General features: G+C 40.9%; 1 protein-coding gene across 1 annotated transcript; it reads left to right on the top strand.

Annotated features, from left to right (window-relative positions):
* The first annotated feature begins 34992 nt into the window (after window positions 1-34992).
* HTR2A (5-hydroxytryptamine receptor 2A) lies at window positions 34993-121462 on the top strand. Its single transcript, XM_049853157.1, has 3 exons — window positions 34993-35618; window positions 39110-39310; window positions 120530-121462. The coding sequence occupies exons 1-3, from the start codon at window positions 35207-35209 to the stop codon at window positions 121327-121329; spliced, it is 1413 nt and encodes a 470-aa protein (XP_049709114.1). The 5' UTR covers window positions 34993-35206; the 3' UTR covers window positions 121330-121462.
* Window positions 121463-121896: the final 434 nt, after the last annotated feature.

Below are 121896 nucleotides of genomic sequence, written 5' to 3' on the forward strand. Positions count from 1 at the left end.
TGCAATTGTTGAGGAATGTGCTATTAGGCATCAAGCATTCCAGATGGAGTGCTAGACATATGCATTATTATGTGAGCTACCAGACTGACAAAGTCTCAGAAACTCCCTCATGAATTTGCAGGCAGGAATTTATGTGTAGCCCAACTTCAACTGGCACACAGATTCCTCAGAAGAGACTTCTTTTAGAAGAGAGCAAGGAGATACATGGAAGATATATCCAGGCTAATTCAAAGTCCCCACACTTTGTCACCAGCTGAGACAGGATTCTTTGAAGACAGACTGTTGCTGTGGGGCTGGTTAGAAAGCAACCGTAAAAGCCACTGACTGGCAAGGCTATGCACTAACAGAAGTATTCTAAGGGAGAACAGGCCCAGGAATACGAAAGGAAACCCTGAGTTGCATGTATGTCACTGAATTGTCATAGGAATGTTACATGCTGGAGATAGCATAAATGCCTGGATATCAGGTAGAATTTTGGACAGCACACATTAGAATGTCCCTGGGTGACACAAGCCCCTGGTTTGCACTGAATTAACCTAAAGGTTGGTGGTTCAGATTCATTCAGCAGCTCCATGGAAGAAAGCCCTGGAGATCTGCTTCTGTAAAGATTACAGCCAAGAAAATCCTATGGAGCAGATCTACTCTGTAACACACGGGTTCGCCATGAGTCAGAATTGACTTGACAGCAATGAGTTTTGGTTCAGACATTAGAAATTAATGCAGTCTCAAAACCACAAAAGCCTAGATTTCTCCAGAAAATGTCAAACAGCATTTGAAGGAGTACATGGTAATGTCAGGAGTCACATGACAGAGAGAGGTATCCTGCCTATGGGCTCAAAGTCCAGAGTTTTGTAGGAAGCCACAAGGTGCCAGGTAGTATACCTTGGAGAAATGAGCCCAGGGTGGGTACTGTTCCTAGGGAAACCAATATGGAAATACTCAGTCTTGACCAGAGATATGAATTCTTGCTATTAGTGGAGCAAACATGGGAAAAAGAGAGGGTAGAATTGGATGCCCTCAGGATAGGCATAGTCTTGAAGAACTAGAGATGAAGCAGAAGTAGCTTAGCCCGGTGAGGTTAAATTTTTGGCAAGCAAAGACGTCAGATCCTGCTTGGGGTCAGATAAGATGCCAGGCCCCATCACCTGCTTCCATTGCCTCAGAGTTGGTTGCAAACAGCAAGGCTATGACCAGTTAGGTGCCAATCCCCAGCTCCTTTTAGACCCAACTCCTAAGGGGCAGATTCAGCATCAATGCTGGGACTGTCCAGGGCATTGTTCAGATGGAATGCCTACCATGTATGTCTGGGATCATTCGTGGTCTCCACACTGTTTCACCTGCTAAGATCAGATTCCTGGAACTTGTGATGAAAACGAACACCTGGGGCAGACAGGTACCACAAATACAGTCAGTGAATTAACCTTCATGCTTCTCTTGTAGGGCAGAGATCCTGGAGGAGGGGCTAAAGTGGTCACAGTACCTACTCAATGCTGCTTTTCCTTCCCAGAATGTAATTCCAGAATGGGGAGGGTGAGACATTCCAGGCTGAGCTGCTCTCTGAACGTGAAGACAGCATGAAAGAGAGCCTGGATGGGGACAGTATCCACTCACTGGTGCAACTAAGTTTGACTTAACAATAGTTCTTCAAGTTCCTCAAGACACTGGTTTACCCATAGTGTACTCACCTGGCTGGCTGGGGCAGGAGAGCTGTACCAAGAAGTGAGGGCACAAACCTCCCCACCATTTAGCATCTAGGTTGTGCTGAAGAGTCAACCAAGAAAGAGCTCCTTAAATTATTCATGGACTCACCTCTCAATCTTTCATCTGCCCCAAAAGTCAACAAGTTTAGTCCGAGGACAACTGGTTGTGAGTATGCAGACTCACCTACGACCCAGCTGTACAGACTTTTATGGAGATGGGCCTGCAGTGCAGAATGGGCATAAAAGAACACCGTCAGTGTTTATAGAAAGCCGAAGAGACTGAGGGCTCTGTTTCAAGGCAGCACATAACATAAACTGAGGTGGAACATCTTTTCAGTGTCAAATGTGGAAGAGGCTGGAAGCAACCTGGATTCTGAGTCACCCTTCTGCATCAGCTCAGCAGAGAAGCCCCCCATCCCACAGCCTGAGGAGAGGCAGTGGATGGCCACCTCACATGGTCATCATGTGCCTTCACACAGGTAAGGCATCCCCTGACCCTAGCTGGAGTCCCCAGGATTTGGTAAGTAGATAATGAGTCAGAGAATACACTTCTGTTCCTATTATTGTGATCCCCTTTTACTCCCAGCATATAGGGCCTGGGGAACATAGGTGATGTCATGGATTGAATTATGTTCCCCAAAAAGTGTGTGTATCAACTGGGTTAGGCCATGATTTCCAGTATTGTGTGGTTGTCCTTCATTTTGTAATCGTAATTGTATGTTGAGAGGATTAGGGTGGGATTGTAACACCACCCTTACTCAGGTCACCTCCCCATCCAAGGTAAAGGGAGTTTCCCTGGGGCATGGCCTGCACCACCTTTTATCTCTCAACAGATAAAAGGAAAGAGAACCAAGCAGAGAGTGAGGGCCTCATACGACCAAGAAAGAAGCACCGGGAGCAGAATCCTTCCTTTGGTCATGGGGTCCCTGCATGTGAGAAGCTCCTCAATCAGGGGAAGTTTGAGGACAAGGAATCTTCCTCCAGACCTGACACAGAGAGAAAGACTGCCCCTGGAGCTGACACCCTGAATTTGGACTTTTAGCCTACTTTGCTATGAGGAAATAACTTTCTCTTTGTTAAAGCCATCCACTTGTGATATTTCTATTACAGTAGCACTGGATGATCAAGACAGGTGCCGTTGTTTAAATCCAAGTTGCCTTGGTGATCTTCTCTTGCTGAGAAGGCAGATGGAAAGTTAGACCATATGATCTGACTTTTACACACTTCATGAATAGAAATAAGCAATTTCTAGTGAATAATGACTTTCTTCCATTATTTGGCATTATTGCCAGTGCATCTATTCAAGACTCTAGTCAAATGTGTTAGTGATACAGTGTTTCTTGCTCCGATCAGCATAAGATTTTCCTTTACTTTCATCAGAATGAACCGTGGTGGGGTGCTACAAAAAACGTGGATACACTCACTAAGCAGGCGTAGTCAGCTGCTATAGTCTGGCAGATTTGATTACTTGCATATATCTTAGCCACCTGCTCAAACCGGGGCACGTACCAGCAACCAGCGTGACAATATCGGTTCCTTATTACAGGTGGGTAGAGATGACACTTTGAGAGAAGAAGCTCAAGGATATAATGGAGCCAACATGTTTCAAATTTCCTTGATTAGAGTACTTACCTCCATTATATGCAGAAATGGAAATCCTGACAACCAAAATTATTTTTCTTTCTTCATTAGCATTCTTATCACCCAATACCCTTGGCACTCCTTAAAATATATAATTACGTGATGCCATTTGATATAGTGTTAGGACCTCTTCAGATGCAATGGATAGAAACTCAAATGAAATTCAATTAAGCAAAGAGAGGAAATTTATTGGCTAATGGAACTGGAAGTTTTAAAGGTGGATACATTTCTAACACAGATAAATCTAAGGTTCAAATGGTGTCATCCAAGCTTATTTGTACACACTATCTCCACCTCTCCACTCTGATTATCTCTGTTTCTCTCTGTGTATTTACCTCATTCCTTCCCATCAAAGGCCTGACCCTCAATAAGTGATGAAGCTTATAGGTTATCCTCCAAGTGGAAAAGAGACATTCTGTCTCCCAGCATCCGTATTCAAAATCTCACACGGACTCTAATTTCTTCTTCTTGGAAGTAAACCAAGCATGGCTGTGAAGGAGACGGGTCCCAGGATCGGCCTGGCTGGGTCCGTGCTCATCCTTGAGGACAAGAGGAGTCAGTGACAGCAAATTCACCCGAATGCTGGGGCTGAAGGCAGAGCAGTCTCAACTGTAAGAGGGTGCCAGGCAGACAAAGCAACACGTTTCCACCTCACACAGCCAACCCTACTTTTGGTTAAGCTGAAAGTATGTGTTGGAAGACCGGTGAAAATACACTTTAAAAGAATCCAGTAGTTTAAAATGCAAATATTTCATTCTATTCTATGCCATTCAATTCTAGTCCATTTTGTGGTATTTTATTTTTATTTTATTCTATTCCTTAATCCTCGTCTTATTCCACTTACTGTTTAATACAGCTGCAGTTATCTCTTTTTTCTCAGCACCTCCATCTCCCGCCCTCTGGAATGATTCTCATTAGCATATAAACATGCTGTAACATTTTCCATCAAAAACAAGCCCTCTTAAACACCACATCCCCTCCAGCTACCACACCATTTCTCTGCTATTTTTTTACAGCAAAACTCAAGAGCTGTCTCTACTCCTTATCTCACATTCTGTTCTCAACCTAGTGCAATCAGATTTTCAGTCCAACCACTTCCCTGAAACTTCTCTTGTCAACAAGGTCATAAAATGATATCTACTTTGTAATTCTACCCGTCAATTCTCAGTCTTCTTTTTGTTCAGTGACATGTGACACACTCCAATCTTCTTGTAACTCTTTTTTCTCCTGAATTTCAGAATTCTTTGCTTTCCTGGGTTTCCTCCCACCCCAATGGCTGCTCCTACTCAGTCTCCTTTGCTAGCAAGACTTCCTCTTTTTCCTGATTTCTATACTTTGGAGCACTCCAGAGTTCAGTCCTCGGCCTTCTTCTCTTCATCTCTACTTACTGCTTAGGCAAAGACTATCTAAATTTCTACTCCAACCCTGATCTCATCCTTCAAGTCCAAATTTGTATATTCAACTGCTTACTTACCACCTCCATCTGAATGTCTAAGAAGTACTTAAAGCATAACATGTCCAAAATAGAATCTAATATTTGCCCTCCACTCCAAAATACAGCTCTCTGGTAATCTTGCATATCTCAGTAAATAGTAACCCCGTTCTAGTTGCTCAGGTCAAAAAACCTTGGATTTGCCCTTGAATTCTCTAATTCTTTACATCCCATTTCAAGCCATCAGACCCATATCAGGTCTACCTTCATAACATATCCCCAGGTCAACAAATCTTGCCACTTTCACCAATAACAATTAGTCCAAGTCTATACTATTATAATGGCACCCAACTAGACTTCCTTCTACTACTCTTGGCCCCTACCCAGTCAATTTTCTACCCGACAGCCAAAACACATTTTTGTTCTAAAATGTTAAGCTTTATATAATGACATGCATGGCCTTACATAATATGGTGGGTTCCTATTTATTCAGCTTCATGTCCCATCCCTCACTCCCTCCAATTGAGCTACACTGGACATTTTGTTGTTCCTCAAGTATGCTAAGTCAACCCCATAAAGGGTCTTCATTTTTACTTTTCCCTCTGTGTGGGAAGCTCTTTCCCCAGTTCTCATACAGATAGATTCTCCTTGTTATTCAGGTCTTAGCTCCAACACTGCCACCTCGGAAAGATCTCTGCTAGCCACCATCTAACATACTCCTCACCCCTTACCATCCACCACTCTACACATCCCCTTACACTACAACATTGTTCTGCTTGGACTCACCAGCATCTGGCCTCATATTATACATTAGTTTCAGTATTTGTTTATTATCTGACTCTCCAAGTAAAATTGAAGACCTGTAAGGGAGAAACATAATTCTTGTTTATTAACATCTGTATATGCAATACACAGATGACACAACCTTGCTTGCTGAAAATGAAGAGGACTTGAAACATTCACTGATGAATATCAAAGAATACAGCCTTCAATATGGATTACACCTCAACATAAAATAAAAATCCTCACAACTGAAGTAATAAGCAGCATCATGATAAATGAAGAAAATATTGAAGTTGTCAAGGATTTCATTTTACTTGAATCCATAATCAATGCCTATGCAAACAGCAGTCAAAAAATCAAACAACATGTTGCATTGGGCAAATCTGCTGCAAAAGACTTCTTTAAAGTGTTAAAAAGCAAAGATGTTACTTTGAAGACTAAGGTACACCTGATCCAAGCTATGATATTTTCAGTTGCCTCCTATGCACGCAAAAGCTGCATGAATAAGGAAGATCAAAGAAGAACTGAAGCCCTTGAATTATGGTGTTGGCAAAGAATATTGAATAGACCATGGACTGACAAAAGAATGAACAAATCTGCCTTGGAATAAAGGAAGGATGGCTGCAAGGATAGTGAGACTTCATTTCATGTATTCTTACTTTGGACATGTTTCAGGAGAAACCAATCCCTGGTGAAGGATATCATGCTTTGTAAAGTAGAAGATGAGTGAAAAAGAAGACCCTCAAAGAGATAGACTGGCACAGTGGCTGCAACAATGGGTCCAAGCATAGCAGCAATTGTGAGGATGGTGCAAGACAAGGCAATGTTTTGTTTTGTTATACATAGGGTCACTATGAGTCACAACTGACTCGATGGCACCTAACAAGTTCAGCAACTGTAAACCCAGCATCTACAGCACTGCGAAGAAAATGGTAGGTCCTTAATAAATAGTTAATGAATGAGTAAAATTCCAGGGGCTATTTAAGAGAAACTGGAGGGGGAAAAAAAAATGAGAAACTCTCAGAACAACTGGAGCTGGAAAGAGGTTACAGAAAACATCCCTCCATTCAATTAGAGAGTTTTTATTAGAGACAGAACATCTCTAACCTAATTACGTTTGCAGGAATCTAACTGATTTTTTAAATATTGCTAAAAATGCACAGCAAACACTGCAGGGAATGTCAAACTTCTGACAGGAAAATCACAGTTGAAAGTTGTCAGGAACATGTAATGAACATCTTGTGACTGACTGGGCTATGATTAATAGATTGTATCTTAGAACAAATATGTTTAAGTAATGCATATGGAATTTGACAGTTTTCAGTTATCTTTGTAAATTCATGTTATGTGGTATTTTTTCATCATTATTATTAAAGGTTATTAGTATTTATTATTTATTTATAATTTAAAATTTGTCTTATGATCTAAAAGAAATATTCAGAGCCTACTTTCTCATATCCTTTCATGTTTAGTTCCTTTATACACAGTTTTCAAATGTTCCAGGTATTGTTAAACGAAGTAATTGGCATTTTTTTCGTCACAAATGGGGCACAATTAAGGAATAAGGTTATCATTCTTAGAAACCTTAAGAGTCTGTACAGTAATCACCTTCCGAAATACCAGTGGATTCCATGAAACTGTAGCAGTAATAGCAGCATCAGAACCTCTGTAATTTCATGGAGGATAATGAGAAACACTATAAGCACAAAGCTGGTTCCCATGAGGTGGAGGTGAGGCATATCTTCACTCTCCAACTTCTTTACCAATTCTGACACCAGCTGTCCCTCCCATAGCACTCTCTACTTCTCTTCTGGGTTCAATAATTCATTGCAACGGCCACACAGAACTAACAGACCATACTTACATTTAGGTGGTTTATTAAGGAAGTAACAGGGTACAATTCTGGATCAAGATCAACAGGCTACAACCCAGGATCACGATCAGGAAGCATGTAGGCAAAGTCTCCCCTCTTCAGTGCAGGACAGCTCTCTTGGATCCTCTCAGCAGGACAGGCCTCCTTTCAGTTCCCTGAGGACAGGCTCTTCTCAGCCCCTTCAGGACAGGCTCCTCTCAGCCCCTTCAGGACAGGCTCCTCTCAGCCCTGTTGTCTGTCAACACCAACTCTGCTGTAGGGTCCTTTCCAGGCCTGTCACCACCGACTTTGCCACTGGGCCTCTTCTGGGCCTGTTGCTGTCTTCAGTGTCACAGATCTTTTAGGAGGTCCCTTGCATCCTCTCTCTCTCTCTGGTTCCTTTCTCTTCTTTCTTCCTTCTGTTTCTTCCTGCTGCTTCTCTTCTTGCCTCTTTCTGTCTCAAAAACCTCTGTGGGGCTGGCTGCTTAAATATACAAACTCATTGTCAGCTTCAATGCATGGCACTCCCACCAGGTTCACGAACTTACCAATCCCCTCTTGGTAGGCCACAGATACTTCATTTGCATAGTAGGTTACAACTCACCTCATTTGCATAGTAAATTGACCAATCCCTACAAGACACATACCAATCACATGGCAGACCAGGACCAGACAAAATGTATCAAAACCTAGTTATTTACAGTTTACCCAGAAAATGTCAATCAACCTGGCAAAAGTAACAAACCCTCTGGGGTCAAAAACTAGGGCAAAAGTACTACTCAGGGCTTAGAAAAATATCTCTCAAGCTGTTTTACCAAAGAACCAAGGCAAAGGGCCACATAAAGCAATTCATTTCACCACACATTTAAAGTCCCTTTTGACAGGCTCTGCTTCCACCATCTCTACTTAGTAGGAAACAAGTCATGGCTCTGTTTCCCTGCTCATATATAAATGGAACAGAAGTAGACAATTGATTCAAAATTGGCCATTCCAATGGTCTCTGCCTGTAACCTTGAAATAGTTCCAAAAACTCCAGCAAGAAAACACCCACTTCTCAGAATATGGAATAGACATACTTTTCCTTATTCCTCTCACTAAGCACAACTAGAAACCCTGGGCATTATATATAAAACATAAAAAGACTCTGAAAGCTGGAGAGAAGGCAGACTATCTAGGGACCTCAAGACCTAACAAACAACATGGTTTTGACTCCTCTGGGTTTTCTTTTGGTCACATATATCCTAGACTAGGTGCTGAATAAGCCAGCAACTAAGATGCCAAAACTTATCATTTTAGTTTCCTAGAGCTGCTATAGAAAATGCCACAAAGTGGGTAACTTTTAAGAACATAAATTTATTGTCTCAAAGTTCTGAAAGCTAGAAGTTTGAATTCAGGGCATTGGCAGGGCTATTCTCTCTCTTTGTTTCCCTCCCTCTCTCTCTCTCTCTGTCTCCAAGGGCTCCAGAAGAAGATCCTTCTTTGTTGATAGCCCCAGGTATTTCTTGGCATTCCTTGGCTTGTAGATGGATTCTCACATCGTGCCTTTCCCCTGTGTGTGACTGTTTTTTGGTCCATCCTCCCCTTTATAACACAGTAGTCACATAGAATTAGGACCCATCCTACTTGGAAACCCTGATGGCGTAGTGGTTAAGAGTTCAGCTGCTAACCAAAAAGGTCAGCAGTTCAAACCTACCAGATGCTCCTTGGGAACCCTATGGGGCAGTTCTATCCTGTCCTATACGGTTACTATGAGTCAGAATTGACTTGACAGGAATGGGTTTGGATTTTTTTTTTTTTCTACTCTGGGATGACCTCACTAATTTGACAAATAACATCTGCAAAGAGAAGCCCTATTTCCCTAAACAAGATCACATTCACATGCATAGGGATTAGGACTTCAACATAGCCTTTAGGGTGACACAACTCAATCCATAATAGGTAAAGACATAAAAACCTCCAATGAAAATCTACTCTCTCTGACAAAGGACCAGGAAAGAGGCAGCTCATCAAAACAAAAAAATTTTCAGACAATAACCACTCTACTCCAAATAAACATAACAGAAAAAAAACTGTGGCTCCACCCCCCTCCCCAGCCATGCTACCAAAGGCTGAGGCTAGACTTCCACCCTCACCAGCCTGTAATAAGGCACCCTAAAGCCCCACTGCAATGGTGTCAGAGAAGGCTAAGTAGGTAGCCAGGTTGTTCATCCCAGCTGGGTGATAATGAACAGCCCTCCCCATGCCCTCCCCCCCCCACAATGTTACTGGAGACTACGTGAGGAACTTGGACTTCATCCACACCCAGCAAGAACAAGGTACTCCTCCCCTCACCTGATAAGGTGATATCAGAGAAAGTCTAATGAGGAGTCAAGACTTTTACCACTGCCCTTAAGGAGGCCAACCACTTTTTGTTGTCTTTGAAGCCCACATGGGATGCAGGAATGTGGCATTGCTATTCTTCCCATCCAGAAAGGAATGAATAGAGACCTAGAGGGGAGCTGAAAGTACCATCCTCATCTAGCAGTAACAAGGAGCCCCCCACAAGTCAATGGAGACCAGTGGGGAACCTGGATGTCTACCCCCACATGACAGTAATGAAGTGGCACCCCTTTTCCCTTCAAGAGCAGTGTCAGAGAAGGCAATCCAAAACAGAAGGTTTAAATAAGATCCAGAGTCTCAAAATGACGTACACAAATGTTGGATTTCAATTAAAAAAAAAAAAATCGTTCATCATACTGAGAAACAAGATATCAAACCGAAAGAAAAAAGACAATCAGTAGGCAGACAATGGGATAACAGAGATGTTAGAATTAGCTGACAAAGATTTTAAAGCAACCATCATAAAAATGCTTGGAGGAACAAATACATTTGAAACAAATGAAAGTCTCAGCAAAGAAACAGAATATACATAGAAGAATCAAATGGAAATTCACTTAAAAATACAATGACCAAAATAAAAAACCCAGTGGATTGGCTTAACAGCAGAATGGAAAAGTTAGGGTTAAGAATCTGCAGACTGGAAGATAGAATAATAGAAAGTATCCAATTTAAACAGAGAAAACAGATTGGAAAAAAATTAACATCTCAGAGACCTGCAGAATTAAAGCAAAAGATTTAATATTCATGTCATTGGAGTCCAGAAAGAAAAAGAGGGAGATGTCAAGGCTGAAAAAGTGCTTCAATAAATAATGGCTGAAAACTTCCCAAATTTGGCAAAAGGCTCATACCAACAAATTAAACAAGCTCAGCAAACTTCCAATAGGATAAACCCAAAGTTATCTACACCAAGACACTTCATAGATAAACTCCTAAAAAAATGACAAGAAAGAAATGACACCTTACCTATTATGTTGTTGTTGCCAGATGCCGTCAAGTCAGTTCTAACTCATAGTGACCGCATGTACAACAGAATGAAACACTGTTCGGTCCTGTGCCATCCTCACAATCGTTTCTATGCTTGAGTCCATTGTTGCAGCCACTGTCAATCCATCTTGTTGAGGGTCTTCCTCTTTTTTGCTGACCCTTTTACTTTGCCAAGCATGATGTCCTTATTCAGGGACTGATCCCACCTAACAATATGTCCGAAGTATGTGAGACATAGTCTTGTCATCCTGGCTCCTAAGGTGAATTCTGGCTGTATTTCCTCCAAGACAGATTTGTTCGTTCTTTTGGCCCAACCCACCACCAGTGCCGTCAAGTCGATTCCGGCTATATTCAGTATTCTTCAACATCATAATTCAAAGGCATTGATTCTTCTTTGGTCTTCCTTATTCACTGTCCAGCTTTCGCATGCATATGAGGTGATTGAAAACAGCATGGCTTGGGTCAGGCACACCTTAGCCTTCAAGGTAACATCTTTGCTTTCCAACACTATAAAGAGGTCTTTTACAGTAGATTTGCTTAATGCAACTTGTCATTTGATTTCTGGACTGCTGCTTCTATGGGTGTTGATTGTTCATCCAAGTAAAATGAAATCCTTGACAACTTCAATCTTTTCTCCATTTACCTTGATGTTGCTTATTGGTCCACTTGTCAGGATTTTTATTTTCTTTATGTTGAAGTGTAATCCATACTGAAGGCTGTGGTCTTTAATCTTCATCAGTAAGTGCTTCAAGTCGTCTTCACTTTCAGCAAGCAAGGTGGTGTCATCTGCATAATGAAAATTGTCAGTGAGTCTTCCTCCGATCCTTATGCTCTGTTCTTCTTCATATAGTCCAGCTTCTGGGGCTATTTGCTTAGCATACAGATTGAATAAATACAGTGAAAAGATACAACCTGATACATATCTTTCCTGACTTTAAACCACATAGTATCCCCTTTGTTCTGTCAAATGGCAGCATACTTCTTAACAAAAAGCATGGAGGGCAAAAGGAAGTGGCATATTTTTCAAGTGCTGAAAGAAAAGAACTATCAACCCAGAATCTTATGTTCAGCAAAAATATCCTTCATGGCTGAAAAAAGTTCTCTAAAAGAAATGGAAACTATAAAAGACGGAGTCTTACAACATTAGGGAGGAAAAGAGAACACAGAAAGTAAGAATATCAGCAAATAAAATTGACTTTCCTTCTTCTCTTGAGCTGCCTAAGTTATGTTTGACAGTAGAAGTAAAAATTATAACACTGATGTATTTCCAAATGTAGGTACAGGAAATATTTTAAACAATTATATTATAAATGGAAGAAAGTAAAAAGACATAAAAGAATGTAAGGCTTCCACACTTCACTCAAACTGTTCAGATGACAATAACAGCAGACTGTGATAAATTATGTGTATCTGATATAATACTATAACAACCACTAAAAGAGCTATCCAAAGTGATATACTCAAAAATGTTAAATATAAATCAAGTTGGAATTATTTAAAAAAATCATGTAACCTACAGAAAGGCAGAAAAAAGAAAACTGAGAGGTGAAAAAGAGAAAAAACAAAATGACAGTTTTAAGCCCTACAAATCAATAATTACATTAAATGTAAATGGTCTAAATAAACCAATTAAAAGATATAGATTAAAAGAGTGAATTTAAAAAAAGAGTGTCTCAACTATATGCTGTATACAAGAAATTTCAATTATAATGATATAGGCAGGTTGACAGTAAAAGGATGGAAAAAGATATTGCATGTAAACATTAATCAAAGTAAAGCAGATAAAATAGACTTCAGAGTCAAGAAAATTACCAGAGATAAAGAAGGCATTATATAGTGACAGGACTAATCCACAGAGAAGATATAGCTGTCCTACTTCTGTATGCACTGAACAACAGTACTGAAAAATATGTGAAGCAAAGCTGATAGAGTTGAAAGAAGAAATAGAAAAATCCACAACACCTCTCTCCCAACAACTGATTTAAAAAGTAGACAGAAAATCATCAAGGATATAGACAAATTCAACAACAAAATCAACCTATAGGATCTAATAGATATTTATAGAACACATCACTGAACAACAGCAGAATACACATTCTTTTCAAGGACCCACAGAATATATATAAAGATAGACCATATCCTGGGCCATAAAATTAAAAAAAAAAAAAAACTCAATGAATTAGAAGAATTTAAATCAAACAGAGTATTTTCTAGTTCAATTCCCTTATGGAACTGAACTATAAATCAGTAACAGAAACATAACAGAAAAATATCTAAATGTTTTAAAATGAAAGAACACACTTCTAACAAATCCATGTGTCAAAGAAGTCCCATAAAAAATTTTAATACATTGAACATGGTAAAAATGAAAATACAACATATTTAAATTTGTGGGACAAAGCTAAAGCAACCCTGAGGGAGAAATTGATAGAATTAAAGGCAGATGTGAGAACAAAAGAAAAGTATCGAATCAATAACTAATCTCCCACCTTAAGAACCTAGAAAAAAAAGAGAAAAATAAACCCAAAGCAAGTAAAAGGAAGAAAGCAAACTGAAGAAAGTGAATAATAAAGATAAGAGCAGAAATTAAGGAAATTTAAAACAGAAAAGCAATAGATAAAAAAAAAAATGAAGAAACAAGCTGGTTCTTTGAAAAGATCAATGCAATTGACAACATTCTAGTAATAGTGACAAAGAAAAAGAGAGAGAAGACAAAAGTTATCAATATCAGGAATGAAACCCAGAACATCACTAAAGCTTTGCAGACATCAAAACGTAAACAGGGAATACTATGAACAATTCTACATATACAAGTTTGACAATTTAGATGAAATGAACCAATTTCTCGAGAAACCCAAGCTACTACAGCTCATTCAATATGAAATAGATAACTTTTATGGCCCTATGGTTATTAAGAAAATTGAATTTGTAATTTTAAAACACCCATAAAAGAAATCCTCAACTCCACGTGGTTTCACTGGAGAATTCTACAAAATGTTTAAGAAATAATTAACACTAGTTGTACACAATAAAATCCTCCAGAAAATAGAAAACACTTCCCAACTCACTTTATAAAACTAATATTACTCTGATACCAAAACCAGAAAAAGCAGTATAAAACTACAGACTAATATCCCTTTGAATACAGACATCCTTAACCAAAAATTAGCAAATGAAATTCAGCAAAACATAAAAACAATTACATACCATGACCAAATGGAGTTTATTCCAGGGATGAAAATTTAGTTCAATATTTGAAAATTAATTAATGTTATCTACCTTATTGCTTATTCCAACCTTATTCCACCTTATTAAAAAAATTTTTTTTTACCTTATTAACAGGTTAATAAAGGAAAATGATAAGATCATATCTATTGATGCAGAAAAACCATTTGACAAAATTCAACATCCATTTAATGATATTAAAAAAAAAAGGTGAGAAAAATAGAAATAGATGGGAAATTCCTCAACCTGATAAAGACTGTCTATAGAAAATCTACAACTAAGATTATACTTAATGGTGAAAGACTGAATGCTTTCCCCCTAAGATCAGCAACTAGGCAATGACGTCTTTTCTTACCACTCTTATTCAACATAGTGGTAGAAGTTCCACTCAGTGCAATAGTACAAGAAAAGGAGATAAAAAGAAAAGAAAAAATAAAACTGCCCTATTTGCAGATGACATGATTATCTATGAAGGAACCGCCACAGAATCTATTGGAAAAAAAAAAAAAAACCTAGAGCTAATAGGCCAGTTTAGCAAGGTCATTTGTATTTCTAAATACTAACAGTGAACATGTGGACACAAAATTTTAAAATGCAATATCATTCCTAATCATTAAAAATTTAAAAAAAAAAAAAACATGGAATACTTAGGTGTAAATAGAACAAAACACGTACAAAATGCTGATGTCAGAGATCTAAATTAATGAAGGGACATACCATGCTCATGGATTGGAAAAACATAACATAGTAAAGATGTCAATTCTCCCAAACGTACAAATTGAATTGCTTCATGCAATTCCTATCAAGAAAGATGTTTACCTGTGTTTTATTGACTATGCAAAGACATTTGACTGTGTGGATCATAACAAATTATGGATAACATTATGAAGAACAGGAATTTCAGAACACTTAATTGTGCTCATGAGGAACCTGTACATAGATTAAAAGGCAGTCATTCGAACAGAACAACAGGATACTTCATGGTTTAAAGTCAGGAAAGGTGTGTGTCAGGGCTGTATCCTTTCACTGTACTTATTCAATCTGAATGCTAAGCAAATAATTCAAGAAGTTGGACTATATGAAGAAAAATGGGGCATCAGGATTGGAGGAAGACTAACAACCTGTGTTATGCAGATGACACAACCTTCCTTGCTGAAAGTGAAGAGGACTTGAAGTATTTACCAGTGAAGATCAAAGACCGCAGCCTTCAGTGTGGATTACTATTCAACATAAAGAAAACAAAAATCCTCACAGCTGGACCAATGAGCAACATCATGATAAATAGAAAAAAGATTGAACTTGTCAAGGATTTCATTCTACTTGGATGAACAATCGACACCCATAGGAGCAGCAGTCAAGAAATGAAAAGATGCATTGCATTGGGCAAATCTGCTGCAAAAGATCTCTTTAAAATATTTTAAAAAAGCAAAGATGTCACCTTGAAGACTAAGGTGCTCCTGATCCAAGCAATGGTGTTTTCAATTGCCTCATATGCTTTGAAATCTGGACAATGAATAAGGAAGATGGGAGAAGAATTGATGCCTTTGAATTGTGGTGTTGGCAAAGAATATTGAATATACCATGGACTGCCCAAAGAATGAACAAATCTGTCTTGGGAGAATTACAACCAGAATGCTCCTTAAAAGCAAGGATGGCGAGACTACGTCTTACATACTTTGGACATGTTATCAGGAGGGATCTGTCCCAGGAGAAGGACATCATGCGTGATAAAGTAGAGGTTCAGCAAAAAAGATGAAAACCCTCAAAGACATGGACTGACACAAAGTGGCTGCAACAATGGGCTTGAGCATAGCAACAATTGTGAGGATGGCACAGGATCAGGCAGTGTGTCATTCTGTTGTACATAGGGTCATTATGAGTGGGAACTGACTCGACAGCACCTAACAACAACAACGACAAAGGTGATGAAAGTGGTGGAGACAGGAGAAAGTAGATGTGGCTATTAAAGGACAACAGGAGGGATCCTTATGGTGATGAAAATGTTCTGTATCTTGATACCATATCAATGTCAGTGTCCTGATAATGATACTGCACTAGAGTATTCAAGTTATTATCTTTAGGAGAAATGGGATAAAGCGTGCATGGGATCTCTCTCTATTATATCTTACAACCACACGTACATTGCAATGATCTAAAAATAAAAATTTTAATTTAAAATAAAAAAGTTTTTAGAGGAAGTCTTTATTGAAAGGTCAAGCTGAAAGACAACTTAAAGTGGAAGCTGGTGAGACGATGTTGGACCAGGTAAAGCAGAAAAAGCATTTTGCGGTGAGTGACTGGAGAGTGAAGCAAATGTGGCAGGTGAGGTAAGGATGAGCAATTAAGGAAAAGGAGGCATCTGAGGAGAGGGCTGTCTTGATTCCTCTTGACTGCTTAGTTCTCAGTTCCACGCCATTGAAAGGCGTTGCAGCCCTTCCTGCCCTTGAGATAAATGATATGTGTGCTCCTGTGTCCCTCCAGGTAATGTCCCTTTGGGTTAAGCAAGTTTAGATGGGTTCTATTTCTTGCTGCCAAACCATTCCTAAACGAGACAGCCATGCTCACAATTATCTCAACTCTCAGAAAAAAAAGGAACGTAATAAACCGTACAGGATACACCACGGGTAGATTTCTTTTGCTTTTGGTTCCTCCAGGACACTAATTTTTAAGGCTAATGTAATGCGAGATAGTACATTTATGGAAATATTCATAATATCATCAGTATTGATTATAATTGCAAACGATGTACCTGTTCAGAATGACTAACCTATGTCTTGCCCTTTTGGATTGAGATGTCCATATTGCAATAGGAAAATCTCTTGAATTGTTTTTCTAGGAGTTGAATCAAGCTGTTTTGAGTCTCTCTTGCTTCTCTCCTTAAATTAGCTCATAACTAATTATTAGAGAAACAAAGTAGAATGTTTAAGAGAAATATGATTGTTTGGAAGGCATTCATTCTTCAAGCTGGACACAAGTGGTAATCAATTTCTATTACAGGGAAGTGTGGACCGTGGGGAAAACTTAATTCTTATGCCCTTAGGTTTGTGTTGATTTTTATGCTCTTATTAGTTAAACGTAAAAGGTGATTTCCATGCTTTTTTATTAAAAAAAAAACAAACCCGTTGCCATCGAGTTGATTTCAACTCATAGCAACCCTACAGGACAGAGTAGAACGGCCCCTTACAGTTTCCAAGGAGCACCTGGTGGATTCAAACTGCCGACCTTTTGGTTAGCAGCTGTAGCTCTTAACCACTATGCTACCAGGGTTTCCAAGGAATTGTTCAATTTAAAAAGCAATTCTCTCAGAAGTGTTTACCTCAGTATTATTTAAAGTAGCAATTACCCTTCCATCTCACAAAATTCAAATTTACAAAAATTAGCCAGAACTGCTTTAGAGCACATTTATTATATGAACTGAGGCACATTCATCCATCTATTTATCCACTGATTAATCTATTCAACACAGTTATGGGACCCACACTGTATTACGCACTGGGCTACCACTCCTGATACCAAAAAAAACTCATTCCTGACAAGTAGATTCTAACTCATAGCAGTCCTATATGACGGAGTAGAACTGTTCCATAGGGGTTCCAAGGCTGTAATCTTTAAGGAAGCAGACGCACATCTTTCCCCTAGGAGCAACTGGTGGGTTTGAATTGCTGATCTTTTGGTTAGCAGCCCAGCACTTAACCACTGGTGCCACCGGGTCTTCTTTTTCCTGATACAAAGACCTACAAAATACAGCCACAATTCTTATAACCCTCCCAGAAAGTGAAGGGACCCCAATCTATAGTTGGTCTATGAACCCCATGACATCTCATGATTGTAAATGATGAGTAAGCATATTCTGAGACGTGCAAAGAAAATCATCAGAAATTAGCCTACTCAGAGTAAAACTAGTAAGGTTGTTGTATAGCTTTTGAGTGTAATCTAATCACAGAGCCTATCTCATGGCTTGGGAAGTGAGAAAAAGGGTAAGGTGGAGCCTTGAGGAAAGTGTCAGGAACTAGTGCTATGGAGAATGAAAGAATCAAACCAAAAAGCCACATAATACTTTAAGAAATTGGGGGCCTTGTACCATGACACTGAAGAGTGATTTTGGATAGAGACATACAAACTAAAACGAATTCTGTTCATAAAAGCTGTAAGTATGGAACTTTGTTATATCCCTGACAGTAAGAGATTTCTAGAGCCCAGAAAACTTACCTTTAGGCAGCTTGGTATATTTGTAACTTAGCTAATTAGAAAAACCTTATCCCTGGCATTTTCTGTGAAGCTTTCTACTTGCTTTTGCTGACATAAAAATACGGTTAAAATGATATAGACATCATAATAAGGTAAGCAGTGCTGCCTGATCGTATCATACAAAGCACCTTCCTCCATGAACGTGATCGGCTATGAACATAGATTGCTACCAATAGTCATAATTATGATACTAATTGCTTTGCTTATTGAGTGCCTACCACATACCAGGTACTCGGTTCTTTCTAGATGTTGTCGTAGTTAATCCTCGTAATAATCTTAGGAATTATTGCTAGCCTCATTTTATACAAGAGGAAGCTGAAGCTCAGAATGGTTTGGCTAGCCTAAGATCACAAACTGGGGACAGTGGTGGTTCAGGGGTAAAATTCTCACCTTTCATGCAGAAGACCCAGATTTGATTCCTGGCCAATGCGCCTCATGCACAGCCACCACCTACCTGTCAGTGGAGCTTGCGTGTTGCTATAATGCTGGACACATTTCAGTGGAGCTTCCAGACTAATATGAACTAGGAAGAAAGGCCTGGCAATCTACTTCCAAAAATTAGGCAGTAAAAACCCTGTAGATCACAATGGTCCTTATCCACAACCCATTATGGGGATAGCACAGTACTGGGCAGTATTTCATTTCATTGTGCATGGGGTCGCCGTGAGTCAGGGACCAACTTGACAGCAGCCAACAACAACAAGATAACAAACTAGAGTACCATACTGTAAACAATAAAAATCAAACACCTTGTGTACACTTAGAAAAGGAAGGAGGATAATGGCGGTTTCCTCTGGGAGGTGGTGAGTGAACAAGCAGAACTTTCATTTTCATTTTATAGCTATCTGAACTGATCGGTTTTTTTTACAAGGATAATAGAGTACTTTTATAATAAAAATGATTGAATCCCTTCATCTGATAAAACATCTACTGAATGAAAACTCCAATCCCTTGAGTGTTGAACACATGGCAAGCACTGAGTAAACACTAGATAGAACAGAATTGGGTTAAAATGGGTTATTGATTCTTCTTTTTAAAAAATGGAAGATTAAATCAGAAAATTAATTAGCTAAAATAAGTAGAAATCATGTGTTTGTATCATATTTAAAAAAATCATAAGATTATATATACATATACCCTTAGATAAAATATATAAATGATATCGAAATGCTATTGAACATTGTTCAGCCATTAAAAAAAGACCAGCAATTCTCAACTGCTAGTGTGCAACTGAATTGCTGTGGAGATCTTTTTTTTAATATATGGTGGGTGGTGACTAAGCTACCAGACAGACAGACATCTTCTCCAGTAACCATATCCACAGGGTGTATAATGTGATGTCTAAAAGAACAATGGCTGTATGACACAGTGTTTTCAACAACCAGGAGCTGTGATCTTGAATCAGTGGGACGTCACTAAAATAAGTGTCATTGAAGTAAAAAGTGATGATCCACCTCCTGCAGCCAAATTCAAATGTGACAGAAAAGGTAGCTGAGTATTGAAGCATTTTAAGCTGAATGGGAATCAACACTGGTGTGTATCTGTCTAAAAGGAAGCTCATTATCAGATGTAGCGAGAGGAGCCAGCACATTGTCAGTCGTGGTGCATTGAGTAAATCTCTGCTGTGTGCCAAGTCCTCTGTCCTGGCACCCCAGTTCTCATCTGGGCTCCAGGGCAGGCAGAACATGGAGAAGATTGAGTAGCAAAATTGGAAACTATGAAAAATATGCAAAACTTAAAATTAACTGGCATAAACTCACACAATGTATATCAAGGTTGCATCCTTTCACCATACTTATTCAATCTGTATGCTGAGCAAATAATCCAAGAAGCTGGACTACATGAAGAAGAACGGGGCATCAGAATTGAAGGAACTCTAATTAACAACCTGCCTTATGCAGATGACACAATCTTACTTGCTGAAAGTAAAGAGGACTTGAAGCACTTACTGATGAAAATCAAAGACTGCGACTTTCAGTAAGGATTACACCTCAACATTAAGAAAGCAAAAATCCTCATAGCTGAACCAATAAGCAACATACTGATAAAGTAAGAAAATACTGAAGTTGTCAAGAATTTCATTTTACTTGGATCCACAATCAATGAATAAGTAAAACTCTATTGAAGAATTAAGTAGGACTCACACTACCTGACCTCAGAATCTACTGTATAGCTAAGGTAGTCAAAACAGCCTAGTACTGGTACAATGACAGATACATTCACCAATGGAACAGAATCGAGAACCCAGATATAAATCCATCCACCTATGGTCACCTGATCTTCTATAAGGGCCCAAAGTCCATCAGATGGGGAAAAGACAGTCTTTTGCTGCAGTCAAGAAATCAAACAACATATTGTATTGGGTAAATCTGCTGCAAGAATACCTCTTTCAAGCATTAAAAAAGCAATAATGTTACTTTGAGGACTAAGATGTACCCTGCCCAAGCCATGATACTTTTAATTGCCTCATATGCATGTGAAAGCTGGCAACGAATAAGGAAGACCAAAGAAGAATTGATGCCTTTGGCATTCAACAAAGTCCAACACCCATTCCCAATAAAAACTCTCAATAAAACAGATATAGAAGGGAAATTCTTAAACACAGTAAAGCAACCTATACAAAACCAACAGCCAGCATCAATCTCAATGGAGAGAGGATGAAAACATTCCCCTTGAGAACAGGAACAGGAACAAGACAAGAATGCTCTTTATCACCATTCCTCTTCAACATTGTGCTAGAAGTTCTAGCTGGAGCAATAAAGCAAGAAAAAGAAATAAAGGGGAACCAAATTGGTAAGGAAGAAGTAAAACTGTTTCTATTTGTGGATGATATGATACTATACATAGAAAACCCAAAAGACTCCACAAGAAAACTACTGGAACTGATAGAAAGATTCAGCAGAGTAGCAATATACAAGATAAACACAAAAATCAGTTGGATTCCTCTACACCAATAAGGAGAACAATGACAAGGAATTCAGGAAAACAATACCATTTATAATATCCCCTAAAAAAATAAAATACTTAGGAATAAATCTAACCAGGGATGTAAAAGACCTATACAAAGAAAACTACAAAACACTACTGTAAGAAACCAAAAGAGATCTACATAAATGGAAAAACATACCATGCTCATCAATAGGTAGACTCAACATTGTTGAAATCTCAATGCTAGCCAAAGCATTCCACAAATACAATGCAATCCTGACCCAAATAACAACAGCATTCTTTAAAAAGATGGAAAAACTAATCATTAATTTTATATGGAAAGGGAAGAGGCCCCAAATAAGTAAAGCACTACTGAAGAAGAATAAAGTAGGAGGACTCACACCCCCTGACCTCAGAACCTACTATACAGCTACGGTAGTCAAAACAGTCTAGTACTGGTACAACTACAGATACATTTACCAGTGGAACAGAATTGAGAATCCAGATATAAATCCACTCACCTACCATCACCTGATCTTCTTTTTTTTTTTTCTAGTGCCATCGATGATCTTCTACAAGTGTCCAAAGTCCATCAGATAGGGAAAAGACAGTCTTTTTAACAAATGGTGCAGACAAAACTGGATGTCCAGCTGCAAAAAATGAAATAGGACCCATACTTTACACCATACACAAAAACTAACTCAAAATGAAACAAAGACCTAAATATAAAACCAAAAGCTATAAAGATCACAGAAAAAAAAAAAATAAGATCAATGCTAGAGGCCCTAATACACAGCATTAACAGGATACAAACCATAACTAACAAAACACAAATTCCAGAAAATAACCTAGATAACCAGGATCATCTAAAAGTTAAACACTTATGCTCATCAAAAGACTTCACCAAAAAAGTAAAAAAAGAATCTACAGACTGAGAAAAAAATTTTGGCTATGACAAATCCAACAAAGATCTAATCTCTAAAATCTACAGGAAATCCAACACCTCTATAACAAAAAGACAAATAATCTAATTAAAAAATGGGCAAAGGAAATGAACAGACACTTCACCAAAGAAGACATTCAAGTGGCTAACAGACACATGAGGAAATGCACGCAATCACTAGTCACTAGCCATGCAAATAGAAACCACAATGAGATACCATCTCACCCCAGCATTACTGGCACAAGTCAGAAAAACAGAAAATAACAAAAGTTGGAGAGGCTGTGGGGAGAATGAAACATTTATGCACTGCTGGTGGGAATACAAAATGGTACAACCATTTTGGAAAATGACACGGCGCTTCCTTAGAGAGGTAGAAATAGAAATACCATGTGATCCAACAATTCCACTCCTAGAATATATCCTAGAGAAATAAGAGTTGCCACATGAATAGACATATGCACACCCATGTTCACTGCAGCATTGCTGACAATAGCAAAAAGATGGAAAATATCCTAGAGGCCCATCAACAAATGAATGGATAAACAAACTGTAGCACAGACACACGATGGAGTGTTAGGCAATGATAAAGAACAATGACGAATCTGCGAAGCATCTCATAATGTGGATAAATCTGGACGACATCATGCTCAGTTAAATAAATCAATCACAAAAGGACAAATATTGCACAAGACCACTACTGTAAATATTCATGACAAAGTTTACACACAAAAAAGAAACAATGGTTATGACGGGGGGGCGGGGGATGGAAAAACACTAAGTAAAAAAAAAAAATTTTTTTTTTTTTTTTTAGTAGACAACAGGAAAGTGGTAACTTTGGTGAAGGGAGAGACAGTATATAATACTGGGGAAGCCAGCACAACTTGTCCAAGGCAAGGTCACAGAAGCTCCATAGATACATCCAAACTCCCTGTGGGACTGAATTACTGGGCTGAGGGCTCTGGGGATCATGGTCTCAGGGGACATCTAGCTCAATTAGCATAACATAGTTTATAAAGAAAATGTTCTACATTCTACACTGGTGAGTAGCATCTGGGGTCTTAAAAGCTTCTGAGTGGCCATCTAAGATACTCCACTGGTCTCACCCCATCTGGAGCAAGGCAGAATGAAGAAAACCAAAGACACAAGGGAAAGATTAGTCCAAATGACTGATGGACCACAAGTACTACAGCCTTCAGAAGACTGAGTCCAGCACAGCTAGATAGTGCCAGGCTATAACCACTGATTGCTCTGACAGAGATTACAGTAGAGGATCCCAGATAGAGCTAAGGAAAATGTAGAACAAAATTCTAACTCACAAAAAAAAAAAAAAGAGAAAAAGACCAGACTTACTGGTCTGACCGAGACTGGAGAAACCCTGAGAGTATAGCCCCTGGACAACCTTATAGCTCAGTACTGAAGTCGCTTCTGAAGTTCTCCCTTCAGCCAAAGATTAGACAGGCCTATAAAACAAAACGAGACTAAGGGGGCACACCAGCCCAGGGGCAAGGCCTAGAAGGCAGGAGGGGCCAGGAAAGCTGGCATAGGGTACCCAAGGTCGAGAAGGGGAGAGTGCTGACATGTTGTGGGGTTGGTAACCAATGTCACAGAACAATGTGTATACTAATTGTTTAATGAGAAGTTAGTTTGCTCTGTAAACCTTCATCTAAAGTACAATTTAAAAAAAAAAATTAAACAGAAAAAAGGAATTGATGCCTTTGAATTATGATGTTGGCAAAGAATATTGAATATACCATGAACTGCCAGAAGAACAAACAAAACTGTCTTGAAAGAAGTACAGCCAGGATGCTCCTTAGAAGCGAGGATGGCGAGACATCGTCTTGCTTATTTTGGACATGTTATCAGAAGGGACCAGTCCCTGGAGAAGGCCATCATACTTGGTAGAGGGTCAGTGAAAAAAAGGAAGACTCTCAAGGAGATGGACTGACACATGGCTGCAACAATGGGCTTCAACATAACAATTGTGAGGATGGGGCAGGATCTGGCAGTGTTTCGTTTGGAACTGACTTAATGGCACCTAACAGCAACAACAACACTTCACACAAACCACCACCTGTCTGTTAGTTTATCACACTGTGATGGCTTGTGTGTTACTATGATGCTGGGATCTATGCCACTGGTACTTCACATATGAGCAGGGTCACCCATGTTGGACAGGTTTCAGTGGAGCTTCCAGACTAAGACAGACTGGAAGAAAGGTGTAGAGATCTACTTGCAAAACTTAGCCAATAAAGACCTTATGGGGGGCAACTAAATATTGTCTGATATAGTGCTGGAAGATGAAAACATACTAACAATCATGAAGATGGCGCAAGACCAGGCAACATTTAATTCTGTTATACATAAAGTCACCATGAGACAGAGCTCACTATACAGCAACTAACAACAACAATTTGCACAAAGAAGAGAAAAATTGAGAACAATTCAATAACAATTGTTAATTGAGTTTGAATCAAAAGACTAAGGATTTGAGGAAAAAATAACAGAAGTATATTGTCAACAAAATTAAACCCAGAGCTCAACCTTATGGCATGTTTTGGTCTATTGTTTCCTGTCTATTGGTTCCTTTACTGCTTTCCTAGGCAAGAATGGTGCTTCCTTCACTGTTTTTAGAACAGTATATAACTTCTGATTACAACAAGAAAAAATATGCCTGGAAGTAGAAGGAAAAAGTAGAACAGAAGAGAAAGATGGTGGGTGAATACAGTTGTTTTATTTTCCACAATCTTCCATTACAGTCCTTGCCCACTAGGGTCAACCACTCGTGGCTCTAAAAGTCACAAATCATGATCATACACAATACAGACACTAACAAAATTTGGGGGCAGTTATACAGTCATGAAAGATCAATATATTATATGACAGACTTCTGAATATCAAAAAGAATGGCTAAAGACAACAGTAAAATATAACTTTGATCTTTACCTTTAAATCTTTAGAAATTTAATTTTCTGCCATCTTTCAAAAGTAAATTGGATGCTTCAAAGATGGGGTCAAGTCTGTGGCTAAGAAATAATTAAACAGGTTTGTTCATATGCCGAACTTTCACATGCCATTCACTGGGGGTCAGAGAAGGGAGCTGGAGTTTCTGATTTATTCTTAGAGTGACTATAACATAAGGGAAAAATGAAAATAAGAAAATTTTAAAGTGATAGAGAATTAGTTGCTCTAGAGCAACGGTCAGCAAATTTTTGTAAAAGGCCAGACAATAATACTTCAAGCTTTGTGGGCCATATGGTTTCTATCACAACTGCTCAACTCTGCCATTGTAGCAGAAAACAATAATACACAATATATAAATGAATGAGCATGACTGTGTTCTAATAACATTTTATTTGCACAAATAGACAATGAGCAGTACTTAGTCTGAGGGCTGTAGTTGGCTGACCCCTCCCCTAGAGCATACCACTAAGGCATCTTTCTTTTGAGAGCAATATATCAAACAACCTTTTTTACTAAATCTGGTCATGAGAAGACATCAGTCTTCAATGCCCTGTTGGATACCTCATGAGAGGTTAGGTTCTTCTTCAAGTCCTCTTACACTTAGAAAATCCAGTAAGCCTTCCCTTTCTTGGTTAAAGATGTAATTCACCTGTCTTCGTAAACTTAGTAAACATACTATCAATACCTTAAAATAAGTGAAAGATGAAGTCTTGACATAAAACAGAGCTGGTAGGGGAAGAAAATCCATCTGTGTATCAGAGTCAAACAGGATTCATCTCAATGCAGCAAAAAGACTTGCAGTTCTAAAACAGGGACTTAAGATGATTCTACCACTGCCTCTGTTCAATGGCATCAATACAGAAAAAAATAAACAAACTTTAAAAACTGTAAACAAATGCAGGTTCCATCTTTAATGAAAATAATAGCCAGTTGTGACCTTGACCTACCATATATGAGAATAGGCTGCCAAATTCAGGGAGGTCCAACTGTGGAGTGGGAAGAAGCCATTTTTCCAAAGAGGTGGTAAACTATGAGAGGGAAGATCAACAATTCCCTCTCTCGTAACAAAGAGAATGGAGTAGGCATGCTGATGACATGCACTTCTCTGGTCCCATTTGGCAGAGAAGGCAAGGCTGAACGAGGAATCACACCTTTTATCCTAAAGGAGCAGTCTCTCAGTGAGGCAGGGTGATGGTGGCAGAATATTTGCACTGATCACTCCCCTACATCAGTCTCTGCCAGCGAGAGAGAAGCAAGATTAAAATATTATCACACACACTCATGCTTATGCATACACACACATACAGAGAGAGAGAGATACCTCTGATAAGGACCTTGACTGAACCAGACAGAAAGCCCATTAGACAGGATGAGACCCTGGCACTATAGGACCTATAGGGAAATTCTCTAAGAAAAGGAAAATAACTGGCAGACCAAAAATATTCCCCCCCAAAAAAAATTTTATTCCATGCAGAAGAACAAAACTTTGACCAAACAAATTGACATAAATTTAACAACCTTTATAAATAAACTTCCTTTATGCACAAAAGCATGAAGCAGTGATGCAAAAGCTCAAGTAGGAACTGCAGGGACAACAGGAGATATAGCTGGCTCCTGAAAGGAAACAAGAGCTCATGAAAAAAAAAAAGTAGTTACAGAAACATAGACCACCTTGGAAGGAGCCAGGAAGAAAAAAAAAAGACACTGTTAAAACACTGTAAGAGACAAGGAGGATATGATTGAGAAACATGAATAAAATGAAATACAAATGAATAAGAGAAAGAAAATTGTAGCCATGAAGAGAACAAAAGGCAACATGACCTACTCATAATTGGCATCCCTGCAGAAGACAATCAAAATGATGAAAATAGCATATTTAAAGATGCAATTCTAGAAAATTATGGAGACAATCAAGATATAATTTAATCCACAGATTTAAAAGGCATACTACGTTCCAGGAAAACTGACATAGACCAACCAAGAGTAATATATGTCCTGGAAACTTACCGGACTTCGAAAACTTAAAATAAGTCTTACCAAATAAACCGAAAGAGAGTCCTTCAAGCATCTAGACAAAAAGTTTAAGACACTGAAAAGGGGAAGAAAAATCTTACTGACCTCATACTTCTCCACAGCCATATTCAACCCAAAAAAAACCAGACTCAAACTCATTTCAACTCATAGTGATCCTATATAGGACAAAGTAGAGTTGTCCCACAGGGTTTCCAAGGCTGTCATCTTTGTGGAAGCAGACTGCCGCATCTTTCTCCTGTGCAGCTGCTAGTGGGTTCTAACCACCGACCTTTTCGTTAGTAGCTAAGCACTTTAACCACTGCACTACCGAGGCTCCTTTGAAATCATCCGCAAGTTGTCATCGAGTCTATTCTGACCCATAGCAACCCTATAGGACAGAGTAGAAATGTCCCACAGGGCTGTCAAGGAGCAGCTAACGGATTCGAACTACTGAGACCTTTTGGTTAGCAGCCTGAGCTCTTAATCACTGCACCACAAGGGCTCCTTAATCAACCCGAAAAGTCCCACCTCTGTTGAGTCAATTCCGACTCATAGCGAGCAACCCTGTAAGACAGAGTAGACTGCCTCATAGTATTTCCACAGCTGTAAATCTTCATGGAAGCAGACTGCTACATCTTTCTCCTGAGTGCTTAACCACTGTGCCACCAGGGCCTCTCATGTATATACATATATACACATATATATACACTTGTAAAGAAAATATGTGGGGAATCTGATTAGAAGAGAGAGCCTTCTACATGATTTGAATTTTTTACAATATATGTATTTATTATTTAGTAGTTAAAGATCAATTTTTTTTTTTTTTTTTAAGATTTATAAGACCAAGAAATACCAGGATTGGAAGGGGTTTAAATGAACATGAAAGCCAATTCATATTCTATGGATGTGTCTCCTCTAAAAATTCAGAAATGTAGTTGCCCAGTCTTGTCTTCAGCCTCTCTATTCTGACAATTCATATGCCCCTGGGCCTCAGTGCTTGTAGTTATGGCAGGAAGATCCTTAGGCCCAAATCACTCTAGCCCAGCCTAGTATGTCAGGGACAATGACTGCCACATGAGTGTGAATGAAGAACTATGCCAACCACCTAACAACTGTGAAACACGAGGGAGCTATGGTACTGCCATGGCAGAGGATAAACTCTTGAAAAGGGCAGGAAGAAGCTTCAACAGAGACACTGTGTGGCAGCAGGGTGCAATGGCAGTATTGGACTGATGGACCCCCATTCTCTCCCCACATGAAGTAAAGGCAAGACTGACCCTTTTGGTCTAAAACTCCAGGGTCCTTGGTCAATTTGAGAATGTCGAGATACTAATGGTTTAGGGGAAGATGGGAGATCAAATGATTACTTTTTACAAATATGTACTTATTTTTTACACTCTAAAATTGTGGAGCAGGTCTTAAGAGGTATATTGATATACAATGTATAACCTTATCTCGGGCAACATCATTGAGCATGATTTGAGATGGAAAATAGGACTAGAAGAGGAATTGTATCTGAATGCATAGTGCAGCCTCAGGAGAAACTAAATTGAAGTAATGTTTTGATCCATTTCAGTGATTTTGAGGGCCCCATCAGAGATATTTATAAAGGCCTTGAGGGCTTGCCTGCCCGAATCATTAATATCAGATGGACAGAAAGAAACAACAGCTTGGGTTTTAAACATAGCCTCCTGAAAGTGAAAAATTGGTTTTTCTGATATCCTGCTGTATTCCCAAAGAAGTCAAACAGCCTGACTGATCTGTGGCTATTGAATCCATCGCGATAGAGGAATGAAATGTGTGATCTACCCGTTTAATGCCGTCAAAAGTCAACAATACCTTTTTCCCACACTGTCAGTCACCAACAAAGAAGGGAGAGCTCCTATATGGGTCAAGAACAAGGACACAATCAGGTCATAATGCTGGGGGATAGAGCGTTCATTGAGAGGAGCAAACACGTTAACAATCTTCCCTCTGAGCATCACTGTTGGCTTTTTGTTATTGTTGTTAGGTGCCATCGATTCCATTTTTGACTCATAACAACCCCATGTGACAGAGCAAAACTGCCGCATAGGGTTTTCTAGGCTATAAACTTTACAGGAGCAGGTCGCCAGGTCCTGTGAAGCAGATGGTGGGCTCAACCACCAGCCTTTCAGTTAGCAGCTGAGCTCTCAAATGTTGTGCCACCAGGGCTCCTTGTTGACTTTTTAGATGAGTTAATTTCCTCCCATAGATTGCTTTTCCTATAGTACTCTTTTGGTAAGATTGGTCTGAAGGCTTCATATCCCTTGGGAAGTACCTATATCATAAGCCACTCAACACTACCACCCATTGCCCCAGAGTATTCACTAGGAACCAGTGTGCCTCCCAGGGGAAAAAGGTCCAACAATCTGTTAAGCTTGGCTCTGATCCAACAAACAGAACTCTCACAACCCCCAGGGTCCAGTCTGGTTCACTAGGCTATTGTACTATATGGCTAACTAGGAATGAGATCAAATTTGCCTAGAATATTCCTTTAGCACATCCAGAGACATCTAAGTGGGGGGGGGGGGGGGGCGTGGCCACAGTTGGTGCCAGAACAAAATTTGGGATCCTGGCTAAATATCTCTTTCTGAGACTCCACCAACACAAAACTGTAAAATTTTATGAGGCGGGGGGCGGGGCAGGGGGGGACCAGTACCTGGAGAAGGACAGCATGCTTGGTAAAGTAGGAAAAAAAAAAAAAAGTAGAAGGCAGCAAAAAAGAGGAAGACCCTCAGTGAGATGGACTGACTCAGTGGTTGCAATAATGGGCTCAAACATAGTAAGGATTGTGAAAAGGCACAGGACCGGGTAGTGCTATGTTCTGTTGTACGTAGGATTGCTATGAGTCGAAACTGACTTGATAACACCTAACCACAACAAATCTTTGGGACTAGCAAAATTATTTTACTTCATATAACTCCTCACTTTCCTTATAAGAAACAGGTTATCATCTTGCTTTATAATGGGAATCTAAGTGATAATATATTCATTTCTCCCAAACCTAGGTAATGCCTGGCAGTAAATTAGATATTTCAGGAAACACACTTAACACTGTTAGGTCGCTGACTGGCTGGAGTGCTATTTACCTCTGGGTAAAAAGGTACTAAATGGCTCCTCGTGATCTGAAATAAACATGATGCCTCGTGAAGCACTGAAGTATGACTCAGGCACCAGAGCCAAACAGGCTGCATAAACACCACTTACAACAAAAACAGATAAGCCAAGGAGTAATCGCTAATTGAGTGGATAGTCACCAGTCTGCACAGAAAACTTTGTTTGGGAGAAGAACCCATCACACCATATAGTAATCTAAGTCCCCAAGAAAAAAAAAAAAAAACAGTGTCCAATGAGTCAACTCTGACTGATGGCAGCCCCGAGTGTGTTAGAGTAGGACTGTGCTATGACATCTTTACTTTTCACCAGAGGCAATATCAAGGGATTAAAACCTAATTAAAAAAAAAAAAGATAGGGCTTTAGGTTGAGTTCCCCACGAAGCAGACCGAGACAGACCCGTGTGCAGGAGATTGACTGGGGAGCGCTTGTGGATCAACATTCGCAGGAAACCGAGGGAAGCAGGATTGGCAGAGGGAGTTTGACTGTGATGCGGTCACACCGACGGCTTCAGCAGATCCCGTGGGAGCTCTGGAACTAGGGTGGCCCTTCAGAGTTGTCCGGCCTTGAGGCCCAGGACCGGATCTTTATACCCTCACATCGCACCAGTCGCTGTGTGCTGCCCGCCCCAGGGAGGGCGTGTGACCGTGGGAAGTCTGCCTGTTCAGCTAAGGGCAGTTTTCCCAGGGAGAATCAGCTGAGAGCCATCGGCCATCCACACTTCCGGCAGACGGTAAAACGAGCACTACCTCAGTCCTGAAGGGGGGCTTGGGCAGCACACCACAGCGTCCACCACAGCAGTCAATACACACACCTGGAAAGGGGAGCCTGACCTGCGAGTCTAACTCTCACGCCGTTAACAGGCAAGCTCTACTTAAACATCAGTAGCCAAAGGCCTAGATTCAGCCCATATTGCTTTCCCCATAACAAGTATTCATAAAACTGTAATAAAAACTGCAAATAACCTTAGATGGTTACTAACAAATTTATTTCCACAATATAAACCACATAATAAGAAACTCCCTGACTGGCTTTGCTACGCCTAGAAACCTAGCTATTTTTTATGAAGAATAGTGGCCTGAGGCCATCAGACCTATGAGCAGATCTGTAACACAGCAGCCAGTAAAGCAAAATTTCACAACAAAAAGCTTTAGAGTAACTCCCAAACACCGTAATTTTGTTATGTTTTTAAGTTACATTTCTTTAATAAAATTAAATTAGTATCCCATTGGGCTAAGTAACAAAAAAGCAGTTAAAGGTTCTCGGTTTCTTCCCGTGCCTGCTTCTTAATATATGCCTGACAATCAATTAATTTATTCTTTCAGAACACATCTACTGGGGAGCTTCCATGGTGAGACACCATGCTTGGGACTGAAGGCAGAGAGACGAATAAGAAGCCTGTCACCTAAGAGAGAAGACAGGCACTTCAGCAAGTCATTTAAATCAGCCATACACTCATGCATTCAGCAAACATATCTAAGCACCAGCTACGTGCCAGCCCAGGAGCAAGACAGACACAGTCCTTGCCTTTATGGCTTACACGCCATGTGACAAGTGTTAAAACAGATGACTACAGCAGGCAGTATAGTCTTAGCCCACGTGGAGGAAGGCGAGGGGTGGGGGCACACAGAAAGCTCAGTAACAGTAAACTGCATGGAAATATTAAGGATAACGATAATCCTCATCGTATGCTCAAAATGCACCAGGCTCATATATTGATTTATTTGACTTGCTAACCAGTCTTATGAGGTCGGCATTAAAAGTGTGATCATTTCCCATTTACAGATGAGGAAACCAAAGCCAAGAGAGATGAAGTAGCTTAACCAAGGTCACATAGGTGGTAAGTGGTGGGCCTGGGGTTCACAGAAGAGATAATTTTGGAACTGAGCCTTGGAAACTGGAATTTGCCAGACGGACACAAGAAGTGGGGGGGGGGAGCAGAGGGGTTAAGAGAATTCCAGACGCAGGGAATGGCAAGGACAAAAAACGTGGCCAGAAGCCTCCAAGTGCAGCCAGCCTGCAGGATACCTCCGGGAGAGTAACAAGAATCCAGGCCAGAAAAGCGGGGGGCAGTGTGGAGGAGGACAGGCAAAGAAAGGAGTTGCGTGCCATGCAAGGCAGAGACTGAAGGAATGTGGCCGTGAGAATGGCATTGCCAAATGTGTTTTAATATTATCAATAAAAATATTAATAAGAATAAAAATTGCCAGCATTGGTGGAGACCCCCCTATAAGCCATGCATTACCTCACCTAAGTTTCACCACAGGAGGAAGGTATCCCCCATTAGCTAGCCCATTTCACAAGGAAGGAAACTGAGCCATAAAAGCAGAACATAGACCGTTCAGGGTTCCACTGCTTGAGTTACAGAGCTGGGATTCAAAGCCAAGGAAAGGTGACTTCAAAGCCGGTACTCTCAGCCGCCTGCTCTCCAAGCCACGGCAATCACCACCCTCCTTGTCCCCCAGCACTTGGGCAGCAGCAGGGCAGGGATGCAGAGGGGCAGGGAAGTGGCAGGTAGGGCATGACGGGGAAACTTATGCTCCATCCCTGGGGACAGGTGATGTGCCCTTAACTAAAGCACTATTTGTGGACTGGAGGAGAGGGGGGGATTTGAGAAATATGTATATAGGGGTGGAACCGGAGACTAGTAAGATCTAGAAGCGAGAAAGAAGAGACTCCTGGATAACAACCAGCTGTTTGAAGAGATGGTGATTCTCTTAATCAAGAGAATGGATAGAGATAAGCACTGAGAGGAATCACTGAGTGGTACAAATGGTTAAGGCACTTGGCTGCTAACCAAAAGGCCGGAGGTTCAAATCCACCCAGAGGTACCTTGGAAGAAAGCCCTGGCTACCTATTTCCAAAAAATCGGCCACTGAAAACCCTACAGAGTACAGTGCCATTCTGACATACACGGGGTCCCCATGAGTCAGAATCTACTCCATGGCATCTGGGTTTGGCTAAGCACTGAGAAGTGGGCAGGGGAACAGGAATGTCAAGACCTCCTGGGCTAAGATGGAGGGTCCAGTGGACAGCTGGCTATGTAGTTCTGGAACTGAGAAAAATAACCAACTGTGAAAGTCCGGACTTGGCCATAGTCAGCAAGCTGAAGACATGAGAGTGGTTGAATTTGTGTAGGAAAAAAAAAAAAAAAAAAGGAAAGGGCACAACCAGAAGATGATGATGGAAGAATCCTAGAGAACCCCAACTATTTAAAGAAGAATCTATTTTCTCATCTGTAACAACATGGAAAAAAAACAGCTGCCTTCCTTAGAAACCTACCTGCGGGGGGGTGGGGGGGGGACTTATTTTTATCCACATCTGAGGTTTTGAACACTACTAAATGGTATTTTTTTTTAGATGGTATATTTCTATTAAATAAAACAGGCTAACTGCATGGTATATGTGTTTAATGATAAATAAAAATAGCACTAACAGTTTATCAGAGTCAAAGCCAATGACCTGCTTGGCCACTCTGAATATCCATGGAAGCTGTCAATCATTTCACTTTGAGCATGAACACTGAACCCTTTGAATGGAAGCTCCACATGCTTGCCATGCTCCCAGGACATACATTTTCTAGCCCTATGTGCGTTAGTTTTTTATGTGCGTTAGTTAGCTCCTCACCCTTCGCCCTCTAAGATATCACCAGGCGGCTTACCAGCCTTGTCAGGAATCTATACAAAAGGCCATTTCCCCAGCTTCTCTCTTTGAAAATGAAGGGAAACTTCCCAGCGTTAACATGTGGCAAAAAGGGAGAAAAGCCTGCTTGGTCCGCCCTCCCCGGCGGCGGCTGCTACCTTGCAGTTTCCGACACACAGAGGGAGGTCTGAGGAAGTGAACAGCAGGCAGAGAGCAACTCCACCCCCGTGGAAACAGGAGTCCCACGCTGCGGCCGCTCTTCCTACTTTGCTGTGAGGTTGCTTGTGTGTGACTCGGCGAGAGGCTCCTGAATGATTTCTCAGTGCGTGCCTCACTGAGGCCAGCTGCACCGGAGGGAGTCACCCAGCGCAGAGGAGACCCGCGCGCACCGCGCCCTCGCGGGGCTGGGACTGGCTCCACGCTCGCATGCAGTTTTGGAAGTCAGCAACACAGAAATCAAATTACTATCATATTATGCTGGTGGAAGCTCACGGAGAAGGGACTCATCCCCGGCTTAAATACTATGAGAAATGCAGCAAGTCATACAGCAGCCAAGAGTGTCTGGTGTGTGGACGCTGAAGACAAATGTAAGTTCTCAGGCTGCTCTATTTTATTGCTCTGTAATTTTCTTGCCGGCTTGAAGTCATACTTGGCCAAGATGTAATCATTTCCACGGGAATTTCTAGTGTGGGAAGTTATCATTAATCTTTGCTTAAGACCTTTTCTTTCTTTCTTTCTTTTATTAACTAAGCAACATAATACAAGCTGAAATTCCTGACAGCAGCTGTGGCAATTCAGCTTAACACAGACTGAGAAGTATATAACCCAAAGTACATCCAATTACTATGGAATTAACACTGGATGTATTCTTAACTGACTGTCTTGATGTAAAATGCACACAGCCCAGCGGTTCTGGATTGCATGCTCTTTCAATATTGCCATGGTTAAGCTAGTGTGAGCCGCATGACCAAAAGAATGAGATATAGCTAAAAGAGATTCTTGGCAGTTATAAAACTTTTCTTTTTTGGCCAGGACCACGTTTTTCTCCCTGAATGCTCAAAACTCCACAGCCTCTATGCTAGAAGTTCATTCTGCCTTTTTCACCTTGCTTGGGAGGAAACAGAGAACCAAGCCGTGGACTCTGCTAAAACTGAGAGGGAAGAAAATATAAACAACGATTGCAGGTCTTTAACTCTTCTTGTAATAATACGAGGGGAGACGCCAGCGAGGGAACCCAGTTTCAGTGTGACAGAGTGCGGGGACATAAAGATGGATTGTCATCAGAGGTTATAATTTGTTCATTTTTCTGTGTTTCATCTGTGAAAAGTTCCGGTTTAGCCATGCCTATTTTTTGTGAAGAAAACGCTTCTTTGAGCTTGACTCCGAACTCCTTAAGTCAATTAAATGATGACACAAGGTTCTACGATCACAATTTTAACTCGGGAGAAGCTAACACCTCGGATGCATTTAACTGGACAGTGGACTCTGAAAATCGGACAAACCTGTCCTGTGAAGGCTGCCTCTCACCACCGTGTTACTCCTTACTTCATCTCCAGGAAAAAAACTGGTCTGCTTTGCTGACAGCTGTCGTGATTATTCTAACCATTGCTGGAAACATACTCGTCATCATGGCAGTGTCCCTAGAGAAAAAGCTGCAGAACGCCACCAACTACTTCCTGATGTCACTTGCCATAGCTGATATGCTGCTGGGCTTCCTTGTGATGCCCGTGTCCATGCTAACCATCCTGTATGGTGAGTGGCAATCGCTCCCCAGCTGTATCCACATGGTAACGACAGCGTGTACGCGACATTAGCAGACCAGCAGGGGCTCAGGGGACCAACTGTAATTAGAAGGCTTTGCTTATTGACTAGGGTTCACCATGTTATGCTACTTACTGAAATTTCACTCTTACAATGGGATTCCAGTCATAAAAAATGCAGACAACATATTAGCTGTGATCACTGGAGCTTTGTGCTTTAAAACACATGCATTTTAAGTAGAGAGAGAATTATAAAGTCTTGTGCTTTAAAACATATACATTTGAGGCAGAAATGTTAATGAGTGCCCCAGTACAGTCATAAAGCAATGATTTACCTGTCCTTTTTTTTTTTTTTATTCCCAGACAGAGATCTTCTGGGGTTCAGGACAGAACCATTTTATCTTTGCCACACAATTTTCAGCACTTCTACTGGGATGATAAAACCTTACCTTGAAACATGTGCAGGGAGAACATCATTGATGCAGTGGTTTTAATGTTAACATTTGAAGAGTCTCCATTAGAATAAATGAATTCCTCCCGTTTCAATTGTTCCCTGCCCAGAGAAGCTAATTTGGAAATATGCCTTTGAATTATACCCTCAGCTCTTTAAAAATGCATATGCCTAAACTCATCCCGTCTGGTTTGGGGGAGGATGGAAAACAAATGGAAAGAGATTAATCTTGCTTTCTTCTCAACAAAGTTTGTAACAGTCAAACCTCTCAGCAAGTCAGCAAACACTGGGACAGCTTCAGCAGGGAGCAGAATGTGGTATCTTTCCAAATTATGAGTAATACAGCCAGATTCTTCCTTAAAAAGAGAGAGAGAGAATACTGAGACTGCTGACACGTACATAATCAGCAGTCACCCCGAGCTTGGAGACAGGTTATGAGAGCTCTCTGAAAGGGGATTTCTGGCCAAATCTTAGATGGAGGCTAAAAAATACCAACTCAGCCTGCAAAGTGTGAAGGGGGAAGGAGGTGAGCTGCAGAGAGCAGCCGCCAGTTTGCACAGGGTCGATGACGCTTATGAGGACAGCCCCCACCAGACCGCTCAAATGCCACCACCAGGCTGATTTCATTAAATCGTCTGTTATTTCCCAGACATTCTGAATTGGTTCTGACTTCCCAAAACCCTCCTCCTCTTGGAAGCAAACTCCAGGGGGTGGAGGATGTAATTCAGAGCGGGGCAGGTCCGGGGACCAAAACTCAGGCGGGAGGGCGGGGGTGCCCCCGAGCGACAGAAGTCAGCGGGTGTGGACAGGAGCCGGTCCGGTAAGGAAGCTAGAACCCGACCGGGGCCTCCCTCTCGGGGTGCAACGGCGCCCCCTGGCGGCGGCCACGCTCCGCAAGCAGCTGGATCTGCTGGGGGTTCCGCCCCTCCAGGGGTTTGCTCTCCTGCCACCCCCACGGCGGGGCGTGAAGCCTTCTCCCCCGAGGAAGTGCTCTTTTCCTCATCCCCGCCACGGAAACCCCGACTGAGGCCCATGGCTCCCTCCTTGCAGAGAAAAGTCCTCTAATGGCCAAGATCAGTTCCGAACAGGCGGAATGTGGCTTCCCCTCAGGCGCTGCTGAGGAAAAGGCTCTCGTTTTAGCTCAAACTCTTTGCAAATAACCCGAGTGGAAGGCACCAAGTTAGCCTTCTGCTCGTTTCTAAATATCCATGTAGGCAATTTCAGTGGAGAAAGTATTTTGCTTGTGGAAGGTCTGTGCAGCTTTGTGACTCTACATTTTCATGTAGAAACTGCGGTCTTTAGAATTTTCCTTCTCACATACACAGATATCTAGCACCATTGCTTACACTTACCAACACTAGTTAAGGTTTATATAAATCTTTGAACATTTGAGCTCCCTCCAAAACAAACAAAACCAGGACACTTTGCTTATCCAGTAAGATATATTCTAGCTTCCTAAAACAGGTGACCTCCTGCAGTGGTTCTCACTGGAATCTTCTCCGGGAGCTTTAAAACACCTTGAGGCGCACAGTCCACGTCCTCCTACCCTCCCAACGTTGTTGTCTCAGAGAGACCCTATATGGCAGGGTAGAGCTGCTCCATAGGGTTTCCAAGGCTGTAGCCTTTAGGGAAGTAGAATGTCAGGTTTTACTCCCGCGGAGCTGCTGGTGGGTTCCAACCTCCGTTAGCAGCTGAGGGCTTTAACCACTATGCTGCCAGGGCTCCCTGTCTACCCTCTAGAGACTGATTTCATTAGCCTGGGGTTTTACCCCATGGTTTAAAGCTCTCCTGTTGAAAAATGTGCAGCCAGAGGTTAAACCACTGTGGTTCTCCAGGTGTGATCCTCGGTCAGCGGCATCAGCCTCACCTGGGGATTTAGGAATGCAAATTCTCCAGCCCTACCCCAGACTTGGAAACCCTGGTGGTGTAGTGGCTAAGTGCTACGGCTGCTAACCAAGAGGTCGGCAGTTCAAACCCGCCAGGCACTCCTTGGAAACTCTACGGGGCAGCTCTACTCTGTCCTGTAGGGTCGCTATGAGTTGGAATCTACTCGACGGCAGTGGGTTTGGTTTTTTGGACCCCAGACCTACTGAGCCGGACCTTGGGGGTGGGGTCTAGAGGTCAGCTTCAAGAAACCCTCCTGGGATTAGGATGCCTGCTAAAGTAGGAGAAACACCGCTCTCAAACAAAAGCATCTGTGCTTTTCTTCAAGGTTTTCTTTGGTTTTTTTCCATAACCCAAAATTTGAGTTTAACAACAAAAACCAGTATTAGGTAATCCCTTATTTTTCATCATTACAAATAGAGATACATTCCCAATCTGGATTTTGAGTCACATATTCATTCACAGCAGTACCGTTTTTTGAGGGACTGCCGTGGGCCTTCACTCTGTGAACCTGAGCAGTTCTAATAACGACTAGAAGATGGAGAAATAGATGTGAATAAGCTGTGACAGTACAGTTCAAGAGGCGCTTCAGTAGAGGAGCCCAAAACACTTCACAAATTCTGACCTAAGTCATTAAAAATACCAAAAAAAGTAGGCTTTGCTAGGCAGAAAAGAGAGAGAAAAGCTAAAGAGGGAGCAGCCTGAGTTAACCCCCACACACAGACAGAATCTCAGCCACTAGAAATGTTCACACCTTGTATTGACCAGCGCATGGATTCCCTATGTGTGTGGAGTTATAGAGTAGAACTGTTCCATAGGGTTTTCAAGGTTGTGACCTTTTGGACGTAGATCTCTAGGCCTTTCCTCTGAGGCACCTCTTGGTGGGTTTGAACAGCCATCCTCTCCATTAGTAGCCAAGCGTTAACCTTTTCCAGGGTCACCATGAGTCAGAATCGATTTCACAGCACTGGGCTTGGTTTTGGGTTTTGGTATTCATCAGCCAGTGCACTCCGTACAGTTAAGCACACTTACTATTAGGCTTTTTTTCAAATATTGAAAATATCTTGCTGCCCATTGCCACCTGTGCAGGAGGGAAATGGTGTCACAGGGTATAATCCACGCACTGACGCAAACCTTCTGCCTGGCAGGGTACCGGTGGCCTCTGCCCAGCAAGCTGTGTGCGGTCTGGATCTACCTGGACGTGCTCTTCTCCACCGCCTCCATCATGCACCTGTGTGCCATCTCGTTGGACCGCTATGTCGCCATCCAGAACCCAATCCATCACAGCCGCTTCAACTCCAGAACAAAGGCCTTTCTGAAAATCATCGCTGTTTGGACCATCTCAGTAGGTAAGTGGGAACCACAGTTCAGGGTCTTATCTGACCTGGTGGTTCCTTGTTTTCCGTGAAGACTTGTTCTGTGTGCACTAAAAGCTGACATCCAAAATATATTGTTTTGTTTGTTGCAAGGTATGTTACAATGTAGCAATTATCAGATTTGCTTGGGGAAAGAAAATGTTTATGTCACTGGCTGACGGCATAAATTTGTATTGCTTTGCACAGGTAGGAATATACACGCCAATGAAGACAAAACCAAGGGTAACTGTGCTGTAGCCACTTCCTAAGACGTTTTCCTCATTTCTCACTTTCAAACTCACTTCTCTAAATCCTGAGTTTCCCAGAAACCTCAGCCTTTATACCGCTGGAATTATGGTCAATATGAGGATAGGCCAGTTGCCATGGAGTCGATTCCAGCTCACGGCAACGTGTATCAGAGTAGAATCGGCTCCACAGAGTTTTCAATGGCTGATTTTTCAGAAGTAGATCACCAGACTCTCCTTCCAAGGCACACCAGGGCAGATTTGAATCTCCAACCTTTCAGTTAAAACCAGGTGCATTAGTTGTTTGCATCAATATAAGGATGTTGTTCTTGTTAGGTTCCATCGAGTCTGCACCAACTTAGGTATAACAGAACAAAACATTGCCCAGCCCTGTGCCATCCTCACAATTGTTGGTACGTTTGAGTCCATTGTTACAGTTATTATGTCAATCCATCTCACTGAGGTTTTCCCTCTTTTCATTGACCCTCCACTTTACGAAACCTGATGTCCTTTTCTAGCTACTGGTCTTTCCTGATGACATGTCCAAAGTAAGCAAGCTGAAGTCTTGCCATCCTCACTTCTAAGGAGCGTTCTGGTTGTATTCTAAAACTGGTTTGTGTGTGCTTCTGACAGTCCTGTTGTTATTAAATGCCGTTGAGTTGATTTCAACTCATAGCGACCCCATGTGCCAGAGTAGAACTGTCCCATAGGGTTTTCTAGGCTGTAATCTTTTATGGGTGCAGGTCACCAGGCCTTTCTCCCAAGGAGCCGCTGGGTGAGTTAGAACTGCCAACCTTTATGTCAGCAACCAAGCACTTAACTGTTGCACACCAGGGCTCCTTCTGGCAGTCCTACAGACTGCTATACTAGAGAATACCAGGCCTCCAGGGCTAGAGAGAGGGGCCTGGCACTGCATCTCTCAGAGGGAAGGTGAGGACAGAGGAAGGAGGCAGGGCTTGCTCGGGGGCAAGGCATCTCAACCTGCCCAGGGCCTCTGCAGCCCTTCCTGCTCTTAGGACACAGCACACCAGAAGCTTTCAGCTCACTTCCGCCAGGTGGTTACCCACATTTACCTCTGGCCGGCACTGATCTTTGTCACACACCCGACAGCCAAGAAAGCCCAGTAATGGAAGCGACAGCTTCCAGGCAGCTAAGTCAATTGCATCTGTCACTTCAGCAGGCCTGGTTTGTAATCAAAGGTTCCCTGAGATTTGTTGCAAAGTCACAGAGATTTTCAGGCAGAACCGCTCTCCTGCTTAAGGCCACCGCATGGAGGCCAGTATCTGGTTTGTTGTTGTTAGGTGCCGTGGAATCTGTTCCAACTGAAGCAACCCTGTGCACAACAGAACAAAAGACTGCCCGGTCCTGCACCATCTTCACCATCATTGCTATGCTTCAGCCCATTGTTGCAGCCACTATGTCAATCCATCTCGTTGAGGGTCTTCCTCTTTTTCACTGACCCTCCACTTTACCAAGCATGATGTCCTTCTCCAGGGACTGATCCCTCCTGATAACATGTCCTAAGTATGTGAGACGTAGTCTTGCCATCCTTGCTTCTAAGGAGCATTCTGGTCGTACTTCTTCCAAGATAAATTCATTCGTCCTTTTGGCAGTCCGTGTTGTATTCAATATTCTTCACCACACCACAAATCGAAGGCATCAATTCTTCTTCAGTCTTCCTCATTCACCGTCCAGGTTTTGCATGCATATAAGGAGACTGAAAACAACATGGCTTGGGTCAGGCATATCTGCTAGCGTGAGAGAATATGGGATTTGATGGCAGGCTCAAAATCATGTAGTTGTGAGTCTACGTGCAGCTCTGTAATAGGAATAATACAAATGAACAATATCAGACACAGTAATATTGTATCTTGTCTTTTTTAGTTCCTATTGTTTGCTTTGCTGCTAAACCTGCAATCTGCAGAGTAGGTGGGCCCATTTTACAGACAAGGAAACTAAGGTTCAAAGAGTGAAGTGACTCAAGGTCTCACAGCTAATAAGGAGCACAGCAAGGATTTTGTTTTGTTATCACGGGAACACTAACAAATGACACGCTTATGATTTTCAAATTTTGAATACAATCTTGTCCGCTTTCTGCTTTTAACTTCACATTGCAGCTTGAGGAGGACAGAATGGAAGATCTTTTTTTTTTTTTCTTATTTGACGGATTAGGGAACTGGAGCACAGAGAGTGTTTGTGGCTTGCTGTTTATGCCACCTAGGGACCTCTCCCCCAGTCCCTGGGTGACGCAAACAGTTAAGCACTTGGCTACCAACCAGAAGGTTGGTGGTTTAAGTCCACCCGGGGTGCCTTGGAGGAAAGGTCTGGTGATCTACTTCCCCCGTCTTAGTCAAGCTTAATTTTAGCAATAACAGTAACAGCTAAGTTTCTGAGCATCTACTGCAGACCCAGTAGTACCCAAAGCACTTTACAGAAAATAAGCTTCAGAGATGTAAGGTTGCAGGAAGGATGACATAGCTCGTAAGCAGGAGTCAACCCAGGTCAATCTGACTCCAAATTCCATGTTCTTTCTACTGCGCTATCTGCCCGGGGAAATGGTCTGCCTCCCAGCTCTGTCCACCTGTCACCCAGGAGGCAAGCAGGCAGAAATGGCTGCAGGTATGCTACTCAAGGGTCATCATTTATCCATTGGGCCAAGAAATTTTTAACTAGGGTCTTAGTTATCTAGTGCTGCTGTAACAGAACTACCACAAGTGAATGGCTTTAACAGATTTTTATTTTCTCACAGTTTAGGAGGCTCGAAGCCTGACTTCAGGGCACCACCTCTAGGGGAAGCTTTTCTTTTTCTGAGGGCTCTGAGGAAAGGTCCTTGTATCTTCTTAGCTTCTGTTTCTGGGTTCCTTGGTGATCTTCATGTGGTGTGGCATCTATCTTTCCCATCTCTCCTTGCTTGCCTGGTTGCTTGCTCAATCCATTCTATCTCAAAAGAGATTTACTTAAGACACACCCTACACTAATACTTCCTCATTAACATAACAAAGACAACCCATTCCCAAATGGGATTATAACCATAAGTATTGGGGTTAGAATTTACAGCACATATTTTGGGGGGACACAATTCAATCCATAACAAGTATCTACTATGTGCTTGGCACTGGATATACTAGAATGAATAAGATATGCATTCAAAGACCTCACAGGGGAAGTAAGGAAACGTATAAGAAAAACAAAACGTACAGGCCTTTATACCAGACGTCTGAGTGGTACATGGCAGGGGACGGGACAGGTGGTGTGATGGTTAAGGTCGACGTGGCTGGGCCATGATTCTTAGTGGTTTGGCCGTTACATAATGATCTAATTTGGCAGTTATGTAATGGGGTAGTTATCCTCCATTTTGTGATATAATGTAATCACCTCCATGATGTGATCTGATGTGATCCACCAACTAGTTGTAACAGGAGTTTCTTTAGAGGTGTGGCCAGCATCTAACATGTACGGACATTCTGGCAAAGCTTGCTGGCTTTTGCTGGTTTTGGATCCTGCATTCAGCTCATCATCATCTAACCTCCGGTTCTTGGGACTTGAGACAGCAGCCTGCCATATTGCCTGAATCTTGGATTCATCAGCCTCTGCAGCCCGTGAGCTAGCAGCCTGCCTTCTGATCTGCTGATCTTGGGTTTATCAGCCCCCGCAGCCTCCAGCCTGGCACCTGACCCACAGACTTGGGACTTGGCTGCCTCTATAGTCACGCTTCACTGGTTTTTGCTTCTCTAGAGAACGCAGCCTAAAACAGATGGTAAATGTGAAAAAGAAAAAGTCAGTTCTAATGGAGGAACTGAAAAGGTTTAATGCAAATGTTCTCTGAAATTTCATTCTAGCTTTTCCGTTTCTATTGTTATTTTGTTTGTAGTTTGGTTTTGGGGTTTTAGTTTTTGTTTTAATTTAGAACCTAGAATTTATTTTTGTATATGGTCTTACTCGTTTTACTCCACCAGTCATTAAAGTCTTATCAGCGTATAGATATAATCACAGTTTTTGTCCCCTTTAGTTTGTTGATATATTCCATTTTTTGATAGATTTCAAAGTATTGAACTGCCCTGGCATTCCTGGGAAATATCCATCAGTAAAATTGGATTCAGATGATTTTTTTTTTTGTTGGTTAGTGGTTCATTATTCTTACCCAGTTTCTTTTGCTAACATCATTAAACTTGGGAGGTTTTCGTTTTCTCCATCTATGGAACATCTCAGTCCCTGTGTGCTACAAATGGTTGAACCACTAACCTAAAGGCTGGCAGTTTGAACCCACCTAACGGTGCCACAGAAAAAAGGCCTAGCCAAGAAAACCCTATGGGGCAGGTCTACTCTGTAATGCATGGGGTCACCATGAGTCAGAATAGACTCAACAGCAATAGGCTTGGGTTTTTTTATGTTCTAGAACTAGTTGACTTAAGTAAAAATAATATGCTCTTTTAAGGCAACATAGAACTCAATTCTAAATTTCTCTCATTCTGGTGCCTCTGTAAATGGTACTTTTAATTACATCTCTAACTTCTTCAATTGTTATTAATCTTTTTACATTTTTTACCTCTTCTTGGGTTATTAGGAGCATACAATTTTCAATTATTATCTCTTGTATTGATACGTTTATCATTATTAAATGTTTCACTTTATCTCTAGTGACCCTTCTTGCCTTAAACTCTACTTCTTCTGACATTAGTATAGGTATACCAGTTTTGATTTGGTTATCATTTTCAGAATATGCCTTATTCCATCCAATTACTTTCCAAGATTTTGTGACTTTACATTTAAAGTGTGTCCTTCTAAGTAACAAATAAACTTTTGTTTGTTTTTATCCAGTCAGTCAACCTTTCTCTTTTAATTGGTGTGTTTGATCCACTTAAATTTAATGCAATTATAAATATATTTGCTTTCTATATTCCATTTTCTGTCCATTCTTGCCTTCTTTTGGAATGATCAAAAATGAGTTATTAATTCATTATTCCTGTCTATAATCTTGGTGGGTATTCACTCTTTTAATATTCTTTTAGTGATTACAGCATTCATTTTTGACCTATATATAATAATAATATGTTATTATTTTTACCACTTCTTGAGTGATACAAAAACCTTAGAACACTTTAATCCCCTTTACTCCCCCACCCCATTGTCTTTGGGTAATTTTTCATGTTTTCTAATTCTACGTGTCTTTTTAAACCCCAAAACAAAAAAACCCATAACACATTATTACAACTGGTCTATTAGTTTTTATTTCCCACATATTGACACTTTCTCTTGCTATTGGTTGCCTTCTTGATTTCTATGATTTGGCCTGGGTTCATATTCCTTACTCCTGAAGGACTTCTTTAGAGTATCATTTAGTTTTCTCACAGTCTTTATTCTTCTAAGATGTTTTTATTTTGCCTTCAGTTTTTAAATTTTCTATTTTTAATTGGAATAAAAATCACGTAACATAAAATTCACCATTTTAAAGTGTACAATTCAGTGGTTTTTAGTACATTCATAATGTCGAGCAGCTATCACTGCTATTTAATTCCAATTCATTTTCATCGCCGGAAACAGAAACCACATACCTATTCAGCAGTCGCTCCTCATTGGCCTTCATTTGAAACACATATTTTTGCTAGGTATAGAATTCAAGGTGGGCAGTCATCTTCCTTCAGCACTTTACAGGTGGCATTCCAAATTTTCTGGCTTATATTATTTGTTTGTTGCCTTGATTAGTTGTTTGTTTTTTAGACCTTGGCTGTGAGTCTCATTGTGGTTCCTTGGAAAGTAATGACCTCTTCCCACTACTCCTTGCTGCTTTGGGGATTTATTGTCTGTCTTTGCATCTTAGCAATTTCTTGTGATAGTTTTGTTTTTATCCTGCATGTGGTAAGTATTGACTCCTGGATTTGTGGCTTGATGTCATTTGTCAGTTTGGGAAAAACCTTGGCCGTTATCTTTTGAAATATTGATTCTGCCCTTTTCTCTCTCTCGCCCCACTTCTGGGACTCCACTGTCATGTATCATGGAAATTTTAGTCATCTTTCTTATGACTCTTTTCTATATTTTGCATCCTTTTTTCTTCCTGCTTTAGTTTTGATAGTTTCTATTGACTTTTCTTCTAGATCATTAATCTTTTCATCATCTGCTTTTAATCTGCTATTAAATCCACATATTATTTTTTAAATTTTTTATTGTGCTTTAGATGAAGGTTTACAGAACTAGTTTCTCACTGAACAGTCAATACACACATTGTTCTATGATATTGATTAACAACTGCACGACATGTCAACACTCTCCGTTCTCAACCTTGAGTTCCCTATTACCAGCTTTCCTGTTCCCTCCTGCCTCCTTGTCCCTGCTCCTGGGCTGATGTGCCCTTTTAGTCTTGTTTTGTTTTATGGGCCTGTCTAATCTTTGGCTGAAGGGTGAACCTCAGGAATGACTTCATTACTGAGCTGAAAGGGTGTCACAGGGCCATGTTCTCAGGATTTCTCCAGTCTCTGTCAGGCCAGCAAGTCTGGTCTTCCTTTTTGAGTTAGAATTTTGTTCTACATTTTTTTCCAGCTCTGTCCGGGACCCTCTATTGTAATCCCTGTCAGAGCAGTCAGTGATGGTAGCTGGGCACCATCTAGTTGTACTGGACTCAGTCTCGTGGAGGCTGTGGTAGATGTGGACCATCAGTCCTTTGGACTAATCTTTCCCTTGTATCTTTAGATTTCTTCATTCTTCCTTGCTCCGAAAGGGGTGAGACCAGTGAAGTATCCTAGATGGACACTTGCAGGCTTTTGAAACCCCAGATGCTACTAAGCACAGCAGAATATAGAACATATTCTTTATAAACTATGTTATGCCAATTGAGCTAGGTGTTCCCCAAGACCATGGTCCCCAGAGCCCTCTGCCCAGCAATTCTATCCCTCAGGGAGTTTGGATGTGTCTATGGAGCTTCCGTGACTTTGCCTTGCACAAGTTGTGCTGGCTTCCCCAATATCCATATATTACATTCTTAATTTGAGTTACTGTATTTTTGGTTCTAGAATTTTCATATGATTCTTTTCTTTTATGTATTCCAGTCTTTAGAATAATTCTTGTGTTGTCATCTATTTTTTTAAATATTAGTCTCAGGTGTCTGTGTATCTGGATTATCTGATGATTTCTATTTTCTGGATTTTTTTTCCTACTTGTCCTATCAGTCAATATGAGGAAGGAAACAGGTGGTAAGAAATAAGGCTGGAGGGTAGGACAGGTACACCAGGCTAAGGAGCGTGCACTGTCATCTCTCACTAATGGCAGGCCATTGAGAGGTTTTATACTGGAGAGAGACATGCACATGAAAAGATTTACGTTTTAGAAAGATCTTTCTGGCAGCCATTGGAATATAGATTAGAGAGGGGAGAGAATGAAAGCAGTGAAAACAACCAAGAGACTATTGAAGTGGTCAAGACAAGCAGTGATGAGAACCTAAACTTTGTAAGCACTATGGGAATGGAGGGTATGAGAGATGCTAAAGAGCCAGAAGGCCTTTTCCTGGAACCTTCATCTCGTTAGCAGCAGCAGCATTATCATAATTATCACCACAGCTATCGTTTATTGAGAACTTGTGTGCGTCTCAGAGAAATTAACTTGACAAAGATCATGTAGTTATTTGATAGGGAATTTTAAAAAATTGCTGGCTCCAAAGCCAAACTTTTTCAAATTGTCCCTTACAAGTGATTTGAGCATGTGTCATTGGAAGTGGGAAGTCTCCACGTGAGGAGAATTCTGGGTCTCTCGCCGCTCATCTCCGTTGATGTCAACTAGAACTGTTTTTCTGCTTTACATATTGGCTTCAGCTTAATAGTTCATGTGAATGAAAAATCATGCAGCCAGAAATATTGAAAACTATTTCACTACTGTTGCCTCTAGTTTCAACAGCCACCACCCAAATACTGACGAATTAAATAATATAGCAAAGATGTATTATATACCCATAATGACAGAAATTACAGGGAATGTAATGACAGCTTAAGCAAAATTGCTCTCAAATAAAAAATGCTGCTTTCAGATAAAAAAATGTAGGTATAGATATAAGGCAAGCACACAGTTATTTTAATACCAAGAATTGCAAAAATCCAAGTCAAGTAGTGCTATAAAGTATTTTGCTTGATCAAGAATGAAACATCTACATAGTGGATCAGGAAGGGTTCCTGGAGGAGGTGGCCAGCTTTCAAGGTTTACTGGGGTTTTCAACAAACAGCGACATTGGTAGCCATATCACAGTTTACTCAAGTTTACTTGCTCTACATACGTCTGAACTTTGCTCCTTTTTTTCCTGATTACTACTACCTGCTTGGTCATTTTATTGCTCGCCAAGTCTTCCATCTAATTCCCAGAAAAATGGACATAATTACAAATCAATTTGTGAGCTTCCCTGAGTAAAGGAGTGATGACAGGCAAGGTTGAAGCATTAGGTTAAGAGTAATTCTGGGATTCTCTATGGATTTCATTTTTCTTTCGCAAACTTAATTTCCATGATCAGAGGTAACTGCGAATTTACCGTAATACATAGAATGATCAAACCCTTTCCTCTTGGTGATCACCTTGCTAATGCCATATGAGGAAAAAACAGATGCTCCTTTATTGCCTGGCCACCTTTAGCAGGTAAGAGTATGTATCAAAGAGAAAGAGTGAAAATGACAATTTGCATGTTGTCATCCTCTGGCAGGCAACCACAGACAGTTATTTAAATTTTTTTTAGCAGTTATTTCATTTCAGAAATACATTTGCAAGACGTGGGATAACTTTGCAGTATTGTCAATCTAACTAGGAAGATTTTCTTTCCTCAAGGCTAAGCGACACCACATATTTTCTGCATTATTACTTCTGTAATAGGAGAAAAGGCAAGCTGTGTCAGGTTTATTTGGATCCTTTGCCCTCATAAGCTGTGATACCAGGCAGAGTATCTTCAACTAAAACGTTAGGTCACTGGGTCCAACTCTTTGCTTCAGGCAGATCACAGACGGTGCAGATGTCTGAGGAAGCTTTGAGGGGCAGTAGTATCAAGGCAGCAGATAGTGCCCCAACCAGCATGACTCGGGGATAATCCAGAGAGCACACCGTCCGCCCGGTCACACCATCTCAAAGGGAGGTGTGCCTGGGACAGTCCCCGTTTACATGTGTTATTCGAGTATGATTTTTTTTTTTAATTTTTTTAATGGGCAAAGGACATGAACAGACACTTCATCAAGCTTCTTTCAAACCATAAAACCTAACCCACTGTTGCCAAGTTGATTCCAACTCACAGTGACCCTAAAGTACAGGGTAGAACTGCCCCATAGGGTTTCCAAGGCTGTAAATCTTCACTGAAGCGGACTGACACATCTTTCTCCCACAGAGCGGTGGGTAGGTTCGAACTGCCGAGCTTTCAGTAAGCAGCCACAGGCTTTAATCACTGTGCCGCCAGGTCTCCTTAAACAAATTAAAATATGCTCCAATCATTAGCCGTTGGAGAGATACAAATCAGCACTACAATGAGATACCATCTCACTCCAGCAATAATGGCACTGATAAATAAAACAGAAAAGAAATACTGGCAAGGATGTGGAGAAATTGAAACACTTATACACTGCTGGTGGGACTGTAAAATCATACAACCACTATAGAAAACTGTATGGGGCTTCCTTAAAAAGCTAGAAATAGAAATACCGTACAATCCAGAAATACTATTCCTAGGTATATATCCTAGAGAAATAAGAGCTATGACATGAATAGACATATGCACACACATGTTCATTGCAGCATTTTTCACAATAGGAAAAAGATGGAAACAACCTAAATGCCCATCAAAGGAGGGATGGATAAACAAGTTGTGATACATACATAAAATGGAATACTACACAATGATAAAGAACAATGATGACTCTGCAAACCATCTCACAACATGAATGAATCTGGAAGACATTATGCTGAACGAAATAAGTCAATCACAAAAGGTCAAACATTGTGTGTTGTTGTTAGGTCCATCGAGTAGTTTCTCACTCATAGCAACCCTATGTGCAAGAGAATGAAACATTGCCCTGTCCAGCTCCATCCTCACAATAATTGCTATGTTTAAGCCTGTTGTTGCAGCCGCTGCATCAGTCCATCTCATTGAGGGTTTTCCTCCTTTTCATTGATGCACTACTTTAGCAAGCATGATATCCTTCTCCGGGGACTGGTCCCTCCTGATAACATGTCCAGAGTACTAGGGACAAAGTCTTACATCCTCGCTTCTTAAAAGGCATTCTGGCTGTACTTCTTTCAAGGCAGATTTGTTCATCTTCTGCCAGTTCTTAATATTTTCAATATTCTGCACCAACACCTTAATTTTCAAAGGCATCAATTCTTCCTTGGTCTTCCTTATTCATTGTCCAGCTTTTGCATGCATATGAGGTGACTGAAAATACAATGGCTTGGGTCAGGCGCATCTTAGCCCTCAAAGTGACATCTTTGCTTTTTAACACTTTAAAGAAGTCTTTTGCAGCAGATTTGCCCGATCCAATACATCATTCGATTTCTTTACTGCTGCTTCCATGGGTGTTGATTGTGGATCCAAATAAAGTGAAATCCTTGACCACTGCAATCTTTTCTCTGTTTATCATGATGCTGCTCATCGGTCCAATTATGTGGGTTTTATGTTGAGGTATAATCCATGGTGAATGCTGTGTTCTTTGATCTTCAACAGTAAATGCTCCAAGTCCTCTTTGCTTTCAGCAAGCAGTGTTGTGTCATCTGCAGATTCCAGTTTGTTGATGAGTCTTCCACCAATTCTGATACCACATTCCAGCTTCTCAGATTATTTGCTCAGCATACAGATTGAATAAGTATGGTGAAAGGATACAACCCTGACACATACCTTTCCTGACTGCACACCATGCAATATCCCCTTGTTCTGTTCGAACAACTGCCTCTTGGTCTATGCACAGGTTCCTCACAAGCACAATTCAGTGTTCTGGAATTCTCATTCTTCCTAATGTTAGCCATAATTTGTTATGATCCACACAGTTCAATTCCTATGCATAGTCAATAAAACACAGGTAAACATCTTTCTGGTATTTTCTGCTTTCAACCAAGATCTATCTGACATAAGCAATGATATCCCTCTCTCCATGTCTTCTTCTGAATCCAGCCTGAATTTCTGGCAGTTCTCTGTTGATGTTTTTCTGCAACCATTTTTGAATTATCTTTAGCAAAGTCTTACTTGTGTGTGATATTAATGATATTGTTTGATAATTTCCATATTCCGTTGGATCACCTTCCTTTGGAATGGGCACAAATATGGCCAAGTAGCTGACATCTCAAGTGGTATTCCATCAATTCCTGGAGCATTGTTTTTCACCAGTGTCTCCAGTGAAGCTTGGATTTCATCCTTTAATACCGCTGGTTCTCGATCATATGCTACCTCCTGAAATGGTTGAACGTCAACCAATTCTTTTTAGTACAATTACTCTGTGTATTCCTTCTATCTTCTTTTGATGCTTTCTGCATTGTTCAATATTTCGCCCATAGAATCCTTCAATATTGCAGCTCAAGGCTTGAAATTTTTCTTTAGTTCGTTCTGCTTAAGAAATGCCAAGTGTGTTCTTTCCTCTTGGTTTTCTAACTCCAGGTCTTTGTACATTTCACTTTGTCTTCTCAAGCTCCTCTTTGAAATCTTCTGTATGCTTTCTTCATGTATGAGGTCCTTGATATCATTTCACAACTCATCTGGTCTTTAGTAGTCAGTGTTCAATGCATCAAATCTATTTTTAAAATGGTCTCTAAATCCAGTCATCGTTATTGTTGTTGAAAAAAAGGTATTTGCAATGAATAAGCTATTGGTTTTGCAAAATTCTATCATGCAACCTGTGGCATCATTTCTATCACCAAGGCCATATTTTCCAACTACCAATTAATTCTTCTTTGTTTCCACATTTCACATTCCAATCACAAGTAATTATCAATGCATCTCCTTTACATGTTTGATCAATTTCAGAATACAGTAGTTAGTAAAAATCTTCAGTTTCTTCATTTTTGGCGTTATTGGTTTGTACATAAATTCCAATAATACCAGTATTAATGGGTCTTCCTTGTAGGCCAGTATGGATATTATCCTATCACTGACAATGTTGTACTTTAGGATAGATCTTGAAATATTCTTATTGAAGATGAATACAACACCATTCCTCTTCAATTTGTCATATCCGGCATAGGAGACATTTGATTGTCTGATTCAAAATGCTCAATTCCAGTCTATTTCAGCTCACTAATGCCTAGGCTATCAATCTTTATGTGTTCCATTTCATTTTTGATGACTTCCAATTTTCCTAGATTCATACTTCATACATTCTATGTCCCAATTATTAATTGATATTTACAGCTGTTTCTTTTCATTTTGAGCCATACCACATCAGCAAACGAAGGTTCTGAACACTTTACTCCATCCATATCATTAAGATTGACTCTACTTTGAGGACGCAGCTCTTCCTCAGTTGTATTTTGAGTGCCTTCCAACCTGAGGGGCTCATCTTCTGGCACTATATTAGACAGTGTTCCACTGCTGTTTGTAAGGTTTTCACTTGCTAGTTTTTTTAGAAGTAGATCACCAGGTCATTCTTCCTAGTCTGTTTTAGTCTGAAAGCTCTGCTGAAACCTGTCCACCATGGATGACCTGGGTGGTATTTGAAATACCGGTGGCATAGCTTCCAGCATCAAAACAACACACAAGGCACCACAGTATAACAAACCACTATGAGACCATCATTGTAAAAAGTCACAAATAGGTTTACACACAGAAAGAAACATCCTTTGATGGTTATCAGGGATGGGAGGGAGAGGAAGGCAGAATCAGTACTAGATAGTAGACGTGTTAATTCTGGTGAATACACAATACGTGGGAAGTCAGCACAACATGACCAAGGCAAAGAAAGACACTGAGAGGTATGCTAGAATAAAGGGCAATTATGGTAAATCCTATAACATATACAATATTACAACAACAGTAATAACAAACAATAATTTGTGAGTGGATACACAGGTAGATGTGTATGATGAATACATGTGGGAGGTTGTACAGGAGTACACTCATGTGCATATATAGTATGTTGTGGATATTTCTACTTACATATTTGTAAGTGCTGCATGTATATTCATATATACAATAGAGCAACAGGGGACACAGTTATGGAAGCCTCTTGGACTTAACCAAACACCTAGTGGTACTGAGCTACTGAGCTCGAAGACCAAAGACCATAGTCTTGGAGGACATTTACTTCGATGGGCATAAGGTAGTTCATAAAGATAATGTTCTAGTTCTAGTTTAGTGATCTAAACTAGGATCTTAAAAGCTTGAGAGTGGTCATCTAAGATACAACTATTGGTCTCTTACCATCTGGAGCAAAGGAGAATGAAGAAAACTGAAGACTCAAGAAAGCAATTAGATCAAAGGACTAATGGCCCTCATGAACCACAGCCTCCTCTAACCTGAGACCAGAAGAACTAGACAGTTCCCAACTATCATTACTGACTGCTCTGACCAGGACCACAATAGAAGGTCCCAGTTAGAACAGGTGAAAAATGTAGAACAAAATTCAAATTCATAAAAAAGATCAAACTTACTGTACTCATAGAGACTGGAAGAGCCCCTGAGACTATTGCCCTAAGATAACCTTCTAACTTGGGACTGAACCCACTCCTGGAGGCCCCTTTCAGCCAAATAATAGACTGGCCTATAAAAATAAGCAATAACGCCTGCAAAGAATATGATTCTTAGAGCAATCAACTGTATGAAACCAAAAGGGCAACATTTGCCCAAAACAAAGATGAGAAGGCAGGGAGGGGCAATGAAACAGGACAAATGGAAACACAGAACGCATGGTGAAAATATGCAGAGTGCTGACACATTGCAGGGATTGCAACCAATGTCACGGAATAATTTGTGTATGAATTATTGAGTGGAAAACTAATTTGCTGTGTAAACTGTCACTTAAAGCACAATAAAATGTCAAAAAAAACTTTTTATTTTGGTAAATATATAGGTTTTAAAAAATTGCCATTTCAACAGTCTTCACATGTACAATTCAGTGACATTAACTATGTTCCCCACGTTGTTCAACCTTCACCATTAACCGTTCCCTAATGTTTCCATCACCCTTAACAGCAGCTCAGTGTCCCCTACCAAGATGATTTTTAATAGCCCTCCTTTTGACTCTCAAAACTCAGAAATTTATTATCGGAATTATCTGCATGACCACCATTCATCCCACCCTCTTCTCTTATCTTCAGCTCTGTTCTTCCTGTGACTGTCGGAGAATTTAGGGACATCTAGATTTCTCTTTGCCTGCCCATCTCTTCTCACACTTGTTGTTTTTGTTATTAGCTGCTGTTGAGTCAGCCTAACTTATGGCAACCCCATGCACAACAGAATAAAATGCTACCCAGTCCTTCTCCATCCCCTGATGAGTTGTGGATTGAATCGTTGTGATCCATAGGGTTTTAATTGGCTGATTTTCAGAAGTAGATTGCCAGGCCTTTCTTCTGTGTTAGCATGGAAGCTCCACTGAAACCAACATCGTAGCAACACACAAGCCTCCACTGACAAATGGGTGGTGCCTGTGCATGAGGTGCCTTGGCCAACAATCAAACCAGGTATCCTGCATAGAAGGCAGTAATTCTACCATTGAACCACCACTGCTCTCACACTTAGGAACGTAATTATGGTAGAACACATAACAGAAAGTCTGTGTTTATGGAGGACATGCCCTTCATTGTTGTGGTGCAATAGGTTTTCTTTTATGTGGCCTTTCTGGCCTTGGGTTTGTAATTCTCCCAAAATGACTGGCCAGGCTGCAGTCTGCAAAAGGATTGGTCCATTTGCTATCTGCATAAGTGGCTTGCAAAGATAGGCCAGTTTACAATCCACCTTTACACGGATTGGCTAGAGGCACCCAGTCTGACCTTTACCAGTATTGGCCGTGGGACCAGTCCAGTGACTGATAAAACCCTTCAGCAGGAAGGCTCAGATGGGGCTTCCTGATGATGAGAACCAGGAGGGGAGTGCATCCTTTGAACATGGGGCCCTGTGCTGAGAACCTTTCAGAAGAGCTGTAATACAGGCCAAGGGCTGTAGTACTGAGCTGAAAATACTGAAGACTGAGAGAAACAGCAACAAGCACAGCACAGCCAAGCAGCAGAGAAGTGGCAGCAGCGGTGCAAGTAGCGGGAACGAGGAAACCAGCAGAGGACGGTAAGGGGACAATGGATAAAGATGGTGGTGGTGACTGAATCAGCCCAGAGTGGAGCTGGGCATCTCCAGGCAGGAGGTCACCAAGGGAGCAAAAGCTTTAGCATACACTGTATAGGGGTTGCCCATAAATGGTTTTGTCTTGACAGCTGTCATAAGGTCAGTCTAACCCTGGCACTGGCACTGGCCCAGGCTTGTCCCAAAGCTGCTGGTTGAGAGCTGGACCAGAAAGCACAGGGGCCAGACCTGGCCAAGAAAAGCCACGGAGAGGGAGAAAATGAACACAGCCATGCTACACCCGACCTGACTTGATGACATACCTGCTGAGAGAAAGACACCTGCTGACACCTGGTCCACTGTGTGCCCATCCAGTGACACAGAAATGGATATAGATAACTTGGGAAGAGTAAGCGGGTTCCCTTTCAGACATAAGTGGGTTCCTCCCCTGTGATGCTAAGTAGAGTCCTGTAGGGATGGAGGGGACCGGTTCACCTCAAACCTGTTCCTGTTGTTTACTCTTTGCTTTCTATAAGTAATCTGTTCTTGTTGTTTATTATTTACCTTCTATGAATAATAATAATGACTTTCAATTACGACATTGTATAAGTGTCTTGTGTGGACTACCAGTCTGATTGGACAGCAGAGTCTTCATCCCAGCAGTCTTATCGCTGCCTGTTATTTTGAGGCAACAGTTGAATTGTCCTTCTGGACACTAGCACATTGAATAGCTGATCACAGCTGCCAGAGTGACAGCTGACTTCTCTCTGCATGACAGACTCTAGTCACAGCTATGGGACAACATGCTCAATAAAACAGTACTCAATAGCATGTCCTGAGTGTAAACATAATGTGGCACACTCTCCATGGTAAAGAAGAGATGCTTTCTTTGCCCTTTGTCCGTCTGTTGGTTTGGCCTGTGTCATGGACTGTGAATGCCTTTGCTCATCATTCTTCCTGGAGACGTAGGAGAGACAGGACTTTTGTTACTCCAGCCATTTAAAGCAGAAGGAACAATATCCATATCCTGCCACCTTCTGCCTACCAGCTCCCCTTGGGCTGTGTCAGGACTCTCCAGACCACTGAGATTTCAATTTTTTCCAAATCCATTAGTCCGTTCCCGGTTGGAAGATAGGAATCTGCACCAAGCCAGGACCCATGGTGGAGAATCTGATCAATTTATTATCATCAGCACCCTTCGTGTCCTAGTGCCCTGCTCCCTCATTGGCTAACAAAACCCCAATTCTGGATTGCTCTTACAATCACCTTTCCTCTTGGTACCCTCATGGAGCTAAAGGCCACTGGAGGAGATCACACACTGTGAATTGAATGGACCATCTATCTGAGGTTTCCAGCCTCAGCTGTACCTTCATCATTTCTACCAGTCCTTCAATTTGTCCTTACTGGTTTCTCCCAAGCCCTTTTTACTCTTTAAGTCCTCTTAACTCAGATTGCCACTCTCTAAACAGATCACCTTGTCTCCTTCTCTAAGAAAAAACCCAGCAAACATGATTTCGTTTCTTTTTCCACTTTCCAATTATACCCATTTTCTTCCTTACTTGCTTATCTCTAGCTCTCAACCTTCCCAAAAGAACCTTCCTTGACTCCTCGCTGTCCATTTCTCTCGAATTTGTGTTATCTCCCCACCCCCAAGAACACTGCCCTTGCTTTCTCCATTTTGTCACCTCTCATTCATGCTTCAAAGCACCATCTGGCTTCGACCTCTCTCCCTTTTACTCCCTTGTCACGGACACTAATGGCCTCCTAATTTCCAATCGAATCCAAAAGATTTTATTCCTATTTTAGTAATGTACTCAAGTAATACATGAATACATCCTCAAGGTGAAAGAGTCAAACAGCTCAGAACTATAGAAACCACAAAGTGAACTTGCCCTTCATCCCTCCCTGCCTCTCCAGGCCAGCGTCCACCAGCATCATCGTGTTAACCTTGAGCAGTGCTGCTATTCCTGGTGAACGCAGCACAAACGCAGGAGAGGAGGGAGGGAGTGTTGCCAAACAAAGCTCCCTCAGATTTCAGCCTTTTGAGAATGCCCCAGGGTCCCCTTCCCCTTTTGTACCCTTCGACTGTGAGTTTGCCTTTCAATCAGTTCCCCTCTAACTATGCTGATCTCTACCCCAGTCCACTGTTTAATATTTGCTTTGGGTTGCCCTTCCTTCACGTTCTGCCTATCTCTAAACTGAATCCTATCTGCTGTCTGTCTTCCAGATAGTCCTCCGTCCTTTCTGAACTACTAATGAAACAGCAATGTTTTTCTTTTCAAGTATTGTTATGATTTATTCTAGTTCTTTTTTGTTTGTTTGTTTGTTATTAGGTAGAATTTTAGGAGTGATGTAGAACTGTCTCATAGGGTTTCCTAAGCTGTAATCTTTACAGAAGCAGATCACCAGGTCTTTTTTCCCACAGAGAAGCTAGTGGATTCAAACTGCTGACCTTTCAGTTAGCTGCCGAGTATTTTAACCATGCGCCACCAGAACTCCTTAATCTTAGTGTATGGCAGTAACAACCACTCAGTCTCCCTCACTCCCACATCTGAGCAATCGCCTAGTCCTTTGGTTTTTACTACCTCATTATTTCCGAAACCAGTCTGCTCCCTCCATTCAACCTCCATCATCTCTTTCCTGTCCCACTGCAAACATTCTCCCATCCACAAATGTGTCAGTCTCATATTCATTCTCCCTTGCCACTGAAGTCAACCAGATGAAACACGTTCATCTAAATCACACTCATGCTTTAAATCCCTGAACGCTTAATCTATTGCCTGTAGAGCTGTTGTTGTTGTTCACTGCCATCAAGTTGGCCCTCGACTCATGGTGACCCCAAGCACAACAGAATCAAATGGTGCCTGGTCTTGTGCCATGTGCATGCATGATCAGTTGCAAACCAAGCCACTGTCATCCATAGGGTTTTCACTGGCTGATTTTCAGAAGTAGATTGTCAGGCCTTGTTTTCTGGTCAGTCTTGGCCTGGAAGCTCCACTGAAACTTGTTCAGAATCATGGCAACATGCAAACCTCCACTGACAGATGGGTGGTAGCTGTGCATGAATGCACTGGCCAGGAATCAAACCCTGGTCTCTTGCATGGGAGGTGAGAATTCCACCACTGAACTATTGCTGCTTCCTTCCTGTAGAGTATAGATCCTGAAATAAGAGAGATGAGGCCCCATAAATATGGTCCCGGCAGCCCACACCTGTTTCCTCTCCTACCATGCTTTGCCTCACACTTTATTCTCCAGCTATGATAAATTGTTCATAATTCCCATGCAGTTACATTCTTTCAGTTACATTCTTTGTTCTTATATCTTCTTGAAATGCCATCTCATTTCTTTTCCTGGCTAAGTTCTACTTTTTTTCTCTTTTGACCCCACCTCCTCCAGGAAGCCTTCTTCACTTCTCCCTTCTCTCCAGGGATTAGGTACTCATACTGATTTGATGCTTTCATAACCCTGCCATATAGCTATCTTTTCATGTATTTAATTATAGTGCAATCACCTGTTATTCTCCCACTGGACCACAAGTTCCCAGAGACCAAGGAAGGAAAAACAAAATAAACAAACAAAAATTGCAATTCATCTTCAGCCCAAACTACATAATAAATAATGCTTATTCAGCCGTGCATACATACAAAAATTAATTTATGCAGTCTGAAGCTGAAGGTACCCTTAGGAAATTTTTATTTCCTTATGCTCTTAGTTTCAAAGAGCTATTATTTTTACTTGCTTTCTCCATAGTTTGATTAAATGCCTAAATATTTATATAAGAATAAGCTACTTTTTCTTCTTCCACTTAATGTTGTAGTTATTATAAATGCTTAACTAGTAGGTTCTAGAAGAAAGAGCTATTAGTGTATTTGGATTTTTCACCAGGAGCTAAACCGATTTCTCCTATGGCAGACCCATGTAGCATCTCAGGGCAGATTTTTCCCTTTCAGTTGATTGCTTTTCGTTTGTTTGTTTTAATAGTTATAAGAGGGGTGTAATCTGTCTCCTGGAGACCTCCTCGGTTTCCCAGGCAGGATCTTACCACAGTGACTATTCATTAGTGGAGTCTCCACATTTCACAGTCCAGGCATTGCATCAGCTTTGCAAGTTCAAGTTACTAATTTTGTTCCTTTATCCAAGGTTAATCGCACTCCAAGAAGTTGACTTGCATGAGTCAATTGCCCATTAACTGACTTATTGGAAATGTAGGTAATATGCATGCATTTTTCTGGATCCACTCACATGCTTCAGACACCTATGCCTTCCTGGTAAGGCAGTCCTCTCAGAAATCTATATTAAATAGCAATGCAAAGGCAGTGAGAGTCCACAAGGGTTCAGGTGCTGTATGAGCAAGTAGGGGGATGCAGTGAGAATGGAATGAATGTAAAAGCACCTAGCAGAGGGTTTAATACGTTTTCAGAAACTTTTTACAAATAAATCTGTGCTGAAATGAGTTCCTTTTTGCGGGCGTTTGCCTTGGTTCTTTAGAAAAACAGCTTGAGAGATTTTTCCCCTAAACCCTGAGGAACTACCTTTGCCCTAGTTTTCTACTCAGGAAGGTTTGTTACTTTTGTCCAGGTTGATTGACATTTCCTGGGTAAGCTGTAAACAACTTGAGGTTTTGATACTTTTTGTCTGGCCCTGGGCTGCAGCCTGCCCTGTGATTGGTCTATTTTATGTACCTTGCAGTGATTGGTCAACATTTGGTAGGCTATGCAGATGAAGTGACTGTGGTTCACCAAGGGGATTGGTCAGTTCATGGCCTTGCTGGCAGAGTCATGCCTTGAAATTAAAGAGTTTGTGTATATATATGCAGTCGGCCTCATTGAGGTTTCGGAAAGAAAGATAGCAGGAAGGAAGAAAAGTGAGAGGTTTAAGAAGGGAGAAGAAACAGAGAAAGAGGAGGCAAGGACTCTTCTAAAAGAGCTGTAATGTGGGTCAAGGGCTGAAACACTGAACACAGAAGTTTGGAAGAGGCCCTGTGGCAGAACCACCAGCAGCAGGCCTAGAAGGTGCGCTGCAACAGAACCAGCGGTGACAGTAGAAATTGCTGCCAAGAATACAGCTAAGAGAGCCGAGCAAAGCTGCTACACTGGCTATGAGCTGGGTCAGTTACCAGTAGAGGGCTGACAGCAGGGAGGCTGAAAGTAAAGAGGCCTACATGGTTGAGAGGCCTGTCCTGAGGGAGCTGAGAGGAAGCCTGCACAGCTGAGAAGAAGCGTGCATAGCAGAGGGAGAGGAGCTGAGGGGACTGTCCTGCACTGAAGAAGGGGGAATGTGTTCCCCACTTTGGGGGAGCCTTCCAGACTTTGCCTACTTGTTTCCTGATCCCAAGTTGTACCCCTTAATAAACCACTTAACTGTAAACATGGTCTGTGAGTTCTGTATGGCCATTGCAACAAGAATTATAGAACCCAAAAGAGAAGTAGAGAGTGCCATGGGAGGGATGGCTGACATCAGAATTAGTAAAAAGGTTGGAGAGTGGAGCTGTGTCTGACCTCTACCTTATAGGAATCAGCTTTGGGCTGATGGTGATTCTCTCTCCTCCTTCTGATGTTAGAGGACTTCAGGCTCTTCTAGAACCTTACAGAGTCAAAACACAGTACACAGCAAAGAGCTTGCAGTGGAGAAACAGCTAGCTGTAACAGGAGGCAGAATTTGCCATCATAATAAAGATGCAGAAAACTCTGAGCAGAGTTGGGGATCAGTGAAGGTTGTGTTAAGAGGGAGATGTCTGAGCTGAGCCTTAAAGGATAGGCGGAATTCCTCAGTGGGAATGGAGAATGGGACAAGAACTTTCCAAGAAGAGAAAATATGGAAGAAAGGCATTATGACGTGGCTTGATAAGCAAAGGGTTGAGATATATGAACTTTGATGTTCTTTAAGGGATATTTTTATAACTCTATAGGACTGTGACGAATTGCCCTTTCCCACTCTAGAGATATTTCTGTCTCAATAATCAAGACCGGTTGTCTAGAATCAGAATATTCTTTCCTCTGGAGGATTAAAAAAATATATATATATATACTGAATGTTAAAGAATTCCTAGCTATCAGGTTCTTCTTTTCCAATATTTCTTCTTAGTCATCAAAATAGCCTGTTATATATTAATATTAAAATTCCAAGATTAGCACTTAATTAACATTAGTCAGGTTGTAGATTAGATTTGCTGGTGACTTTTATAGAGGCCCTTGGAATCCTTGGATGACATGGAGACACATGTTTTTATCAGAAACATTTTCAAAACCTCTCTTCTGAAGGGTCATTTCTGAGGAAGATTTCTACACAATAACAGTTGCATCCATTTTATGATAATCCGTCTGGGTTTTAATTTCAAAAGATGGCTTTTTCTGACTTTCACTTCGCATTCTGCTTAGGGGTCTATAATGACCTTTTTTTTTTTTAATCACAAAGACTTGAGAAGTATAAAGTACCTAGCACTTAAAGCCATGTCTTCATAAAGTTAATTTTTGAATCTGTCTTCATATTTCTCATTAATTTTTTTAATTAAGTAATGCCTGATTTTGGGAATTAGGACAGTTGAGTGTGGCGGGGTGTGCAGGTGAACAGATCATCTTGCTCAATTTCTACTGGAGTATGCCCACAAGAACATTTACGGTAACAGTCATCAATGCTTTCCATTCTCTTAGCTTTTTTTAAATTTTATAAATGTAAAATTAATTTATCTCCTATATTTCTCTATTTTCCATGGGAAGGATTCATCATGATTCCTTTTCATGTTCCTACTCATTTTTAAATCCCAAATGAACCATTGTAAAAAGTTTGCATGAAGAACCATGTTTATAGACTCCATTCACAGTCCTGGTTAATACATAATCAGGTTGATTCTTACCAGGCATTTGATTCAAGGAAACCACCCAAATGATACATTTGATATAAAACCTTTGGAAACCACCTAGCTGATATAGAAACCGAAGATCTGTCTTTGGTAAGGGCTATTGCTTATTAAAATTTTGCTGTATCTGATGAAAGACATCGAAGCCTGTCTGGAAGAGAGTTGATTGTCATTTATTGCCAGTGTTTGAAGCACTGTGGCTATTGCACCTACTATTTCTGTTTTAGACACTAGCTTCTGAAACCCCGATAAATCTCCATGATGTGCCACACACCATATACTTGTGCCTTCTCACCTCTTAGGGGGAAAGGAGAGGTCTCTCTTAACGTTTCTCAGCTACCGTAACTATCCAACACGTTTCTACCCAAGTTTACTAGAGTTGTATTGTGACTCCAACCATTCTATTCAGGTATCCTCATTCTCTCTCTCTTTTTTTTTCCTGGCGTATATATTTTATTTGTTGTAGTTGTTGTTGAGAATATACACAGCATAAAAAAAAAAGAGTTGTATTGTGACTCCAACCATTCTATTCAGGTATCCTCACTCTCTCTTTTTTTTTTTCCTGGTGTATATATTTTATTTGTTGTAGTTGTTGTTGAGAATATACACAGCATAACATACACCAATTCCACATCTTCTGCATGGACGATTCAGTGACATCGAGTACATCCTCCAAGTTACGCGACCACTCTCACCTTCCCTTTCCAGATTGCTCCTTCTCCCCTCACCTTCCCTTTCCAGATTGTTTCTTCTCCTCTCACCTTCCCTTTCCAGATTGCTCCTTCTCTAGTAACATAAACTCACGGCCCCCTAAGTTTCCTATCTGACCTTTCAAGTTGCTATTATCAGTTTGTTCTCATATAGACAGTGCTCAAGGCAGACATTCTTTACTAGGTAAGCTAAACTATGGTTTTAAGAAGGCTTCATGGGATATTTTTGGTTTAAGGCTTAAAGATTATCTCAGGGCAGTAGTTTTGGGGATTCTTCTAACCTCCATGGCTCCAGAAAGTGTGGATTCCATGAAAATTTAAAATTCTGTTCTACATTTTCTCCATTTTGGTCAGGATTCTTCTATAGAATCTTTGATCAAAACATTCAGTAATGGCTATGTTGGTATCTCCTGCCCGGAAGGGAGATGAGAGGGTAGAGGGGGTTAGAAGCTGTCGAAATGGATACAAAAAGAGAATGGAGGGAGTGGGCTGTATCATTAGGGGGAGAGTAATCGGGAGTATGTAGCAAGGTGTATATAAGTTTTTGTGTGAGAAACCAAAAAAACCAAACCCACTGCTGCTGAGTCAATTCCGACTCCTAACGACCCTACAGGACAGAGTAGAACTGCCCCACAGAGTTTCCAAGGAGTGCCTGGTGGATTCCAACTGCCAACCTCTTGGGTAGCAGCGGTAGCACTTAACCACTATGCCACCAGGGTTTCCTTTTGTGTGAGAGACTGACTTAATTTGTAAACTTTCACTTAAACCACAATAAAAGCTATAAAAAAATAATAAAATAAAAGAGACAGAAAAAAAGAAACGTATGTACAATTCAAAAAAAAAAAATTCAGTAATGATATCCAGGCACCATCCCGTTCTTCTGGTCTCATGGTAAAGGAGGCAGTTGCTCATGAAGGCAATTAGCCACACATTCCATTTCTTCCTCCTATTCTTGACTCTCCTTCCGCTGTTGCTCCCGATGAATGGAGACCAATTATTGTACCTTGGATGGCTTTTATGACCCCAGGCACTATGTAATAAACTAGGAGATAGAAAAGAATCATTAAACACAGTATTAGCCCAATTAACTGGGATGTTCCATGAAACCATGGGCCTAAACTTCTGTCATGGATTGAATTATGTCCCCCAAAAATACGTGTATTAATTTGGCTAGGCCATGATTCCCAGTATTGTGTGATATTGTGTGACCGTCCACTATTTTCTCATCTGATGTGATTCCCCTATGTGTTGTAAATCCTATCTCTATGATGTCAATGACATGGGATCAGTAGCAGTTATGTTAATGAGGCAGGACTCAATCTACAAGATTAGATTCTGTCATAACCCAATCTCTTTTTGAGATAAGAAGACAGAAATGAGCAGAGAGCCATGGGGACTTTATACCACCAAGAAATAAGAGCCAAGAGAATGGCACATCCCTGTACTGAGAAGCTCCTCGACCAGGGGAATATTAATGACAAGGACCTGCCTCCAGAACCAACAAAGAGAGAAAGTCTTACTCTGGAGCTGACACCCTGGATTTGGACATGTAGCCTACTAGACTGTGAGAGAATAAATTTCTCTTTGTTAAAGCCATCCACTTGTGGTACTTCTGTTATAGCAGCACTAGATAACTAAGGCGACCTCCAAACCAAGGAATCAAATCCCATGAGGTGTTCTGTTGTGCATAAGCAACCTCAGCAGCTACTCTTGGTGGTGGTGGTGTTGTAAATATATGTATCACACAACTTTTCAGACACCATCATTCTTAAATGTATATTGAGCCATCACTCATTAGATGCTAGTGATACAAAGACACCATTCTTACCTTCCATGATTCTCTCTGTCTTAACAGACGTTCTTCCCTGATATACTGGAAGACAGTATTCTTTTTGATTGGTTTACCTCTTAAACCCATCTAGCAAAGTGTCTGAACCATATAGGAGGAAAAAAAGTGTGTGTGTGTGTGTGTGTGTATACATACGTATATGATCATAAACAGGAGCTCAATATTTGTTGGCTGAATGAATGAATGAATGAGGGAAGAATAAAAGAAGTGGAAATAAAGGGACAGGGAAGTGAAGGAAGGGAGAGAGACATGATTTCCTTTGGGGCCCTGTGGTTTTGCATTGATAGTGAGTCATTTTCAAAGTAGTGTTAGTGGGTGGGTTTATTATGATTGCGCCTGCCTTTCGCATATGGAACCTCATTTGGCAAAGCACAGCAAGTGAGAATTTAGATGAATATCTCTTTAGTAGATTTGCCAGTATTTTTATGAATTTAATGTCTGTTTCCATAGAAACAATTCTGGCAAGGTTGGTCACAGACAGAAGCTAAGCATGAGAGACATACATCATGAGAATTTCAGGTTCCAACTGTCAGGCAAAAGCCAAATGTCTTGTCAGTAACTTGGTGCTTTAAACTCAGCAGGAGGGAGCCTTATTAATTCAAGCAAGAAATATTTGTATTAAATTAATGAGGTTTCATTTTTAAATGTTTACGTTTCTCATAAAAGTGAAAGCAATTACAGGGACAGTGTTGATAGGGAAGTAGCCCCAGGGCAATGGAGAAGGTTTAGATTCTGGTTATGGCCTTCAAATCTCCCCATCACCAGCCCTTTCCTCAGCAAGCTGCTCAGCCAGCACTTGCTTACCTGCCTATTTTGAAGCATTTTATTCACCACATTTGGGCAAACCATTTATGAGTACTGAAGAAAAGCGAACTTTAAAACTCAGTGAAAGAATTCAACTGAACTGTGAATGAAAAATAATTCCCTGAGCTTCCATAATGACCACTATCAGACCAGTCTCTGAAAGAATGTGAACCAGAGCAAAAATAATGGCCTGTACCTGAAAACCATTTCACTTTCGGATGAGAACCTACTTAGTTTCTGTGAAGGATGGCCTTTCCTTACACCACTGCCTGAGAAACATGAAAGTGCGTAAGAATTACAGGGAGATGTGTAGTCTCATGGCTCCTTCTCAGAGATTCTGATTCAGTGAGGGAAGGCCAAGATACACTGTCTAAGATATTGTTTTAAGATTTGTGTGGATGTCTTAATGTACTCGCTCATATGTTGCATATACACATAAGCACTATCACTAATAGCAAACAGAGTGGTCAAATAAACTGTCCAACATAGCACACTAGATTTTTAAACCTCTTAAGGGCAAGAGTGGAGCCCTGGTGGCACAGTGGTTAAGAGCTTGGCTGCTAACCAAATGGTCAGCAGTTCGAATCCACCAGGCGCTTCTTGGAAACCTTACGTGGCAGTTCTACTCTGTCCTGTAGGGTCACCATGAGTCAGAATCAACTCAACAACAATGGGTTTTTTGGTTAAGGGCAGGGGTTATATCTTAGCTGTCTATAAGTTTCTTATCACTAGCACAGTATTGTAGTTGTTAGTTGTTGTTAAGTTTGCTCTAACTCATGGCAATCCCATGTACAACAGAACAAAACATTGCCCATTCCTGCGTCTTCACAGGTATTGGTATGCTCAAGCCCATTATTGCAGCCACTGTGTATTTTGGGTGCCTTCCAGCGCTATGTCAGACAATATTCTGTTGTGATCCATAGGGTTCTTACTGTCTAATTTTTCAAGTAGATTTCCAAGCCTTTCTTTCTTAGTCTGGAATCTCTGCTGAAATCTGTATGCCATGGTGACCGTGCTGGTATTTGAGATACTGGCGGCATAGCTTCTGACATCACAGCAATACGCCAGCCACCACAGTTTGACAAACTTACAGATGGGTAGTGGATTACCACAATAGGCACTTAATAAATGCTTCCAAAATTTACCACTGATGAGTCGATCCTGATTTCTCCAAGCAGGTGCATCAATCTTGATTCTTTATAATCTCCACTCACGTAGTTGTCTTTGATTTAAAGTCTAAGAGTAAACGTAAAAAAAGTACCTCCATGGTGAATGTAATTAAGGTCGCTGAATGTAAAAAATGGTTAAAATGGCAAATGTTTTGTTTTATCTGTCTATATACATGCACACAAGTATATACATATATACATAAATACATACATATATGTACACATACACGTACATGCATACATATATATACACACACACACCACAATAAAAGTTTCAGGCAAAACCTATTTCATAAAGCGGCTTCTTAACCAAAAAAAAAGTACCTTCTCACATCTTAAAGAGTACCACAATATTTCAAAGATGTCACTGTCCATTAAAAACATATTATCAGAATTCAAGAGAAAAAAAAAGATATGACTAAAGCAACTTCCCTGGTGCCCTTTTGAGAGAGGTTAGAAAATCATAAGTCTTACGTGGGATTTGTCTGGCATTAAATTACATTTTGATGATCCTCTCCAGCTCTATAATTCCATTTTCTACTATTCGGTTTTAACACCTAAAATTGTCAGCAAGCCTCTGAACAAAGATGGTTTTGTTCTGTTTGCAAGGGCTTCTGTTTCTAAGTCTCCACGTGACCTTCCGAGCCATGCTCAGAGCAAGTCAGATGTCACATACATCATCTCTTACTGCTTGGTCAACACATTGGTCGCCATATGCAGCTCCATGCAATTCCTGTCTCTATTTGCCCACCTGGAAAGTTCACTAATAATCAGTAATTATTTTGAAATAAGATTAGTTCTTGGTTGAATAAACTGAATCATAGACACTACCTAAAGAGTAATGCTAAATAGTCTATTTTCAGGATGAGTTGCTAGATTTTTCTTCTTTCCATAGTGGTTGAATGCAGAGCAGACAATTGATTATTTAGCAACTTGTTCAATGGCTCAGCAGCCTGAGATAATAAGATAGCAATAGAATTAGACCAGGAGCCAGCCGATGGACCAGAAGGGGCTCTCTTTTAATCCAGCCTCCTGCTTCAAGAGGAATTGTGTAGAAAGCCATCATAAGAGAAGACAGAGTTGCGTGCTTGACTTCACTTTGTTTTTCAGGTCAAAGCTGACCTGTTAAATTTATTGGCTTTGAACAGAGATTTTTCACAAGGATGGAATAAGAAATCTGAATTGGGTTGCTTTTATAATTTTTTTAGGGATCTTCTTCCACACTTCCAAGCTTCTACCATGTGCCAAAGTCCAATTACTGATGAGTTGAAATAATCCTTATAATGGAGAAGGTATTATAATTTGGGAAAGGACATGGAAGGAAAAAATGATGGGTTTAGTTAATTTAGTGCAAATTAATAGCAATAGCTAGCAACATTTTGAAGTTACATGTCACCCAGCACCAAGCTTATCAGAGGCTCGTGTCTATAATACGCTGTAATGCAGTTCAACGGTGGATAAGAAGCTGCACTAGAAAAACGAAATGAACGGGGTATGAAGATGATTCAGGCTTGCACATGTAAACATTGTTGAGTTGGCAAAAGTTTGTCATATGTGTTTTACCACACACGCACACGAAAGACAAGGAAAGACTTATAGATTGGAAGAAACAAAGGAGAAATAACCACTCAAAGCAACGTGGCAACATAGATCAGATCTGGGAGCCAGGAAAGAACATTAGTGAAAAACTGTTGATATTCAAATAAGGTCTGCAGTTTAATTAATAATATTATACCGATGTTAACTCCCTATTTTTGGTTATGTAAGGTGTTGCTGTTGCTGTTAGTTGCCGTCAAGTCGATTCTGACTCATGGAGACCTTCACCTGTTCAGAGTAGAACTGGCCCATAGGGCTTTCAATGGCTGTGACCTTTTCGAAGCAGATCCCAAGGCCTGACTTCTGAGGCACTTGTAGGTGTGCTCGAACCCCCAACTTTTTGGCTAGTATGGAGCACTCAACTCTTTGTGCCACCCAGGGTATTAACATTAAAGAAAGCAGGGTGAAAGATATAAGGAAACTGTGCTATTTTTGCAACTTTTCTGTAAGTCTAAAATTACTTCAAAATAAAGAGTTTTTTGTTGTTGTTTTAATACACAAATTTTAAAAAAATGAGATGGGGGAAAAAAGATTCAGGGACTTGGGCTTGAGCCCTGCTTTTGATGTCATGTGGGGTGTGTACCTCAGTTTCCTTATTTGTAAAATGAAGAGCTTGCACTAGCAAATCCCCACACTAACTTTCAACTTTATAATCCTATGATTATATAAATTGAACCCTGAAGTCCTGGTGTTAAATGAGACTATTTAGTGATATCCCAAGCAAAACTTAATACATGTGGAATTTTTTAATTTATACTGTCTTCTTTCAACCACTACCCTAGCTCTCACGTCACCCATTTTAGCCCAATTAGTCATCACAAGGCTTCAGATTAAAATTTTTTATAACTGATAGAGCTTCAAGATAAAAGACATCTAGCTCAAAACTCCCGGTTGTTTATTTTGCACAACACATAGTGCAATGGGTAAGTACCAGTGGAGATGGAGATGTAAGGTATCTCGCCAACCTTTTTTTTTTTTCATTTTGTAAAAAAAATAAAATGGAATTGACAGTAGAGCAACTGTATTAGAAATATTTTATTCTTAGCACAACTGTTTTCATTTTTATATTTTGTCTCCCACATACAACATATCTTAGCAAAGTTGCAATATTATTCTATTCTGATCCTTTCTCATAATATTGTACTTTTAATGTACTTGCATTTTTTCATATAGCTTTCATAATTATGATTTTTATTCCCTCATGTTGCTCTACCATAATCTATTAACCATTTTCATAATTCCATTTCCAATTTTGATTATTACAAATAAAGTCAAGAGTATATTTAAAACAGTGATTGGGCACTCGTAGCTGATTTATTTTGTTCTGCCTCTGCCTTAGTCTGTATTTGTCCCCATCCTTTCACTTGTCTGTAATTACCTCAGGGATGTTTACTTAGGTCTCAATAATTTCTTCAATAATTTTTATTCCTGTAATCTAATTTCCACTTTTACCCCCTTAGGATCCTCTAAGGCCACTTTATCACCATGGGCTCAGTCACTGTTGGACTGAGTATTATTTAACAATAATATATGCAGGGAAAAAAAAAAAAAGACTTTCAAAAAGTCTTCTTTCCCTACTGTTTCTTAAATAAAAATCAGTATTATTTTAATAAGAAGTATGGAATTTTTTTTCTGCCTAGCAATGTTAATAGCCGTGAATAACTCTTTTGTTCCATCTTTAGAAATGGCAATATTTCAGTAGTTGGTGAATGCAGTTGATCAGGTACTTTTCGATGCCTCAGAGATGAAAAACCGCCCTAGACTTCCTTAGGGAAGTAACTGAAGGTAACAGGAATGCTGTAGAAAGGATATAATAGGGAATTTCAAATATACTTCCTGTGAGTCGGTTTTCTCAAAGAAGGAGGTAAAATAATTATACTAATTCCCTAGTTTTCAAGATGAGAAAAAGAACCCCAGCATTGCTATTTGGGGGAAATGCTAGATAGATGGTTTGTAATTCCTTGAGTTGGAGTTTGAAGTTGGTCAGAAAAATGTCTCCTCCAAATCCATGATCTTTGGAATAGTTTTATTTGTTCTTGGCAGTGTCACCACCCTCAAGAACCTTGTACAAATGTTAAATCTCAATACCAAGCTGTCAGAGCTCTGCCTTCTATTTCATCTTCAGATTGCATTTCCGGCCGCACAGCAGCCTTCGTAATTCCATTTGGCTTGACTCTCTGACCCAGCTCTGGCAGCTTTGTGCATCCAAGAATGCTGAGCTTTGAGATTATTTAGACATTATGTGCTTCCTGAAATTTGACCTTTCTAGGGAAAAGACATCCCTGTAGCTTTAGAGAGAGGGAAAGAAAAATGTTTGAAAATGGAAACAAAACTTCCACTGCTGTTAGATGCCCTCAAGTCAGTTCTGACTCAGTAACTCTACGTACAACAGAAAGAAACACTGCCCGGTCCTACACCATCTCCACAATCATTGCTATGTTTGAGCCCATTGTTGCAATTGCTATGTCAGTCTATCTCGTTGAGCATCTTCCTCTTTTTTGCTGACCCTCTACTTTACGCAATTCGAATCTGCCAGGCGCTCCTTGGAAACTCTATGGGGCAGTTCTACTCTGTCCTATAGGGTCTCCAGGAGTCGGAATCGACTCGTCAGCGATGGGTTTGGTTTGGTTTTCTACTTTACCAAGCACGTCCTTCTCCAGGGACTGTTCCCTCCTAATAACATGTCCAAAGTACATGAGACAAAATCTCGCCATCCTCACTTCCAAGGAGCATTCTGGATGTACTTTTTCCAAGACCGACTTGTTCGTTCTTCTGGCAGTCCATAATATTTTCAATATTCCACACCAACACCATAATTTGAAGGCATCAATTCTTCTTCCTTCTTCTTTATTCATTGTACAGTTTTCGCACGCATATGAGGCAATTCAAAATACCCTGGCTTGGGTCAGGTGCACCTTAGTCCTCAAAGTTACATCTTTGCTCTTTTAACACTTAAAAGAGATCTTTTGCAGCAGATTTGCCCAATGCAAGATGTTGTTTGATTTCAGTAAGTGCTTCAAGTCCTCTTCACTTTCAGCAAGCAAGGTTGTGTTATCTGCATATCACAGGCTGTTAATGAGTCTTCCTCCAATCCTGATGCCACATTCTTCTTCATACAGTCCAGCTTCTTGGATTATTTGCTCAGCATACAAAATGAATAAGTATGGTGAAAGGATACAACTTTGATGCACACCTATCCTGATTTTAAACCGTGAAGTATCCCCTCATTCTGTTTGAAGGACTGTCTCCTAGTCTATGTACAAGTTCCATATGAGCACAATTAAGCATTCTGGAATTCTCATTCTTCACAATGTTATCCATAATTTGTTATGATTCACACAGTCAAGTGCCATTGCATAGTCAATAAAACACAGGTAAACATTTTTCTGGTATTCTCTGCTTTCAGCCAAGATCCATCTGACATCAGCAATGATATCCCTCATTCCACGTCCTCTTCTGAATCCTGGTTGAATTTCTGGCAGTTCTCTGTGGATATACTGCTGCAGCCACTTTTGAATGATCTTCAACAACATTTTACTTGTGTGTAATGTTAATGATATTGTTCGATAATTTCCACATTCGGTTGGATCACCTTTCTTGGGAATACGCATAAATATAGACCTCTTCCAGTCAGTTGGCCAGGTAGCTGTCTTCCAAATTTCTTGGTATAGACAAGTGAGTACTTTCAGCGCTGCATCCATATGTTGAAACATCTCAGTTGGTATTCCGTCAATTCCTGGAGCCTTGTTTTTTGCCAATACCTGCAGTGCAGCTTGAACTTCTTCCTTTGATGGCAACTAACAACAACAAATTTACTAAATTATTTATATGTTTCCAGTTGCCTGAGGCAACAAGCTACTTCAGAAGTGATTATCTCTCTGCAGCAGTGCCAGGAGAATTGATGAACCGTTCTTTTGATTTTCTACTTTATAATCTGCATATTTTATACCTGAATCGGGACAAAGAAAATTAAAATTAAGATTGCAGGACACTTCTCAGTAATTTATATTCATAAGGTTTATTATTACTTGTTCTCCTAACTACTCTCCTGTTCTAGGAAAATCTCTAACTTAAACCAAAAAAAAAAAACCCATTGCCATCAAGTCAATTCCAACTCATAGCGACCCTATAGGACAGAATAGAACTGCCCCAGAGGGTTTCCAAGGAGTGGCTGGTGGATTTGAACCACTGACCTTTTGGTTAACAGTCAAACACTTCAACCACTGCACCACCAGGGCTCCAACTTCAATAGTAGACTTCGAAACTGTGAAGGGTGAGTCTGAGATTTTACCCTCCAATTAGCCTGCCACAGTTTCATGGATGCTGGCTTGAGACTCTTGGGTCAAAGACAAAGGACTTTATTACTCACAGCAATAGCAGAGCATCAGCATTGTCTTGTGCCGGTTGCCTTTGGCCCAGTTCCCATGGATAATGCCGAGAGGGCCAGGTAACACCTGCACATGAATTACATGAAAGGAACATGAACTTAGCGCACTGAATCTTTTATAGGAGACATAAGCAAACTTGTCCTTTCTGCCAGGTGGAGGCACTACCTCTACCCTCCATAGCTATTCATATTTAAACATCTGAAGGAACAGCAACTCGGAGACCCACAGAGGATTGTCTCCCAACAGTTTTATTGAATGCTGTATTTGCATGTTCACTGAGCTATGTCATAATATGGGTATAAATTCATAAATGATAAATTATGGAGCAAGACAGATTCAAGTTGAAAATGACCCCTTTCCCGAGGCTGATAACTTCTTAAGATGTTAGGTTAAGGTGGGCCTTCGTTTTCCAGGATAAGGAAAGTCAGTCAGCATTAGGCTTTAGAGAGAAAGTATATTGCACAGTACCTGCATAGTGGGTGGCCTGAGCACTTTGCGATTAGCTACTAATCTAAAGTTTGGTGATTCGAATCCACCCACCAGCTCCACAGAAGGCATGACAATCTGCTTCCGTAAAAATCACAGCCAAGAAAACCTTACGGAGCAGTTCTACTCTGTAACACATGGGGTCGCCATGACTTCGGGATCAACTCTACGGCAACCTGTTTGGTTTTTTATTATCGTTGTTATTTTCTTCCAGGCAAGGGTTAACAGCCAATTGTTGTTTTCCTGTTTCTCTTTTCTATTTCTGGACGCAGAACGTTTGCATTGTTTGGAAATCTCCTCCCCTGTTACGTACATGGCTTACCTCATTTCCTCATTTCCCCAGTTCTTTGCTCAAATGCCTATTTGTTACTGAGTCCTATCCTAGTTATTCTACAAAAATGATACCAGATTCATATCCCTGCTTTATTTTTCTCCCTAGCTTATTTTTTTCACTGCCCTCTAATACATTATGTAATATATGCATGTATACAGTATGTGTCCATGTATATTTATTATGTTTTATTTTCAGTTTCCCCTCCTGGAATATAAGTTCCTTGAGGGCAGAGGTTTTTAGTCTAGCTCATGAATGAATCCCCAGTCCACACAGTGCAATGCCTAGCTCATAGCAGGTACTCAAAAAATATTTGTTAAATTGGTGAGAGAGAACTGAAGCTCAAAGAAATTAAGTGTCTAGCCAGGTTCCATAACTAACAAGGCAGAATTGGGACTTCAATGTCATTACTTTTTCCACTGTGCCACAATTACTTTTTTCTGCCTCTGCTTACCCTAAGGCATTATCTACTGGCAAGAGCCTCAAGGCAGGTCTAGGCTAATTCTGCTTAGGAGCTGAGAGACCCCAAGAAGAGGAGGTAGGCAGAGAAGGCAGGAACTCTGGGGTCACGCTGAGGCTGAAGGATGGGTCAGCTTTGCAGGTAGTTAGGTGTATCAGGAAACAGATGGTCTGATCGACCTATCTGTGTCAGGTTGCCTCCTGGCTTAATAACGTGGGTGCATTTCTCTGAAGCCTATAAATGTGAACTGGCATAAGCCTAATCTCTCCAAGTCAGAACTGCCTGTAGTAATAAACACTTTATATAGAATTTTAATCCACAAAGCAATTTATAAAACTCTCACAAATGAATCCTCTTAGGAGTCTCAGGATGTGGGCAAGATAAAGATAGCAAGACTTGAAAATAACGCAATGTGTGAGAGAAAGACAGAAAAAGGTGGCATGAGACGTCTAGAGAGAGCCCAGAAAAGCTGACCTCATTCTGAGTATCTAAATGTCCCCATCTAAAAAGTTTTTTAGGAGCATTTCAATTCCAGTCTCTGTGTATCCTCTAATCAGTGATAAATGCTGATCGGCACCCCACACATGAAGTTTATTTTTTCCCCAACAGCACAAGGCAATATTCTCAACATATATAAGAAATTTTCCAAGTAAATGACACCAAAATCTTTTCCACTTGAATCATATATATCTTTGCTTTTCAGTACAGTAGCCACTAGCCATATGTATTCCTTTTAAATTTAAATGAATGAAAGTCCAATAATTGTAAAAATCCATGTCCTCAGTTGCACCAGCCTCATTTGCGGTACTCAATAGCCAGATGTGGCTCTTGGCTACCTCACTGGACAGTGCAAACAGACGACACTTTAGTCATCACAGAAGTTTCCATTGGATAGCACAGCTGTAGATATGGCTGCCAAAAATCAAAAATCAACCCAGTTGCTGTCGAGTCAACTTTGATTCATGGCAACCCCATGTGTTGCAGAATAGAACTGTGCTCCATAGGAGTTCAATGGCTGTGATTTTTTGGAAGTAGATCTCCAGACCTTTTTTTTAAGGCACCTCTGAATAAATGTGAACCACCAGCCTCTCGGTTAATAGCCAAGTGCATAACCATTTGCGCCACGTGGGGGCTCCTACTAGATATAGACGAAGTGCTGCACTTTCCCCAGGTGATACAGGACTGGTTTCCGTCTGCATCTTAATCTGGTGGAGACTGAACTTAAGTTCTTCTCCCTAATGTCTCTTTTCAGCTTCTTTTTTCTCGATGACTTTTGTGCCATTGCTTTATCTTGAACTGTCTTTTGAGGCACAGAATGTTTTCTTTTCCATCATACATTTCCTGACCCTGTCCCTCACAGACCAAGCCTGTCCTTCATAAGCTGTCCCTGTCCCTCATAAGCTCAGCCTTCTCTATTTCCCATCTCTCGCAGTCATCTTTTTCCCAGCTGGCTGACAGTTCCTACCACTCGAAGCTTGGGACAATCCACGTTGCTGTTATCTCACTCTCTGAGATATCATAACATCCTCTATTTCAAAATTAAAGTTACAGAGCATTATGAGACATAATTCCAGAAAGAGGATGGGGAGAGGCAGCAGAATATATTCTAGCGGAAATCAGCCAGGTTCAGAGGCAGGAGAGCTAGAGTTCGGCACTGGTGGTTTACCCCTAGGCCAATCACCTAGCTCCTCTGTATGACTCCCTTGTTGTTTGTGAAACTAAATATTAGCATCTGCTGGAAATTTGGGCAAATATTTTGAGTGCATGTGAAATACTTCTAGTATATAGTTAGGTCTTCACAAGAAATGTATTAATTTGAAGCTGGAGTATATGAGGAAGAATGCGGCATCAGAATTGGAGGAAGACTCATTAACAACCTGCAGTACGCAGATGACACAACCTTGCTTGCTGAAGGCAAAGAGGACTTAAAAACACTTACTGATGAAGATCAAAGACTACAGCCTTCAGTATGGATCGCACCTCAACATAAAAAAATCCTTGCAACTGGACCAGTTAGAACATCATAATAAACTGAGAAAACATTGACGTTGTCAAGGAGTTCATTTTACTTGGCTCCGCAATCAATACCCATGAAGGTAGCAGTCAAGAAATCAAATGACATATTGCATTGGGCAAGTCTGTTGCAAAAGACTTCTTTAAAGTGTTAAAAATCAAAGACGTCACTTTGAGGACTAAGGTGCGCCTCACCCAAGCCATGGTATTTTCAGTTGCCTCGTATGCATGCGAAAGCTGGACAATAAATAAGGAAGACCAAGGAAGAATTGATGCCTTTGAATTATGGTGTTGATAATGAATATTGAATATATCATGGACTGCCAGAAGAACAAACAAACCTGTCTTGGAAAAAGTACAGTCAGAATTCTCCTTAGAAGTGAGGATGATGAGACATTGTCTCACGTACACTGGACATGTTATCTATCAGGAGGGATCAGTCCCTGGAAAAGGACATCATGCTTGGTAAAGGAGAGTCAGCAAAAAAGAGGAAGACCCTCAACAAGATGGATTGACACAGTGGCTGAAACAACCGACTCAAGCATAACAATGATTGTAGAGATGGCACAGGACCAGGCACTGTTTCGTTCTGTTGTACATAGGGTTGCTATGAGTCGGAACGGACGACACAGCACCTAACAATGACAACATCAAGAAATATATTAATTTTAAGTTGTATAACTATTGCCGGAATTGAATAAGGTTCTTGCCTCTCACTGGTCAAGAATGAGCAAGTAAGGCATGAAAAGTTTTCCACATGAGCAAAGCTTTATTGAAGAGGCTTGCAAGTGGAAATGAGGAGGACATAAGCTATGTTTACCCCCGTCTCAGAGAACAAGAGACTTGCATGGGCTTTTTAAAGGTTTTGGGTGGGAAAAGATTCATGTTTATTCATAGGCATAGGCAGGGATGTGTTAACTACAGTGCGGGCACAGCACCTCTCTAAGATGGCTCCTGTCCCAGAGGCCTCTGGGATTCGTAGCAGGACTTATTATGGGGTGTTGTGCCTCCACAGTCTCTCGCTCCTCGAGTTCAATTCCCCAGCTGTGGCTGCTGTCTCTCACTGCCCCTGGTGGAAGGTCACACAGTGGTCACAGGTGGATGTTCTGCGCATGTCCCTGGGGCTGGTTTTATCCAGCTCCTTCTAAAAGACAACTTTAAAGAAATTTTGTGGGCATGTTTTCTGATACCCTGCCCCGTTCTGGCAAATGGCTTTGTTTCTGTGCCCTGGCCCATTTCTTGTTATTTTGTTAATTTGCTTATGTGAATTGCAGATTTGGGGGCCCCTCTGTTCCCTGTCTTATAACCATTTACAATGTGACCTTATTAGTTTGACTGATTGTTGGAAAAATACATAGGAATTAGTGAACAATCTAAATTGCAGATTTTTTCAAAGAAATTTTTTATGCCCAAATACTCTCAAATAGTACCTAGAGTTGTACCAAGGAGAACGTCAGTGAGTTGATGTTCTTGGTATTTGAGGGTTAAGTTGAAAGCTTGCAAGTAGGGGTATCAGTCCTTTCTGAGTAAACACTTAAAAGTACTTGAAAACAGTCCATCCTAAACATATTTTTATATTTCCTCCAATAACTTATTTTAGGCTATTTGTATATCAAATGCTATTTTATAGGCTATGCAATTATAGTATTTTTCTACATATTCTGAACCACTGACATTCAAATGAAGTTTTGCTATAGTGAACTAAGCAAAAAACTTCATTTTTCTTGGATACATTGCCTCACTATAGATTTTCAGATCATCTGTTGCATTATTAAAAGTGTTACATGGTAAAAATTAGAGCTGAACTAAATGAATTAGAGAACAGAAAAACAATTCAAAGAATTAACAAAGCCAAAAGCTGGTTCTTTGAAAAAAATAACAAAATTGATAAACCATTGGCCAGACTGACTAAAGAAATACAGGAAAGGAAACAAATAACCCAAATAAGAAACGAGATGGGCCACATCACAACAGACCCAACTGAAATTAAAAGAATCATATCAGATTATTATGAAAAATTGTACTCTAACAAATTTGCAAACCTAGAAGAAATGGATGAATTCCTGGAAAAACACTACCTACCTAAATTAACACAATCAGAAGTAGAACAACTAAATAGACCCATAACAAAAAAAGAGATTGAAATGGTAATCCAAAAACTCCCAACAAAAAAAAGCTCTGGCCCAGATGGCTTTAATGCAGAGTTCTACCAAACTTTCAGAGAAGAGTTAACACCACTACTACTAAAGGTATTTCAAAGCATAGAAAATGATGGAATACTACCTAACTCATTCTATGAAGCCACCATATCCCTGATACCAAAACCAGGTAAAGACATCACAAAAAAAGAAAATTACAGACCTATATCCCTCATGAACATTGATGCAAGAATCCTCAACAAAATTCTAGTCAATAGAATTCAACAACATATCAAAAAAATAATCCACCAAGACCAAGTGGGATTTATACCAGGTATGCAAGGCTCGTTTAATACTAGAAAAACCATTAATGTAATCCACCATATAAATAAAACAAAAGACAAAAACCACAGGATCTTATCAATTGATGCAGAAAAGGCATTTGACAAAGTCCAACACCCATTTATGATAAAAACTCTAAGCAAAACAGGAATTGAAGGAAAATTTCTCAACATAATAAAGGGCATCTATACAAAGCCAACAGCCAACATCACTCTAAATGGAGAGAGCCTGAAAGCTTTTCCCTTGAGAACGGGAACCAGACAAGGATGCCCTTTATCACCGCTCTTATTCAACATTGTGCTAGAGGTCCTAGCCAGAGCAATTAGGCTAGACAAAGAAATAAAGGGCATCTGGATTGGCAAGGAGGAAGTAAAATTATCTCTATTTGCAGATGACATGATCTTATACACAGAAAACCCTAAGGAATCCTCCAGAAAACTACTGAAACTAATAGAAGAGTTTGGCAGAGTCTCAGGTTATAAGATTAACATACAAAAATCACTTGGATTCCTCTACATCAACAAAAAGAACATCGAAGAGAAAATCACCAAATCAATACCATTCACAGTAGCCCCCAAGAAGATAAAATACTTAGGAATAAATCTTACCAAGGATGTAAAAGACCTATACAAAGAAAACTACAAAGTGCTACTGCAAGAAACTAAAAAGGACCTACTTAAGTGGAAAAACATACCTTGCTCATGGATAGGAAGACTTAACATAGTAAAAATGTCTATTCTACCAAAAGCCATCTATACATACAATGCACTTCCAATCCAAATTCCAATGTCATTTTTTAATGTGATAGAGAAACAAATCACCAACTTCATATGGAAGAGAAAGAAGCCTCGGATAAGTAAAGCATTACTGACAAAGAAGAAAGTGGGAGGCCTCTCTGTACCTGATTTCAGAACCTATTATACAGCCACAGTAGTCAAAACAGCCTGGTACTGGTACAACAACAGGCACATAGACCAATGGAACAGAATTGAGAACCCTGATATAAATCCATCCACATATGAGCAGCTGATATTTGACAAAGGCCCACTGTCAGTTAATTGGGGAAAAGATAGTCTTTTTAACAAATGGTGCTGGCATAACTGGGTATCCATTTGCAAAAAATGAACCAGGACCCATACCTCACACCATGCACAAAAACTAACTCCAAGTGGATCAAAGACCTAAACGTAAAGACTAAAACGATAAAGATCATGGAAGAAAAAATAGGGACAACATTAGGAGCCCTAATACAAGGCATAAACAGAATACAAAACATTACCAGAAATGACGAAGAGAAACCAGATAACTGGGAGCTCCTAAAAATCAAACACCTATGCTCATCTAAAGACTTCGCCAAAAGAGTAAAAAGACCACCTACAGACTGGGAAAGGATTTTCAGCTATGACATCTCCGACCAGCACCTGATCTCTAAAATCTATATGATTCTGTCAAAACTCAACCACAAAAAGACAAACAACCCAATCAAGAAGTGGGCAAAGGATATGAACACGCACTTCACTAAAGAAGATATTCAGGCAGCTAACAGATACATGAGAAAATGCTGTCGATCATTAACCATTAGAGAAATGCAAATTAAAACTACAATGAGATTCCATCTCACTCCAACAAGGCTGGCATTAATCCAAAAAACACAAAATAATAAATGTTGGAGAGGCTGCGGAGAGTTTGGAACTCTTATACACTGCTGGTGGGAATGTAAAATGGTACAACTACTTTGGAAATCTATCTGGCGTTATCTTAAACAGTTAGAAATAGAACTACCATACAACCCAGAAATCCCACTCCTCGGAATATACCCTAGAGAAATAAGAGCCTTCACACAAACAGATATATGCACTCCCATGTTTATTGCAGCTCTGTTTACAATAGCAAAAAGCTGGAAGCAACCAAGGTGTCCATCAACGGATGAATGGTTAAATAAATTGTGGTATATTCACACAATGGAATACTACGCATCGATAAAGAACAGTGACAAATCTGTGAAACATTTCATAACATGGAGGAACCTGGAAGGCATTATGCTGAGCGAAATCAGTCAGAGGCAAAAGGACAAATATTGTATAAGACCACTATTATAAGATCTTGAGAAATAGTATAAACTGAGAAGAACACATACTTTTGTGGTTACGAGGCGGGGAGGGAGGGAGGGTGGGAGAGGGTTTTTTACTGATTAGTTAGTAGATAAGAACTGCTTTGGGTGAAGGGAAAGACAACACTCAATACATGGAAGGTCAGCTCAACTGGACTGGACCAAAAGCAAAGAAGTTTCCGGGATAAACTGAATGCTTCGAAGGTCAGCAGAGCAAGGGCAGGGGTTTGGGGAACATGGTTTGCGGGGACTTCTAAGTCAATTCGCAAAATAATTCTATTTTGAAAACATTCTGCATCCCACTTTGAAATGTGGCTTCTAGGGTCTTAAATGCTAACAAGCGGCCATCTAAGATGCATCAATTGGTCTCAACCCACCTGGATCAAAGGAGAATGAAGAACACCAAGGTCACACGGTAACTATGAGCCCAAGAGACAGAAAGGGCCACATGAACCAGAGACTTACATCATCCTGAGACCAGAAGAACTAGTTGGTGCCCGGCCACAACCGATGACTGCCCTGACAGGGAACACAACAGAGAACCCCTGAGGGAGCAGGAGATCAGTGGGATGCAGACCCCAAATTCTCACAAAAAGACCATACTTAATGGTTTGACTGAGACTAGAGGAATCCCGGCGGTCATGGTCCCCAAACTTTCTGTTGGCCCAGGACAGGAAGCATTCCTGAAGACAACTCATCAGACATGAAAGGGACTGGACAGTGGGTAGGAGAGAGATGCTGATGAAGAGTGAGCTATTTGTATCAGGTGGACACTTGAGACTGTGTTGACATCTCCTGTCTGGAGTGGGGATGGGAGGGTAGTGAGGGTTGGAAGCTGGCAAAATTGTCACGAAAGGAGAGACTGGAAGAGCTGACTCATTAGGGGGAGAGCAAGTGGCAGTATGGAGTAAGGTGTATATAAACTAATATGTGACAGACTGACTTGATTTGTAAACATTCACTTGAAGCTCAATAAAATTAAAAAAAAAAAGTGTTACATGGAACAATGATATTCTCTCTCCACTGCCTATTGTAATTTAGGAAAACTTAAAACTCAACCCCCATCGCTTCATAAAAAAGTTCATTCCAACGCTTGATAAAATCTGCATTCAAGAAAATTAAGCATCATTGTATTAGAATTCAGCCAAAACTGATCTCCAATACATGTGCCCAAGCTTAGTCAGATGTTGTGAGTCGTTCCTTCAAACTTTGTTGTAAGCTCCTTTGCCATGATTCTGTAAATGGACAGATAGGAAGATATACGTTGAAGTAGAAGCATTTTTATGCAGATTTGCTGTTGTTTTTTAATAAAAATGGAAGTGTAAAAAAAATTAAGAATCATATTATCATTCACTTCAAGGAACAGGGTGCCGTGGCCCATTTTGTGTACCTTTAATTTTCCTATAAAATATATTAAAAATGTTAATCAAGTGGACAGAAGAGTGTCAAAATTTTACATAATTGTGAAAAATGTATAACTATTAACAGTTAATTTCTAGTTGAATACTTAAATGTTTAAACAATCACAGCATTTGATTCATTATTTTAGGTATGCCGCAGAATTCAGAGATGCGAACTATACAAGTAAAGATCTTTTTATTACTTTTTAATGACTTCCCATTGTCTTTATGTTAACTTTGAAAGGTTTTAACTCAGCTTAAATACTAAATAAGGCTTCCTACTCTCAGGCATCTATTTCTTCACCCTCACCTCACCCCAATTTGGCCCTACTCTTCCTCATTTAAGCCAACTGGAGTCTTTCGGTGGTGCAAACGGTTAACACGCTCGGCTGCTAACCGGTATGTTGGAGGTTTGAGTGCACCCAGAGGTGACTCAAAAAAGGCCTGGCGATCTGCTTCCAAAAATTCAGCCACTGAAAATTCGATGGAGCACAGTTCTACTCTGACGCAGGTGGGGTCGCCATGAGACAGAATCAATGGTGACCTGTTTGGGCTCTTTTGGGCTTCCCTAAAAAAAAAAAAAAAAAAAAAAAATTTTTTTTTTTTTTTTTTATCACCAGGTTCTCTCTTGCTTCGGGGTAAACATACCATTTCCTACCCCAGCCCAGCCTTCACCTCACTTCCCAATCATCATTTAGGTCTCAGCTCCAAGTTATGTAAGGGGGTGTATTTTATGACTGGAGCTATTACCAACTAGGACATTTTTAGAGTTAACTAGCCCAACGTCAGCTATAAGTTGTCTTAGAAAGGGTTCACTTAATGGAACCCACTGAAAACTGTATTTCCCTGTATCTGTTTCCTATTTGGGGATTTCTCACTGGGGGAGCTTCATGTTCCCAAAACCACCTTCCATCTATCTGAAAATGGATTACATAACACTTTTTCCAGCTAATTTTAATTCTTCTCTTTCTATTTTATTAAACTTGATAGTAAAAATAGCATATAGCCTGTGATGGTTAAGGTTGTGTGTCAACTTGACCGAGCCGTGAGTCTCAGTGGCTTGGCAGTTATGATGCAGTTTGGCAGTCATATAGTGATGCAGTCACCTCCATGATGGGATCTGCTGTGAGTAGCCAATCAACTGAAAGGGCATTTCCTTGGGGGTGGGGCCTGCATCCAATACAGGTGGACTTTCTGTCAAGGCCCACAGGCTTTTGCTCCCTCTGGATCCTGCACCTGGCTCCTGTTCATCTGACCTGTGGTTCTGGGGACTTGAGCTAGCAGCTTGCCTGCCGATCTTGGAATTCATCAGCCTCCCTTGGGTTCGCCAGCCCCTGCAGCTGAGTGAGTTGGGAGAAACCTCCAGCCTGACCCATGGACCTGGGACTTTTCAGCCTCTAAAACTGTGTGAAACATTTCCTTGATACGTATCTTTCTTTCTGTAGATAGATTGATAGTTAGATGTTTCACTGGTTTTGCTTCTGTGGAGAACCCAGCCTAAGACATAGCCAAAACCAGCTGCCATGGAGTCATCCCTGACCTATGATGACCCCTTGTGCATCAGAAGAGAACTGTGCTCCATAGAGTTTTTAGTAGCTAACTTTTGAAAGTAGATCACCAGGCCTTTCTTCCGAGGCACCAACGGGTGGACTTGAACTTCCGACTTTTCAGTTAGCAGCCAAATGCATTAACCATTTGTACCACCCAGTCTCTCCACAATAGCATATACTCCCCAATAATAACACATTGATTTGCATAAAGCAGAACCATATCTTCCACGGTACTCACCTTTGTACTCCGGGATTGTGATAGCTACCTCAGAGTAAACCCTTAGTGATTGAAATGAAGTGCAGAAAAAAATTTAAAGGAGCTGCTTGTAAGTTTGTGTGTGTGTGTGTGTATACACACACGGGTGTCTGTCTCCACTAATGTGCGGCGTGGTTAAACTGATCAGTTCCAAACCACACATGCATTTCCTAGTTGCAGTTCACTGACTATTAGGTTTAGGTACACTTACAGAAGGTGCAGTAATTTGCTTCATTGTAAGACGGTCAGATCTGGCAGAGGAACCTACTGATCACCCTGCTCTACTTTGCAGCTTGAACAGAGGCCATTTTGAGGTCCACGACACTTCCCTTAAGAAATTAGCAGGATCCTGGATCACTGACCCAGAAACTAAATTAAAGGACAGACAACAGCAAAGCAGAATCTATTTTTAATCTTATAGCTAAACAAGGAGGTTGTTCCCCAGGCACATCCAATAGTCCTCATTATATTGGACTCTTGCAAAAGGTAAATGCATGGGAATACCAAAACTGGCTTCAGTTATTAGGAAATTATTGGTCCAGAGAATTTGACAATAGAAGCCAGAGATGGGCTCTCCTCTTCAGAATGCCAAAGCAGGCAAAAATGGGTTCTTCCAATCCTTGTGAAAATTCTTTCCTCTCTCCCAAAAGTTAATTTCTCCAAAATAATCCACTTCGCATGCTTCAGTCCTCACAGGACTTCCTTTGGGGCTAAGATTTTAGTTCATAAGAGCTAATGGGTTTAAAGTTGTTACCTCTGGCAGAAATGTTCACATTTTAAATAGAGAAGTCAGGAAGGTCAAAATACTTGACAGATCCTAAGAAATGAAATCTGGAATGGGAAATTTTCAGGAAGGTGGGGGAGATCATTTGAGATAGAACAGACTTTCCCGGTATCTCCCAAACTGTACCACAGAAACAGTGTGTTCTTCCTTCTACACCTGGTTCTGTCCAGAGAAGAGGATGTGGATCAGTGTTTCTTGTTGCCAGGTCTTAGACCTGGAGGTGTTGGACAGTTAATAACGGTTTGGGGGCAAAGAAAGGAAAACAATTTTTTGCAATCTAAAAGTATGTCACTGAGTTATATGAGTATGTTAGTGAGTCGATAAGTATGTTATTGCTGCCCAATAACTCCATAGTAGAAGAAATAAGCCACTTCTTTTGTACGTATCACTTCTTTTGTACGTATCACTTCTTTTGTATATCATCTGGAGATCCTAAATTTATGAAATGCTAACACTCAATAGGATTTCATTTTTTCTCCTTTTCTTGCTTCTGGGCTTTTCTCTTCCATTCCCCTGTGAACCTGGTTTGCTTTCTTCGTTTTCTCATTTCATTTCAGTTTCCTACCAGCTACTATGAAATGAAATAACTAGGACCCATTAAAAGGATAAATTCATATTTTTCCACTTTGCTTTTCATTTCTGCCTCACAAAAACATCTGGTGAGTCTGGTTTAAGTAATCACTCTTTTCAACAGGATGATTAAAAGATACATATCTGAATTTGCATTTCATCTATAGACCTTCTGCCTGGGAGCCTTGCATTTTTCCTCGTACTCCCCAGCCTTTCATTACTTCCGTCCTCGCGGTCTCCCAGTGGTCAGCCTGCCTGAGTGAGCAGCTTTCTCGCACTTCCCAGAGCGGGCTCTGCAAATGTAAACCTGTTAAAAAAAAAAAAAAATAGTAACCCATCAGACTTCATTATTTCAGCCTTGGAATCTGTCATGGTCAGCCACTGATGGTAGTTAATAACCGCTTTGTTAACAAATAGGAGGTAACGGGAGTAATATTCATTTTAAGCAAATAAAATATGTTCTGATTAAGAATTCATTCTGCCCAGTTGGAACCCAATTCAGCCAGCTTCTGGAGGAAGAAGGATCATTCAGGTTCTCTCTACTGAAGAATTTAGTCACAGAATTAGCAGAGTTTAAGTCTGACTTCTTTCAATAAAACTGATCTCTGTTTGGAAGCAAGAAGACATTTTATCTTTCATCCCAAAGCAATTAAAGGTGATCGTTCTGCAATCTTCCCTTGCCACAGACCTCTCTGCCTCCTGACCCTAACACAAGGCCCACCACACACACACACTCACTCTCAAACCCAGACGCACACACACACTCACACAGTTACCATATCTGACACTGTGATTTTGCTATAACATAGCTGCCTAGCTTCTTCACTTTTAGAATTGAGGAACTCTTCTTATATTGATCTATTTAATTACTGTAGAAACTTCCACATATTATAGACCAACAGAAAGTGGATTCTGGCCTTTGATTAGAAGTCTAACCAGAGGTGACTGTCAAAATTTAGCTACGTGTACAACACAGACAGAGCCAATCAGCCAAAATCAGGCCTTCCTTAGCAGTGGCACCAGGCCTTGCTGGGCCAGGTGTGGAGCCTCAAGCTGTGGGTTGTGGGGAATTGGCAGAAGTTCCAGAAGAGGGTAGATGTAAGCTGGGTGAGGGGAGACTTCCAGCACTCTGAGTTGTGGCTACTGATCAATGACTATGGAAGGACTCCGCATGATAGAGAGCCTTGAAAACAGCCATCTTGATTCTAATATAAACCAAAAACAACCAAACCATACTGTGTTCCATAAGCTTTTCAGTGGCTGGTTTTTCAAATGTAGATTGCCAGGCCTTTCTTCTAAGGCATGTCTGGGTGAACTGGAACCTCCAAGCTTTGGGTTAGCAGCTGAGCATGTTAACTGGTTCGTCCACATTGTAGCATGCCTCAGAGCTTCATTTTTCCTTAGGGCCAAGTAGAGCTGCAGTGGCGCCCTTCTCTGATTACAAAGACTACATGTTAATTCAGTCAGTATTTACAGACTGCAGGTGATGGGGCAGACACAGTGTGCCCTTGGCTGGGCAGACACGATTTTCACCCTCGTGGACCTTCTGGTACAGAGAGAGAGAAAGACAATAAATATATAAACAACAAAAATGTAATTTTAAGCTAATGAGAAAGCTATGAATGAACAGAACAGAGGGTACGACAGTAATACTGGGGCCTGTTTAGAGAAGATATTCAGGGACGGCTCCTCGGACCGTTTTTATTTTAACTGAAATTGGAAGAACGGGAAGAAATCAGCCGTATAATAGTATCTTGCGGCCTCAGACAAATTATTAAAAAGCTTCCTTTAATTAAACAGTCCTACATGTGATTGTTTGGGAAAGAAAGATGCCCTGGAAATATTAAGTTATAGTTGTATTTTATCAATTTTTTTTTAATATATGGAATATTTGGTGTCTTTTTAGGAAACAGAGAAAGTAGTTTTGCAAAGAGTGAAATAATTCCGGAGCCTGAATATCGATAAAAACACAGGAGTAAGGTGACGTGAGCAGATTCTTCGCTGCAGATGAAAAGTAACTTGCTATTTCTTGTAGCAAAAACACACTCTAGTCTTGTAGTGACTTATGACTTCAGTAAAATGAAAAACCAGGGTTTATGGCACATCTGTCCTGCTTTCCCCATACCTATCCTTGCCATCCCCATCAGGTATTGTGCATCTTATCTAATGACCCACCGTCAGCAAGCCACAACCCTGAGCATCATCCTTGCTGCCTTCTTCCTCATCTCCCACATTTAGTTCATCACTATGTCCAACATTTCTGTCTCCTAAATATCCCTTGAATCCACGCCTTCCTACCCATCTTCTCTGCCTCAGCCTTAATTTGGAACTTTACGTCTTATTGACAGGACTGGTGCTACATTTTCGTTGTTGTTGCTGATGTTGGCGTTAGCTGCTGTTACGTTGGCCCCCTGACTCGTGGTGACCCCATGCACAATAGAACAAAATGCTGCCAGGTCCTATGCCATCTCCATGATCGGTTGAGGATTAGACCGTTGTGATCCGTAGAGTTCTCACTGGCTGATTACTGGAAGCAGATCTGCAGGCATTACTTCCTTGTCCATCTTAGTCTGGAAGCTCCAGTGAAACCCGTTCAGCATCATGGCAACACGCAGAGCTCCACTGACAGATGGGTGGTAGCTGTGCAGAGGTGCATTGGTCAGGAGGTGAACACAGGTCTCCCATATGAAAGGCAAGAATTCTACCACTAAACCACCAATGTCCCATGTAATCTTGTGAAAGGTCTGAATTATTCCCATTTCCTGTCCCTACTCATGCTAATTAGCCCTGTCTGATTTCTAAAACACAAATATGATCAGATCTCTCCCATGCCTAAAATCTTGTACTGGCTCCTTTCTAGTTCTTTATGAATAAAACAAGACATGCAAGGCCTGTCAAGATTTAATCCTTCTCTGCCTCTCTACCCCACCTGCCTGCCTCCCCACCCCACCTGCCTGCCTCTCCACTGTCCACCCCACCAACACTATTTGCAGCTGTCCTCTGCATGATGCTCTCTTTCACCAACACACTCCCTCTTCCCAGAACGCTTTCCCCCTTTTCTTCACATGACAACCACTATTCATCCTTCAAAACTAAGCACAGGACTCAGCTCTTCCTAGAGTCCTCCCCTGCCAGTTGTCAGGGGAGGAGCCATCTGGGAGGAATCCCTCGCACATTCCTTCCCCAGATTCGGGATCTGTTTACTTGAGCAGATCCACTTGGATATACCCTTAAAAAAACAAACTAAACCCATTGCCATCAAGTCGATTCTGATTCATAGCCACCCTATAGGACAGAGTAGAACTGCCCTATAGGATTTCCAAGGAGCGGCTGATGGATTCAAACTGCCAATCTTTTAGTTAGCAGCCAAGCTCTTAACTACGGTGCCACCAGGGCTCCTGGATATACTCTGTTGTTGTCAAGGGCCGTCGAGTCGATTCCACCTCATAGCCACGCTACAGGACAAAGTAGAACTGCCTCATAGGGTTCCCAAGGAGCAGCTGGTGGATTTGAACTGCCAACCTTTTTGGTTAGTAGCCAAGGTCTTAAACACTGCGTCACCAGGGCTCTAAATACCTCCAAATCAATATGTCCAAATCTGAATCATTATCTTCCCCCTGAAATTTGCTCCTCCTCTCTGTGTTCTCAAGCTCCACGAGAGCTACTGCTCTTCAAAGCTAAAGACCTGAGGCTTGTCCTCTGTCTCCTTTCTGCCTTGCAGTCATACCCAGTTAATCACCAGGTTCTCCCAATGGTATCTCCTAAATATCCCTCTGTCCCCACTGCCACCACTGTCACTTCTCACCTTGTTGAGTGCAGCACCCTCTTTTCTGTCCCTTCTAATCCATTCTCCACACCCAGCCAGGCCAGTTATCTGATCATTTGTTCTCTTCCAAACATCATTTAATGGCTGCCTGTTGGCTTCAGGACAAAGTGAAAACTTCCCCAAATGGCCTCCAAGATCCTGTGTACCTCTCCAGGCACATCTCTAGCTGGAGAATCCTTAACTCATATTGAATTATTTTCATTTCTTATCATCCGCTGTGCTTTCTTGCCTCTGGGGAATTTATTCAATTTGTCTGGATAAACCTTTCTTATTTTTGAGGCCTCAGCTTAAGTATCACTTCCCACATGAATTCCCAAATCCAAGTCACATGTCCTTCCCCACTGCTCCTCACAGCACCCTCAGCTGCCCCATCCTGGTGTGTACCACACTGAATTGTACTTGTCAGGTTCCCTGACTGCCTCCAACTGAACCGCAAGCTCCAGGGTGGCAGGGACTGTGGCTGTTATGGTCAAGGTCGTACCTCAGTGCTTGTGTCATGCCTGACACTGACTATTCAAAAAATACTTGTTGGGTGGACGAATTAAGTAACTAGACAATAATACTTCTGTTAACCTGTCAACCCAAGGTTTGTAATAACATAAACTGTGATCCCAGGATGAAGTACTTTGAAAAGTATGTACATGAGCTATCCCTCTTCTAAGGATAGAGACAAAAGACTTGAAAGCCAGAACACAGATACATGTACACCAGTGTTCGCTGCAGCACTACTCACAATAGCCAAGATGAGGAAACAGCCCAACGTCCATCAACAGATGAATGGATAATCAAAATGTGGTGTATCCATACAATGGGTTATTACTCGGCCCTAAATAAATTCTGGGTTTTTAAATAAATTAAAAAAAAAAAAAAAAAGCCTCATAGCAACCCTATAAGACAGAGTAGAACTGCCCCATAGGGTTTCCCAGGAGAGACTGGTGCATGCGAACTACCAGCATTTTGGTTAGCTGCCATAGCTCACTATCGCTCTCCACCACTGCCCCACCAGGGCTCTACTTGGCCCTAAGGAGAAATGAAGTGCTGATACGTGCTACCATGTGGATGAACCTTGAAAATGTTGTGCTGAGTGAGGGAAGTCAGACACAAAAGGACAAATTTATGATCCCACTTACATGAAGTATCTAGAACACACAAATGTACGGAGACCAAAGTGTATTAGTAGTTACCTGGGACAGAGGGAAGAGGGCGAGGGGGAGTCATTGCTTAGGGGGCACTGAGCTTCTGTTAAGGGTGATGGAAAAACTTGGAAATGGATAAGTGTGATGGTTGAACCTAATGAATGTAATTAATATCACTGAATTGTACCTGTGAAAAATGTTGAAATGGCAAATGTTTTGTTATATATATATATCTACCACAATAAAAAAGTACATTTTATTAAGTATAGTAGTCATTTTAAAAGTATATTTTGTAATTTTAAAAAAGTATATACATGGGAGTCACCCTGCTAGATGATACTAATGGTCCATCCAGCCTAGTGTTTGGTTAGTAAGAGAGAGCAGAAGAGCATGCTGGGGAAGGCTCTGCCCATCTTCTCTTTCACAGACTTTAAAGTTCAAGGATAATGAAGCCTCGTATCCATTTAAAAGATGCACATCCCTATTCAAAACCCTGCTGCTCATTTTACCTCCTGAATACGGAATTATATGAATTTATATTAAGGCATATGAAGTAATGCTGCCTTTCATTTTGCCAGTCCGTGTTTCATTTCATTGGAAAGATAGCAACTCGTACCTAGGTGCTTGCATTTATTTGAGATCTTTTGTAAATTGTATGTTAGTTCTGTTATAAAGCCACTAGAGATTAATGTTTTGTTCCATATTTTAATGAAAAGTTTATTTTTATGGAGAAAGCATATTTAAATGAGTTTTGTATTCTTAGAAAAGGCCTGATACAGTACTGGCAGGGACCAAGACATGCATCTATCGGTCCATGGCACTGCCAGGTTTCTGGGAAGAATGTATAGCCAGGAGATAAAGCAGAACAAAGGGTCACTTTATTCTACCCTTTTTTCCCACACCCTGCGGAATCCATATTCTTCCTATCTTGGACATCAAGGAACACACCAGCCAAGAAGCAGATTAAGTACCAGACAATGGTAGCCAGAGGGAAAGAGTGTTTCCCCCCGCCATGCTCAGGGATACTCCATCCTACATCAGATCGAGTATATTAATAAACCAGAAAACCTGCAGTTGCCGTCGAGTGAATTCTGACTCATGGCGACCCCACAGATATCAGAGTAGAACTGTGCTCCGTAGGGTTTTCAGTGGTAGAGTTTTTTAGAAGTAAATCGCCAGGCCTTTCTTCTGAACTTCCAACCTTTCAGTTAGCAGCTGAGCACTTAACTGTTTCCACCACCCAGGGACTCCAGGGGAAAATAAACTCACAGGAAAAAAAATAGTAGGCATATTGGAAGCACAATCCCTATGAAAGAAAGACAGTAGCAGACCAACCATTACCAGACGATTCAGAAGCAATTCAAAACCTCAAACTGGCACAGACAGCAACATTGGAAACAAAATGATAAATTAACATGAGAATTTGCAAGATTTTTGTAGGGGACAAAAAAAAACTTAGAACTTTAATAGGACTTAAAAAAGATCTAAATAAATAAGAAGGTATACCACATTCATATTTTGTTTTTGTTTTTTGACCACGTTCATATTAGGATAATTTCACATGGTAAATTTTAGAACTAATTAACCTCAAATTAATCTACAGCTCCAACACAGTTTTAATCCAAATGTTAAAAAGTTTTTTTTTTTTTTTTTAGGAACTGGAAAAATTTATTCTAAAATGTTTATAGAAGATGTAAAAGTTCACCATGTCTAGCACTTGTATGTGGAAGGGCCAAGGGAAAAAAACAGAGCTGGCTTAATTATTTATTTATTTGTAGTATCAGTATTTATTTATTATTTATCTTTATTCCCTCTCCTTGTCTAAAGCTGTGAATTACATTTTAATGGTATATATAAAAGTGATGTACTGTATACAATACTGCTTCTAATGTCATAAAACAATTATCTTACAGAAAGGTTGAAAAGTTAGTATGTGAGTGAATGGTAGTGCCCAAGTGTTAGAGCAGAACAGAGCAGGAATGTGTATTAGTTTCCTATTGCTGCTGTAACAAATTGCTATGAACGTAATGGCTTCAAATTAGACAAGTTTATTACCTTACACTTTTGTAGTTTAGAAGTCTGACATGGGTCTCACTGGGCAGGGGCAGATTAACCAGTAAGCAAGGTACACATGGACTTACTTGTGTTTACTTACTAATCTGCAGTGCACAATTTTACATTGGTTTCACCTCATCAAAGTTAACTAAGCACAAGTAAACCCATGCGTACCTTGCTTGTTGGGTAATCCATTGCTGACACTGGGCTAAATTCAAGGTGTCAGCAAGGCTGCACTCCCTTCTGGAGGCTCTAGGGGAGAATATGTTTCCTGGTCCTTTTCAGCATCTGGAGGCTGCCCATATTCCTTGGCTTGTGGCCTCTTGCTTCATCTTCAAAGTCAGCAAGGGCAGATTAAGTCCTTCTCATGTCAAATCACTAACCTGATTCTTCCACTTCCCTTTTCCACATTTAAGGAACCTTGTGATTCCATAGGAGCCCTGGTGGCTCAGTCATTAAGAGCTTGATGGCTAACCAAAAGGTTGGCAGTCCAAATCCACCAGCCACTCCTTGGAAATGCTATGAGGCAGTTCTACTCTGTCCTATAGGGTCACTATGAGTTGGAATTTGGTGATTACATAGGGATCCCTGGTGGCACAGTGATTAAGCCCTGGGCTGCTAACCAGAATGTCAACAGTTGGAACCCACCAGCCGCTCTTCAGGAGAAAAATGTAGCAATCTGCTTCCAAAGATGAGAGCCTTGGAAACCCTATGGGGCGGTTCTACTCTGTCCTATAGGGTCGCCATGAATCAGAATCGACTCAACGGCAATGGGTTTTTGTGATTACATAGCGCCCACCAGGATAATCTCCCTATTTTAAGGTCATCTGATTAGCAATCTTAATTCCCCCTACAGCCTTAAAATTCCCCTTTGCCATATAACCTAATATATTCATGGGTTCTGGGGAGAGGATTCTGTGGAAATATTAGGGGCTTATCCTGCCTGCCTACCACAGAATGCATCAGCTTCAAATATTTAGTGAACTGGCATTGATTAGAAGTTCCTGGGTGGTGCAAACGGTTAAAGTGCTCCGCTGCTAACCAAAAGGTTGGAGGTATGAGTCCACGCAGAGGTGCCTTGGAAGAAAGGCCTGGCAAATCTACTTCTGAGACAGCTGGTTTGTTTTGTGTTTGGGGAGTTGATTAAAACAGCTCCCTTGTTACTGTCACAAAATTCGGAAAAGTGGTGACATTCACAGCTCATTTAACTAATCCACCACCTTCCCACCTGCCCAGAGCACTATTGAAAGGAGTCTCTCCTCCAGTTCCTCTAAAGCTGTCCTAGCTTACAAAGTGAAAAAGAAACCTGAAGCAATTTTTTAGAAGTTCCTGTTTCCATTATCCAGATATTCTAGTTGAATGTGTTCTTTTGGTCTGATTTATTCTAGTAACTGCTTCAATTTTCAACATGTGCATATGTAGCTCAGAAAGCTAACTTCTCCCCCAGGATATTGAAGTTAACTGGTTTGGTGGAGTGTGTGTGTGTGTGTGTGTATGTGTGTGTGTGTGTGTGTGTGTTTTAACATGAATACACAATTCATCGCAGGGTGCATCCTTCATCAGTTTCCTGCATTTGGTTATAAACTATTTGGCTCATTAGATTTTAACAGTGACTTTTGTATCTTAAATCTTCTAAAATAATAAATCGCTTCCATATTCTCAGGAAAGTGCTGTCAAGGAGAGAAGGAACTATAAAGTTATAAAGCTATGATTTTTCTAGGAAATACACATGCATATGCACTTCATGTGGCCTTCGAACAGCCAGGCTCAGTGGCCCTGAATTTGTGTGTGCGTGTGTGTGTGTGTTTTTTACAGAGTATTTAGGGAATTGCCACTTTCCTTAAAAATGTACATATTCACATAAACATAACCTTTAGCATTATTTTGCAGAGAATTTTTGTCTTCACCCTCCTCCCCAAAGCCAATTACAGGTTAAGTTGGAAAAAAGCCATCCAACACTGGCACAAGTATGGGACCCCATCCAGCTGACACTCATGGGAAGAAAAGCAGCATTGTGAGAAACAGTGGAGGAAATTGTAATTTAAAGAAAAATTGTTAAACCAGGAGATGCGCACTGAAGGCTTAACTTCAAGCTGCTGAAAGACAGGTCCCAGGTCTCACTTTTATATCTCTGCTACGGGCGGTGGTAACCAGCTTTCCCACGCATAGCATCTAAATGGCTGTACGTGTGAAACAGATAGCCCCTGCAACACAAACACAGATAAAAAGAGCCCTGAACTTATTAAAAGATTTCACAGGCAGGGCATAGCAGGAATTGCAGGATCCAGAACCTGGTGATCCAAGATGCAGGAGCCAGGCCTGACTAAGATTTTCTAAAGAGGTGGTTTCCCCCAAGCCTACATGCCTGATGACTTAGCTATGTAAGGCTGCAGAGCATTGGAGAACCCAGACTGCCTGTGTCTCAAAACCCTAGCTCTGCCACTCCCTGTGTGACCCTAGGCAAGTCACATAACATGTCAGTTTTCTCATAAGCAAATGGAGATAACAACCATGTCTACCTCAAAGGGTTGCTGTAAGGATTAAGTGAGCTAATTTATATAAAGCACTTAAAATAGCACCTGGAACCTAGTAAGTGTCATATATGTTTTTGCTGCTGCTGCTACACAGTCCTCCTTGAAACAGCATTAAGTTATAAAGATGAAGGATCATTAGTGGCCGCAGGATATCAGAGGAAGGGCACTGTCTACAGAGAGTCCTCAAATTAAATAGCCTTACTTTCATCTTCTCATTTTCTACAAATCCCTAATTTGTCAAAATTCTTTGTCCCTCAGACGACGTATCCTATATATGAGCAAGGAGCCCTGGTGGCGCAGTGGTTAAGAGCTACAGCTGCTAACCAAAAGGTCAGCAGTTTGAATCCACCAGCCACTCCTTGGAAGCCTGTTGGGACAGTTCTACTGTGTCCTATAGTTTCGCTATGAGTTGTAATCAACTTGATGGCAACGGGTATATGTAGGCAAACTCTTGCCCCTGCCCCTATAACTAAGATAGTGTCTTAGTTATAAAGTCTATTATAAAGCCTGAGATAAAGTCTATTATTTAGTCATAATTGTTTTCTTCTTTTCTTTTTATGTTGCATGTGTTCACAAAGGCCTCTGCCTTTATTTGTTTATTTGTTCATTTGTTCCATAGATCTGGATTTAGCATTTAATGTTTAAACACCATATGCCAGGTGCTATCTTAGGAAAAGCCCCTGCTCTTTTGGAGCTCACACTTGTGGAAAGAGATAGACAACAAACGAGCAAATAGACAAACAAAATCATTTCAGATAGAGACAAGTGCTCCAGAGAAGATAAATCAGGGTAAGGTCATATAGACTGACCTGGGCAGGGCATTGTTCTTGTGGTTAGGTGCCATCGAGTTGGTTCCAACTCATAGCCACCCTATGTACCACAGAACGACACACTGCCCAGTCCTGCGCCATCCTCACAGTCGTTGCTATGTTTGAGCCCATTGTTGTAGCCACTGTATCAATCCATCTTGAGGGTCCTCTTTTTTGCTGAACCTCTGCTTTGCCAAGCATGACGTCCTTCCCCGGGGACTGATCCCTCCTGATAACGTGTCCAAAGTACGTGAGACGCAGTCTTGCCATCATTGTTTCTAAGGAGCATTTGGTTGTACCTATTCAAAAAAAAAAAAAAAAAATTTTTTTTTTTTTTTATTCCAAGACAGATTGTTTGTTCTTTTGGCAGTCCATGGTATATTCTTCTCCAACACCACAACTCAAAGGCATCAATTCTTCTTTGGTCTTCCTTATTCATTGTCCAGCTTTCGCATGCATATGAGGCGATTGAAAACACCACAGCATGGTGAGGAAAGCTAACTGAGGTTGCATGGTCAGCAAGGGCCTCACTGAGGTAAAAAAAAAAAAAAAAAAAAAATTTTTTTTTTTTACTGAGGAGAGGGCATTAAAACTGATACTGAGTAATAAGTAGGAGCCAGCCACGGGAAGGGACAGGAGTGCAGAGTGTTGCTGGCAGTGAGAGTAGCCAGTCCTATGCCCTAATATGAAAACCAGCCTCTGGGGCCAGTGTGACTGAAGCATAGGAAGAAAGGGAGTAAGAGGGGATGAGGAAGGAGAGGAGGGCGGAGCCCAACCTGGGGGGCTTTGCAACCAAGGCAGGGCATTTGGATGGTATTCTGAGTGCAGTGGGGAGTCTCTGGAGGGTTTTCAGCAGGGAGTACATAGGGAAGGCTGGAATCAGCAACAGCAATTGGGAAGTGCTTGATTCTCAATGGCTTGGAGCGCAGTGTGGCAGTGCAGATACAGAGAGAAGTAGACAGATTTGGACCTCAAATGCCTTTTGGAGGTAGAGTTAATAGGATGTGGGTGACTTTTTGCAAAAGGATGATGGAAGGGACGACTCCTAAGATTCTGAGCTGTCCACCTGGATGGGCAGTAGTGGCATTTAACCCATTGGGAAGAATGGGAAACACTGGGGCCATGAAGCAATCAAAAATTCTTGTTTGGCCGTGTGAGCTTAGGGATCCCCGTTAGAGACATCCAAAAGTGAGATGCCAAGCAGGAAACTCAATATTAAGTTGTGTATTACTTATTCAGCAGATGCTTGTGACCTTTAATAGGATACTTATATTGAGCAGATCATTGAGAGAATGGTAAAACCCAATGCCGTCAAGTCGATTCTGACTCACAGCGACCCCATATGGTTTCCGAGACTGTAAATCTCTACGGAAGCAGACTACCACATTTTTCTCCCAGGAGCTGCTGGTGATGTCGAACTTTTGGTTAGCAGTCGATCGCCTTAACCACTGTGCCTTCAGAGTTAATGCTAGTTATATCAATTACAATGCACAGGACTTGGAGGGTGTCGGATTGGTTTGTTTCCCATTTCCTATCCCCGGTTTCTATTCCTATCCCGTGTACAAATAATGTGAGATTTCACATAATTTTCATAGGGATTTCAAGGTTCTTTCCAAGTAAACACTATTAATCCTTAAAACCCAGATAAGTATCAGTTACAAAGGTACAAAATTATAAAATTAATTATAGGATAAAAGTAATGAAAAAGGTAACAAAACACTCCGACATTGTGAAAGGAATGCTGGAGAATCCCGAGGCCTAGGTTGTGTGTTGCTCTGATGCTGAACAGGTTTCAGCAGCCCTTTCACACTAAGATCACTAGGAAGAAGGACCTGGCGAGCTGCTTCTGAAAACCAGTCAGTGAAAGCCCTATGGATCACAACCCATCGTGGGGATGGTGCAAGGCGGGCAGCGTTTCATTCCTTTTATGGGGTCACCATAAGACAAGGGCTGACTCAACGGCAGATAAGAACATCAACGATAACAAGGTTTACAAACCAAGAGAAAAATTAATGTGAGCTTTGTGGAAGAAGGAGTGTCAGGGACACTGTACAGAGACAGTGGCCTCAAGAGCAAGGCCAAGAAGAAAAGGCTGTAAGAGATGTGAATAAAAAAAAAAAAAAAAAAGAAGCGTATTAAACTCTAAACCTGTGCCAAGCTAATTGAATAATGAAAACTGTGTCTAGCCCACAGACCTGTTTGCTTGGCTTGCACATTTTGTGTTAATTGAAACTGACCGTCCTTAGATACGGATCGGTTCGGCTCCCCATCATCTTATACCCCCCCACAACTCAGTTGTATTCCTGGCCTCAGAGGCATTAGAGTTCACAGCTGTTGATATGTAACTTATATTTCCAGATTTTCTCGTGTTCAAGTATGAAACGTTTGAACATATGCTGACCACAGGTGTACAGAGAAAGAGAAGACAAGCACAAGGGAAAAAGAGAAAACAGAGGAAAAAAATTTAAAAAAACAGAAATTCTAGCACCACCATCTTTGCAGGAGGCATCTTCCTGCCCCAGCCCAATTCACAGCAGCTACAAATCATGTCATAAGTGAAGTGAAGTGGGAGTCTACCATATTCGTGGCTGTTGGTCTCTTTCAACTAAATCAAACTAATCGCTGTCACATCAGTTCTGATTCATGGCGACACCTTGTGCCCAAGTGTGTCAGAGTAGAACTGTTTTTATAGAGTTCCCAATGACTTTTTTTCAGTAGATTGCCAGGCCTTTCTTCTGAGGCACCTCTTAGTGAACTAGACCCTCCAAGCTTTCGGTTAACAGCCAAGTATGTTAACTATTTGCATCACCCAGGGACTCCTTTCAACTGGGCTTTCAGTATTTAGGAAAATTCTCCCATTATGAGTTCAGTCCTGCTTTGATTGATGGATGAGTGACTAAAACTGCTCTCACAGAGGATTACTTGGTGCCTCTGATAAGTGATAAGTAACATGTGTGTTTGCTCCTGAGTCCACAGTTACTGCCAAACACCACCAACCACCTCAGCCCCAGCCAGGCCAGGTGCACCATGCCCCTGGGGTGGACAGTGATCACAGCTGTTTCCTTGCCTTTGGCCCTGTTTTTCTCTCTGCTCAGAAAGCATTTCCTGACCCCTGTCCAGATTCTCTGCTAACCAAAGAGTCAGCAGTTTGAATCTGCCGGGCGCTCCTTGGAAACTCTATGGGGCAGTTCTACTCTGTCCTATAGGGTCGGCATGAGTCAGAATCGACTCGACGGCACTGGGTTTGGTTTTTTTTTTGGTTTTGGTTTTGGTCCAGATTCTATTCATCCAGAAGGTTCAGCTCAGCTCAGCTCAGCTCCCATCTCCTGCCTGACTTTTTCCCAGAGATGCTGCATTAGTTTCTGTTGTTGTTAGTTGCTGTCAAGTCAGTTCTGAGTCATGGTGACCCTGTGTGTGCAGAGTAGAACTGCCCCATAGTGTTTTCAAGGCTGTGACCTTTCAAAAGCAGATAGCCAGGTGTCTTCTGAGGCACCTCTGGGTGAATTTGAATCGCCAACCTTTTAGCTAGTTTGCATCACCCAGGCAGTCTAGGGCTGCCCTAACAAATTGCCACAAAGTGGGTGGCTGTTGTTGTTGTTAGGTGCCATCAAGACAGCTCCAACTCACAGCAGCCCCATATACAACAGAACAAAACACTGCCCGGTCCTTCATCATCTTCACAATCTTTTAACAACGTTCGAGCCCACTGTTGCAGCCACTGTATCAATCCATCTTGTTGAAGGTCTTCCTCTTTTTCGCTGATCCTCTACTTTACCAAGCATGTTGTCCTTCTCCAGGGACTGGTCCCTCCTGAACATGTCCAAAGTACGGTGGTTTTAAATAGCAGAAATTGTCTCACGTTCCAAAGGCTGGTAGTCTGAATTCAGGGTGTCAGCAGAGTACTGTTCTCTCTGAAGGCTCTAGGATAATCTCCTTTCTTGTCCCTCCCAGGAGCCCCAGGGGTTCCTTGGCTTGCAAGTGCAGCATAACTCCATGTCTGCATCTGTCTTCATCGGGCGTCTTCTCTCTGCATGTGTCTGTGGATCTCTTCTCCATGTTTATAAGGACATCAGTCATACAGGATTAGGCCCTCCCTACCCTACTCATGTTAACCTAACTGATAACATCTTCAAAGACTGTATTTACATCAAGGTCATGTTCACAGGTTCCAGTGGTTAGGACTTCCACGTATATGGAGGCACAATTCATTCCTAGCAGATGCAAACCCACAGTGAGCATCACATTCTCTGACACCCTACAGGACTTTTCATTCCTGCCATTTATTTTGCCTCTTGATCTAATTCTGTCCTCACTGCTGTCTTACTGTATCATGCGTGTATATTTTGTTTTTTCTACAAGATCCTAAGCTTCATGAAGGTTCTCAAAGGTCTTTTGCATTACTCTAAAGTCTAGCATAAAAACCAAAAACAAAACAAACCCATTGCCATCAAGTCAATTTCGACTCATAGTGACCTTACAGGACAGAGTAGAACTGCCCCATAGAGCTTCCAAGGAGCACCTGGTAAATTCGAACTATCGATCTTTTGGTTAGCAGCCATAGCACTTAACCACTATGCCACCAGGGTTTCCTAAGTCTAGCATAGTGCTATGTAAATTTTAATCATTTTTATCTAAATAAATCATAGAAGTTTACAAAATAACTCAAATACATTACCTCACTGTTTCCTCACTACTAGTATCATTTGCCTTGAGCTGACTCCACAGGTTTTTCAATAGCTGATTTTTCTCAGAAGTAGATCACCATAGATCACCACGCCTTTCTTCTGAGCATCTCAGGGTGCACTCGAACTGCCAGCCTTTCAGTTTGTAGCTGAGCACATAACCGTTTGTACCACTCAGGGTCTCCATTTCCTCACTAAAGCCCTGTCCATTAGGTAAGGGCTTTCTTTTTATTATCTGCATCTTACAGATGGAGGCTTTAAGATTAAGCAGGCTTAAGGTCACCCAGCTAGTGATGGAGAGCTAGGATACAAACTTGTGTCTTGTGATCCCCAACTCTGTGTTTTTTCCACTGTATCATGCTCTATATTTTTATTTTTTTTTTATCATGCTCTAGTCGCCTGATAAACACTTGTTCCATTTACCTGAAACAAGAGCTTTGAGAAATGATAGCACCACAGAGCTTTGAGAAAAGATGACTTATGCTCATCTAGGTTATGAGTCAGAACAGACAGGAATAAGCCCAGGTCTCCTCAAGCCCACTGTAGCCCTCTGTTTCCCAGAGGCCTGTTCCCTGTGATTCTAGCTATTGAGGTGTTCAACTCACGGGCTAGTTAAACTCCCGCAGAAGGATATACAAACTGAGAACCACATAAATGTCCATGTCCCTTCCTTTTCTCTTATATGGCTAATTGAGAGACTGGTTACTGTGTTTTCCCAGCAAAAATGAAGAGATGCGTTATGAAATTACTTAAATTCAAGCTGTGTCTATAAAATTTAATATTCACGACCCTCTCTTTTTGTCTCCCTCCAACTTGTTTACTCATCAATCTCATAAGCATTTACTAAGTTCCTAGTATGAACAGAGGGGTCCCTAGGTGGTGCAAATGGTTAACATGCTTGGCTGACAACTGAAAAGTTGGCAGTTCAAGTTGAATGAGTCATTGCTTGAATAATTTTGTTTATAAGGATCAGTATAAAGCTGGTTCCCATGAGGCAGAGGCTAAAGATGTCCCAAATCTCCAGCTTTTCCAAATAGCTCTCCTACTTCATCATCTCTAATTGCTCCTCCTCCCCTCAGTTTTCTTCCTCCAGTTTTCGGGTTCTGTAATGTGCTGCTACGTCTGACAGAACTCACGAACTATATCTCAGGGAATGGCTCACATGGATCAGGAGTCAAGCTGAAGGCATCTCTCGACCCACATGGCTGCAGGGGCTGGTAAACCCAAACTCACAAGGCTCTGGAAGGTGGTGAATCAGGTCAGACAATAGGCTGCTGGCTCAAGGAGCTGCAGAAGCTGGCAAATCCCAGAATCAGCAGGTCAGAGGGAAGGCTGCTGGCACAAGCTCCACAAACTGGATGCGGGATCCAGAGAGAGACAGAGAGCTTTGCCAGGCATTCATATATATATTAGATGCAGACCTTACCCTCAAGGACACTTGCCTTACTTGAGCAAGGCAGTGCAAGGGTATAACTTGAATAAGGGTGGTAAGGGTGGTGACTTGAGTCACACCCTTTAGTAAGGTGGTGACTCAAGATACATCCCACCCTAATCCTCCCTCATTAACATAACAGACAACTCACTACAATGGGACCATAACCACAGGCATAAAAAAAAAAAAAAACAGGCGTAGAGGCTAGAATTTATAACACATCACAAAATGGAGGACCAGGAATCATGGCCTAGCCAAGCTGACATATAACCTTAACCATCACAGGTTCCATACACCTTATTTGCATGGTCCCATCCAATCAATCTGTGGGAGTCACAAAGACTATGGCTAGAGGGGCCACATTAAGTAATCCATTGCAGCACACAAGTCCACCCAGAGGTACCTTGGAAGAAAGGCCTGGCGATCCACTTTCAAGAAATCAGCCACTGAAAACTCTATGGAGCACAGTTCTACTCTGACACACATGGGGTTGCCATGAATCGGAGTCGAATCAATAGCAACTGGTATGAATATGAATAGTATAAGCAGAACTACAGTAGACCCTAGAGTAGCTTGAAATAAGTAAAAGACATGCTATCCCTGCCGTTAACAAGATTATCATCTCATGAATATAATGCCATTTCTAGATAAAAATTTTAATATATTGGAAGTGTGAACCTGTACAGTGTAAATTACTTATGGAGTTGATGAATGATTATAGAGTAAGAAAGAGTGCTTATTATAAAGAAAAATAATTTTGGGAAGGCTTCATACAGGGGATGAACCTTGAGATGTATCGTGAAAGAAATATAGGGTTTGGGCACATAATCTCAATCAGCAGCCCCCAGACGATCCCAGATAATCGTATAGACAAAGTCATATCCATGTGCTTCACACGCAAATGTAAACACAAGACAAGTTACCTAGCTCTCCAGCTCCCAACCACCTGCCATCCCTTCACAGAAATTCTGGATCCCATCCTAGTTAGAATCCCTGGGTGACATAAACAGTTAAGTGCTCAGCTACTAACCAAAAGGTTGGTGGTTCAAATCCACCTGAAAACACCTCAGAAGAAAGGCCTGGTGATCTACTTCTAAAGATGCAAGCCATTGAAAACTCTATAGACCACAGTTCTACTCTAAACACATGGGGTCACCATGAGTCAGAGTTGACTTGATAGCAAACGTTATTTTTACTAGTTGACGGAGTTATTTCAGGGAAGAGGATGGCAATCACACTGGCCCAGGGAAAAATTGAGAAGTGAGTCTTTGTACCTCCCAGTTACTGTTTACAGTGCACCTTTTCCCAGATGCTCAGGCTCTTAGGAACCATCCAACACACTACGGCCACCACACCCCTCTCAGACCTGCATTCCTCAGCAGTGCTCTATGCCTTCTCTCCTATGATAGCTGCCCACCTTTCCAAGGTCCCATGTCCTCAAGACTCTCCCCTGCTATATCCGTAACTGTGGCCACTGAAAGTTGAGCTTAGATCAATAGGTAATCCTCCGGGGTATTACATGAGGTATTATGTGTATAATGAGACCTCTCACTCTAACAGTGGGACACTGCAGGGTACCAAGTAAGCCATTGAGACACACGTGGGAGCAGGCAGGTCTGGGGTGCTCCTCAAATCACACTATATGACTCAGCTATGTAATAATATCCTCCAGAAGAGTTCAAGACATAACATAAAGAAGTGGGGGGGGAGAAAGAGAACTTGAAAGAACCATATGACTATGTCAGAAATTAAGAAATTTGGACAAGTACAGCGAGACCACATTACAAAGACCTTGAAGGCTGAGTTGTTCTCGTTGGCTGCCATCAAGTCAGCCCGACTCATGGTGACCCCATGCACAATGGACAAAATGTTACCTGGTCCTGTGCCATCCCCATGATCAGTTGCAGATCACACCGTTGTGACTCATAAGGTTTTCACTGCCTGAGTTTTGGAAGTAGATTGCCAGGCCTTTCTGAGGTTCATCTTAGACTGGAAGCTCTGCTGAAACCTCTTCAGCATCACAGCAACACATAAGACTCCACTGACAGACGGATGGGGTGGTTGCGCGTGAGATGTACTGTCTGGAAATCTAACCCAGGTCTCCCGCATGGAAGGTGAGGGTAGTTGGTAATTGCTCAAGCATTGGGAGACACTGTAGGTTCTGCATAACATAATGGGATAAATGTAGTGTTTTAGGGAACTGTGCACAATAGGGTCTGTATGAAGAAGTGACTGCTTGTGGGCCTGGGTTATGTGGGCACCTGTTTCAACTTAATTTTCTGAACACCGTGAGGCTTTCTACACCAGAGTCTAGATCAGAGTCTCCAAAATGGGGTGGTAAATGCAAGACTCATTGCTCAAACTTTCAGGAATAACCACTCTATAACCTGCCCACTTAAAACAAATGGCAGAAAGATGAGGTTCATCAATGTGGGCAGAGATAAATTTTTTTCCAAATAAACTTTTGACCATGAGCATATTGCTAAATATGCAGTCTAAAAAGAGCACTTTTCTGGTTTTGGTGGTAGTGTAATATCTGTTTAATAAAAAAGACAGGGGCAGTAGATGATGAGTTGAGTTGAAGAGTTTGAAAAGTTGCTCCATTACTTGTGATTCCAACAGTCAAATAAGGCCATGATAATATATTCAAATCACAATATTTGAGTTTTGGAAAATATTGTCAGGGGAAGAAGACGGTGGAGAGAAGTCAACCTGTCCTTGTATCCACGTGTCTCAGTCACAGTTGACAAACCACGATGTACAAGTTGGAATTCAGTCTCTTTACTGGTCAGCACAAGATTGCCTTATAAACTATAAAACAGGAAGGAAAAGGGGTGAGGGTCAGAAGAACAAGAGACTGCCTTCTAGGAATCTGTCGAGGGCGTGTGATACTAAGGATATCGTTTGACAATTTCTGCGTTTGGTTGGATCACCTTTCTTGGGAATAGGCATATATATGGATCTCTTCCAGTCAGTTGGACTGGAAGCTGTCTTCCAAATTTCTTGGCATAGACCAGTGAGCACTTCAAGCACTGCATCTGTGTGTTGAAACATCTCAGTTAATATTCTGTCAATTCCTGGAGCCTTGTTTTTCACCAGTGCCTTCAGCACAGTTTGGACTTCCTCCCTCAGCACCATCGGTTCCTGATTATATGCTACCTCTTGAAATGGTTGAACGTCTACTAATTCTTTTTAGTATAATGACACTGTTTTCCTTCCATCTTCTTTTAATGCTTCCTGCATCATTTAATATATTCCCCAGAGAATCCTTCACTATTCCAACTCGAGGCTTGAATTTTTTCCTCAGTTCTTTCATCTTGAGAAATGCCAAACATGTTCACCCCTTTTGGTTTTCTATCTCCGGGTCTTTGCACATGTCATTGTAATACTTTACTTTGTCTTCTCAAGCTGCCCTTTGAAATATTCTGTTCAGCTCTTTTACAATATCATTAATATTACACGCAAGCAAAATTTTGCTGAAGGTCATTGAAAAGCAGCTGCAGCAGTATATCAACAGGGAATGGCCAGAAATTCAGGCCAGATTCAGAAGAGGCTGTGGAACCAGGGATATCATTGCTGGTGTCAGATGGATCCTGGGTGAAAGCAGAGAATACCAGAAAGATGTTTAACCTGTGTTTTATTAACTATGCAAAGGCATTCGACTGTGTGGATCATAACAAATTATGGATAACATTGGGAAGAATGGGAATTCCAGAACACTTAATTGTGCTCATGTACATAGATCAAGAGGCAGTTGTTTAGACAGAAGAAGGGGATACTGAGTGGTTTAAAGTCAGGAAAGGTGTGCATCAGGGTTGTATCCTTTTGCCATACCTATTTAATCTGTATGCTGAGCAAATAATCCAAGAAGCTGGACCATATGAAGAAGAAAGTGGCATCAGGATTGGAGGAAGACTCATTAACAACCTGTGTTATGCAGATGACACAATCTTGCATGCTGAAAGTGAAGAGGACTTGAAGCACTTACTGATGAAGATCAAAGACTACAGCCTTCAGCATGTATTACATCTCCACATAAAGAAAACAAAAATCCTCAAAACGGGACCAATAAGCAACATCATGATAAATAGAGAAAAGTTTGAAGTTCTCAAGGACTTCATTTTACCTGGATCCACAATCAACACCCATGGAAGCAGCAGTCAAGAAATCAAACAATGCACTGTACTGGGCAAGTGTGCTGCAGAGGCCCTCTTCAAAGTGTTGAAAAGCAAAGATGTCACTTTAAAGACTAAGGTGTGCCTGACCCAAGCCATGGGATTTTCAATCACATCATATCCATGTGAAAGCTGGACAATGAATAAGGAAGACCGAAGAAGAATCGATGCCTTTGAATTTAGTGTTGGTGAAGCATATTGAATATGTCACGGACTGCCAAAAGAATGAACAAATCTGTCTTGGAAGAAGTACAACCAGAATGCTCCTTAGAAGCATCTTACATACTTTGGACATGTTGTCAGGAGAGATCAGTCCCTGGAGAAGGACATCATGCTTGGTAAAGTACAGGGTCAGTGGAAAAGAGGAAGACCCTCAATGAGATGGATTGACACAGTGGCTGCAACAATGGGCTCAAGCATAACAACGACTGTAAGGATGGCGTTGGACCAGGCAGTGTTTCATTCTGTGGTGCATAAGTTTGCTATGAGTCAGAACCAACTCGACAGGCACCTAACAACAACAACAACAACATGTCATGGGCAGTGAGGCGTCATGTTTCAAAGCCACCAGCTAAGGCATGCACAATGGCTTGTACTTCAGGGAGACGTGGCACATTTCTTCCAAGTATTGTATATTGACTGGGACAGAACACAAGGTTTAAAATCTTTTTGGTTGCTTAGCTATACCCAAAAACCAAACCCACTGCCATTGAGTAGATTCTGACTCATAGAGACAGCATAGGTCAGAGTAGAACTGCCTCATGTGGTTTCCAAGGCTGTAAATCTTTACAAAGCAGACCACCATGTCTTTCTCTGGTGGAGTGGCTGGTGGGTTTGAGCTACTGACCCTTGGTTAGCAGCCAAGCACTTTAACCACGGCACCACCAGGAATCCTCATATTTAGTTATATTGGTCAAAGAATTGAAACAATGATTTAAATGGCTTAACAGAGAACCTCACTGGACACATTTTTTCTTCTTTTGTTTTCAGATACCTAACACCCAAGTTGGGGGAGGTATGGAGGCAAGGGTCTTTTCCTTCTCAATCAATTCTCTACCTTGTTTTGCTGCAGAAAGTAAGCCTGAGCCCGTGGCAAAGTGAATAAAAAAAAAAATGAATAGATTAGTGTAATTAAGACACAAGGTGAAGCTGTAAAACTCTACTTGATTTAGTTTTATTTCAAATAAACATTTTCACTGGGCTTTTAATTTGATATATCCAGGGCTCTGGGCACTATTTATTTGTATATTAGGATCACCTAGGTTGTTTAATTCTTGATACTAATGTCCATTTAAGGAGCCTCCATGGCACACTGGTTAAGGGCTGAGCTGCCTACCAAAAGGTCAGTGGTTCAAACCCCCCAGCTGCCCCACGGGAGAAATATGAGGCAGTCTGCTCCCATAAAGATTACAGCCTAAAAACAATAGAAAGAATCAACAAGACCAAAAGCTGGTTCTTTGAAAAGGTCAACAAAATCAACAAACCATGGGCCAAACTGAAAAAAGAAAAACAGAAGAGGAAGCAAATAACCTAAATAATAAATGAGATAGGGCACATTACAACAGATTGAGCTGAAATAAAAAGGATTATAACAGAGTACTATGAAAAACTATACTCCAACAAATTTGGAAGGCCAGAGGAAATGGATAAATTTCTAGAAATGCACCACCTACATACACTAACACAACCTGAGAAAGAAAATCTGAACAGACCTATAGCAAGATAAGAGATCAAAGAGGTAATTTATAAAAAATTCCCAACAACAACAACAAGATAAAACCTCAGCCTGGATGGCCTCACTGGAGATTTCTACCCAATACTGAGAGAAGAGCTCACATCAGTACTACTCAAACTATTTCAGAGCATAGAAAAGGAAAGAATACTCCCAAATTCATTATATGAAACTGGCATAACCCTAATACCAAACCAAGGCAAAAAATCACAAAAAAGAAAATTACAAACAAATATCTCTCATGAACATAAATGAAAAAAATCTCAACAAAATTCTAGCCAATAGAATTCAGCATCATGTCAAAAAAAAAAAAAATACACTATGACCAAGTGGGATTCATACCAAGTATGCAAGGATGGTTCAACATTAGAAAATCAATCAGTGTAATCCACCTCATAAATAAAACAAAAGAAAAAATCACCATAATCATCTCAATTGATGCAGAAAAGGCATTTGATAAAGTTCAACACCCTGATTAAAATAAAATAAAATAGGAATAGAAGGATAATTCCTTAACATAATAAAGGGTATCTATACAAAACCAACAGCCGATATCATTCCCAACAGAGAGAGGTTGAAAGCATTCCCCCTGTGAATAGGAACAAGACAAGAATGCCCCTTATCACCACTCTTTTTTAACATTGTAGTGGAAGTCCTAGCTACAGCAACAAGGCAAGAAAAAGAAATAAAGGGCATCCAAAATGGAAAGAAAGAATTAAAACTATCCCTATTCGCAGATGATATGATACTATACATAGAGAACCCCAAAGATTCCACAAGAAAACTACTGAAACTAATAGATTCAGTAGAGTAGCAGAATACAAGATAAACATACAAAAATCAGTTGGATACCTATACACCAATAAATAGAATGATGACAAGGAAATAGGGAAAACAATACCATTTATAAAAAAAAAAAAATAGCCCCTAAAAAAATAAAATACTTAGGAATAAATCTAATCAGGCATATAAAAGACCTATACAAAGAAAACTACAAAACACTACTGTTAAGACACCAAAAAAGATCCACATAAATGGAAAAATATATCATGCTCATGGATAGGTAGACTCAACATTGTAAAAATGACAATTTCTACCCAAAGTAATTTGCAAATACAATGCAACCCTGATCCAAATACCAATAGTCTTCTTTAACGAGGTAGAAAAACTAATCACCAACTTTATAGAGAAAGGAAAGAGACCCTGGATAAACAAAGCATTATTGAAGACAGAAAACAAAGTAGGAGGCCTCATACTACCTGATTTCAGAACCTACTATTCAGCCATGATAACCAAAATAGCCTGGTGCTGGTACAACAACAGACACATTGACCAGTGGAACAGAATTGAGAACCCAGATGTAAATCCATCCACTTTTGGTCAGCTGATCTTTGACAAAGGACCAAAGTTCGTTAAACGGGGAAAAGACAGTCTTTTTAACTAATGGTGCTGGCAAAACTGGATGTCCACCTGTAAAAAAATGAAACAGGACCCATACCTCACACCATACACAAAAACTAACTCAAAATGGATCAGAGACCTAAATATAAAAACCTAGAACAATAAAGATCATGCAAGAAAAAATAGGAACAATGCTACAGGCCCTAATAAAAAAAAAAAAAAAATTTTTTACATAGCATAAATTCAATATAAACTGCCGGGGGCCAGCCTCAGCAAAGAACAGGGTTACCAGAGGAGGGGTAGAGTTCGGCGAAAAAGAATGAGAGGTAGTGTGTCTTATATTTTCATTTCGCAGAAAAAGAAAGCCTCTCTTTATTTTTTACATGGTCTTTTATATCATAAGCTTACAAAAGCATAACATCGCATGATCAATAAAGGGGCAGTACAAGATATAATCATCATAGATAACATCATTTCCCAGAGACATAATTTTCCAAGTGACACATAGTACAGTTCTGCATGCGCACACAAATACAATGAGTTTTTGTTTAGTTGAAGAGAACATTTTGTTGATTTAAAGTAACAATTGACTTCATACTGCTTTACACTTATGCTTAATCTTGCAATACCTTTCACAGTTTTTATAACAATTAATCTTTTTGCAAAACCATTGCCACATAGGCTTTGTCCATCTTGTCCAGGGTGGCCAAGTTCTTGAAGTCCAGCCACTTTGGGTTACGTCATATTGTCCACGATTATGCCAAGGACAATTAGCCCAATCTCTATACCCAAAGACCAGTCAAGCGCAGCAGTGAGCGGGGTAGACGAGAAGGTTGACCTGTAATTGGCTGAGAAATTGGCTGAGAGAACTCACTGCCTTTTGTTTTTCCACTTTTATGGGATCATGTGTGGGTGGTGGTTTAATCACAAAAAGGGCCTTGGTAAATACCAGGATTCCACCATCCTGTTTTTGTTTTCCATAGTTGAGCTATTCGTTTTCCCCCTAAGACAACTTCATGTTGATCCCCAGGTAATACACGGGCTGTCCCTACCTGGGATTTCACCAGGGGATTATGAGTAGGACGCCCCCCTCCAAAGGTCCCTAAATCTATAATGGAATTTTATGCTTATACATTCTGCTATACACAGGCTGAAAATGAAACAGAAACATAACACAGATGACAGAGATATTCCTGACTTTTCAGGAATTCTTCGATGTTTATGCTGGGGGCAGTGGATGCAGAGGGGCCGCCCTTGCAGCCTGGCTCCTCCTGACTTTTCAGGAATTCTTCGATGTTTATGCTGGGGGCAGTGGGTGCAGAGGGGCCGCCCTTGCAGCCTGGCTCCCAGCAATAAACCACAAGTAATTATGCACAAACACCAGAATATAAACTAGGTAACAGAGAGCTCCTAAATATTAAACACTTATGCTCATCAAAAGACTTCACCAAAAGAGTAAAGAGAGAACCTACAGATTGGGAAAAAATTTTGGCTACGACGCACCCGACAAGGGTTTAATCTCTAAAACCTATAGAATACTTCAACACCTCAATAACAAAAGGACAAATAATCCAATTAAAAAGTGGGCAAAGAATATAAACATACACTTCACCAAAGAAGACATTCAGGTGGCTAATAGACACATGAGGCAATGTTCAAGATCATTAACCATTACAGAAATAAAAATCAAAACTACAGTGAGATACCATCTCACCCAAACATTACTGGCATTTATAAAAAAAAAATAATAATAAATAAATTTTGGAGGGCTGTGGGAAGATTGGAACTCTTGTACACTGCTGGTGGGAATGTAAAATGGTACAGCCGCTACGGAAAATAATATGGCAGTTCCTGAAAAAGCTAGAAATAGAAACACCATATGATCCAGCAACCCCACTCCTAGGAACATATCCTAGAGAAATAAGAGCAGTCACAGGAATAGACATATGCACACGCATGTTCATTGAAGCATTATTCACAATAGTGAAAAGATGGAAACAACCTAAGTGCCCATCAACAGATGAATGGATAAATAAATGATGGTACATACACACAATGGAATACTACACAATGATACAGAACAATGATGAATCTGTGAAACACCTCACAACATGGATGAACCTGGAGAGCATTGTGCTGAGTGAAATAAATCAATCACAAAAGGACAAATATTATATGAGACTACTATTGTAAAAACCCAAGAAAAGGTTTACACGCAGAAAAAGAAAAACAATCTTTGATGGTTATGAGGGAGGGAAGAGGTAGTGAAGCGAAATCACTAACAAGACAGTAGACAACTTTGGTGAAGGGAAAGACAACACACAATATAGGGGAAGTCACCACAACTTGACCAAGGCAAAGTCATGGAAGCTTCCTAGACACATCTAAGCACCTTGAGGAACTGAGTTACAAGGGCTGAGGGCCAGGGACCATGGTCTTGGGGGACATCTAGGTCAATTGGCATAACATAGTTCATAAAGAAAATGGTCTACATCCTACTTTGGTGAGTAGTGTCTGGGGTCTTAAAAGCTTGCCAGTGGCCATCTAAGATACATCTACTGGTCCCATCATCTCTGGAGCAAGGAAGAATGAAGAAAACCTAAGATACCAGGAAAATATCAGTCCAAAGGACTAATGAACCACAAGTACCACAGCCTCCACCAGCCTGAAGACAGGGATCACAATAGAGGGTTCCAGACAGAGCAGGAGAAAAATGTAGAATAAAATTCAAATTCACAAAAAAAGACCAAACATACTGGTCTGACAGAGACTTATAGGAACCCCCGAAACTATGGCCCCTGATCACCCAGCTAATTGAGAACTGAAGCACTCCTGAAGTCCACCTTTCAGCCAAAGATTAAAAAAAAAAAGATTAGACAGACCTATAAAACAAACAATAACACATGGGAGGAATGTGCTTCTTAGATCAACCAAGTGTATGAGACCAAATGGGCAACACCTGCCTAAAAGCAAAGACGAGATGGCAGGAAGAGACACAAAACCTAGACAAATGGACACAGGGAACCCGGGCTGCAAAGGGAAAGGGGGAGAGTGCTACACATTGCGGCGATTCAACCAACGTCTCAAAACAATTTGTGTATAAATTTTTGAATGAAAAACTTATTTGTGCTGTAAACTTCCACCTAAAACACACTTTAAAAAAAAAGAGATTACAGTCTAGGAAACTCTACGGGGCAGTTCTAATCTGTCCTATAGGGTCACTATGAATCAGAATGTTCAATGTCTGTGTAGGGCCTGGGATTAATATTTTTAAAGCCCTAACAGAGTCCCTGGGTGGTGCAGTTAGCATACGTGGCTGCTCACTGGAAGCCTGGAGGTTAGTGTCTACTCAGAGGTACCTCGGAAGAGGTCATCTACTTCCCAAAAATCAGCCCCCGAAAACCCTGCGGAGCACAGTTCTACTCTGACACACATGGGGTCACCATGAGTCGGAGCTGACTTGACTGGTTTTATTTGATGAATCAGAATCTCTAGGAATGAGGCCCAGGCAATGTCATATTTAAAAACTCCCCAGGTGATTCTAATGTGCAGCCAAGTTGCGATAACTGCAATATATGAAAGAAACTAGGTATTATCAGGGTTTTATTTTTTAAATATTTGGCCTCAAAGAATACTGTCTTTCTAGATGAAATTTTGACTTTGGGATTTAAGAACAAAAAAAAAAGGAAGAAATTACCAAGGTGCCGAGAACCATCGGGGTGTCTGTGGGTGTGTGTGTGTGTGTGTGTGTGTGTGTGTGTGTATACTTTGTACTTGTACTTGGGACATTAATGTAATTCGGGGTCATTAACCCCCTGGGATCTAGAACTCTTTTGGTAATCGGATGGAAGCCCTAGATTATTTCTTCAAAGACAAGTACATACATGCAAAATCTTGCAAGTCATTTTAGGGAGATCACAGAGTTCCTGAAACCAATGTTAAGGACTTCTGATGTAGTCGTAGATTTTTATAACTACCATTTGAAGAACAAATAAGGATGTAAAAAAAAAAAAAAAATCAGGCATAAGAATTGAGAAACCTAAATATGCATCTTGGTTTTGGCCCTAAATTGCTGTGTGATTCTAAATAAACCATTTAAGCTTGCTGGGCCTTATCTTCATATCTATAAGATGAAATTTTTACCTGCCAGTGGGCAGTGTGGGTAATACTTTTTACAATTTTGTAAAAAGCTGATCAAGGAGTGAATTAATATATGTGAAAGTCTTTGAAAAGTTGTATTTTATTACTAAAGCTATTCAGAATTAATCAACGCACACAACTCCTTGGGTTCCTGGCAAGTTTATCTAGCTCTCATTTTTATGTATATCTGCCTTGTCAGCACACCATAGATTATCAGGAGTTTAAGAACCCTTGAGCTTTACATTCTTAATTAGAAGTATAATGACCCATTTGCCCTATGTATTCAATCCTTCACTCTCATTATTATTCTGTAGTATTCACTTGTGGTCCTTCCTATCTGTCAAATTGCTAATAAATCCATCCTTAACCAGTAAATCAGCCGCCACCGAGTTGGCTCTGACTCATGGCCACGCCTGTGTGTCAGAGTAGAACTGTGCTCTGTAGAGTTTTCAATGGCTGATTTTTCAGAAGTAGCTCGCCAGGCCTTTCTCCTGAGGCACTTCTGAGTGGACTCGAATCTCCAACATTTTGGATAACATCTGAGGGCATTAACCATTTGTTCCATCCACAAACTCCAAATCCATTGTTATAACTAGGAAAAAAAAAATCATTTTCTGTCATCAAGCATACATTGAAGTGCAAAGGAAAAGAGGTATAGTTCCAGAAGAACTGAAACCCTGTGAACCACAATTCAGTCTTTTTCACAAGAGCCCTGAAATACTTGTCTCTCTGTTCCCTCCACCTCTTTCCTGACCCAAGGTGTCCAGGGATTCCTACCAGAGACTCAATACTTAGTAAGGGCAAACCTTGTTTCCCAAGGAAAGTACACCATCTCAGAATTATCTTCAGTCCTAAGATATTACCAGATGCTATCACGTCAACTCTGACTCATGACAACCACCATATGTCAGAGTAGAACTGTGCACCACAGAGTTTTCGGTGGCTGAATTTTCAGAAGTAGATTGCCAGACCCCTCTTCCAAGGCACCTCTGGGTGGACTCGAACCATTAACCTTTTGGTTAGCAGCTGAGCTTGTTAACCATTTGTACCACCCAGTTAAAGTGTGAAAATTTAGGATTAAGAATAAATCCCACCATGGTCTCATCTATCTTGAGACCAGAAGAATTAGATGGTGCCCAGCTACCACTACTAACTGTTCTGAGCAGGGACACAATAAATGGTCCCAGATAGAATGGGAGAAAAATGTAGAACAAAACTGAAATTCATGAAACAGGCCAGATTTACTGGATCAGTGGAGACTAGAGGAACTCCTGAGACTATCACCCCCTTTCAGCTAAATAGATTGGCTGATAAAATAAAGAGTATCACCTGTGAGTACTGTGCTCCTTTAAAACATCATCTATATGAGACCAAACGGTCAACATTTACCCTAAAGCAAAGATGATAAGGTAAGGGGAGGGACAAGGAAGCTAGATTAATGGAAACAGAACAACCAGAATGGAAATAATAGACTACATCATGAAAAATGTAACCAATGTCACTGAACAATATGTATAAAAAAAAATGGGGATCTAATTTGCTGTGTAAACTTTCACCAAAGACACAATAAAATATCATAATTTTTTAATAAATATAGAAATGAATAAAGCTTGTCTTTCATAGCCATCGGTTCAGGGTTGATGTCATTTACCCAGGCTATGGTAAGACTTTAACTAGAGGTGGGAGCAAACTTCATGTGCAAAAAGTCAGCAGAGCTATGAGAAAGACACCAGTCAAAGGCTTCGTGCTCTCGGGTGTCAATGTTTCACACCGATCTCGTTGTCTGAGTTTTAATGGAAAGAATAAGAATGTGCGTGGAGGATCCGGTGCTGCGTTTGAATTTTGATTGTTGTTTTTCACTCCTCTAGAAAAATATATTAAGCAAAATGCAGAGTCACGTAGTTCAAGCTATTGTCTGTTTGTTCATAAAGGAAAATGCTTTCTATGCAGAAATTTCAAGTGAGAGGAGACGTCAGGTCAGGTCTCCAAAAGTAGCTATTATCAAAGAAAGCAGCCAGAAAATTACTGCACTAGAGACGGCTGTGACCGCAATCTTGGGTATCAGCCAGCTTCTTTGTCTTTCTTGGTCAGATCATGCTTTCGAACTGTTTATGTACCCACAAAGTTTATCTAAGTGTTCTAGTTCTCTGAAACAAAAACTCTTCGCCTATATTATAGAGTATAGGCTACCTGGGTGGTGCAAATGGTTAAGTGCTTGACTGTTCACCAAAAGTTTGGCGTTTCAAACACACCCAGAGACAACTCAGAAGAAAGGCCTGGAGATCTGCTTCTGAAAGATCACAGCCATCGAAAACCCTATGGAGCAGTTTTACACTGCACACGTGGGGTGACCATGAGTTGGAACCGACACAACAGCAGGTTTTGTTTTGTTTTATTACAGAGTATTGCTTTAATTTTCTATTTATCCTTTCTGTAAACGCTCACTGAACACTTACTACGAGTGAAGCACTGAAAAAGAATGGTATGTGGTAGTTTTCAAAATACTCTTTTTACATGTAAAGAGAACGGGCCATTTAAAGTCCTAATTGGCTTGATTCTCCCCCTCTAAACCAAGGACCCCCTTCTAGACACAGACTGACCTATCTCTTCCTTTCTGCCACATTCTCTTTAATCCAGAAGGTGGGTCTTTACCCCAGGCAACTAAGAGGGAAATCTCCCCTTCAGTACAAATGTCTCTATCACCCCTTTCCCTTTCTGGCTGCAGAATAGAGCCATTCTGGAGGGTAGTGTGTCTGTATGTGTGCATGCCTGAGTGTGTGTGAGAGAGTGTGTGTGAGTGTGTGTGTGTGTGTTTTCTCCCCAACCACAGGACACACTTCTGAATTCCAAATGATTGAATAATTTGGTGTCTTAGGTAATTCAATACTCTGGTTAATTGAGAATTGCAACTTACATAAATTACCAGATGGCAAACAAATAGACAAAAGGCTTTCAAGTTACTGATTTCCATTCTATTAATCAGGAACATGAACACCCAAGAGTTTAATAGCAAAGTCATACACCATTTTTGGACAGTTGAAATTTTCTTTATGTGTATCATGACTAATAGTACTGGTGGTAATTCATCATATTAGAAAAGCAATCTACAGTTCTAGCTGTACAAAATTAAAATTGATTGAAAGCCTATACCACCCGAGCAGAGTTAATAATTGCATCATTTTTAAGCCTATAGTACATAGCCGAAATGTGTTTTAATAACCAAAAGGTGGGTGGTTCACAGAAGAACTAGATGGTGCCTGGCTACCACCAGTGACTGCCCTGACAGGGAACACGATAGAGAGTCCCTGACAGGGCAGGAGAAAAGTGGTGGGCAGAAGTCAAATTCTAGTAAAAAGACCAGACTTAATGATCTGACCGAGACTGGAGGAACCCCAGAAGACATGTCCCCTGGACTCTCTGTTAACCCAGAACTAAAATCATTCCGGAAGCCAACTCTTCAGAAAGAATAGGCTGGACTATAAGACATACAATGATACTTGTAAAGCGTGTGCTTCTTAGTTCAAGTAGATACATGAGACTAAATGGGCAGCTCCTGTCCGGAGGTGAGATGAGAAGGCAGAAAGGGACAGGACCTGGCTGAATGGATGGGAAATCTGGCATAGAAAGGAACAATGTGTGGTCACATTATAGGGAGAGCAACTAGGGTTGCATAACAATGTGTGTATAATTTTGTATGAGAAGCTAACTTGAGCTGTAAACTTTCACCTAAAGCACAATTTTTAAAAAAAAGGTGGGTGGTTCAAACCCACCCAGTGACTCCACAGGAGAAAGACCTGGTAAGCTGATTCTGTAAAGATTACAGTCAAAAAAACCCTAAATGGGTCGCTATGAGCCCAAATCAACCCTACAGCACCTAACAACAAGTTTAAGAAGATCTACTGTATACTAAAATCTAATACATACAGAGCAAATAGATTAGAACAAAATAATGTTAATGTCTGTAATCTGAATAGTTCCATGGAGAAAGCTACTCTCACATTTATCTACCATTGACAGAGCACCCACTCTGAACTAGGCGTTGTTCGAGGTGCTCTGCATATTGATTTCATCGTATCCTCACCACATCCATGGAGATATGTTGGTGCCAACCTCACATTATAGATGAAGAACTGAGGTCTACAAGGATGAAGTAACCAGTCCAAGAACACAGCCAGAGCCAAGACTCAAACCCAGATCTGTCTCATTCCAAAACATCTGTTTTAATCAATGACTGTCTGCACTAACGAAGACCATGTAGATGAGTACAGGAAACATCTTTCACAGATAAGACCTAACACTTGGAAAACAAAACACTCTTCTGAGGGATAATGTCTTAAAGTTCACCTCCAAGAGTTTTCTGATGGATAAGCAGAACTGGTGGGTGTCCAGAGGTTCCTATTAGAGCCACAGCTCTTGCTGGCCTACAGAATGTTCCCAACGACAGGCCAGGGACAGAGGGGAATGAGGGAAATGAAGAGTCATTAACCACACAGAGTGTCCTAGAGAACAGCTCTGATGTCATTTATCTCCACCTTCCAAGAATACTGGGACAGCCTTGCATAGACAAGTGATAAATATTGTCAATTAAGTCTGTGAAGATAATGGCAAATGTCACTCAGAAAGATTTGCATTGACTATTACATTAACTCAAACTAATGTCTCCCTCTTGCCAGGATGGGCAGCGTGAGGTGATGTGGAGTTAGGAGGGGAACTTTGTTCCGCGTACACAGAAGTTAGATTATCGAACCTCAAAGAAAGTTTCTTGAGGAGTGTCATGGATTGGATTGTGTCCCCCAAAAAATATGTGTCAGCTTGGTTAGGCCATGATTCCCAGTATTGTGTGGTTGTTCTCCATTTTGTAATTGTAATTTTATGTTGACCTCCCTTACTCAGGCCACCTCCCTGACTCAAGGTAAACGGAGTTTCCCTGGGGTGGGGCTTGCACCGCCTTTTATCTCTCAAGAAATAAAAGGGAAGCAAGCCAAGAGTTGGGGACCTCATACCACCAAGAAAGCAGCACTGGGAGCAGAGTGTATCTTTGGACCTGGGTTCCCTGCACCAGTGGAAGACTGATGACAAGGACCTTCCTCCAGAGCCGAGAGAGAGAGAGAGTCTTCCCCTGGCGCCAGCGCCCTGAATTTGGACTTACGGCCTACTTGACTGTGAAAGAATAAAATTCTCTTTGTTAAAGCCATCCACTTGTGGTATTTCTGTTATGACAGCACTAGATGACTATGACAAGGAGGATGGCAAGTTAAGCTGCAGCCCCCAATCCAGTGAGGAATCTGTGTTCTTGGCTGGGTTGAGACCACATATTCGACTCTAAAGGGTGGTCAGAAGCACTGACCAAGACACCCCTTGGTATGTGGCTCTGTGGGAGCTGAAAATATGGGCAGGAGTGAGGAGGAGAGTTTTTTCTTACTCTTCTTCCCAGGATGCCCCTGTGGTATCTACCCTTTCATGAAGGGAGCAACAGGAAACTAAGTCACACAGTATTTGCTTCATGTGTCCTCTCCTTTCCCAACACCCCATTTGGCCTGACCAGCCCCAGGCCAGTAGAGGAAGACACCCCCATGCCCCTTGGGAACAGAGAGGTGCTACAGACAGATGATGGTCTACACAACAGGATCCAGCCTGTCTGAATCTGCAGGACTTCAGAAAGGGGGCAAAACCACACAATTGCACAAAATGGTTGTCAACCACCAGCTGACTCTCCCTTTAATAAGGTCCCATCATCATGGGCAGTTGCCATCAAGTTGATTCCAATTCACGGTGTTGTTAGGGATTGAATTGTGTCCGCCAGAAATGTGTGTCAATTTGGCTATTTTATGATTCCCAGTATTGTGTGATTGTCCACCATTTTGTCATCTGATGTGATTTTCCTATGTGTTATAAATTCTACCTCTACGATGTTAATGAAGCAGGATTAGAGGCAGTTATGTAAATGAGGCAGGACTCAATCTACAAGATTAGGTTGTATCTCGAGTCAACCCCTTTTGAGATATAAAAGAGGGAAACGAGCAGAGAAATGTGGGGACCTCATACCACCAAGAAGGCAACTCGAGGAGCAGAGCACGTCCTTTGGATCTGGGGTTCCTGTGCTGAGAAGCTCCTAGACCAGGGGAAGACTGATGACAAGGATCTTCCCCCCAGAACCGACAGAGAGAGAAAGACTTTCCCTAGAGCTGGTACCCTGAATTTGGACTTCTGAGAGAATAAATTTCTGTTTATTAAAGCCCTCCATTTGTGCTATTTCTGTCATAGCAGCTCTAGAAAACTAAGACAGTGGCCTCATAAGTGTCAGAGTAGAACTCTGCTCCAGAGGGATTTTATGGAAATAGATTGCCAGGCCTTTCTTCCAAAGTGCCTCTGGATGGACTCAAACCTCCAATCTTTTGGTTGGCAGCCAAAAGTTGGAGGTTCAAGTCCACCCAGAGGCACCTCAGAAGAAAGGCCTGGTGATCTATTTCTGAAAAAAATCAGCTATTGAAAACCCTGTGGAACACAGTTATACTCTGATACAGATGGCAACTGGTTTTCTAGAAAATCGCCATGATTAGAGGCCAGGTGTTGCTTTTACTTACTTCTGCTCTCTCCTCTGCCTAAGCCCTGTACCTGACAGAGCTGTCCAGGTCCCCCAAATGTAAATGGCAGAACAACTGTCTAGGGGCTCATGTTCCCATGTATTGGCTCATTCTGTACTAATTTTTATATTTTCCAATAAAAGAACTGTCTGTGGCTGCTTTCTTTTTAGTAATTCAACCTTATAAAAGCACTACTACTGATATATATAGATATATAATGGCCTTTATGGGACAATTGCAAATTTGAACAATTTATATTTAATAATATTAAGGAAATCTAAATATTTAGTTAGGAGTGACAAGGGTATTGTGATCATTTTTCTCTGTTTTTTAAGAGTGCATAGCTTTTAGAGCTACATCATAACATTTTTACAGATGAAATGATCTGTCTCGGATTTGTTTCCAAATAGCGTGTGGGGGGTGGCAGCAGGGAAGTATACGGGAGACAAGGTCGGCCTGGGGTCGATGATTGTCGGAGCTGGGTGACGTGCTCGTGAGAATTGATTGTGCTGTTCTTTTGTACATGCTGAAATTTTTTCCTGTAATAAAAAGTGTTAAAAATGATCAAAATCAGAGTTATTTTAAGTTCGTATTAGAAAAATCATATTTTTAAAAATGTTTAATGATATGTCGTTTTTATGATTTACTGTTAAATAGAATCACCGGATCAAAAAATTACATAAAGTACTGCCTTTATATATACTTAAAATATTCAGGGAAATAGAAGGAAGAAAATAGACAAAATGTAAGTTATTGTTGTCCCTGGCTGGTGAAAATATGTTATTTTTCTTTATTCTTCTTGCTTTTCTGTATTTTTCAAATTTTCTAGAAAGAAATTGTATTATAATTTTATAAAGTTCCTTTTAATAAAGCATGCTCATGATATAGTTATGTGAAAAAAGTTACATAAGTATATATAAACTAGAATCCCAATTCTGTTTAAAAATGTGTGTGCGTGTTGTGTGTGTGCGTACCTGAAAGGCATTTTTGTTTTTTGGTTTTTTGTGTATTTTCTTGAATTAATAAGTATAATGTTAGAAAGCTGGAGCATGAAAAATTAAAGCTAGAGTTATTGTATTTCTTTATGCAGCTGCTAACTTAAAGGTCAGCAGTTTGAATCCACTAGCCACTCTTTGGAAACTCTATGGAGCAGTTCTATTCTGTCATATAGGGTCACTATGAGTTGAAATCGACACACAGTAAGTTGTAAGTAATGGACTATGTAGGGGAATGCAATAGATAAGTATAAGGAGCTTTATAATATACACTTAGAAAACAGAAAAGTGAATCCAAATAAATTTCAAAAAATTCTCAGTGAAAGTACGTGTTTAATTTTATACTCTGCTGATATAAGATCCTTTGAACAACTACCATTGTATAGTGATATTCTTGCCTTCATACACTCAATTTTTTAATAATCATTGTTCCCTTTTCTTTCCCATTTCCAGGTATTTCCATGCCAATACCCGTCTTTGGGCTACAGGATGATTCCAAGGTCTTTAAGGAAGGGAGTTGCTTACTTGCCGACGATAACTTTGTCCTGATAGGCTCCTTTGTGTCATTTTTCATTCCTTTAACCATCATGGTGATCACCTACTTTTTAACTATCAAGTCACTCCAGAAAGAAGCTACTTTGTGTGTGAGTGAGCTTGGCACTCGGGCCAAACTAGCTTCTTTCAGCTTTCTCCCTCAGAGCTCCCTGTCTTCAGAGAAGCTTTTCCAGCGCTCCATCCACAGGGAGCCAGGGTCCCACGGCAGGAGAACTATGCAGTCCATCAGCAACGAGCAGAAGGCATGCAAGGTGCTGGGCATCGTCTTCTTCCTGTTCGTGGTGATGTGGTGTCCCTTCTTCATCACCAACATCATGGCCGTCATCTGCAAAGAGTCCTGCAATGAGGACGTCATCGGAGCCCTGCTCAACGTGTTCGTGTGGATCGGTTACCTCTCCTCAGCGGTCAACCCACTTGTGTACACGCTGTTCAATAAGACCTACAGGTCAGCTTTTTCACGGTACATTCAATGTCAGTACAAGGAAAACAAGAAACCGCTGCAGTTAATTTTAGTGAACACTATACCAGCCTTGGCCTACAAGTCTAGTCAACTCCAAACAGGCCAGGGGAAGAATGCAAAGAAAGACGCCAAGACGACAGAGAATGACTGCTCACTGGTTGCTCTAGGAAAACAACAGGTAGAAGACACTTCTACAGACAATGTCAACACAATGAATGAAAAGGTTAGCTGTTTGTGATAGGCTGGTTGCCATGGTAACTGTGGCCAGGCACACTGAGCAAGTTTTCACCTATATGGAAAAAAAAAGAATAGGAAGACTGGAAAAAAAAAAAAAATTAGGCCAGTCTAATAGAACCGACAATAACATCAGTATGCGCCTCATTTTATTCTGTCAATGAAAAGCAGGGTAAATGCCACAAAATGTGCACTTCTATAATGTCCTGACAGCATGTCCAGCTGTGAGTTTTATGGTATTTATTTTTAACATTGTAAAAGGTATGTCTTTAAAATAATTAGCTTTCATTGTATAGTTACGATGAGGCCATAAATAAATCTAAATTAATTTTGGTTTTTGAATGGAAACCTTGCTAGTGTGTTGTTAATTGATGGCATTGTGTTTCGTGGTTACCTCTTGCTGTAAACATAAATAGCTATAAATAGTGAAAATCTGTTGACAATATTGGCCTCTTACATAAAGGAAGACTCTCATGAAAACTTACCATCATCTATATTTTGAAAGACAAAGAAAACACTAAGGACAGTGTTACGCAATCTGTATTGCTAAAATAACGAAATACTTCACGAC

This window comes from Elephas maximus, chromosome 14, assembly GCF_024166365.1.
Source record: "Elephas maximus indicus isolate mEleMax1 chromosome 14, mEleMax1 primary haplotype, whole genome shotgun sequence".
In the NCBI taxonomy this organism is placed as follows: domain Eukaryota; kingdom Metazoa; phylum Chordata; class Mammalia; order Proboscidea; family Elephantidae; genus Elephas; species Elephas maximus.

What these genes read in the sequence shown, in the direction of transcription:
- HTR2A (XM_049853157.1), top strand. Translation starts at nt 35,207, where the DNA reads ATGCCTATTTTTTGTGAAGAAAACGCTTCTTTGAGCTTGACTCCGAAC. An exon ending in CATGCTAACCATCCTGTATG is followed by an intron (nt 35,619 to 39,109) that starts GTGAGTGGCAAT and finishes TCTGCCTGGCAG; the next exon opens with GGTACCGGTGGCCTCTGCCC. An exon ending in TGTTTGGACCATCTCAGTAG is followed by an intron (nt 39,311 to 120,529) that starts GTAAGTGGGAAC and finishes TCCCATTTCCAG; the next exon opens with GTATTTCCATGCCAATACCC.